Source organism: Drosophila novamexicana, unplaced genomic scaffold, assembly GCF_003285875.2.
Source record: "Drosophila novamexicana strain 15010-1031.04,08,12 unplaced genomic scaffold, DnovRS2.1 tig00000387-arrow-pilon, whole genome shotgun sequence".
Classification (NCBI taxonomy): Eukaryota; Metazoa; Arthropoda; class Insecta; order Diptera; family Drosophilidae; genus Drosophila; species Drosophila novamexicana.
Window position 1 is genome coordinate 2,492,767 of NW_020824800.1, and position 119,479 is coordinate 2,612,245.

Below are 119,479 nucleotides of genomic sequence, written 5' to 3' on the forward strand. Positions count from 1 at the left end.
GCACTGTAACAACATTTACAGATACAACACTTACGCCCAGATACATAGATACAAAGATACACAGATACGGATAGTTGGAAGTGAAATCAATTTAAGCTGCAGCTGATTGCCATGGAGGTCATGATGCCTTTATGCGTGGACCATTAACAAACATTTCGTCGACTGTTTGTGTAATAAAAATGCAATTGTCATTAAGTGCCGGGAATGTGTCACAACTGCGACGCTTCCGCCATGTCCACGCAACAATAAAAACTACCAAGGATATGCCTGACAAACATTCAGCATTGTGCGCCGGTCAAGAGCTTGGATAATGTTGCAAATCGATCACAAATAAATAGTAGTTCCATTGACTTCTCACGAACAGGCATGCCAAAGGACTCGCCAGGCAACAGCCTCAATTGATTTCTATGGAAATGTAGAAATTGAAAACAGAATTTACTTCACTAAAAATATGCAACAATTTTTAGGTCTATATTCAATAAATTGTTTAGATTTTGGCTTGTTAAATATTTAAATACTTTTGTGATCAAACGATAAAGATAAGATTTTCAAATTTGTAATATGTACAAAAAAAAAAAAAATTATAAGTATTTATTTGGATGGACCTCGACAAATGTTAGAAAAGCTCGCCAAATTCAACATAAATTATAAAGCAAAAAAAATAAAATATGTTAAATATATAAAAAACCAAAAAACAAAAAAAATTTTAAATAAATAAAGTCACATATTGTGCACATTAAATATTTCTCTTAAAACTAAGTTTCAAGAAAAAAATATCTATAAATATTATAATAGCAATAGTAATTCTAATACTGATAAAAATAATATTTATAACAATATCGTACAAATATTAATAATTGTAAAAAAAATTCAAAATAATGCAAGAATAATAATTTTACACTTTCTTCGAGTAGTTTTCGGCGTTCATTGAAGTTTGTTAAACAAAGAACGAGTTGAATTAAACTCTCGGTATTTTGAACTTCATGCTACTCAGACGGATCTGATGGTTGTTATTACACTCGCACATACCTTGCACAAGAATTTGGGATTATTAACACTTATTTCCACAATAAAATGTAATTAAGATCCATTGTCTTATCTTCAGCTACCCTCGGATCGGTGTGCCAGCAGAATTGAATACCAAAAAAAAAAAGGGTGCAAAGTTGTTGAAAAGTCTTGAGTCATCTCTTCGAATGATCTTCATGTCTGGGCGCCATAATGATGGCGGCAATAAATTCGCATTAAGAACGCGCTGTATGGCCGTATAATGGTGCAGATGTTGCGCCCATTACACGATCTTTGACAATGACTTTAAAAACATGAGCCGGACCCTAAATCATGCATGTTGCGTGTTGAGGTTACGCATCGATCGCTGATCCTGCTCCGGCTAGGCGCAACCCCAACCTCAATCCCAACTTCAAGTACCTTCGCTAATTGCGCTTAATTCTTTCAAAGAGCCCGCATTACTTGAGGCTTTTTGTTTTATAGTTCGTAAAACATAGTTACGATCCAATAATTTAGATCTTGTAGATCTTCTACGAAGTCTGTGTGAGCTTCGCTGAATCCAGCAAGCAAAGGCAAACTGTGAACTTGGACGGAAGTTGCTGATTTCTCCAGAGTCAATTTGTGACTTGGGATCATTTAAGATTGATTGATCATATAACGTTTTATGATCACCTACGCCCGGTCAACGACTCTTTGGGCTTTGCTTTTGCCATTCGGCAAGCGTTTGTTGATTAAATCGCAGGATGTTATCGATCATTGCATAAATTAAACGTTCGATTTGCTTGGCTTGGCCCAACTTACAATCAATTTTTACTGCTGCTGCTGTAATTGTGGGTAATGAGTTGCGCCAAGTCTCTAATTCTCGATGACATATGCATAAATCTATCAAACCTCCCAAATGCTGCTGGTTCAAACATGTTCATGAGTTCACAGCGCAAGAGTTTCCCACTATGCAGACGGTTCGCTTCCATTTGGAAGCGATTCGATAAAACTGAAATTGTCATTTGCCAAGCATATGAATAAGAAGTACAAATGTTCGAGTTGCGAGTGATCGACTACGAAATACCCTGTGACTTGTTCGAGGCTCTGCCTTACTCTTTCCTACTCATGCATGGGCATATAAGAATTATTTGGAGTTTCGAGTGAGTCGCGAGTGATTGACTACGAAATACCCTGGGGTTTGCTCTGAGCTCTGGCACACTCTTTACAAATATATTGTGCTGACGTTGCTTAGGAAATTGTTATATATATTTATTTTTCAAGTATTCAATAAAATATATACTCAATTAAAATTGATTTGTATTGGATAAGTTCACATTTCAAAGGGAGAAGCCACTGAAACATGGACATCACTATATCCCCCATGCTCATTTCATGTTTACAGGGTATAGAAAAATAGCAAAAAATAGCAAACTGTGTCTTTGCTACACGTGTTGCCAGGTAGACAAATATTTTTTATTGATGAAATTGGTTTCGCTTCGACTCCATTTGCAAAGTAGACAAGTTGCTTCACCAAATTGCAGACTTGGGAATTTGTGCAAGTGTATATACTTATATGTGGCACAGCGTCTCTTTGCCCAGCATTCAGCATTATTATTTTTTATTGTCAAATTTGTTTTGAACGAGTACGACACGGCAGCAACATTTGCCCTCGTCTCGTACGTGATACTCAATACCGGTCGTTGGACACTTTGGGGAATACGAGAAGTATTCACACGGCTGCCTTCTGCTAAGGACTCTTTAATCATATGCTCGCATGTTGGAAGTTTGCATATTCAACGAGTATTCGACATTGGACATTCTTATTTGTGCTCACAAACAATTTCGATTCGCAACAGACTGTCACATCCTTGGACAAAGGAATTGGCAGCTGCCAGGCAGGTGTCATGAATGCGAAAAGAAGGACTCGCACTTATAAATATGTAACCCCTTTCACTGCCAGTTTGACTTGCAATTCTTATCAACTGAATATTGATAAATGGATAAAAAGGAGTCTTTTTCCTTAACTACAGTTTGTATAATCGAAGAAAATCCTAACATATGAAACCCTAACATAAAACTTCCTTAAAGCTAAAACTTATGAGTTTCTATTGCAGTTCAAATAACATTTATATTCATCTCTATCTACCTAAGGAGATTCTTTGAAAATGTTAAATATTCTCTTATATATCGCAAAAATAGTATTAACATTTAAACTAAAATGTCTCTAAAACCAATTTTCAATATTGAACCCAGGATCTCGCCCAGCTTATCAAATATTTGTATAAAAAAATATATTGAAAGTTTTATAGTAATAGTTAAATTAATTTAATAAAATAAATATTTAAACCTATTAAATTATGTAAAAAAAGTGCCCTTTTTCATATCTATTGCATTTTTTTTAATTTTTAAATAAAGCATGGATAAAAGTCTATTACAAGCCCAGCTGAGGGGCAAGTCTTTTAGTCTCTTCTATATTCTTTATTCCAAATATCTAAAGTTAATCAAATTTCCATTAAAAAGTATTCAAAATGGATTTTCCTCTTTCGATTATCAGCTTCAGTTACTAATTCAGCATTTCTCCATTTCTATCCATTAGTTTTCAAAACGAAAATAAAATAAACAATTCGATATTATATAGTTTTAATTGCTTAATAAATTTAATTTATTGGAAAACATAAAAATACTTAAAGTGTATGTTAGATTTATATGATGTTTTTTATTTTGTATTTTTATTTTATATTTTTTGAACATTAAAATGAAAATATATTTATTTAGCATTTGTTTTTACATACATACACACATATGCATAAATAAGTTAAAAATTTATTAATTAGACTAAATTCATTGGAATGATATAATATCAAAATAGCGTTTAAAATTTCACAACTATCTAGAAGCGAAAATTTGGAACATTTACTCTTAATTGTTTTCTTATTTTCTTTATTTTTGGTATTTGGTTTTTTATTTAATTACATTTCACAATTAGTACACGCACGATTCATGGCCTTGTTTTTTTTCTTTTTTTGATTTGATTTACTTTTTGGTTTTATTTAAATATTTAATGTGTAGCAGCTAAGAAGAATTACATACATGTATATATATATGTATATATTTCTTGTTCAGTAAATTCCATGTAAATTAATCCAAATACAATCATACAAACACACACGCACACACATACAAACATATCGAATATGCATATATATATATTTAATTTACAAAAAACAATTTTTTTTGGAATTTTTATTTATTTACTTTTTTTTTTTTTGAATTTTGAGAAAGTGTGTTGTTATTTTTTTTTTTAATATTTTGTTTTGTTTTGCTGTGCGCTGAGAATTAGAGAGAGATAGAGAGAGAGCCTAAGATTTGGTTTTTATTTTGGTTTAACTGTTTGTCTTTGGTATAATGTTGTTTATGGTATGCATCTATTTACGTTTGGCAACACTGGAAATTTCTTTTGCACCTCGGCTTAAACTATTCAAATTTTGTTAACGGCAAATGGAAATGGATGCCGGCGGCCATTCGTGTCGGCAGCTATTGCACAATGATTCCGATTGTTTGGGACTGGGTTATGCGGTACTGGACCTGGTAATGCAACTGGCGCTGGCTGCTGCTCCCGCTGCTGCAGTTGTTGCTGTTATGCCAGCAGCGAGACCTTCTGGCAATTCATCGAGCTAACCGGCGTGGAGGCATTCACTGGCGCTGACGGCGCCGTCTGCGTTGATATGGGCAGGCCGATACCCGGTCCGGGTCCGGGTCCGGCGCCCAGTTCGGCAGCTGCCGCCGCGGCCGACATGAAGTCCACCTTGCCCAGGTGAACGCGCAGATCTGTGTGCTGTGTCTCCTTGTGGCGTCGCAGATCCACTTTGCGCTGGAAGGACTTGTGGCATAGCTTGCAGGAGAAGGGCTTGTAGCCTGTGTGCTTGCGGGAGTGCGTTATCAGGTTGGAGCTCTGGCTGAACGCCTTGCCGCACACCTGACACTTGTGCGGTTTCTCGCCTGCAATGACACAAAGAGAGAGAGAGTGAGAGAGAGATTGAGGGGGGAAGTGAGACAGAGTAAGATAGTTAACACTAAAATCGATAGGCGTTTGCATTTTGCATGCTGTCCTTGCAACCAGTGCGCGCCATTTTAGGCAGCGTCGAGACGAGCTTTGCTTTCATGGCCGTTGCCAGAACCAACCCACACCCACACCCACCGTCCCCCCCTCAAAAAAAGTGATACACCCACACGTACTCACAAGTACACGCAACCCCCGAAAAATTCTCTGAGCTGCGGTGAGTCAGACCAACCCCCCCACACAGCCCCGCAGACAGCTTCAGGCTCTAGTCCTCGTCATCATCTCCGTATGGCAGCAATGGCGTCGACCGCAGCAACGAGCCCCCCTGCCTCCCCCCTCCATACTGCTTATGGAGCGGTCGCCGGCTCCTGCTCCACATTGAGTTTTTAAATTTCAACTTTCTGGTTCATCTGTGTGGTGTTTGCGGTTTGGCACTTAAAGGCAGCCACAATAAAAATGTACAAAATGCTAAAAGAATTTCTATGGCCATTTTAAAGCATTTTTACTTCAACTTTTTTTGTTGCTTCTGCTCTTTTTTTTTCTATTACATTTACAGCGCTTTTTAAGACTGTTTAATTTTTCATTAGAGATTTGTTCTCTTAATTTTGCGCTTGTTCCCAACCTAATTGAGGTGTTTTATTTTACTCGGCGGCGCCAAGTGCTGTCAAAAATTTCATTTCAGATTTGATTCGCAGTTATCAAAGTGGGAAATATGTGAAGAACTTTCTTATGTAATATAATGCCTGCATATATATATATATCGAATTATTTTTGAATTATGAGCTATCCATATATTCAAGATATTGCTTGTAAAAAACGTATATATTCTACTTATTATATTTATTTATTTATTTTATTTTGCGACTCCTAGAACATTTCGTAGACCGATTCCACAAACATAACCTTAAAGTAGGGAGTTATATAAATAATTGTTTACCCAAGAGAAAAACATAATCAGTTGGAAGTTGTGTCTATACTATATACTTAATTTATACCTTCTCACATCTGAGATATCAAAACAACACTGAGAGAAACCCCGAAATAAAAATCTTAGAGTTAGTTCCGTGAAACGAGCCCAAGAATAAATTGATACGCTTTTATAGAAATATTTATTTATCTAAGAGGAAAATCTATACATCCATACTATATGGTATAACTATACTTCTTTGATATCTGAAAACTACACTGAGAGAATTAGCAAACTATTAATGCAATTAAGTATTTATATAATGAAGAATTGATTCTAAACAAAGTCGAACAATTAAAGAAAATAAAAAATAATTTCTGCTTAAATATTGGGAAATACTTTGGAAAATATTAGAGTTTAACGCATGTTGGCTTATATAAAATAGTTTACTTTTCTCGCAGTGTATCTATGTGATTTTTTTTTACTGTAAATCAGGACATATGGCAAATAGCTGACTGTCCACAGTCTACTCATATAATTTGACCAGTTTGTCTATATATTTTTATTTTTATTTTTATGATGGTTGCACACCAAAATGTGCGCTTATCTATGGAACCTATACACTTTGGCCAGCAGAGATAATGCTCCAGACAGCGCTACGTATATGCCCAGATACACACACACACACAGACACACATACTATGACTACAAAATAACGACAAAATGCTAACTTGAGTTAAATTTGCGAGGGGCTGCGACTTGGGCATGGAAAACCAGAACAATGTATATAAAGTAAACACACGCGCGCACACATACATTAAATGCCAACACACACACATACACAGAAACACATTTCATATACCATGGTATATATGTGTAGATATATATGTATAGATGAGAAGTGGCAGTCGCTGTAAGTATATAATGGAATTGCAGCGACGTGATTCTGAAACATTCGACCGTTGGGATGTGCTCTGATTCAACTTTAGCTCCCGCGGCAGGAGTCGAAAATGTTGCCTGTGCTTAAGGAGCAGCAGCAGCAGGAGCAGCAGGAGCAGCTGTGGCAGCAGCAGCAGTAAAAAATTGAGTAGTCATGCTGTAGTAGCTCTCGGCTGAGACGACTGCTCATCGGCGTGCTCGTCCTCACGGAGCATGCTTTGTGAACAGCTCGAGCTGAAGGGTTTCTGGTTTCTGGTTCAGACGCTGGCGGAACAGTTGGGCGCTCGGGGCACGTTCGTGCACTATCGGCACAAATAACGTCACGTAGTCGCAGAGATTATAGAGCAGCTTTTATTATTTATCACGGCAAACGAGCAACGAACACTAACGAGACCCAAATCCAAATCCCGTCGGCCGTCGGCCGTCGGCTGTTGCCAATGTGGGAGCTGCTGTTTCTCAGAGCTGCCACATGCTAAGGGCATGGTTAGTTAGGGCGGAGGGGGAGGGGCAGGGGAGTAGCTCTGGTTGGAGCTGCCTGGCTGCTCTAACTAACACGCTCAGTGCCTTAGCTGAGGGCATACATAGCCCAGGCGTTCTGCTGCTGAGAGTTTGGGGGCGTATGGAATATTGGGCTGGGGCGCGGGGGCAGCGGAACAGCGGGGGTGGGGGTGGGTTAGGGGGCGCCAGTTTTTGTATGTACAGATTTCAAGGATTTTTATTGCATCACATTGTGGAAATTCTTTTAAATCTTTGCTTGCTTCTGCGCTGCTTTTTCTTTTACTCTTCTAATATTTTATGTCTGTGCAATTGTCTGTGTGTGCATGTGTGTGTGTGTGCGTTTGTGTGTGTGTGTGTGTTTCTGTCTTAGAAGGATGCTTGGCAAATCCTTTCAATTCAACACGTTTTATATTTCGCTTTGCTTTGCCTTTTAACATTTTCTGTTTCTTTTCGTGAACTCTAACCAAATAACGCATACCCAGCGTGAGTCACGCAGACAAAAATAAGATAAAATAAAATGATTCTCAGTCTTAAACGCAACGCATAGAATCAGATTTTTTATTTTTGGAATGCGTTGAGATTTGATTTGCGTTTTATGTTCCCGATACGTTTACATTTTTGAATTTGAAGCGAGCTTGAATCAAATGAAATTAAGTGAAATAAGGAATTGAAATCGTTTTGAAGAAAGTGTGGATGTGTTTTTTATGAAAAAAGGGCTTGATACAATACAAGTTAATATTTGTAATAAGACAAATGTATATTATGTATATTATATTTACATAAGCGACAGCAAAATTGCCCAAAATGAAGAAGCTCTAGTTCCTTTTTCAAGAAACAAAATATAAACAAATATATAAAATTTAAAACATGAGAGTAAAACTATTTTATAAAAGTCCAAATTAATGTGAATTATCAAATTTAATTAATTAATTAATGCAGCTTTAAGATTCTCTGATGTTGCGATATTTTTCATTGGGGAACATTTTGTGGCCAGTTTCTTTAAAATATCCCAGCTTTAAGTTATCGATTTGTTTACCAGCCTTGACGGAGTCGAAGGTGTTTGAATGTGGAATGAAATTTAGAGTTTCAGATCGAAATGAATAAGTAAATAAGTTAACAAATACACACACACACACATACACACACACACACGCGCGCATTTAGAAAATTTATTTGCTCCGCTTTTATTGCGCATAAATTTACAAACGAAAATCTGAGGCAGGAAAATAAAAAATGAAAATGCGAGCTAAACACACAAAGGATATAAAAACGTAGCCAAACGTGAATACGGAAATGGAAAACAACAGACGGAAATGTTGAGGCAAATCACATCAATGTGAAAAAATCTGCTGGCCCCCGCTTATTGCTAGCAATAGAAACACGTCGCCCGAACATGAAACAGTCGGAAAAAATAAACAAACTGAGTAATAGGAAAAAAAAAATGGAGAAAAATTAAGGATGGTCGTAAAGCGCAGCAGAAGCACGCACACAAATCCGACAGGGAAACAAGAAAGAAAACTAAGCCAGCAAAAAGCCAAAGACTGAAGCAAATCCCGGGACATACAGGATCCGTTATCATATACCTTGCCCATGTGTGTGAAAGCAACACGAATCAGCCGGCAGAACGGGCGGGGGAAGGGCAACCAAAAGAGGGTGTATTGTGGGGCACACGTCTTAAATCGAAGACGCCGAACGATAAAAATGTCTGAAATATTTGCGTCTATATGTGTGCGGAGTGCGGAGTCGCCTTCCACTGATTTGGCCAGACGACGCTCGCTGAAAACGGGGGCTGCAAATGGGGCGACGGGGTTGATGGGTGTGGCCAGATGGGTTCTGAGCGCGGCGCTGCTTATTAGAAGGTTATTATCCTTGCAATTTGCAAACTGATTTGAGGGCAACGAAATATTGTTATCATGAAATTCACGATTGGTGCAAGGAAAAGATGATAAGTTGGCCTTGGAAGATCAGGGAAATGCTTGTCCTTAAGTAATTCTCGTGCTGATGATTAAAATATCTCTATAAAAAGTGAATAAATTATGTTGGGAAGAAGCTTTCTTTCCTTATAAAAGTAGATATGCATTAAGAGAGCTATTTCTTCTTCTAAAATATTTTATTATTAATACAACAAGTTCTCAAAGAAATCTATTTATTAGATTTATTATTATATGGAATATCATATTTCCAAAGTACCAAAGTTCGTTTCTTTGTATGCACTGAATAATTGTTGCTTTAAATAGAGATGGCGGTCATATATAATCAGCAGAGGTCTGCTAACTGGAGAGATTAGACTTCCATGAGTAAGAGCAGAAACTATAGAGGCTCTGGGCGTAATGGCGGCGCAAGAGTGCGCGTCGCGGCGGCAGCGCAGTTGCTACGTTTTCGGGCAGAGCTTTGTTGTTATAGTTATATAGGGGTGTATGCGCAGCGCGCACACACAGACGCAAATATATGCACGCACACAGTCGCACAGGCGCTGTGTCGGCAAGTGCATGCGTCAATGTGTGCGTCGTATTTGTGTATTCGTGTGTGTGCGCGCGTATAAAACAGAAAATCAAAATCTCTTGACTAAATTTTTCATTGGTCGGCTGTGATTTCTCTGCCCGCGTCGCTTGTCGCTTGTCGCTGGCACACTCGCTCGCTCTCTTTCGCGCTTCAAGGCGTAGTCTAGCTCTGGCTGTGTGTGTGTGTGTGTGTGTTGTGTATTGTATGTGTCGTTGTCTTTCCAATGCTTCTCCCAAGCTTTGTACATAGCCCGACGTCAATGCTGGTCCTCACTGCTGCCTCTTATCAGTTACATTTTACCATTGTATATATTTCTCTGTGTCTGGGCGTGAGTGTGTCTGTGTGTGTGTGTGTTAGCTGCTCTCTTGCTGTTTTCGGAGAGTAAGCGCTTTTATAGTTGGCGCTCTTTTCAGCTGTTTCTGCGCTTTCCTATCGCCGTCGTCAGCTTCATTTTTGCAGTACCCAGTTCCCTTGCACCTCCCCTTCGCTCGTCACCCTATAAACTCAACGTTCTGTCAACTGCCAACTGTAACTGTAACTGTAACTGTAATTGGAACTGCGACTGTGGCTTTAGCTGGCGGTTGGTTGGTTCGACGCTTTAATGGCGCCCGTTTCCGGTTCCCATTTTTGCCATTTGGGTTTATCGCTGACATTCTCCAAAAATTGCAAATATCTTGTCTTTATATGTATGTATGTGTGTAAGTACACAAGTGCATATGTGTATGTATATAGATGTGTGCACATATTTATGTATAATTCTATGCAGTAGCAGTAACGATAAGATATGCGAGTTTCTTGATTACCATAACATTATGGTAACATACTCAATATTATTCAATTATAAATATCAACTAAAAATTTGTAAGATTTATTGAAGACTATATATTATTTGAACCCCCTATTTTTATACCCTGAACCCCTTAAAAAATGGGTATAAGGGTATAATGTATTTGTGCAAAATGCAAATGTATGTAGCAGGCAGAAGGAAGCATTTCCGACCCCATAAATTATATATATTCTTGATCAGCACCAATAGCCGAGTCGATCTAGCTATGTCCGTCTGTCTGACCGTCCGTCTGTCCGTATGTATGAACGCAAGGATCTCAGAACCTATAAGATGTAGATGCTCCTAGTTCTCGCGCAGATCGAGTTTGTTTCCGATAATCGATAACTTACTCCGTTTCCAAGCAATCGATAAAAATCGATATCGATATCCTGTTTTTTGGGCAATTTTGGTAAATAATAAGAGCTAGAGTCACCAATCTTGACATATAGCTTCGAAAATAGAATATATATATGCATTTTATTTATGGGGCTAATGTCCAAACCTTTAGAAAAGGAAGCACAATAAGATACACAAAGTATACTTATTGATTTGATCGTTCTCGGTTTTTTGCTACAAATACGCATTGCACATTTACATATATAGAGGGTTATATATGCATCTATACGCTAGTATTCATAAACTTCTAGTGTTTCATTTCTATATGCTTTAAATCAACTTATTATTATCAATATCCTCATCATATAGCACTTCCTATTATCTCTATCATGTGGCAAACTCGACCATATTCTACAGTAAGATCCATACAGTGTCATAATAACTGAACTCCACAATTTGTCGTAGCCCATAAACTCTTTTCACAATTTTTTATTCTTGAGGTTGCAGGCAGTTATGCTTTCCCAGTTATGCAGATATTTTAGTTAGGATTAAAAGTAACTTACCCGTGTGGATGTAGGTGTGCTTCTTCATATCACTCTTTTGATGGAATCGCTTGCCGCAGTAGCTGCAGGGATAAGGCCTCGTGTCGCTGTGGATGAGCAGATGGGTGGAGAGGGTGCTGGAGCGCTTGAAGCGTTTGCCGCACTGTTTGCACTCGAAGACCTTTTCCACGTTGTGCACCGCCCTGTGTGGAAATAGAGGAACCGTTAAACGACATGCAGCATAACATGCTGGCGGCTATTTGGTGTAATTAAAGCCAAGCTCGAATTCCCTGGAGCGGCTGCTGAATGCTAAATACAACCGCAAAGCAAACATTTGGCCAGGCTAAATCCAACATTTCAGCTAAATTAAGTAACGCAAAACTGTCCCCGGCCGGTCCCGGCCGCTCATTAAGCATGCAAAGTGCCCCCCTCCCCAATGAGGGGCGTGGTCAGCAGAGTGTGAGGAGGAACTTCGGACTGAACCTGGCCAAATGCTTGTGGCCGAGTGCTTTACATACCTGTGCTGGCTAAGGCTGACCTCATGGCCAAAGGTCTTGTTGCACAGCTCGCAGGCGTAGGGCTTCTTGCCGTGGTGGGTGCGGCGCGAGTGCACCTCGAGTCCGTGCGGCGTGGAGAACATTTTCTCGCACTTCATGCACGAGTACAGGTCGCTAAATTGATGCAGGCCCGGCCACTTGGCGGCCATGTGATGGAAGTGCAGATGCGGCTGATGCGGCAGACCCAAATGCCCGCCGCCCGGTGGCACGCCTACGCCAACGCCCACACCAACGGCTGCCGCTGCCGCTGCCGCCGCGGCAGCCGCAGTGGAGCCATTCTGGCCAGCAGACTGGAGTGGCACCATCAGGCTGCGCAGTCGGAAGAGATTTTCCTGCGAGTCCGGATGGTAGCTGCGCAAGAGCAAGCGAGAGAGACAGAGAGAAACAGAGAGAATTAGCTTAAGTACGCGCTTAATTAAGGCAACTTAATACGGACAGAGTGTGAAGTCAAGTAAGTACACTGAGAGAAATGCATGTGACTTTAAAACAGAAAATCTTTCAGTTTGTTAAAAATATAATATTAATTGTCTGATAAGAAGAAATTAAAAGAAGCTCTATTTAACATTTCTGATAACATTTCAACCATTTTGTTTTTATTAATGAAAATTACTTTTAAATTTGTGAACTGCACTGAGAGAAGTTCATTTGACTTTAGGAAAGAAAAGACTTCAAAAAATTTTGAAATTCACTTTTGAATATTTTAAAGTGAAACTTACCTTGCGACCAGTCCGGATTGCTGTTGTTGTTGCTGCTGCTGCTGTCCCTGGTGAAAGGCAATCGCGGCAAAGAAGGGCAGCGCCGGGGAGAAGATGGGACGCTGGAACATGGCCGCATCGTAGTTGGGCGGGTAGCTCTGGCGCATGGCCTCCAGCGGATTGGGAAGCGCCAGCGCTGCTGTCGAGGCGCCAACCAGGCCAAGTGGTGGGCTACGTGCGCGTCGCGTCGCCGGCTCGTCGCGACGCAGCAGCGCGGAGACGGAGAACAAGTCGGATTTCTTGGCGCTGCTGTTGCTGTTGGCCGTGATTAGCAGCTCGGAGGCGGAAACGGAGGCGGCACTGGGCGAACTCATACTGGGACTGCCGGGCGGCGAGTCCACCTCCAGCTCCACGGACGAGCTGCTCGAATGTGATCTGGATCTAGAGCGGGAACGGGAACGGGAGCGCGAGTGCAGCGAACGGCGCGAATGCCGCGAGTAGCGCTCGTGACTGCTGTCCGCATCGTCCATGTCGATCTGCGAGGAGCAGTGCGAGGCGCTGCGTGATCGTGATCTCGATCGGGAGCGCGACTGCCGCAGCTGCTCGCTGGCGCTCAGATAAGGCAGCAGCTTTGGACGCTGCAGTTGCTGCTGTTGCTGCTGCTGTTGGTTCTTGCTCAGCATCGAGATGGAATTGTTGTTGTCCTCCGCCAAGGCGACGCTGTGCGCCGACAGCGGCGGTGGCTTCAGGCCCGCGGCTGCCACAATTGCCGTCAGGTGTTCAGTCTTGACCAATCTGCTTATGCTAAAGGGGTGCGATGCATCTATAAGAAGAGAGGGGGAGAAGGGAAGTGAGCTATTAGCGAAATCAGAGCACAGAGCAGCACATCATCAATCACACACATACACACGCACACACATATGCACCTGTATAACACACAAGCACACACACACACACACATCGGCTGACAGTTGGCAGCATATCGAATTTCAAATGTAATTATTTTCGTATTCAATCGCCTAATCCACCTTACATGACCATTAATTCACCCTAATCAAGCGCACAGCACAAGGAACGGCAGCAGGAGCAGCATTCGACGATATTACCAATGCCTCCCCGTTCCGCATTTGACATCAACGCGTCGTCATCATCAACAATCGTGTTGGTCGAGAGCGACTGTGTCACCCAGTGTATAACGTACAGGGTGCGTGCCACCCGACAAATCGAAACAAATCAAATTTCATTTTGGTGGAATCAGAGCAGAGTTAACACAAAATTTAAGAGGTTCTTTCTATAAAATTTGTACTATTTGTGAATCTTATTTTAATCGACAAGCAATATGAATATCTGAAATAAGGTTTGATAATTTTATTCAACACAGGTTGCTTAAAATAAAAGTTGCCTGATAGATTATAAAAAAAGACAAAAATGAGTATCTTTAAAATCCATAATCAAAAAACAAAAAAATGTTTAGTTTCCAACATAGAATAACATCATTTACTAAGCTGAAACTCACTTAAATAGACTGTAAATACTAATTATAATATGTAATTCGAAATTATTCCGAGTCTTGCTTCTGTTATACGAAAACGTTTGTCGACACTTTTGTGTGGTGCGCACAAGAAACGCACGGCAGCCTCAGATTCGCCTGTCGAAATGGAATAATAATAATGTGCGTTTAAATAGAACATCTGTTCGGTCCGCACTCGGCTAAATGGAGCATGACAAAACAGAAAACACACAAACAGGCAGACATATTGAGGATTGAGACGACGACTACGACTGGCGACACTCGTGGGTTGACGCAGGCGCAAAGGAAAGGGGTAAGGCCCATGGCAGGGGCAGGGGCAGGAGCAGGGGTAGCTTAGCCACGGGCCTGAGCGAATCCGAATCGAATGAATGAATACGCATCGCAACAAAAGAATAACAATTTGACAACATTCTAATTCGCCACGCAGATAAAAGTGACTGCGTAGGCACAGGGGTTTCTTGGAGATGGGTTGGGGGGGTTTACGGTAGAGGGGGGCGATTTTGATGATGCGGCTTTGATTGTGGCAGCCAGTGAGGCGGCAAACGCAAAGCCAAATAAATATAAACAAACCCACGCGCAAATTGCAAGCACGCATCCGTCAGATACAGATACATTTGCAGCTACTCAGATACTTTACCGCAGACCCGTTTTCATTATTTTTGGGGGGGTGGCCTTCTGGCGTCAGAGTGTCAAGTGTTTTTATTGCAGCGCCTTTGTTGTTGCGGTTATTGTTCAGTTCGCTCGGTTTTGCTATGTTTTTAAGTGCTTCTCAGGGCAACACTTAACAAAGCATCCCGTTCCGGAGGCTCTCGAAATTAAACAGAAACGCACAACACTTGCCAGAGCTGGCCGGAAACTCTAAAGAGTAGCTGGAGCTCTGAGAGGTGAAATATTTGATGCATGTATCTGTCTAATATATTATTAAGTCAACTCTCTAAATTGATTTTTTTAGCTTTCTTGAATGTACATACTCTAAAATTTGTATCTCCAAGCTTTTGCTAAGATATACGACAAAAGTTTTGCTTCAAAAAACGATTCTGTTAAGAGAAAGAGATTATTTTAATTAATCCTTGCTTATTTTCTAGTACGATAACAGAATAGTAACATTTCGTTTCTTCAACATATTTTAGTATAATAAATAAAAAAAAACAATTTCCTTATATTTTTATAAATAATTCTCCAGCACCAAAACTGTCAAATTCTTTCAGATAAGGCTTTATGGAGTATTTGAATATTTAAATTCAAGTCTGCATAGCTATTTTATGATCTTTTCATTTGCCAATTCTCAGCAGTTTTTTGTATCTAGCTCCTCAATATATTATTATTCTAGCGAAAAAAATAAAATAAATAAAAGAATCATATATATAAGGAAAGCCGACCCCAGCTGGGCATAAACTAGGCAAATTTTAATCATCGCCATTACAGTAAATGTCAATTGCAAACCCTTTATTCTAATTATGCACACAATTGTCCCGGGAGCATTAACATTTTCGCGCCCATTCTGACCATTCCCAGCAGCCCAAGCACCCACAAGACCTGAATACCCGACAGCCAAACGAATTGCATACAACCACCAGCAGGAGCCACACGGCCACCAGCCATGGACCTGGACAGGGAGAGCGAGTAGTGCTCAATTTTTCCGAGTTTTAAGTATTGAATGCGAGAATTGGGGAAACGTTTAACGCACAAAATTGCCGGCAAGTGCGTTGGCCAAAAATCAACCCCGGAGACAAGTGGCTCTGGCTCTGGCTCGGGCTCTGGCTCTGGCTCACGTAGGCCGACTTGTTTAAATGATAATAATGAGCTTAAGCATGTGTCCACAGGGTGGCTGTTGCTGTTGCTCCAGCCTGGCGGCTGACAATGTAAACAGACGACACGCAGCAGCAGCAACAACAACAACAACAACAAACCGCCCACGAGCCAACCCCGCCCTCAGTTCCATGTTGCGAACCCTTGGTACACTCGCTAGTAAAGTCATAAATTTGTGCACATTAGACATAGCCGTCGTTCGACCCCCGTCCCCCCAGCCCACATCGAGTGCAGGACCTCGCAGCCTGGGCACAGTCTCGACCCACCCTTCGCACTGCTCATCTGTTTTTATACGCCCGGGAGCAATATTCACGCAATATCCACGCACTTGTGCTCAACACAAAAAAAAAAAAAAAGGTAAAATAATTATTCGACACTGCATGGTAATTGAAATCATTGTTATCCTGTTTATGCACCCCCTACCCCTGCCCCAGCCACGCCCTCGCCATTGTGTATCGCGCCCCCCCTCCATATCAATTGATGCGCTTATGGCAGGATTATCATTGTTTCGGCCCGACTTTGTTTAGTGGGTGATAATTATTTCAAATGTGCTGTAATCTAATTTCTAATTTCGCCGTTTTTTTAACTTTTTGACAATTGTTCGACAGGTGGAATAAAAATGTATCAAATAGGGCTATGCTAATTTGTGTTATAATATTTTGCATAATTCTTTAAATATTTTATGCAATCAATTTGTTGTGTGTTGGAAATTATAGAAAATTGTATTTTCTTATTGAAATTATTGGACCATGTCAATATTAGAGCTGTAGAGCCTTTACTCTATTGGACTACCAGAATCATCTGTTAAGAACCCAAACTGTATAAACTTTCGAAGCCCATTGAAACCTTCCCAGTAGAGTACCTCACCCACAACTATAAGTCTACCTCGCTTCGCTAAGAAACAGACAATGACTAACTTATGTGATGGCATATTAATTTTAAATATATTCTTAATAGATTTCCTTTTGCCACTCGATCGATGCATAGTTTACAACGCTTGGCACCAAGGTACAATAACGATATCGATTGCCGAGCAAAGCCAATCGATCAAAAGTGCGAAAGAACAGTAGTTGGGGGCCGCAAAGTCAATATAAATACTGGACGTAGTACAATATTATAAAATAGCTGCCTTTCGGCAAATATGAAAGCGAATAATACAAAAAAAAAGATTCGACGAAACGCGCAGCGAATAAAATAGCGCACAATATAATAAATATAGAGCTTGGGTACCGATATGGCCAAAAGTGGGTGCCATAAAGTTCGGGTAGATAGATTAGGGCCATGATTTGGTCACCGGCAGCCGAACAAAAAACCTGATGCATGATTTACGAATTCGTTGAGATTTCGACTTCGATTTCGATTTCGTAGCAGATTAAGTATGCGGCATATGAGAGCCGCTCGAGTGGGTCTCAACGTCTCAGTTTCTCAATCCCCGGCCTAAGCTCCACTCGTGCTGCTCCACTCCAGGCAGCATTAGATGGGGATTGCGTACTCAAACAATAGCCATGCGTTGGCGAGCAACAGTTGCAGTTGCTGGCGTGCTATCAGCAACAGTTGCTGCTGTCGGTGAATGCGCTTTGAAGCGTCTCGATACGATTGCAAATAAGTCCAGCGCAATTACAAATTACATATTTACTTTTTTACACACTACAAATCAATCAGGCAACGCTGGGCAAATGCCAATGCCAATGCAATGACTGTTAGACCCCTGCTGGCCCCCGCCCCTGCCCCTGCCCCTGCCTCTGGCCCAGGCCCTAGCCCGTCGCAGCCCTTGCGCTCAGCTGGGCTTATCGCAGGGCTATAAATCAGAAGGCTATCTAAACTTTAGACTCTTTTTTCTTTTTTTGCTGATAAATGACATTTAATTGGTGGTCGCTGGCAGCCGCTGTCCCAGCACGTTTTCACTTTTCAAATCCCCCCCCAAAAAAAAGGAGAAAATTATATCTATACATATATTCATGTCCGACTCGAGCAGATTTCACGTTGCAAAATCAAGACGAAAATTCTTTTTTTATTTCAATATTATCTCTCGATATTGCAGAGTTCCTGTTTGGTTTGTTTTATGATACTCGGTAGAAGCTTCTTTATTTGCTTAAATATTTTTGTGATTTTTTCGCTAGAACTTATCGATAACCAGAGCTATAGAGAAATATAAAACGCAATTGCGCCTATATAATGATATAGAGAGCACAATTTCCCTTTATTGACCAACATAAAAAACCTTATCGAGTGCACTCAAAATATCATTTGATACATTCCACTCTCTAGTCTCCGCATACCTTAAGCATAGCTGCCCATGTCAGTTGGTTAGCATATCTGCCTCTTTTTCGGGGGTTGGGGCGGATACAAGGTGTGGCAATTGATGCCAGTTAATTTTGTATTATTACGTACTGCTCAGGGTCCAATTTTAGCTGGGGCTGTAAACTGTCTGTGAGCTCATATCACAGCCATAAGCTGATATCGACTGGTAGCGTTTATGAGACTCAAATGCGATATCAATATCCTACAAAAATCGCAGTACCTCACACTGAATGCTGAAATGAAACCACAGTTGCTGAGTCTAGTTGGCAACGGTCTAGCGAAATGACGCAGAACTCAAGAACTCTTGGGTATATTAAGATAGAAGATATAGAGGATAATCGCCTAAAACATGATATGTTATATTACCTAATGTGATCCTACATTAAGGAATATGATATATTTTGAAAAACATGCTATGTATATCTGATAATATATCCTATAATATTATATGATTCAAAATACTACCAAATCAGTGATTCTATATGATATGATAATATGGGACATAGCTTTTTAAAATATTGTCATCAGTTTATATCTAATAGAATCGATTGACAAGATATTAAGTTAATATATAACTCTCTGGTCTTATATGAAACAGTACAAACTGATCCTTAATACATTAAATATTGATTATAAAACGAAGTACGTATATAATACCTTATTATTTTATCCTAATTATTTTAAGCTTAGAGTATAAGGTAGAGCAGATTATTTGACGCAAAGGATTCTTGCACCTTCCTCGACGCATTGATAATCTTTGGTATACTTGTGATATTTACATACTTATTTGGCAATCTGATTTTTTGGCTTTGGTCTAAAATCTGTTCCAATTTCGACAGCTTGGAACGTGACGAAAAAGTGTTGGGAATGCTTAAAGGGTTTTTTTTTCACACCCGAAATTGATTTTTCTTTGTCAAACATGGTAAAGACGATAAACGATAAACTGAGCAAATATAATCGGATCATAAATAAAAGTGGACTCTCTTTTAATGTGGCATCAACTATGCGAGAGTTCTTTTTTTTTTCCTACCATATTTTGCGGTCGGCTCAACGAACTTCTTGTGGTTGTTGTGTACTTATCGGTCGGTCGTTGGTTTTACGATACTTTTACTCTTTCAACATTACAACTGGGCGAGGATATTGACATGTTTAGATGTCGTTACCTATTTACCTTGCTGATCGTAAATCATAACGCGTGTGCGGTGTGCGTAGTTATTAGCGACAGCGTACACAGCACGGACAGCAACAGCAACAGCTACAAATGTATCTTGTAGATACATGCTCTATATATATATATATATATATATGTATATGTATAAGAGAGAGTGTTGCTGTTGCATTGTTTGCCAGCTGAGTGGTGGACGGGCTGACTGTTTTGGTATCTTTATAGATTTACAATGCCCAATTTTCGTCTACTTGGGAGAAGTTGAAAGATATATGACAGGCGTTGAGCGCATATTCGATGAGTTGCCAATGATTACGACGTGTGCCATAAATATTTCATAAATATTGCTCTGATTTTCGTTGCGACAATTTGTTATTGATCAATAATGTACGAGTGCCAAAGGTAGCTAGCACTGTTAGCGACAATCAATACACTGAGCGAAAATTGGTCAGATATAGAGCAAAAGAACTTGAGTACCTAAATAAAGAAACAAATAGAAAGAATAGTTGTTTCTTAAATTAAATTAAAGTATATATTCATTATAAATAATATAAAATATATTTATGTAAAACAAAAAAATGTATATCCAAGTTCTTTAAATTAAAATAACTTAATTGGCCTGATCCAAACAAATTGAAGACTAGCACAATTTAGAGACTTCTCTCAGTGTACGCGTATTGGTAGTGCCTTATTTTATAGCTGTTCAGCTCGAGTCGCTATGTGAATGCCCTACAATGAATACACGTGTTGAGCCTTAGGGCTAATCATTTCTTTTTGCTTCGATTGTTGAACCACTTCAGATTATAAACAAGGCAGTCATCGTGATTGCTTTGGGAATTAGTTTTCAAACCTTTCCAAGTTCCGAACAGTTCTTTCTCTAAGATATCTGGTTGAGAAAGGCAGCTGGTCCTTGGAGTCGTCTATGGCCTGGCTTCGATATTGTGTTTATTTATATTAATTTACAACAATTTTCGATGCGTAAATTTTCCAGATAGTAGGGCCCGTTGGGGCCGTTTAGACAGCCAAACACCCAAACACTTGGCTCTGATTAGAGAGCTCTTGACTCTGTGCCGTCCGGATGGCAATGGATCGATTTATATGTATATATTCGATAGGATATTTCGATTGCTTTTAATTGATTCGAATCGCCGTTCAATTGTTTGGTGTGATTGAAAATGGCTTAAGAATTTATTGTAGAATTTATATCGCCCCCAACCATAACGCCACATACTCATCTAATCTGTACATATGCACATAAATTATATGTATATATCAATATCAATGCCCAAATACCGATCACATTTCTCACTGATATCATTTGGCAAGTATGCGCAGCTGTTGTTGTTGTTGTTGTTGTCCCTGATCATTAGCCCATATGAATCAGTGCGTGAGGTTCTCTGATTAGACCATTTGATCTCTGACTCGTGCTCGACTCATCGCCTAGCTGGGCCTGCCTCTTAAGTAGTTTGTCGGGGGCGACTGTCCGAGAGCCGTGGGCAATTTTAATTTAACTTAATTCGTGACTCACTTTGCGCTACGGTAAAACGTAACCCATTGACAAAGTTTTGCTATGTTTTTCTATTAATTGAATGAGGCCGGACCGGGCTGGGCTGGGCTGGGCTGGGTTAAAAAACTTCGGGTTGGTGTTGATTTGGCGCATGCGACAATTTAAATTGTTGTCTTTGCTCAATGGGAAATCGAGACGGAAATTACTTGTGCATATGACCTTTGCTCTTGCCAGGTTAGGCTGTGCTAATTAATGCGACAGGCTTAAGAATATATATTGTTGAAGTAAACGATCTAAAGATCGTGGCAGCTGTATTTAATCGTTCTTCATTTTTCAGAGTGAAAGTTAATACAAGTTTTAAATAAACTAATAATAAACTATAAATAAACTATAAGCTAGAATTTACTCTTCAAACTTACTTTTTCTTTTAAGTGTATAAATTGATCTCTTAATCCTGATTGAAGAGAACGAGTTAACCTTTTGAATAGGATTCTTGATACATTATAAATACGTATATCATTTTCTTTTGGATCTGTGAAAGATATCCAACAAGAACTTAAGAGTTTTTCCGAAATGATAAAAATGTATGTATGTATATATGTATATGTATGCATATATGTATGCATCTAACAGAAATTGGATGCTCCAGAATTAAATGCATGTATGGATTTTTACATTTCTGATAGATCTTCATAGATCTTCAAAGTTAAGCGGAAAACAGTATGGAACAAATTTTAGTTTAGTAAATAGTCAATCAATTTTTAAGAATTTTGAAACAAGAAACTCAGCTTAAACACTTAATTTTAACTGAATAACAAAAATTTAAATATAGAAAGTAAAACCTTATCCAAAATATATATATGTATTTTATTCAACACATAAAGGAAACTAGTCTAATCAAAAATTCGTTCAAGTGTTTAAACTTGTTTTTGCCTATGAAAACAATTGCTTGAGTGTATTTCCGGAATTCTCGAGCGCAAACTAAGTGCGCATGATACACAAACAAAATTAAAGCGAATTTAATCACATTTCCTGCGCAAACCGTTGAGATTTTTTGTGATACTTATTGGTGGGAGGGGTGGGGGAGGGGTCGCACACAAGATCCAAAATCCTGGCGATGATTGTGCAACGGCGACAACTCGACAGGAGTGGCCAATCAGTCAGCCCGGCGCATGGGGGACACTCAGGAAATTGCGGAAAGCTGCTTCGCCAATATTTTACCAAAAAATATTTCAACAAACAAAGCGAAATTCATTTTCACGAGAGGGCAACAAAAAAGAGCTCGGAGAAAACCCAACAGCACGAAAAGTAAACGCATAGAGAATGTGGAAAATGGCGAACGGAAAAACGGAAAGTGGAGAATGAAAAAAAAAAAAAAATGTGGCGCGCCAAACGGAATTGAAAATTCTGCACAGCACGGTGTGTGTGTGTGTGTGTGTGTGTGTGTGTGTGTGTGTGTGTGTGTGTTTGGGCATATCCATGTCTGTGCTGGGCTTAAGCTGCGGAGCTAAAAACATATCCGCTGGATACATGTAATGCCGGTAAATGAAATCCGCTTGTCGCTGGCTATGTGTGCGAGTGTGTGTGTGTGTGTGTGAGTGTGTGTGTTTCAGAGCATGGCCGTGCGCTTGCACACTCATTCATTCATTCATTCATTCAATGCTCATATTTGAAATTCAACTGCGATGGCGACGACAACGACCAGATACCCACACACACACACGCTCACACACACACACACGGATACACACACCATATGCCTGCTGTCTGTATCTGTATCTATGAGTTTGTCCGTTTGGCTTGTCCGTGCGCACTCGTTTCCGTATCTGTGGTTCGCTATGGATTTTTCAATCCCCGATATCCATTTGTCCGCCATGTCCACACGGAAGATTTGCACATTAAGCGCCCCACACACACGCACACACACACACACACACACACACAAACGGAATAATGAATATTTTCAGCACTGCCACACCCCCACAACGTCCCCCGCCCCCGCCCCAGCCCGTTTGGACAGCACACAGAACAATTTTTTTCAATTAATCTGACATTGTTCTGGGCCCGCTCGTTGGCGGCTTTTGGCCAACGTCGAGTGCCTGTTGGCGTTTGTCAGAATTGCAATATTTTAAAATCACACATTATTCAAATAATTTTTGAAAAAATTTCCCTGCCATGCGTTATCTGGCAATATTTTTAATTAACTTGGGAATATGAAATGCGGCATTTGGGAAAACCTACAGACGGGCCAGCATGGGATAAAGCTCTGCCTACATTGGCATTAAGCAGAATTTGGTTCAAGTTAACAAAAAATTTTATAAAAAATATAAATAAGAGGTTGCATTCTTTAGTACGCATATTTGTCTAAGAGCCAAGCCAAATAATGTATCTGGCCATAATTTTGGCAAACTAAAAAGGTCTCAAGTTTTTCAATTTTCATCAATTTATTGAACAAATCGACATGGATTTTAATTGGATAATGTTTTATATATTTTATATTTTGTAAAAGTGTTTCAACTGTTTCTACTTGTAAGATAAATACAAATTTTAAATTTTGTGAACAAAAATATTCATATGTAATCCGAAAATATGTCTTGCATTCTTTTCGATACAGGGTATATTTGTATGCATATGTAATATTTACGGGCTTTTAATATCTCAGTGAAAAAGTCAGTTATAGTTAATATATAGTATATCAAAGCCCAATTGGAATTATAAATTTTTCAAGTAAAATAAGATAAAGATTTGATTTGGGTTAAATTTTCAATAAATCTCAGCTACATCAAATCGATTGACAGGGTATGTCTTAGTCGAGCACTTGTTTGTTATTTTTGTATATCCTCGCCTTTATTTCTTTTTGTCATCTGCATAAATTGTTAGGTAAATATTGTGTCTGCCTGATCTTAGGTTCAAGGGTAACACTTGACTTGATTGGATTTTTCTTTATATTTTCAATGTTGCGACAGCTCAGACACTATCTATATGAATATTCATGGGCCTGTTCGGACTTTGTATATCGAGATAGTTACAATATCTAAAATTTAAATTTAAATTTCGAATTTTGTGAGAGAAGAAATTTGTCTCAACTAACTAGATATTATTCATATGTAAAAATGAAATTATAGTCAACAAAATTGCATTCAAATGTTTGAGATGCAAAGTTGCTCAAACTAAATCTAATCACTGTTTATGCTTAAATGCTAACTTTATAGGGAGTTAAGAGAGTTATTGAATTCAGTTAAAAAATATATGTGTATATATATGTATATCTATATATATATAGATACACATAAATATATAAAGATATAAAGAAAATGTATTACTTATATTGTAAAATATATATGGATATATATACTGTATATATTATCATTATATATGGATATATTATAAATTTAATAGAATTCAAACTCATAAATAATATATATTTATTATATATATTATATTATCAATCGCATTCAAGTATCAATCGTATTCTATTCATAATAAGAAGTATTTTAAATAGCAAGGTGTACGTGGATTTGTAATGGAAGTGCGAAGGGAAGCACGCATGTAGTCAATATTTAAGTATTAGTAAATCGGTTAGAATCAGATTAATGAAAATTTAATACTAGGTAATATGCCACAAGGTATAACGTCCATGCTTGTTAAGAGTTTTCGAGAATCTATCAGTTTTATCATAAACAGACTTTGCTAACGCCTCTGTGCCTTTGCCTCTTTAAAACTTTAACTTGTTGCGAATTACAAGTGTCAAGTTTCGAAAAAACTCAAAGAGAGGATACCGGAGTAGATTTTTTGTATGTACTACCACATTCGCACCATTCACATAGATAAAAAAAACATTTAGTCAATTATTTGTATAGACTTCTTTGCTTTCGGATAATAGTTCCTAGGGTTATACTTATATGTAAGAGCATGTATTATTCGGGTAGTTTGCATCTCTTTTGACACTTCACTGAGGTGCATACGTTTTTGAAGGATTCTCTCTTATCTGTATCTTTAGCTTACCGTCGGTGTTGCGCTTCTTGGGCAGCACCGCCTTGAAGGCGGACATGGGCGCGTAATCATGTGGCGATGTAGCCGCCGGCGGCAATTGTTGCTGCTGCTGCTGGAGCTGTTGATGATGTGCATCCACCGTGATTTGGGCCGGCTGCATGCGCTGGTGCAGCAGCTGCGTGGGCGAGGGTATCGCTGCCATTGTGGTCAAGGTGCTGAGATCGCGCACCTGCAGCGCGGCGCTTGACGTGGCGGTTGAGGGCGATGCGGAGGATGCGGAGGGGCTGGCGCCAAAGGGGCCGCCGGGAAAATCAGCTGCAATGGCGGGCTTAAAGTTGCCCAAACTATAGTCGATGGGCAGGTGGTGCTGTTGAGCCGGCGGCGGCGCCGGACCAGCGGATGCGGCCGGATGCAGCAGATGCTGATGCTGGCCAGGCGCTTGCATCTTGCCAACGTTCATGAGTTGAGTTTTTTGTTTGTGTTTTTGGCTTTTCTTTTCTTTTTTTTTTTTGTTTGTTTTTTTTTTTTTTTGATAAGTGCTCGTAAACGTTTAAAAGCTTTGGCTTGGCACACGCGACGGCATGGGCAGCGAAAACGGCAGCGGATACGGATGTGGGTGCTCGGTAAACGGAAACGGATTTACACGCGCGTTCAACAGAGGCAACTGTTACGGAACAGATTTCTTTTGGCTTTTATCAGCCATGCAAGCAGCTGCTGGCCTGTTGTATAACTGTTGTGTTCGGCGTCATCGAGCGGACTAAAACCGTAAAAGTTAATCACGGTCGGTCGCTGGGCGCGCAGAGTTGGAAGTCATGGAACGCGTCTGGCTGACGCCGGCGCCAGCTGAGGCTGACGCTGAAGCTGAGAGTGTGAATCTGGCGGCTGATTGAAACAACAGCAACAGCAGCAACAGCAGCGGCGGCTGCGACACCGGCAGCGGCAGTGGCAGCGGCAGCAGCGAGTGCCTGCACTTGACACGCCACGCCACGCTGTGGTGGGCTGGGTTGGGTTGGTAGCTGGAAGGGTGCTGAGGGGGCTGCTGGCTGTGCTAGCTTATCGCAGCACGCAAATTCAACGACTATTCCAATTGTTGCGATTCCGATTTCCCAGCCAAGATTGGAAGAAATCAAGTTGGGCGTCGACGCCAACGGCGACGGCGACGTCAACGACGGCAGTGGCAGCGGCAGCGGCAGCAACAGCGGCAGCAACAGCGTAGTTAGCGCCAGCGAGAGGCTGCGAGAGCAAACAGAACAACTAAAACAAATGCTCGCACTCGTTGGCCTTAGTTGCGGTTACAGTTATTCAGCATGTGTGAACTGAGCGAGCGACCGCACCGAAACGAACCGTCTGTGCGCCACAAAGCACAGCGACTGACGAAAGAAAGCAGAAACAACGACAACGACAACGACAGCGACAGCGGGAACGACGCGCTCTGTCGTTCTCTGCTTTGATAAGCGTCTGACACCCACCACCACCAGTGACTTGTGCGAGCGAGACGGCTAGCTGGAGTATGCATTCCAGTTGGAATCACAGCTGGAAGTCTGTGTGGGCCACCACCATTGCTGCATAGGCGCGCTCACTCGCACTCACGCATCGAGTTCGTTGACAGCTGCTGCCCGTCCTGGTCGCACACGTTGGACAGCCTGTTGATTTTTTGGGCTACGCCCAGTTTCCAGAACGTCATGCTTAATCTGGATTTGGTATTGCCCTGGTGCTTGTTGTTGGTATTTTTAGTGCGCATACCGCTTTGATTCGTTCAAATCAATGCGCCACTCACGGGCCAAGGGTGTGGGAATAGCCGCGTGCAGCGTGCGGGAACGGGGCCGGGGCGGTTTTGCGATGGGGTTTGTTTGGGTCGCCTTTGGTTTTCCGTTGGGCTGGTCCTCCATGGCCATCATGATTGCCACACAATGTGCTGTAATCGCCGTTGTCTTTCGCTTCTGCGTTCCATTTTCTAATTTCAAGTGCTTTCCGGCACCTCACTCAAGTGCCCTCATTCACAATTCATTCACCCCCTCTACCGCTCACCAACCCAATAACTTTGCGACTTTGACTTGCCACTTGGCAATCCCTTACAGCTCAACAGTCCAATTCAAGCGTAGTTGCCAGCAAATCGATCGCCAGTGCTTTGAATTGTTAAAAGCCAAAGAGCCAATGGCAGCTGCCTGTCAGAGCAAATAGAGTGAGGCAAGGAAAAGCCAACTGAAGAAGAAAATCATTTGGATTTGGCAAACATCGAAGCAAGCTGTTTTCTTTTTATAATTGCCGAAGCATTTTCATGTAATATTCCTATGTATTTATGCTTGAAAATCAATTATTATCATAATTAAATTTAAAGAGCGCTCAATTATAATAGAATCAATGAGTGGCTGTAATAGGGGCTGGGAAATCGAATTAAACTCAATTCCTTTTACTTTTATTGTAATTATTTAGCATCATATGCTGTACAATCGTTTTTCCAGTTAAAATGATCGTATTAGTAGTATATTTTCTTAAGAAGTCAGAAAAGGAAAGCAAGATATTTATAGAGAGAAAGATAAGGCGAGAAAGATGCTGACTCGAGTCTTATGCACTAAGGCTGCAAGCCGGTTTTGAACCAAACCGGTTCGAACCTAGACTAAAAATAAAATCTAGCTCTTAATTTCCGTATGCAAATATTTACATAATGCAATATTTTCAGTAGAACGGACAGTTATAAATTAAAAAATATATAAGTATTTCATACGAATTATCAAAGTATATGAAAACCAACTTTACGAACCGAATCCCAAGGCAGCGAGTGGGTTTGAACCGTGAACCAAAATGAATGTTTTAAGGTCGCAAAAGTGTATTTAAGCACAGTCATTCAAGTTGTAAGCTTTCGTCTTGATCTTTTTTTGATAATCTGCGTCGAAGGTAAAGAAGCCTATATAGAGTTGATAGAGTTGCCAGACTATTAAAAATTGTCGTAGTCTGTTCACAAATTGAAAGCGGGTATATTCGTTTCGTGTACTGTTCAGCTAGATGTCCGAATGAATGCAACTATTCTCGACGCTATTGTGGCTAAAGTTATACAAAATGTAGAAATATATCCATTTCAAATTATTTTAACTCACTTTCAAAGCTGAAACTATTACATTTTCCAAAGGGACCCCCTCCAAAAATCCACTTGCTCTTGCTGAAAGTCATTAATTTATAGCTTTAGGAATACCATGCTAACAATAATGATTTTATTTATAAGCAAAACTGAGTAAAGCTGTTACAGAGTATTAATTTGCTTAATATTTTAAAGAATCCTTAAATTTTGATAAAATTTTGTTAAGAAATGTCGCCAAATTAATTTGAGCCAACGCATTTAAAGTGAATCGCGTCAGTCTGTTGCATGTCAGCCAGATTTGAGATTGTCTAATTGAGTCTTCAGCGACTGGGTAGTCGATGCAATGGGCTGCTGTGACTCGGATGACGGAGCACGGCTCGAAGAGCCACTTGCTGGGACACAGAGCAGTCGCAGGCTAAATTTAGTGTGTAATTCTTGAAATCGTTGCCATGTGTTGCAGATGGCGCCCGATCCCAGCTGACACAAATATGTAATACAGTATGTTGTTTGTGGCTTCAAGCGGAAGAGCCGGCTCTGGGATCAGCGAAAAATCTGTGACGCAAAGTTGGCGGGAACGGGTGCTCATAACACTTATTTATATGCATGTTGAAATGGGAGCATTAGCCCGCTGTGTTTGTAAATATTTGTCATAATTTGGGAGGGGACCCAGCCAAACACATGCTCACGATGCCCAGCTTTGCCCAACTCTGGCCCCCAAACTCACAGACGTCTCGAGGTCTTCTACATTTTTGGGGAGCGTTTTTTATTTTATTAAGTGTTGCTTCGTCGGGCTTTTAATGTCGCAATTAAATGCATGAGTTTTTAAAAATTAGATGCTTGTCAAAATTTATTATTTATGATGCTCGAAAAGCTTCTCGTCTGTGCATAAAGCTGTTCAGAGACTAGAGCAAGACGTGCATCTATTTTCCCTACCATTTCCCTACAAATCTCTGACTTTCTTGCGGTCTGCCCTTTGCATTTGTTCCCACATTAAATGCGGCATCACAAGTGAACTAATTTGTGGAATGTTAAGAAACTTAAGAATCTGAAACTTTTCGTCGATTTCGCTTCTCTTTTTTTAAAAACTGTCATATACTATTCCATATGCTATACTTTAAAGACAATGAAGTTGCCGGGCAATAAAAACCTACGCGAAATCCGAACTTAGGCATATTTTTCTTTAAATCCAAAATAAAAGTAAAGTAAGGGAGATGGTTCTATTATGCCTAAGCTAACAATAGGCAGAAATAAATAGTCTATTGTCTATCTCAGATATTAAATTGAGCATGCAGTTTGTAAGAGACGTACTGTCTATACGGATGTCACATACGGATCAAGTTAACATTAAATATCGGAATAGTATATAGTTAGAATAGTTCACCTATCGCAGTTGTAGTTCCGTCAATTAAGTCACGATGATATCCACCTTTGCCTCGCGCTTTTCCAAGATATTTGTTAATGAAAGACGGGCCAAGTATTCCGACTCTTTCTTTTTACAAAGGAAACTGGGATTGTTATATTTATATCCAACTATGGGACATTATTTAAAATTTCATGTATTATATCTATATATATAAAAATACTTTTATGACTTTATGTCTCCTTGAACTGTTCTATTGTAAACCAGTTCAAAAATGTTCAATTCTTTCAGATTGCATACAAGTTACAATTTTAATATTTCAATCTTTTGAGTCATTATTTATCATTGATATTATCATGCATAGCATTATTGAAAATATCTGAACGCAGGTTGGGACAGTATATTATTGTGGTCTAAGAAAATATATTGGATCTGATCGAGTTATCTAAGTTCACAGATAGTAGAAATTGTAAGATAATACCAAGAGTGCAGCTTGAACAGCTGATTATAGCCAACTTATGACAAGCTTATGCGATTGTCAATGATATAGGGGATCCATTGCTCAGCAATTATTCGCAACAAGATGACGCAACGCGGCAATAAAGTAGCTGTAGAGAATATATATTACGCATACGCCACGTTATCAGCACGAAATCTGTATCCTTCACGGTGTAGATATTTCACTTAAGGAATAATGTAATGTGAGGTCGCATATGAAGCCATCTCAAGAAATGCCTTCCATTGGCTGGGCTCAGTGCATTTATGTAGGTGAACAGAAACGGTTCGATTGTGAGTTGTAAAGACTCAAATGAAGTTTTACAACTGCAGTAAAATATATTTTTGACATGAATTTTCAATCAGAATTTTAATAGCCCTTAATAATAACATGGCTATCAGTTATCAGGGCACACAATCGGTTATCAAAGCAATTTTCGGTGCCAGAGAAACCTCAACCACAGCAAGTAAGTATGCATGCCCGACTAGGCAATACCCTATTTCCAGCGTCTTGTTTCTTTCTATATATATATATATATATATACACTCGCTTTCTACCGAGTTTCTCCATTGCTTAGCCTCACAGTATAAGTGTGCTCTTGGATAACTTCGGTGTGAATGGTCCGATCTTTATGAAATTTTCTGGGAACTAATATGGCATCCAAATATGTGTAAGTTTAAAAGTTCAAGACTATATCTCCCTAAAGATGGTGGTGGGATTCTGAATCTTTAAGTACTCTACAAGAAGTTTCGCCCTAAATCAGCTCCGAGATATGCTGATCAAACCCAATATAAAAATCAATACTTATCGATTTCATTGGAGCGGAATGAGATATCGATCATTTGAAACATAGTAGGTCCTAGAAAGACAAACAAACGGACGCGGCCAGATCGATTCTGCTATTAGTACTATATATACATATATAGACTTTATAGAGTTGGGGAAGCTCCCCCCGCTTGTTAAATACACTTGCACAAAATCATAATAGCCATTTTGTGTCTTTTGTTTCCAGGGTATAAAGAACCACGGGCCACTAAAGCAGAGCGACTCAGCGGATCGTCGGATCGTCGGATCGGCAATCAGCAAAACGTTGTACTGATTGCCCCGTGTCCGTATCCGTCTCTAGGCGTGCATTGGGTATCGGGTATCGGGCATGATGAGGTGTTGTTGCTGGTGCTGGTGCTGGTTGCGTGTATTACCTCTGTGTGGTGGCAATATTCCACCACCGAAGCTATAAATAAATTATTTATAGCTCTGACTCCAGTTGGACGCGGCATTGCTGTTGTTGTTGATTTAGTGCCTCTTTATAGATCGATAGATGTGTGTGTGACTGTTCGTGTGTGGATCTGGATTCATAAACGGGACGCTTACTTGATGATAGAGACCTATTACGCCTCCAACTTCCACCTTAACTGCAGTTAGCTGCGGTTCGGCTGAGTTCGGCGGGTCGAGCCTCCTGTTGTTGTCCATACTGGTGGTGCGTGGTGTTTGTGCCCTTATCTAATCGACGGCAATGGTGGGCCACAGATCGATTGCGGGCTGACTGGGCTGACTCTGTGCGGCTGATAGGCCCATATAGAACGCCCAGAGGCGGCAGATTGAAATAAAACTCCGGTTTTATAGCCACCACAAAAACCCCGGCCGTATGGGGGTGCCCTCTAGCTCCACACTCGCTGCCATAGCCATGCCACGTAATTATTTATGGCCCGATTTACACAAACAGCAATTTGTATTGTAATTATTGACTATTTTCGATTTCCCGGCTTCACACTGGAAGCTACGAGCGTGAAAGTCGCTGATCAACAGCTCTACGAAGAGTCGTGACTCCTTTCACGCGAAAATATTGTGAGACATAGTTTATATACTTAAATCTTAAACTTTGGTCTAAATCTCTGCGAAATCGTATTATTTAAGAAATGTGATCAAACCCGAAATCCGCAAAATATTGTGAAATATTCGTGAACTATCTCAATACAAACCGTGAATCCTTTCACATGAAATTCACAAATTATTGTGAAACATACGTGAATCATTTGGATCAACTCTAAACTTTGTTGAGACTATATCCCACAATGTTCAGGTATATGTATTTACATCTAATAAAATACATACGACAATCATTTATATCATAATATAGACGGCAATCAGAAAGGGCAACTGCCCTGAAGCTTTGTTGATTGATATTTGTATAATTTACGACATGTAACTGCGGCAAATGTCTGTAAACAAGTCTGGATGCCTATATATCTGACGTTGCGATGGCGACATAAAGTCTACGAATTTCGAGCCGGGTTACCTTCTCTCCACATTTATTGATAAGTTATAATTATTTTTATGGTCGGGCTTGTTTGCTGCCACCACCTTTACCAGGAGATAAAAGACCAGATATACGAGTACTCGTCCATTATTTAACCAGCGGATTAATCAGAGAACTTGACGAGAGCGACCCGACTACTTACTGCATGGTAAATATTTGTATAATATGGAAAATATAGACGAATATCTAGTTGCTTCGCTGAGGCTGCGAAATAGATATATCTATTTTATATAGATAGCCCAGTTTAGCATTATTCCCTTTCCGGAAACCCAAAATTTAAAAGAGAAGCCTTTATTTCAAATCAAATCTTTCATAGAGGATGCCGCTTAGCAGCGCACATCCTGGAAGAACCACTTATTCTTGCCCTCCTTGTACAGCGACTCGAACCTTACGCGGGACTGAAACCGACACATCTTGCGCAGAGCGGGATCCATCAGATCCCTGGCCACCAGCTGCTCGAAGCTGACATCCTTCGCCGTGTAGCGTGTGGGCATCAGATGTGTGTATTTCAGTCTCTTCAGAAAGGTCTTGACCTTGGATCTCTTCTTCAAACAGTTCTTGCCCATCATCCTGGTCAACTTGCGCGTGCATCCGTCGATGCCCGCGACGAGCGCATAACCCAAGGGTTTATTCTCCGGCTTGCTCCGGCTCCGGCCAGCGTAACGTCCAGTGAGAACTATGACGATCTTGCCCTGTTTGTAAATCTTCTTTATTTTCATCGCAAAGGTTTGCTGAGCAGAAAATATTTTGGAATACACTGTTTGAACCCCTTAATTTACATAAGGAAATGGCAGTAAGCACAAAAGTTACTCAACAATAAATGCTCCAAAGCTCCTTATTGGTAACAAATGTGGCCTACTATATCTAACAGTTTATTCGGTGCGTAGGCTGTCAGTGAAAATGCGGAATCTATATATATGTAAGTCAACTTGAGTGAGCTAACAAGCGTGAACTGTTGAGAATTAGCGGGAAATTAAACCTTTTTACAATTCAATTGTCTTCCACTTTTCGCAAAATCCACATATTCCCGGGTGAAAATGGTTTAGGTATAAGTGAAAGTTCAATTTTCGATCTTCAACTGATATTTGCAGAGAATTATGGGAAAATACGTGTATTTTCCAATTTTTTTTCTGTGTTTTCCATCCGATCGACTTTAAAAAAATATATAACTAAATTCGTGAGGATCAAAACTTGAAGAAAAATCTTAATCTTATATTAATATATATATATATAAATATATTTCTTTTAACTAAGCTGGTTTATGAATTGGTTTACCATTGAAATTAAATAAAAATGCAGGCCAAAAGTCTACAATATTGATTTACGCCAACGCGTATTTCTTTTTGGCAATTCGTAGCTTGTTTTTTAGCCATTTTGTCAAACAAGCATGATTTTGATTGAAATACAAGCGTGTTAGTTGCAGAATGTATTTATAAGGTGCACATTGTTTTTCTAACCGCACAATTTGCCGACGCAGTGAGAGATTTAACAAAAATAAAAACGCCAAGCGACTGGAACAACAAAAACACACAACTACAGAAGCAAAAACAAATGTTGTCCAAAAGCTAATTACCGAACAAACGAATTCGATTGAATCGATTGATTTTCCACTGGGCAACCAGATAAGAGCAACCATTGCGCCGATTAAGATTTGTTATCTGTGAAAACAGAGGCGCAATCGCAGACCCTACCATGCGCAGTGCCCGCAGTGCTGTGATTGGGTCGCCCCAGCGCCAAGTGGGAGGAGCTCTGCGCTTCGTCTCACCTCGCATTGGTGGGGCATCGAACCCGTCGACCCGCTGCCCCCGTGTGCCGAACACACCAGGCCCTGATTCACGTGTGTGTGTGTGCCTGAGCTAAAGCAGAGCAGCCATATCCGAAAAATTCCAGTGCCAGTGCCATGTTCGGGGCGGAGCCAGCGAATTGTTTAAATCAAGGTAAAACAAATACAAAACGAACAAAAATATTTGCACGCTACACACGCATACATATATCTATACACACACACATATATAAAGGCAATGTGTATGTGTGTGTTATTTAGTTAACGAACAAGGGCAACTTTCGTAATACATTTTGGCCGCTGTCTCGTTTTAAATAATTGAGTACCTGATTTAAATGTCAACATTGCGCTGCACTTTTTCAGTAAATAAATAAATGGAATACAATCAAAAGAAGTTTTATATATGCATACAAATACATGTGTATATGTATAATGAAGGAACATTGGAAACACATTTGTTATTGTACTTAAGTGATTATTTCAACTATTGTTTACCGACATAAGTCCCCAATACAATGATAATGTTTATGGGGAATCATTTCTAGATAAGCCAAGCAACTGGAATCTACAAAAAGAAATGAAATAGTTTTTTAATTGTGCATTTTTTAGCTAGCTTGAAAAGTCTCTTCGAAAGATTGTTAACTCGCATTGAATGTGTTTTATATTTCAATCTTAAAGCTGTATCATACATATCATAGCATATCATATCAATACATATCTCCCGAATTGTTCAACATTTTCTCCGTACTTATCCGTTTTCTTATGTTTCCTTCAAGCTTAACATGTACTTAAACAAAATATGATACCCGCACACTAATTCTAAAGGTTGTTAATATGAATAGAAGGAATCATCAACAAATTTAATTTATATATATGTATATCATCAATCATTTAATTTAGATATATATATATTCGAAATCTTGGAATTGTCTAGTAAACTCTGCTTGATTTGGAACATTCGTTAGACAACTTCCTGCTCAATATAAAAAAAACAGACATTATCTCGTCAGTCGGTTTTCGCATTCTTGATCAGAGCACAGTTCTCAGTTGAAGCTAATTAGTTAGAGGCAGCTCCCCATTTGTTAATTTGCAGCTATATTTAGAACCAGTTGGGCATAGCGCATAATTGTCCAATGCAGATACAACAACAACAACGACTGCGATGATGGTAATCTATGTAATTAAGCAGTTCCATTGTCAAAAGTGTCAGTCGGTTAGTTGAAAAGTCGCCAGTTGCAGTGGAAGCTCTAGATCCCACGCCCACAGCAGCCGCCCCCGTTGGGGCCAATCATTAGGGACACGGACAGAGAGAAATTCACACCCATACATGGGTGCAGAGATCTCAAGCTGTGAGCGGCGGCTCATCATGCAATTAAACGAGCCACAGGCAGAACCCAAAGACCCGCACAAATGCGGCTGATGATGTCATATGATAGGTCCGTAATACATATAAGTATATAAAAGTTCATTTGTACTCAAATGTATTTGCAAGCACTGTTAGATGATCGAATGATTCCGAGACAATGTCGCCCAAAGTAGAATCCATTCCATGTACTCTCATTAATTTATCCCAGCCAGCCAGCCAACCAGCCAACCAGCCAGCAGGCGAGCCGAAGCGAACGGCCATTTCCAGCTTCAGCTATCGGTAGACAGCATCGAGTCGAGTCAAGTCGAGCTGTGTTGCTGTAATGTATCTCATGGATACATTTGTATCTGTATCTGTGGCTGTATCTGTTGCAGCGCCTCGCTTGGAATCTAGACAGTGTGGCCAATTTAGCCTGCTTTGGCAAATCAATTAAATTCAATTAATCCCCCAACACTGTTAATGGAGCCTAATGAAAAGGGTGACATGGCCATATCGCGCCCACAGCGTATCCAACGGATACATTGCGTTCCGGACCGGACCGAGCCGTTGCTGTGCCTCTTTGGAGTCTTCGCAATTGATAGAGTGCAAAAAAAATCGCATGTCTGAAACGATTTGTGGTTTTTACACTGCCAAACCAAAAGCAGCCAAGTCGAGTTGTGAACTTGTTTGTATTTTTTCAGTCTTGATTTTGTATCTGCAACCGGACGGTGTTGTATCTTTAGCTCTATGCAAGAATATTGCGGACTTTTTAAAGAACGAAGAATGTTTGCGTTTCTTTGGATATCCCGCAATAATATGTATCTGATAGATACTTTGCTTCCTAAGATACTTCTGGTCAAGAATTGAAATTCTGTGCTTTTTCCAGGATTCATTTTGTATCTGCAACCAGCCAACATTGTACTTTAGCTTTATCCGAAAATGTTGTTAATATTTGTTGTTTCAATATTTTTAAGTTTTCTTTAGATATTCCTCAAGAATATCTAAAGGATACTCAGAACTCAAACATACTTCAATGCTAAATAATTGTAAATAGTTATTTTATCTTATAAATTTCTTGGAGTCTATTTTTTCAGTGTATTTTCCGCTTGCTGCTTCCCACAATTCCAACTTTAACCGCATTTTTAATTGTAAAAATATCTTCTCCTTCTCTGGTTTTGATTCACTGCAAAAATATTTCTCACGCTTCGAAGTTTGACATTTTCGAACTTTTGCATGATTTCAAATTTTTAATTGTTCTTAACTGTTTTATTTTTTCAAGCATTTTATCGTATTTCCGAGCAAACAGTAATATCTCGATGCCAATTGAGAGCACAATACACAACTTGCGGAGTCATTCGGAGCGGCAGAGGGTATCATAATTTGAGACAAATAATGTGACGCACTGACAGATGCATTTCAGACTGAATGAAGTATATCTATCTGATCAGAATAAAGTATATTTGTTTTTACAATTGTTATTTAAAACGATTCGAATTAAACCTAGTTATAGTGGGGCTTAGGTCTATTAGACCTTATTTAAAAGTATTCTTGCCTTGGAGAAATTTATATATATTTATAGTATATATAGCATACATTCGGTTTCCCGCAACAGGTATATCACATTTAAGCTTCGTTTACTTGGATGTGTTAAACTTCCACATCTTCCAGTGAATATTCACGGTGGATCGGGAAAATCACAATTTGTACACTTTAGGAAATGTGTAAGAATCCGATGTATACAATTTAAAGAAAAACACCATGCCCGGGTAAAACGGTTAATATTCTGCGAGCGTTATAAGCTCTTCTATGAAGAAAGGGTAATACGAGGTATAATATAATATACAATATATATTAAAGATATATTTTATAGTTTTTGAATATATATATATATTCAGATATTTCATATTTTTTTGTTTTGTTTTGAAAGTATGTACAACAATATTTCTGATCAACTGATGGCTATTAAGATCTTAAAAAGAATACGTTCTTTTATTGGATTTTTATTACATTGTCGTTAAGCATTTCGCTCTCCAATTTCCACAGCGAAAATTCACTTGCTCGGCATTGAAACCGTTTAATGTAAATATAAATCGGCTAATCTGAAAATTGGCCACAACATAAACGACATATGACGCTGTTCCGAAGAACGGAAAAGGGTTCTCGGCTTGAAAACAATTTTGAAAATCATGAATAAATTTTGCGGTTAAATTGTTGCATAAATATTGTGTGCGGGGGGCGGCGAGGCAGGCGCACGTGCGCCCAAAAGCCAAATGCCCACAACATACGGAAGCCCTATAATTATGGGATAATGTTCGATCAGCCAACACACAATTGGGTCGATGGCTGGGTAGGCGTATATTAGCGATGGGATCAAAGGGTAAGTCTCGATTTCAGCGGCGGCTCAACAAAAGGAACAATCAGCGCCGCAAGCAGCATTTCAGCTACATATGTATGCAAACAGAGCCGATTGATGCCGCATCCTGGAAAGCAAGCCATGCCGCGAGTCCTGGCTACTGCCCCGCCCGCTGCCTCTGCTGCTGCTGCTGCTGGGCACCCTTTTGTAATCGCTTCGCTTACGCCTCAGTTCACATGTGACAAAATAATAACAATGCCTGGGCCAGGGTAGGCAAGGGTAGAGGGTTGGCTGCGGGGGCAATGAGGCACGCAACCGCGCCACACTCTCATTCTGCGTGCCACAACTGTGACTGAAGACAATGCGGGCTAATGGACGACCAAATGCAACAAATTGAGCAGCACCCCGGGGGAGGCGGGAGGGGTGCCATGCGAAACTGGGTTAAACGGAAGGGGTAATTATTTAAATTACAGCGAATGCAAAAAAGAGCTGGCACCTAATACGCAACCCGCTGACATATTCAGCTGTCAGAGGCGGCGATTAGAAGGAAGCTCCGCACCTTTCAGAACGGTGCCAGTTACATGTTAAAGTAATTAACTAAATTACCAAGTCCGAGTTCCAAAAGATAAACGAGCTGCACAGGTAAATACACACACAGCACACACACACACACGCACACTTCTCTAAGTGTTATAGTCGTTCATTTTGTCAGCTGGCATGCAGAGAAATTCCCTGAAGAAATCAAGCTAAAAACTATATAGTGCAGCACCACATGTGTGTGCGTGTATGTGTGTGTGTGTTTTTACCTGTGTATGTGTTTTCATTATTTGCATATTATGTCATCAGTCGTCCATCAGTTGTGTTGCCTTTGGGGACTGGGTCGTCAGCTGGCCACGAGCTCAGTTTCTACTGTGTTGTTTCATTGTAAAGTTCACAGATTATTTAGTTCAACTGCCCCCACTTTCTCTCCCCTCCTTCCCCTCCCACTCTCCCTCCCACTTACAGGCTTACCCTAACTAGTTATTAACGTCATTTTGCAGACCATCATTTGAATTCACGCCCAATTGGCTTGTCCTTTGGCTGGTTGTATGCTTCCAAGTCGTAAACTTTATAATAAGCTGTTGTGGTTAAGTAACGAGGTTAGTAATGTTTACCCTACTTGGAAATACCTTTGGGATATACCATTTCCCTATTACCGTACGGCATATCATCTGGAATTTAATCAAGCTACGCATATGTGTCATAATAGGTCAATTAAATTCCTTGTTGAAGCTACGAAATGCAGAACTTTGTTCAGCAGCTATTTATTAATTTGACAGAAAAATGTTGGAGAAAAATATAGCTGAAAAGGGAAAACAAACAAATGTTAATTCTTGAAATAATTGACTAGATCTAAAAGAAAATGCATTCTCTACATTATCTTATTCACTTATAAAGTTGAAGGAAGCTTAGTTTAAAATAACTTGAAAGGAAATATTTTAGCCAGACTTGACTCTTTCTACACCTATTTTATCAACTACATTCCAGAATTTCCTGTGCTGAAAGATTCGCCAGAAGCAATCGTTAATTCTACACATTGATAGATCGAGTGATTTTCATATATTGTATCATTGAATCGGCTCGATGAGACGAAACACAATCGAAGGCGTTGCGTGGGTGTATCTCGTCACTTTTCAGTTTGATTTGTTTCAATTGAAATGAAACGTTTTGAAATGAGCCTCCCGGCATGCCCACAATAACCTCATGCAGCCAGCCCGAGTCGCGCCGAGCGTGTGGTTCGCTTTATGGCGGTTGCGTGACTGGTGGCCATCTGGCACTCGGAACGATCCTCGATCAGCCGGAATGACGCTGCAATCTCCAGAGTGTAAATTGTGAAAATGGAAAGCTAGGAGAGTCCGCCTAGTCCCCTGGCGATCGAGAGTCGATGATGTTGACCAATTAATTGTCATTAAGCGTATTTGAAGATTTTTAATTAAAACAAAATCTTCGGCTTAATTTAAATTGATCGCCAGCCAGTCAGCCAGCCAGCCAGCCAGCCAGCCCCCGAATGTGTTCTCAATAACAACTCGGAACAGTCCCCACGAAACGAGGCTGGTTGGGTGTGGGTGCCATTGAACGTCAATACGGATGATGAGGTCGGCATTGAAACCAAAGCCAATCCGCATCCGAAATTCCATAAAACGAGGCGTGCTTGAGAGTTGAAGACTTTCTTGATAAGGTATTGTCTTAGCTAAGCCCGTGCTATTTGGAGCAGACTAGGGTCACCTGTTTGGGAACAAACGAACCTTCTTCAAACTTTTCCTATACCTGAACATGCACATATATATGCCCTCGAATAAGCACGTAGGCCGATAACTGCTCCGTTTACGCAGAGCTAATGCGTCTTCCGCTTCGTCAAAAACATTGGAAAACGCAGTCTTAAATATATTGTTTCGGAGCTTACAATCGGATCCATTAAATATAAAAACAAATGTTTTCTGTTTTAATTATTTAATTGGCGGGGCGGGGCTTAGGCAAGCTAAAAGTTAAATATTCCTCGTCTGTGCATACTATAATTGAATATTAGATTCAAGCAATGCATGTACCGAAATATTGATAAGCGAGCTGTATCAAAATCGTTACATGGAGCTTCGATACTTGACTCTAGTTTGAGGTTAGAGTTAAGAGCAACGTTTTTTGAGCTTTTTCATTCTATTAGCTCAGTTTTTATCTTAGATTCAAGCGTTTCATGTGAACTCATTGCAGCATGTAAATAGTTAATATCGGGGCACCTTGCTAGTAAGATAAACTATAACTCTACCGGATCTAGGGTATAAGCCTACTATATTACTTCCAATACATATCTTAGAATCCAAGTAAGAAATATATATCCGCAAGGCATAATTGTTTATACAGCCCACTTCTACAAGGAGCTCAGCTGATCAATTTATTTGAGATATTTAGCGTATTTTGGTCATAATTCTTATTGAGTGGGATTTCAATTGTTTTGCTTCGTCTGCTCGAAATTGAAATCAGCAGCCGCAGTTTTGACACAAGAGGCGGGCCCAAAGACAGCAGTAGCAGTAGGAGCAGCAGTAGCAGTAGCAGCAGCAGTTAAAGTGACTTGTAAACGCAGTCAACCAGTTGAGCAGAGCCCATTTATTTATTCATTTGTTCAATTCATTTCTTTTTCGGCAATTTTGTGGGTAATTTTAATGTGCGCCTTTTTGATTGGCGGCACATTTCATGTTTCGTTTCATTCATTGGGCTGGTTTCATATTATAATTTTTATTTTTTGTTGTGTTTTTTTTTTTCTTGCAGCTAATTTAGTGCGCAATTAGGAAGGCCTTTTGTGGGCTCCGTGCCGCGCACTGAACTTTTGCCCCCCACAAAAAATAAAAAACAAAACAAAACGAAAGTAAACGCTTCACGTTCAGATATGATGATAAAACCCGAGCTAGCTTACGATAACTGTTAAGCTATGCAGATAACAGGCGACCATTCAGCTAACCTCAACGAATTGCCTCCAATCGAAACAGTTCAGAGTCCATGACTAAAATTGTCACCTGACGAGCTGATTCCAATTGATTTTTGGGGCCCGTTTTATCGGGCCTGTTTTGGTTCTTCGCTCTTTATCTGCGATTGTTGGTAGTTGTTAAGTGGCATGTGAGCATAAAACCATAAATGAAATCTTTTAACAAATCGTTTGGTAGGCAACCCATTCAACTACTCGCACAATGAACGATATCATAGGACAGGAAATGCTAATATACTATTCGAGATAAAAACTGAAACACAATTCTCTAGTTTATTGCACCCAAATGGAAACTTTTAAGCATATTATCTTTGGTTAGCTTTGAATTTCAATTGCCGTAAATAACAGATGCGTCTGTTTTGACTAGAAAATACATTTGATTTCTATTTAAGTAATTTACTTGCTTCTTTCCGATTGTCAGAGCACAACAACTGTCTAAAAATTGCCAATACTTTAATCATACTGTTCAATACTTAAAGCAAGGCAACATCGTATCTTCTTGTCAAAAATGTAGCCTCATGATAAAGCTGCTTAGTTTAAAAAGGCCTGAATTTGTTGCGTGACGCTTGCAAATTCCAACAACTTAAAGATTCGAAAATGTGTTTGAAATCTAAGGTTCGTGTTGACAAGGCCGGGAGAATATTTAAGTAGCTATACAAAAACTCTGCTTCCTTGTGTAATAATTATCATATTAATATTATAGCATGGTATATAGGTAATATACCAATAGTACTGTCTTCTGTGTCCTTCCGGGGATTCGATCACGCATATTCGTTGTTCTTGCTGGGCCACTTATACAGTTCAGATTGAATATACTTTTAGTAGCAGTATCTTAAGGATTGATTATTGCTTGACCAGGATCTATGAAAATATCGTTTAACAGAACTGCTTAAGGAACACTTACATAATATACTATTTTTATGCCTTGAACTATTTTATTGGATGTGGGCATGTGTTGACCGACGACATGTATTATGCATGTGCAACAGAGTTACGATTTTTCCAGTAATTATTCATGCCAATAACAACAACAAAAACAGTGCTAACTCAATTCGAAAACCAACACGAGAAGCAAACAAACAAACAAACCAACAGACAGACAGGCAAGCAAACAGGCAGACAGACAGGCGGAAGGACCTTAGGAAGGACTTTGCAAGCCGTAGGCAGGCCCAGTTCCATGTCCATGAATGTGAATCCCGTTCGCATGAAGAGTGACGCTCGAGTGGGCAGCACTTAAGGACAAGCGGCCGGCACAGCGAGCTGGTGTAGGAAGTGGACATGTGTCTGTGAGTGTGTACGGAGCCATTACTTAATTATCATAACAGCCTGGCCAGGTCGCTTTTTGGCCAAAATAGACAGCCGGAAAGGGTTAAGCGAGAGCGAGAGAGTGGCCGTAAAAATTGCGCCACACCCAGCGTAGATAATTCGGGGAATGGGTGAACACACGCCGCTAATAAAATAATAAATATCCTGACTGCCTGGCCTGGCCGGGCCGGGCCGGAGCAACAACCGGATACGGGAGACGCGCAATCGGGGACCACCCGTCGACACGCGTTGGGCCAACCACGAAAATTGAGTCGAAATGAAAACAATTTCATCAGCGTAATATTCATGATGGGTAGATTGAGGCGCGCACACATAAAGCTGGAAAGAGTTTTCGCCATAAATTGCCATATTTTATGTTTTCTGTTTCGCTTCAAACTTATGGCTCGCGACTTTTTTGTCAATTGAAACGCAATTTTCATAAAACACACGTGCGCGCGCTCTACACGTATCCGTCAGATACGCAAAAAGAAAAATTGGTTTTCGCCCCCTCCCAAACCGAACAGTTTGTTGCAGCTTTTGCGCTCTCGTATGGTTTGTCACAGCGTTGCGACCATATCCGAAACCTATTGGCTCCGACTCGGACTCCGGTTGGCTTTTGGCTGCGGCTGCTGTTTTAGCCATTGCCCCCAGCGGGGCACTTTCAAATGCGACCAAAGCACGTTTTGCCAAACTCTAATGACAGGCAAATAAATTTCATAGAAAATATATTTCGAAAAATTGATCTGACGTGTCACGCGAGTAGCAGCCGGCAGCAGCAACAGCAGGAGCTCTGTCGAGTCCATGTCCGTGTCTCTGGTCACCGCATTGGCCACCGCCGCCCACGTCCACACACACAGACAAGCATGTTATAGATACAGATACAAGATACTCTGTAAGTAGATATTTGTCTGTGTACTCGTTGCCATTTGCAATTGATATCAGGGGCATCGTATTTCTAAAAGGATTGCTATTCATTTAGCATTTCGTTTTAGGTGCTTGCCTAGCATACCAAAATTGAGTAAAAGAGTTTGAAAGAAGTTAGGGATTATTTGGGCAAAAGTTTTTAATTTTTGATTTTACAAGCTATTAGCCCAGCGATTTGTTTGACTGCCAATTGATTGAGTAGGAAATCGTACGATCAAAATCAGACAATATTTACCCGAGATATTTAAAAAAAATCATCAAAAAAGTTTAGATTTTCGAACCGACCCCAAATTTTTAAAAAAAACTTGATGTAACCCCTTGCTTTTTTGGTCTCTTTGGGTCAAAATTTAGATTTTCATTTTTTTGATGCCATTCGATAGCACTGACCCTTACGAGTCGAAAATGGTAAAAATTCAAATATCGGATATTAATTGGCCGATATATTCCGAAATCATCATCAAAAAGCTTGAAATCATATAAGAGTTGGTTTTTTGTCAAATAATTTGATGTAAGCCCCCGATATTAGATTCAATTGATTGCCATGTTAGTGGGGATCCGTCCGAATACAATGAGGTATAACATTCCAAAATCAGACCTTAGTCACCCGAGATATTACAAACAGGATTTCGATATCGATTTATACTTTGATCGATTACTTGGAAACGACTCAACTTATTGATTATCGGAAACAAACTCGTACTGCGCGGGCAGTAGCAGGACCTACATTCAAAATTTCAAGTATCTAGCTCTTATGGGCTCTGGGATCCTTGCCTGCATACATACGGACAGGCAGACGGACGGACAGACAGACTGACAGACGGCCATGGCTAGATCGACTTGGCTATTGATGGTGAACAAGAATATATATACTTTAAGGGGAGATATATGTTTCCTTCTGCCTGTTACATACATTTGCGCAAATATACCCCTTTTACCCATTTTTAATGGGTTGACGGTATAAAAATAATAATAATAACAATAATCATATTAAATTCCCAATTGAGATTGAAATTGATTTTTCAAAAAGTGAAACTTACAAGCGGGTTTCAATTGTTCCACCTACTGCAAAATGGAATATCCCTTAAATTCCACGAAATCGTCGCGTTTTTGTCAGCAGAGCCAACGATAAGCAATAAGCTTTTTATCGCCCATCAGAGGAATATTTTATTGTTCATCGATGGAGCAGCCGGCAGCCGAAAAGTTGAGTGTGGAATGTCAAATGCGCAGCAGCTAAAAAGATACAGATACATATACATAAACAAGTAAGGATACAGGATGCAGAGCAAAGGCTGTTAGCTGCGGTACTGCGGCTTCTGGCTTAACGGCCAGACAATTCGCTTTAGCCACGGAGCCGTTCCCCGGAGGCATTCGAGAGCGACATAATGAATTACCTTTATTGACAAGTTAATGTTTATAGGTGTGCGCTACCTGTGGCAGCTGCCGCAGCTAAGCGCCGTTAATGCCAAGTGGATAGGCTGTTGATGATGCTCCGCTTGCCGGTCCCCGAGCAATTTTCGCAGCGGGTCTCGAATTATTCAGTGAGCGGCTAACACGAATAAAATGAGATGCGCCACATTCGACTCCAATTCAAATCAACCGCTCAACGATCCTTCTGAATTATTAATGTCCTGTGGCAATCAATTGGCGTTGACATTGCTCGACTAAGGGGGCGACAGGGGCGTGCCCCTGCCCATCTTCTGCAACAATTTTGGAGGGCAGCACACGCGATGTCGTTAACTGTTGTAAGGCATGTTGTTGGCGCTTCTTTTGGCGTTTTGATTAATTGAAAATGAGCTTCTAATTAACAGCCAAGTGCCTGGAATTGACGTCAAGTCTCCAGCTGGTTGGGTTAGTCGCACAGATATCCTGCAAGCAGGACTAACAGTATCCGTTCTATCTATTCCAAAAAGGAGTCCACTTCCAAGTTAATTAAGCACAAGTCCAACAAGATATAGCATCTAAAAATCTTTAGCTGAGCGGGAATATATATTAGATTTGCCAATATCTTAAATTTTTGATTTCAGAATCGATTCCATTTTCACAAAGACATTGAGGTAACCCCAAGTATCAATTAGTAGTTACCTATACGAGTTTATGAATTCCAATTTTATCAAGTTTCTTTTAAATTTGTATTTAAATTTTATTTGTATATGCCAATTGATTCCAGTAATCCAGAGGTCAAATCGGAACAGTATATAAGAACCGAACTCTCCATCAAAAACTGAGAAAAACTCTACACAAATCTATCGTAAATCTGCTATATATCTAAAGAAATATATAACTGTGGTTTCTAGCTTTAACAACCTTAAGAAACCTTTAATTCGCTTAAATAAAGTCGGATCTTAAATAAGTTATATTTAACAACATTTATCTGGAATATAACTGTGCTTTCTAACTTTAACAGACAGACGAAACTTTAAATAATGTTCTCTCACTTTAATCAAGTCGAATATTAGCACGAATGTTAACTTTTGCCAGTTAGAGATGCATCTTCACAACTACCGATAGTCCTTTTCAACCATTTTCTGAGTACAGGGTATAGGAGAAACGTATTGGGCGACGACACAGACACACCCAGGGCGAAGTTTTCGAGTATTCCCTTATAAATAGATACAAGTGCGGCTACGCGTAGGACGGAGTTGCCGGTTATTCGAGTTAAAGGCAATTGAAGCGTTAAACTGAACGCTTTTCAACTTATTTTTTGTGGGGGCAAAAGTCGGAAAATTGTGGCTGGAAATTACAAAACGACAGCTCGAGGCATTTTCTTGAGACTTTACGAAGTTTACATCAAAGACGCTGGCAACCACAGGGTTTGGGGCACGGGGCGAATGCAATGTGGGTGTGGCCACAAGCTGGGCGGAGTCAGTCGCCGTCTGCAGCAGCAGATTGTGGCCGTATCTAGATACATATATATACATAGTTGTATATAGATTTACCTGTGTCTGGTTGTTGGCAGCATATTTACCTGTATATCTTTGTATATATCAACGCAGCACAAAGCGCATTTAATTAATTAACCCTTTGCGTGCTCAGCGGTTACGCTTCGTGTCCTCCATGTTCAGTTGAGCACAGCTGAAGCGCCTGTTTGTGCAGCGTGAACAAAACATTTTGCATACTTTTAGGCAAAGCAGCGCTGGCTAATCAAGTGCGTGTGTGTGTGTGTGTGTGTGTAGGGAAAGGATTCACCGTGCTGTTCTGTCCTGGGCGCGGCGCTGTCTTGACGCTTGCTGGGCGCGGTTCTTGCCATGGCAAATGCGCCAAATCACGTTCCATCCACAAATATTGAGGTATTCTGCTTTGGCGCGTGCCTGTCCCTTTGGCCCGGCTGTCCTCGCCGTTCCACGCACAAATTAGCATGTCCACTCATAATTGTCCTTTCGTGAAGAGATGACCCGCTGAGATAACTGTCCATAGTTGTAACTGATTTGCGCTTCTTTGGCTCAGCGCCCTTTTTTCGCTTTGAGTATTTGATTTGCCATTTCCGTTTTATTCGAGTATCGCGTGTCACTAATGAGCGCAACTCTTTCTGCTCATTTCTATTATCCAACCATGCATCTAGGCAACTATTGATTCTACGTAAAGTCAAAATGTCAGTGGTCTTTTAAATATTCTGATATTAAGCACGTTATTGTTGGTTGTGAAGATTTTTACTTCATTTTCATACGCCTCTTCGTTTAGTTAAATTTGTTTATGCAGCAGTTTTTATACCAGCTGGAGAAAAACCCTACAAAACTTGCCCTTGTCAGACAGATGTTTAAATCAGCAAAATGTAAATTATTATTGTACTTCATGATGAAAGAATTAGATATTGGATATATGAATTAGAATATAATAGATTATAAATTAGACTTCAGAAAATAAAAAAGGAAAAATGTAAAATATATATAAATAATATAATATAGAAAATAAAATATACCTGATTTAAGAATCAAGGGTTTAGAATCAAGGCGATTTCAATTCCAACTTTTTATCTATCATTTGAACAAATATTAAACAAGATAAATTTGGATAAAGAGGAGCAGAACCAAATCCCATTACCAAAACTTAAGTCTAAACTTAAACTGAATCACATTGAAGAAGGGATAAAGTGTCGTTCAAAAGATATCTTCAGTGCCGTAAAAATGAAATATTAACTAATTATTATAATTTGATTTGAACTCAAAACCATATGCATTAGTTAATGGAAAATTTTAGGAAAAGAGACGAATCAAAACGAACCGCAAACCAGGTTCATGAACCGAACTTAAAGGCAAGGTGTGGGTTTGAACCTACCCAAATCAATAGCTTGATTTGCAGCCTTGATGAGAAGAAGATTAGATGTCTTTCTATATATCTGATATCAGGAGACTCTTTTTTTGCTTTTATCCTGGAATTATGCATTCAAAAGCTTCTTACCTTAATACTTAACTGAGTTTTCCTTGGAAGCGTACGACTGTCACGTGCGTGGCCCTGGAATTGCGCACAGTAGCTGAGAAGACCTCAACAGTATGTTGATGCTTATCTTCATGGGTTTCATTTTCTTTTATTAGCCTGGCATGTATCATTTTCCTATAATTGCCTGGGCTGGCCGCAATAACGGCAAACGTGAATGTGCATTAAAAATGATGCAAATGACACATAAACGAGAATCCTTGGGCGGAATGGCATAATTAAGTGGGTATACAAGCGATAACAATCAAATGAAATAGGTGTAAATTTAATTTGTCTAATGTCTCAATTTGAATAAATACCCAAAAACAAATACGCTGCAAAGGTATGTTAATAATAATGGATAAATTGCAACCATATCCATGGCGGCGAACCACCCTCGCCCGGCTACGCATCAAAATTCAGAAATTGAAACACGTCTTGAACACCTTACGCATAGACCTGGCACCCGCCGGCGCATAGACGGATTTTAAAATTCAAAGCACTTCGGGTGTCATTTACAGGGCAACACACACACACACACACACACACATACACACAACCAATTGGCAACTGGAACTTGGGATAACCGAATTTGGGGCAATGTCAAAGCAAACGCCATTCGACGCATTCTTAAATGTTTCCAACAGCTGCCTCCTGACTAGCTCAGGCTCGAGTCTGATGCCCAGACCAGGCCATATCAGCCCGTCAATTGGATATTTAAATACAAGCGACACTTTTAATGGCAAAGTGTCAGCCCAGCCGAGGGGCTGCTCTGGGCTGGGGGCCGTGCCGTGCGGGCATGTCTATTCCGAACACGTATCTTGTCTCGTGCCTGCTGATAAATTCAATATTGTAAAGAAATAATTTAATTTTGACATTTGCCTTTGGTCACGTGAGAGTTTTCAAGGAATTCAATCAATTTCAACTTTTTGCTGTACAATTTCTTATAGCTATCATTCCGATTGTAACTTGACCAGGAACTTGTAAAATATCCAAATTTTCTAGCTAAATATTAGCACTAAAAAAGCTTGAAATATGAGCTCTGTGCGTATAGCTTTTAGATTTGGCTTTTGAATTTTATTTAGGCTTGAAAACATATTTCTTTATTCTCGATTTTATTTATGGAATTCTTTTATAATTTGCGTCCTTTTTAAGATTTGCATACCCAAAAATATATAATATAATATTATATAAATTCTGAAAAATATATGAAATCAATTAATAGAAAAATTATTTCTAAGTTATGAGAGGAAAATTCCAAATATAAATTTGAATCAAATTATTCAACTTTTATTTTCCTTACTTTATTTTGTCTATTTACTTTTCCCCATTTTCTTTCCATTGTAAGAGTATCTTTAATAAAACAGTTGTTTTTTAAAAAAGAATGCAATCCCCGATTTTCCTACTCAGAAAAATCAAGTAATTTCTGCCGAGTTAAATTTTCAAATTTCATAAGCAAATTTAATGGAGTTTTGCGAATTATATGATGTAACGGATTAGAAACTCGTGAGTCACAGTTTATGATGTGGCATAAAAACGTCTCATTTGGGAAACATTTAATCCGCCAAATTCTTTACACGCGCCACATTCCACCTGCCCCCGTCATGTGGCCACAGGCATCGTCACAAATCCGGGGCTAACCCAACCCGAACCAGCCCACACTTGTGCTTAAAACAATCGCAAATTTTTGAATTCATTCGAAAATCGTTTAACGGTCGTTGGCTGTTTTTCAGTGACACCTGCGCATTCCCAATGCCAGCCAAAAGCTGGCATAACTACCCCCAAACCACGCCCCTCCTCCCCACCCGTCCCCTGTTTGCCGCCCATGACTTGCAGCCGCGTCGCTTGTCGTGGTTTTATTTAAAATCGAAAACGCGCAATGAAATGCAAAAAGGAAACGTTTCTTGATTGTAAATGGCTGTGCCATATGCAGCCTGTCTGGCTGGACCCGAATTGGGATGCGTCTGTGGACGTGGAAATGGCTGCACTTGCCGCCAGCCGCAAGGTGTATGCAGCTGCCTGTCTCTCTCTCCCTCTCTCTCCCCCTCTCCCTCTCTCTCTCTCTCTCTCTCTCTCTCTGTGTGTCGCGTACCAAACAAATAAACAAAGGGTTCAACAATAGCAGCCGAACAAAGTAATTCAAAACAAGCGCGTTATTGAAATGTTTGAGCGAAACGCCAAAGGATCTCGATTTACCAAAGTTCCATCTCCATACATCGCGCTCTTCCGCCATTTGCCGCCCTTGTTATCCTTTGCAGCACAAGATACCGCATTGTTTGTTTATTTACTTCTAAATGCCGAATAATCCGCGAATTAAAGTGCTTTTCAGCTACTTGAATACAAAAAGGGTGGGCTATGCATTTGTATATAATGCAGGGTTTATCTAGGCGAAAATACAGCTTTTATGCCAGGGCTGTGTGGAAATCGAACCAAATTATGCTCAAACTTTGAGTTTTTTAATAAATAGACGGTAAGCATGGTGTATTGGTATTTGGTCTTACCAATTCAACGACAGTCTTAAATTTGAGACTGGTTGAAACTCTTTATTTCATTTTAAATAAATAACATTTGTATATCCATTAAGTTAAATTTAGATACGAATATTGTGCCTGTGATAATATTAGAAATATTTCTATTCTGATCAAGCTTTTAGTTTTTAATTTTTCTATTCTAATGTTGACGCTCGTCTTGTCGACCTTTAAGTTTCCCAAGCAGAAAATAGATAGATTCTAGCTAAATACTGTTATACTTATATATAGCATTAATTCCTGACCACAATTAAATTTCCTCCGATTTGCTTCAAACTCAATTTTGAAGCTCTACGTGAAAAATAATGATTTAAAATCTTACACAAAAATACTTTGCCCGCTTAATACTTCATGGCTCTACCTCTTAAAAAATTACCTATCTAAATTCCCGGAAATATTCCGCTTTGGTTAGTATTTTTAATGCTAGTCTAACATTTATGAGTCCCATTGCAGTGCCCCAAATACACATTTCATGTGTTAATCGCGCTTATAAAAACAAATTAAACTTCAATTTCGTGGGGCGTATCGTTGGGAGTGCTTCGTGTGGTTTTCGAGTGGCTTGGAGCCACTTGGAGCTGACAGGATGGGCGGCAAGGCTGTGGCAGACAGCTCCTTGAGTTGGTCCTAGATCTTCAGTTTCGCTGGGGTTGGAGCTGAAAGGGGGTAGGGGTGTAGAGGGGGGCTAGGGGAGCGAATGTTAAGCAACTTCCGTTTCGGTTAAATGAAGTTAGCTTGTTGCGACTTATGCAAAAGTTTTCAATTGCCTTTTATTATTGTTGTTTTCTTTTATTTTTATTGCTGCTGCTGCTCGCGCTTGCTGGCAGCCAACTCACCAGCTCAAGTGAAATGCAAATTTATTCAAAATGTTGAACGGCAAAAGTTGCCCACCGCTGTCAGAAAGTTGTCTGGATTAAGGTCTACAGCGATAATTAAATACCATTTTTCGCATTTATATTTGCATCCCGTTGAATAATTGCCTTCATTGCGCTACTAATTCGTTTTATATTTAAGTCAAATTCATAGAAAAGTTTTAAGCTAAAATTAAAGGCAGCTTCTGTATATTTTAAATAGGACTTACCCGCCTTGTGTATATTTAGGGTTTTCTTGAATTGGGAGACTTTTCTCATATATCTCATCAACATCACCTGCACTGTATTCATGTCCGACCTTTCATGTTGATCTTCTATCGATCTCAGTGGTAGTAAAATCTTAAGAGAAAACGACTCATTTTTTATATTATTTATATTATATTTTGCTGATTTGATATGGGCGTGGCAGTTATATGGTGGTCTAGTTACTACGGATAATGAATAAATATGTTTTTCGATTTAATTACAGGGTATACTCAAACATTGTTTTTCGTTAGAAACTGAATATTTTTGCTTACACCTGTCAATTATTGTACACCCATATGTGTAAATAGTTTTGTATTTAAACGAAATTTTGTGTATACGCTAAATTAAAAGTGATTTAAAGTTGAGAAGCATGGATGATGTACGCCCATTGCAATACGATATCAAATGGGATGAATGGGAGGGCAAGCCCATAACAGACATTAACTTCAAGCAAGTAGTCTTCAGTGCTTATACACTATCCAAGACAGAGTCCTAACCCAATTGTATACAGGCATTACGGCATCGTTATTGAATTTATGTGGGAGAATTCATTTCTGCAGAGCATCGTATATGAGGGACTGGGTCTGCACGAGTTGGCGGAAATGAAGGGTATATATACGGATTATTGTAGGCATATCTTACGCAACGAGTGCTCCGTGATGATGATGAACGAGAGTGAAACCCGGATTGAAGCCGTGGCCCTACTTGAGTGGATGACGGAGGCTTGGCATTCCTGGTAAAAAAAAAAACAATTAGAAAGAAATAAATATTAGCCCAATTACTAGACAAACTAATCGAATCCCTTTGTAGGGTTTTTCTGCCCTCATTTGTTGCGAAAGGCCACTTCCAGAAGCTGATTGACTTGAAGGAACAGCTTATGGCCGACACCAAGAAGAGCCTAAATATGGATAACTTAGATTGCCTAATGGTGCACGAAATTGGCTTTCCAAATAATTTGTATGGAGACCAGGATTTTGCGATATGCATGTTCGACGTCTTCGGCATGGTCGCCCAGCACATGCACATGCCTCGCGTCTGCTTCATTGCACTGACCTCCAAGGACCAGTATGAAGCTGAATTGGCCGAGTATTCAGAATTAGGCAGATCGATCTACTCCATTTATAAGGCTGAGGGCAATAAGCGGCCATTCGATTGTCTGCGCGACCTGGATGAAATGTACGCCCTGCTCTATGTGCTGCCTCTGGATCCGATAGTGCATTATATGGAATGGCCCGGATTTGAGGCCTTCCACGCAGCTCTAAAGGCAAAAGAGCTAAAGGAGAAAGAGGAGGAGCAGATGCGACTAAATGAATTCTGAAACAAATAGATATACCATTTGTGAATAGATGAAATCATAAAACAATCTTCGTTTCTTGGAGTATTCAATTTGTTTAAAAGATAAGCTGTAAAACAAATGAAAGAATGCTATCCCGAATTGCCTCTCGCATGATCTTTTTAGAGCTTTACGAAATCCATAATATTGGAAATTCTTCAGATTCATATGCATTAAGCCTGACAGACATGATCTTCCATTCTATTATAAAGGAAACATAATTTGGAAGTTTTTCAAAAGCTTTCTTGTTTAGATCTCTTGAAGGAAACTTTCCCAAACTGAAATATAAATCTTCAAAATGAGATGTAAATATTTTTAGATAAGTTTAGCCTGATATTTTATTCTGGGCAATGTGCAGAACGTGTTTGCAATATAATTATTGTAATTATTAATTTTAAATTCAAATTTAAGGGCTGCATTTCTTTCGCGCTTAGTTCGTCTAGGAACCAGTTCGATTGGCATGAAAGCAGCGTCAAACGCAGCTGCGATAAGGCAAACATGATAAGCATTGTTTATTGTTTATATATGGAAAGATTTGTGTGTGTGTAATGCATGCTCAGGCAAATAGTATTAGCAACAGGCACTTGATTTCTGCTGATAATACACTAACCTATCTGCAGCTGGGATCGCTACAACTTGGAGTTCAGTTTGGCAGCCAGCAACAGGCTGAGGACATCTTCGGCACAGCCCTCGCACAAGGTGACGCCGCTGCCACCATGTCCGTAGTTGTGTATGAGCAGCTTCCGGCCACGCCTCTCCGATTCGAGGCGCACCTGGACTCGACCCGGACGCAGGCCAACCCAGTCGAACAGGTGCTGCGTGTGGACTAAGCCTGGCATCAGGCGGCGACAACCGTCGATAATGAATCGCTTATCCACATCGGAGACCTTGGTGTTGTAGTCCTTTTCCTGGTGAGTACCGCCAAGCACCACGGACTCAGTGCTGTTGGGTAAAGCATAGTAGAGTCGCATAGCTGGGGTACATTTGGACTACGGACTCACTTGGGTATGATGTAGTTGCCATCGTCGCTTTCGTCCAGGATGGCGGCGAACACCCAGTTGGCCTTGATGCGGCTCACTTGACCACGCACGGCGTACATATTGTCATCGTTCAGCAGCTGCCTGGAGCCGAGGCCTGTGCAGTTGACAATCACGTCGTATGGCGAATCTCTGACAAAACTCTCCAGATCTGTGACCTTCTGCTGCTCAACTCGTCCACCCTTGCGCACAAAGCGTTTCGTCAGGTAGGGCAGCAGCTTGAGCGGCTCCGAGGTGTACGTAACAAAGGAGAGGCCCGAACTGTAAGAGTATTTAGTGTTAAGTATGCGAAAGCAGAGGGTTTAAGCGTTTACTTACGTAAATTTGACGTCTCTGTTCTTATTATAAACAGCTAGTTGATCGGGCGACAGATCCACTGCGCCGTAGACAATGTCGCGCCAGAAATCCTCGACGCTGACGTTGGGATCCGTGCTCAGACGGACGCAGGGCAGCAGGCAAACACCCGCTTCGCCCGCATCCTCACTTAGCCATATCTTCTCCAGAAAGTTGTGCATGCTCTTGGACCATTGGCTGTTGGAACAACTAGATCTTTAATGGATTCAAAGGTGAACTTCTGTTGTAACACCTACTAGATCTTGGACTTCTCTGTGCCACTCAACAGGAAGGGCCCCCAAAGTCCTGCCGAGCCATCGCCCGTCGTATTGGGCGTAAATTCTTCCGATATTATGCTAACCTGCACATTCAGTTTATTTTCCTCCTGATAATACTCCAAGATTTTGAGTGCACTCGCCACACCGTTCACACCCGCCCCGATAACAGCTACTTTCATCATGATTCCGTCCGCGATGAACCGCCAAACTATACTGAGTAGGGGTGTGCATCGGATGGACTCTAATCAGCTTTATATTCGCACGCATATTAATCAATTGATAAGCAAAATGAACTTTAGAAACAAGTTCATACTTCTTCGACCCTGGCTTTCGAAAAATGATTACTTTAAATTAAATTATTAATTCGATATTTAATTTAATAATTACTTTTTTAGTTATTTGGGCATTAAAAATGTTTAAGTGTGCCAAGAATTCTAACTCATGTCGACGTTCAACTTTTTGGAACGCAGCTTTGAGGCTTCCGAGAAATAATCATTAGTTCTCTGTTTTTCGATCCTTTCGCTTCGACTAGCTTCTAAATTTGTTTTAAAATTATTTTTTCCTTAAACTCTATCTAAGCCAAACTTTTCAAAGATGTGCGGAGGCGGTTGTGGTCCATGCGGAGGCTGTGGTCCCTGCGGAGGTTGTGGTCCTTGTAATCATTGGCCTTGCTGTGGCACGCACAGTCCGCTTTGCGGAGCTCCCTCCCCCACGGGTCTGGAATTGTTGTAATACATCACCAATCTATCCATTAAAGCTCGCGCTCGTCCGTTCCCTTCTTCGTTTAGCAGCCCGAGACTGCGCGTGCCACAGCATGGGTCATATAAAATCTTGAAGCTAGACTCTAATTGTTGATTCCCTTGAAGGCTGCTACTGTTGTCCCACTCGCTACTTGAAAAGGACGGACAATGCACCCTGTGTTTGGTGCGGACCATGCAAGGCTCACTGCTACAATACGCCACCGAAATGTTGTTGCTAGCGAGTCTCGCATATTGCGCCGACAGGTACTCATGCTATAGGAAAAATAGCCCTCATGGTATACGCCAAATAACCAGCTGCCCAATCCTAATCCTAATGTCAAAACCAAGTACAAATTCTGTAAGTAGCTGTTGTACATATGATATATTCATGGTATGCTTATTTGTTGGCTTCTCCAGGTGGATTTTGATGGACCAGCTCGTGAAGAAAGCGGTGGACGTTAAAGAAAACGGGATGGGGTCGGGTATAGTCAGTGAATGGTTGTTACTGTGAGCACTTTGGATGGAACAAATTTGGAAGCTAAGTTGAATCAAGAAAGAGAAAATTATGGCACGAAGATCAACTGCTTGAACAGGAGTAAACTATTCACAGAAGTTTCTGAATTTCTACAGGCAATTGTGGCGCTTCGAATCATTGCAATGCCATTTCAAATGGCATATACTTAAGCCAGGCTTCTATGCTTCCAAGCGAAGCGCTTTAAATGGAGTTGGCACAAATTCTGCGAATGCGACCTGAACAGGAAACGAATCGGAACACTTCATTGAATTTTAACAATTATTAAATTCAAAATTTTTAGTTATAACCTTTTGGCCTTCGTTTAAAATATATTTTGGAATCAACGTATTGCATTTCATTTTAAAAGGGCAATTCTTAATAAGGTACTGTAAGAAGGGTCTTGTGCTCGCCTTGGAATTATCCTGGGCTGTGCTTTATGACGTTTGAAAACGACATAGCTCCTTGCTATTTTGGCCGATTTGGGTCAAAATTTAGGTTATTATTTTGATGCCAATCGATAGTACTGATCCTTACGAGTCCAAAATGGTATTCAATTCCAAAATCTGACATTATTTGGCCGAGATATTCCAAAAAATCATCAAGAAAGGTTGACTACAAATGAATCGGTTTTGGGTCCACAACTTTGATAGTAGGGATCCGTACGAATTCAAAACGGTATAATATTTCAAAATCGGACGTTATTTAGCCGAGTTATTCAAAAAAAAAAATCAAAAAAAAAATCACCAATTGATAGTAGGGATCGCGCGGAGATATGACGTTTGAAAACGACATAGCTCCGCGCGGAGATATGACGTTTGAAAACGACATAGCTCCGCGCGGAGATATGACGTTTGAAAACGACATAATTCCCGCGGAGATATGACGTGTGAAAACGACATAATTCCCGCGGAGATATGACGTGTGAAAACGACATAATTCCCGCGGAGATATGACGTTTGAAAACGACATAATTCCCGCGGAGATATGACGTTTGAAAACGACATAACTCCGCCGTCGATCATCATGTCGAGATTATGTGGTTTTGAAAAGACATATCTCCTCCGCTCTAAAAGCGAAAATCAGACTTTTTTACCCGAGAGTTGTTTTCTAACGACATAATCTCGCGCAGATCAACGGAGAATCTATGTCGACTCTTTCGAATTACTTACCTGAACTGCCCGAAAAATTCCTCACAAATAAAAAAAAAACATCAGAATTGATTTATTTTTCAATATATTTATTTTGTTTCATAACATCGTATTTTCATTGCTTAATTATTATTTATATAGTTATTTAAAAAATATATATATTTTACAGCATTTAAATATTTAGTTTTTATTTTATGTATCTACACTTAGCGGGTATTATCCGGCGTTGCTAAAGATAAAGCTTGTCTGGTCCTTTCCAGCTTTTTTCCTTCTGTCCTCCTTTTTGAGAAGTTGTGACGGTATTTACCTGAAATAAATAATATTGAATATATTAAAAAAGTCGTCGCTCAAAAACTAGACAAAACGTTAATTAATCGGACATTATTTGGCCGAGATACTTAAAAAAATCATCAAAAAGGTGTACTTTACAAACGAATCGACTTTGGGTCCACAACTTTGTTTAAACTATCGATTTTTAATTTCTTTGAATGCCAATTGATAGTAGGGATCCGTACGAATTCAAAACGGTATAATATTTCAAAATCAGACGTTATTTAGCCGAGCTAATCAAAAAAAATCAGCAAAAAAGTTTTGATTTTCGAACCGACCCAGATTTTGATAAAAAACGTGATGTAACCCCTTGCTATTTTGGCCGATTTGGGTCAAAATTTAGTTTATTATTATTTTGATGCCAATCGGTAGTACTGATCCTTACGAGTCCAAAATGGTATACAATTCCAAAATCTGACATTATTTGGCCGAGATATTCCAAAAAATCATCAAGAAAGGTTGACTTTACAAATGAATCGATTTTGGGTCCACAACTTTGTTTAACCTATCGATTTTTAATTTCTTTGAATGCCAATTGATAGTAGGGATCCGTACGAATTCAAAACGGTATAATATTTCAAAATCAGACGTTATTTAGCCGAGCTATTCAAAAAAAATCAGCAAAAAAGTTTTGATTTTCGAACCGACCCAGATTTTGATAAAAAACGTGATGTAACCCCTTGCTATTTTGGCCGATTTGGGTCAAAATTTAGTTTATTATTATTTTGATGCCAATCGATAGTACTGATCCTTACGAGTCCAAAATGGTATACAATTCCAAAATCTGACATTATTTGGCCGAGATATTCCAAAAAATCATCAAGAAAGGTTGACTTTACAAATGAATCGATTTTGGGTCCACAACTTTGTTTAACCTATCGATTTTTAATTTCTTTGAATGCCAATTGATAGTAGGGATCCGTACGAATTCAAAACGGTATAATATTTCAAAATCAGACGTTATTTAGCCGAGCTATTCAAAAAAAATCAGCAAAAAAGTTTTGATTTTCGAACCGACCCAGATTTTGATAAAAAACGTGATGTAACCCCTTGCTATTTTGGCCGATTTGGGTCAAAATTTAGTTTATTATTATTTTGATGCCAATCGATAGTACTGATCCTTACGAGTCCAAAATGGTATACAATTCCAAAATCTGACATTATTTGGCCGAGATATTCCAAAAAATCATCAAGAAAGGTTGACTTTACAAATGAATCGATTTTGGGTCCACAACTTTGTTTAACCTATCGATTTTTAATTTCTTTGAATGCCAATTGATAGTAGGGATCCGTACGAATTCAAAACGGTATAATATTTCAAGTTATTATTCAACAATTCCAAAATCTGACATTATTTGGCCGAGATATTCCAAAAAATCATCAAGAAAGGTTGACTTTACAAATGAATCGATTTTGGGTCCACAACTTTTTTTAACCTATCGATTTTTAATTTCTTTGAATGCCAATTGATAGTAGGGATCCGTACGAATTCAAAACGGTATAATATTTCAAAATCAGACGTTATTTAGCCGAGCTATTCAAAAAAAATCAGCAAAAAAGTTTTGATTTTCGAACCGACCCAGATTTTGATAAAAAACGTGAACCCCTTGCTATTTTGGCCGATTTGGGTCAAAATTTAGTTTATTATTATTTTGATGCCAATCGATAGTACTGATCCTTACGAGTCCAAAATGGTATACCATTCCAAAATCTGACATTATTTGGCCGAGATATTCAAAAAAATCATCAAGAAAGGTTGACTTTACAAATGAATCGATTTTGGGTCCACAACTTTGTTTTACCTATCGATTTTTAATTTCTTTGAATGCCAATTGATAGTAGGGATCCGTACGAATTCAAAACGGTATAATATTTCAAAATCAGACGTTATTTAGCCGAGCTATTCAAAAAAAATCAGCAAAAAAGTTTTGATTTTCGAACCGACCCAGATTTTGATAAAAAACGTGATGTAACCCCTTGCTATTTTGGCCGATTTGGGTCAAAATTTAGTTTATTATTATTTTGATGCCAATCGATACTACTGATCCTTACGAGTCCAAAATGGTATACAATTCCCAAATCTGACATTATTTGGCCGAGATATTCCAAAAAATCATCAGGAAAGGTTGACTTTACAAATGAATCGATTTTGGGTCCACAACTTTGTTTTACCTATCGATTTTTAATTTCTTTGAATGCCAATTGATAGTAGGGGTCCGTACGAATTCAAAGCGGTATAATATTTCAAAATCAGACGTTATTTAGCCGAGCTATTCAAAAAAAATCAGCAAAAAAGTTTTGATTTTCGAACCGACCCAGATTTTGATAAAAAACGTGATGTAACCCCTTGCTATTTTGGCCGATTTGGGTCAAAATTTAGTTTAAATCGGACGTTATTTAGCCGAGTTATTCAAAAAAAATCATCAAAAAAGTTTTGATTTTCGAACCGACCCAGATTTTGATAAAAAACGTGATGTAACCCCTTGCTATTTTGGCCGATTTGGGTCAAAATTTAGTTTATTATTAATTTTTTGATGCCAATCGATAGTACTGATCCTTACGAGTCCAAAATGGTATACAATTCCAAAATCTGACATTATTTGGCCGAGATATTCCAAAAAATCATCAAGAAAGGTTGACTTTACAAATGAATCGATTTTGGGTCCACAACTTTGTTTAACCTATCGATTTTTAATTTCTTTGAATGCCAATTGATAGTAGGGATCCGTACGAATTCAAAACGGTATAATATTTCAAAATCAGACGTTATTTAGCCGAGCTATTCAAAAAAAATCAGCAAAAAAGTTTTGATTTTCGAACCGACCCAGATTTTGATAAAAAACGTGATGCAACCCCTTGCTATTTTGGCCGATTTGGGTCAAAATTTAGTTTATTATTATTTTGATGCCAATCGATAGTACTGATCCTTACGAGTCCAAAATGGTATACTATTCCAAAATCTGACATTATTTGGCCGAGATATTCAAAAAAATCATCAAGAAAGGTTGACTTTACAAATGAATCGATTTTGGGTCCACAACTTTGTTTTACCTATCGATTTTTAATTTCTTTGAATGCCAATTGATAGTAGGGATCCGTACGAATTCAAAACGGTATAATATTTCAAAATCAGACGTTATTTAGCCGAGCTATTCAAAAAAAATCAGCAAAAAAGTTTTGATTTTCGAACCGACCCAGATTTTGATAAAAAACGTGATGTAACCCCTTGCTATTTTGGCCGATTTGGGTCAAAATTTAGTTTATTATTATTTTGATGCCAATCGATACTACTGATCCTTACGAGTCCAAAATGGTATACAATTCCCAAATCTGACATTATTTGGCCGAGATATTCCAAAAAATCATCAGGAAAGGTTGACTTTACAAATGAATCGATTTTGGGTCCACAACTTTGTTTTACCTATCGATTTTTAATTTCTTTGAATGCCAATTGATAGTAGGGGTCCGTACGAATTCAAAGCGGTATAATATTTCAAAATCAGACGTTATTTAGCCGAGCTATTCAAAAAAAATCAGCAAAAAAGTTTTGATTTTCGAACCGACCCAGATTTTGATAAAAAACGTGATGTAACCCCTTGCTATTTTGGCCGATTTGGGTCAAAATTTAGTTTATTATTATTTTGATGCCAATCGATAGTACTGATCCTTACGAGTCCAAAATGGTATACAATTCCAAAATCTGACATTATTTGGCCGAGATATTCCAAAAAATCATCAAGAAAGGTTGACTTTACAAATGAATCGATTTTGGGTCCACAACTTTGTTTAACCTATCGATTTTTAATTTCTTTGAATGCCAATTGATAGTAGGGATCCGTACGAATTCAAAACGGTATAATATTTCAAGTTATTATTCAACAATTCCAAAATCTGACATTATTTGGCCGAGATATTCCAAAAAATCATCAAGAAAGGTTGACTTTACAAATGAATCGATTTTGGGTCCACAACTTTTTTTAACCTATCGATTTTTAATTTCTTTGAATGCCAATTGATAGTAGGGATCCGTACGAATTCAAAACGGTATAATATTTCAAAATCAGACGTTATTTAGCCGAGCTATTCAAAAAAAATCAGCAAGAAAGTTTTGATTTTCGAACCGACCCAGATTTTGATAAAAAACGTGATGTAACCCCTTGCTATTTTGGCCGATTTGGGTCAAAATTTAGTTTATTATTATTTTGATGCCAATCGATAGTACTGATCCTTACGAGTCCAAAATGGTATACAATTCCAAAATCTGACATTATTTGGCCGAGATATTCCAAAAAATCATCAAGAAAGGTTGACTTTACAAATGAATCGATTTTGGGTCCACAACTTTGTTTAACCTATCGTTTTTTAATTTCTTTGAATGCCAATTGATAGTAGGGATCCGAACGAATTCAAAACGGTATAATATTTCAAAATCAGACGTTATTTAGCCGAGCTATTCAAAAAAAATCAGCAAAAAAGTTTTGATTTTCGAACCGACCCAGATTTTGATAAAAAACGTGATGTAACCCCTTGCTATTTTGGCCGATTTGGGTCAAAATTTAGTTTATTATTATTTTGATGCCAATCGATACTACTGATCCTTACGAGTCCAAAATGGTATACAATTCCCAAATCTGACATTATTTGGCCGAGATATTCCAAAAAATCATCAGGAAAGGTTGACTTTACAAATGAATCGATTTTGGGTCCACAACTTTGTTTTACCTATCGATTTTTAATTTCTTTGAATGCCAATTGATAGTAGGGATCCGTACGAATTCAAAACGGTATAATATTTCAAAATCAGACGTTATTTAGCCGAGCTATTCAAAAAAAATCAGCAACAAAGTTTTGATTTTCGAACCGACCCAGATTTTGATAAAAAACGTGATGTAACCCCTTGCTATTTTGGCCGATTTGGGTCAAAATTTAGTTTATTATTATTTTGATGCCAATCGATAGTACTGATCCTTACGAGTCCAAAATGGTATACAATTCCAAAATCTGACATTATTTGGCCGAGATATTCCAAAAAATCATCAAGAAAGGTTGACTTTACAAATGAATCGATTTTGGGTCCACAACTTTTTTTAACCTATCGATTTTTAATTTCTTTGAATGCCAATTGATAGTAGGGATCCGTACGAATTCAAAACGGTATAATATTTCAAAATCAGACGTTATTTAGCCGAGCTATTCAAAAAAAATCAGCAAAAAAGTTTTGATTTTCGAACCGACCCAGATTTTGATAAAAAACGTGATGTAACCCCTTGCTATTTTGGCCGATTTGGGTCAAAATTTAGTTTATTATTATTTTGATGCCAATCGATAGTACTGATCCTTACGAGTCCAAAATGGTATACCATTCCAAAATCTGACATTATTTGGCCGAGATATTCAAAAAAATCATCAAGAAAGGTTGACTTTACAAATGAATCGATTTTGGGTCCACAACTTTGTTTTACCTATCGATTTTTAATTTCTTTGAATGCCAATTGATAGTAGGGATCCGTACGAATTCAAAACGGTATAATATTTCAAAATCAGACGTTATTTAGCCGAGCTATTCAAAAAAAATCAGCAAAAAAGTTTTGATTTTCGAACCGACCCAGATTTTGATAAAAAACGTGATGTAACCCCTTGCTATTTTGGCCGATTTGGGTCAAAATTTAGTTTATTATTATTTTGATGCCAATCGATACTACTGATCCTTACGAGTCCAAAATGGTATACAATTCCCAAATCTGACATTATTTGGCCGAGATATTCCACAAAATCATCAGGAAAGGTTGACTTTACAAATGAATCGATTTTGGGTCCACAACTTTGTTTTACCTATCGATTTTTAATTTCTTTGAATGCCAATTGATAGTAGGGGTCCGTACGAATTCAAAACGGTATAATATTTCAAAATCAGACGTTATTTAGCCGAGTTATTCAAAAAAAATCATCAAAAAAGTTTTGATTTTCGAACCGACCCAGATTTTGATAAAAAACGTGATGTAACCCCTTGCTATTTTGGCCGATTTGGATCAAAATTTAGGTTATTATTATTTTGATGCCAATCGATAGTACTGATCCTTACGAGTCCAAAATGGTATACAATTCCAAAATCTGACATTATTTGGCCGAGATATTCAAAAAAATCATCAAGAAAGGTTGACTTTACAAATGAATCGATTTTGGGTCCACAACTTTGTTTTACCTATCGATTTTTAATTTCTTTGAATGCCAATTGATAGTAGGGATCCGTACGAATTCAAAACGGTATAATATTTCAAAATCAGACGTTATTTAGCCGAGCTATTCAAAAAAAATCAGCAAAAAAGTTTTGATTTTCGAACCGACCCAGATTTTGATAAAAAACGTGATGTAACCCCTTGCTATTTTGGCCGATTTGGGTCAAAATTTAGTTTATTATTATTTTGATGCCAATCGATAGTACTGATCCTTACGAGTCCAAAATGGTATACAATTCCAAAATCTGACATTATTTGGCCGAGATATTCCAAAAAATCATCAAGAAAGGTTGACTTTACAAATGAATCGATTTTGGGTCCACAACTTTGTTTAACCTATCGTTTTTTAATTTCTTTGAATGCCAATTGATAGTAGGGATCCGAACGAATTCAAAACGGTATAATATTTCAAAATCAGACGTTATTTAGCCGAGCTATTCAAAAAAAATCAGCAAAAAAGTTTTGATTTTCGAACCGACCCAGATTTTGATAAAAAACGTGATGTAACCCCTTGCTATTTTGGCCGATTTGGGTCAAAATTTAGTTTATTATTATTTTGATGCCAATCGATACTACTGATCCTTACGAGTCCAAAATGGTATACAATTCCAAAATCTGACATTATTTGGCCGAGATATTCCAAAAAATCATCAAGAAAGGTTGACTTTACAAATGAATCGATTTTGGGTCCACAACTTTGTTTAACCTATCGTTTTTTAATTTCTTTGAATGCCAATTGATAGTAGGGATCCGAACGAATTCAAAACGGTATAATATTTCAAAATCAGACGTTATTTAGCCGAGCTATTCAAAAAAAATCAGCAAAAAAGTTTTGATTTTCGAACCGACCCAGATTTTGATAAAAAACGTGATGTAACCCCTTGCTATTTTGGCCGATTTGGGTCAAAATTTAGTTTATTATTATTTTGATGCCAATCGATACTACTGATCCTTACGAGTCCAAAATGGTATACAATTCCCAAATCTGACATTATTTGGCCGAGATATTCCAAAAAATCATCAGGAAAGGTTGACTTTACAAATGAATCGATTTTGGGTCCACAACTTTGTTTTACCTATCGATTTTTAATTTCTTTGAATGCCAATTGATAGTAGGGATCCGTACGAATTCAAAACGGTATAATATTTCAAAATCAGACGTTATTTAGCCGAGCTATTCAAAAAAAATCAGCAACAAAGTTTTGATTTTCGAACCGACCCAGATTTTGATAAAAAACGTGATGTAACCCCTTGCTATTTTGGCCGATTTGGGTCAAAATTTAGTTTATTATTATTTTGATGCCAATCGATAGTACTGATCCTTACGAGTCCAAAATGGTATACAATTCCAAAATCTGACATTATTTGGCCGAGATATTCCAAAAAATCATCAAGAAAGGTTGACTTTACAAATGAATCGATTTTGGGTCCACAACTTTTTTTAACCTATCGATTTTTAATTTCTTTGAATGCCAATTGATAGTAGGGATCCGTACGAATTCAAAACGGTATAATATTTCAAAATCAGACGTTATTTAGCCGAGCTATTCAAAAAAAATCAGCAAAAAAGTTTTGATTTTCGAACCGACCCAGATTTTGATAAAAAACGTGATGTAACCCCTTGCTATTTTGGCCGATTTGGGTCAAAATTTAGTTTATTATTATTTTGATGCCAATCGATAGTACTGATCCTTACGAGTCCAAAATGGTATACCATTCCAAAATCTGACATTATTTGGCCGAGATATTCAAAAAAATCATCAAGAAAGGTTGACTTTACAAATGAATCGATTTTGGGTCCACAACTTTGTTTTACCTATCGATTTTTAATTTCTTTGAATGCCAATTGATAGTAGGGATCCGTACGAATTCAAAACGGTATAATATTTCAAAATCAGACGTTATTTAGCCGAGCTATTCAAAAAAAATCAGCAAAAAAGTTTTGATTTTCGAACCGACCCAGATTTTGATAAAAAACGTGATGTAACCCCTTGCTATTTTGGCCGATTTGGGTCAAAATTTAGTTTATTATTATTTTGATGCCAATCGATACTACTGATCCTTACGAGTCCAAAATGGTATACAATTCCCAAATCTGACATTATTTGGCCGAGATATTCCACAAAATCATCAGGAAAGGTTGACTTTACAAATGAATCGATTTTGGGTCCACAACTTTGTTTTACCTATCGATTTTTAATTTCTTTGAATGCCAATTGATAGTAGGGGTCCGTACGAATTCAAAACGGTATAATATTTCAAAATCAGACGTTATTTAGCCGAGTTATTCAAAAAAAATCATCAAAAAAGTTTTGATTTTCGAACCGACCCAGATTTTGATAAAAAACGTGATGTAACCCCTTGCTATTTTGGCCGATTTGGATCAAAATTTAGGTTATTATTATTTTGATGCCAATCGATAGTACTGATCCTTACGAGTCCAAAATGGTATACAATTCCAAAATCTGACATTATTTGGCCGAGATATTCAAAAAAATCATCAAGAAAGGTTGACTTTACAAATGAATCGATTTTGGGTCCACAACTTTGTTTTACCTATCGATTTTTAATTTCTTTGAATGCCAATTGATAGTAGGGATCCGTACGAATTCAAAACGGTATAATATTTCAAAATCAGACGTTATTTAGCCGAGCTATTCAAAAAAAATCATCAAAAAAGTTTTGATTTTCGAACCGACCCAGATTTTGATAAAAAACGTGATGTAACCCCTTGCTATTTTGGCCGATTTGGATCAAAATTTAGTTTATTATTATTTTGATGCCAATCGATAGTACTGATCCTTACGAGTCCAAAATGGTATACAATTCCAAAATCTGACATTATTTGGCCGAGATATTCCAAAAAATCATCAAGAAAGGTTGACTTTACAAATGAATCGATTTTGGGTCCACAACTTTGTTTAACCTATCGATTTTTAATTTCTTTGAATGCCAATTGATAGAAGGGATCCGTACGAATTCAAAACGGTATAATATTTCAAAATCAGACGTTATTTAGCCGAGCTATTCAAAAAAAATCAGCAAAAAAGTTTTGATTTTCGAACCGACCCAGATTTTGATAAAAAACGTGATGTAACCCCTTGCTATTTTGGCCGATTTGGGTCAAAATTTAGTTTATTATTATTTTGATGCCAATCGATAGTACTGATCCTTACGAGTCCAAAATGGTATACAATTCCAAAATCTGACATTATTTGGCCGAGATATTCCAAAAAGTCATCAAGAAAGGTTGACTTTACAAATGAATCGATTTTGGGTCCACAACTTTGTTTAACCTATCGATTTTTAATTTCTTTGAATGCCAATTGATAGTAGGGATCCGTACGAATTCAAAACGGTATAATATTTCAAGTTATTATTCAACAATTCCAAAATCTGACATTATTTGGCCGAGATATTCCAAAAAATCATCAAGAAAGGTTGACTTTACAAATGAATCGATTTTGGGTCCACAACTTTTTTTAACCTATCGATTTTTAATTTCTTTGAATGCCAATTGATAGTAGGGATCCGTACGAATTCAAAACGGTATAATATTTCAAAATCAGACGTTATTTAGCCGAGCTATTCAAAAAAAAATCAGCAACAAAGTTTTGATTTTCGAACCGACCCAGATTTTGATAAAAAACGTGATGTAACCCCTTGCTATTTTGGCCGATTTGGGTCAAAATTTAGTTTATTATTATTTTGATGCCAATCGATAGTACTGATCCTTACGAGTCCAAAATGGTATACAATTCCAAAATCTGACATTATTTGGCCGAGATATTCCAAAAAATCATCAAGAAAGGTTGACTTTACAAATGAATCGATTTTGGGTCCACAACTTTGTTTAACCTATCGTTTTTTAATTTCTTTGAATGCCAATTGATAGTAGGGATCCGAACGAATTCAAAACGGTATAATATTTCAAAATCAGACGTTATTTAGCCGAGCTATTCAAAAAAAATCAGCAAAAAAGTTTTGATTTTCGAACCGACCCAGATTTTGATAAAAAACGTGATGTAACCCCTTGCTATTTTGGCCGATTTGGGTCAAAATTTAGTTTATTATTATTTTGATGCCAATCGATAGTACTGATCCTTACGAGTCCAAAATGGTATACAATTCCAAAATCTGACATTATTTGGCCGAGATATTCCAAAAAATCATCAGGAAAGGTTGACTTTACAAATTAATCGATTTTGGGTCCACAACTTTGTTTTACCTATCGATTTTTAATTTCTTTGAATGCCAATTGATAGTAGGGATCCGTACGAATTCAAAACGGTATAATATTTCAAAATCGGACGTTATTTAGCCGAGTTATTCAAAAAAAATCATCAAAAAAGTTTTGATTTTCGAACCGACCCAGATTTTTATAAAAAACGTGATGTAACCCCTTGCTATTTTGGCCGACTTGGGTCAAAATTTAGTTTATTATTATTTTGATGCCAATCGATAGTACTGATCCTTACGAGTCCAAAATGGTATACAATTCCAAAATCTGACATTATTTGGCCGAGATATTCCAAAAAATCATCAAGAAAGGTTGACTTTACAAATGAATCGATTTTGGGTCCACAACTTTTTTTAACCTATCGATTTTTAATTTCTTTGAATGCCAATTGATAGTAGGGATCCGTACGAATTCAAAACGGTATAATATTTCAAAATCAGACGTTATTTAGCCGAGCTATTCAAAAAAAATCAGCAAAAAAGTTTTGATTTTCGAACCGACCCAGATTTTGATAAAAAACGTGATGTAACCCCTTGCTATTTTGGCCGATTTGGGTCAAAATTTAGTTTATTATTATTTTGATGCCAATCGATAGTACTGATCCTTACGAGTCCAAAATGGTATACAATTCCAAAATCTGACATTATTTGGCCGAGATATTCCAAAAAATCATCAGGAAAGGTTGACTTTACAAATGAATCGATTTTGGGTCCACAACTTTGTTTTACCTATCGATTTTTAATTTCTTTGAATGCCAATTGATAGTAGGGATCCGTACGAATTCAAAACGGTATAATATTTCAAAATCGGACGTTATTTAGCCGAGTTATTAAAAAAAAATCATCAAAAAAGTTTTGATTTTCGAACCGACCCAGATTTTTATAAAAAACGTGATGTAACCCCTTGCTATTTTGGCCGACTTGGGTCAAAATTTAGTTTATTATTATTTTGATGCCAATCGATAGTACTGATCCTTACGAGTCCAAAATGGTATACAATTCCAAAATCTGACATTATTTGGCCGAGATATTCCAAAAAATCATCAAGAAAGGTTGACTTTACAAATGAATCGATTTTGGGTCCACAACTTTTTTTAACCTATCGATTTTTAATTTCTTTGAATGCCAATTGATAGTAGGGATCCGTACGAATTCAAAACGGTATAATATTTCAAAATCAGACGTTATTTAGCCGAGCTATTCAAAAAAAATCAGCAAAAAAGTTTTGATTTTCGAACCGACCCAGATTTTGATAAAAAACGTGATGTAACCCCTTGCTATTTTGGCCGATTTGGGTCAAAATTTAGTTTATTATTATTTTGATGCCAATCGATAGTACTGATCCTTACGAGTCCAAAATGGTATACAATTCCAAAATCTGACATTATTTGGCCGAGATATTCCAAAAAATCATCAGGAAAGGTTGACTTTACAAATGAATCGATTTTGGGTCCACAACTTTGTTTTACCTATCGAATTTTAATTTCTTTGAATGCCAATTGATAGTAGGGATCCGTACGAATTCAAAACGGTATAATATTTCAAAATCGGACGTTATTTAGCCGAGTTATTCAAAAAATCTCATCAAAAAAAATTTGATTTTCGAACCGACCCAGATTTTGATAAAAAACGTGATGTAACCCCTTGCTATTTTGGCCGATTTGGGTCAAAATTTAGTTTATTATTATTTTGATGCCAATCGATAGTACTGATCCTTACGAGTCCAAAATGGTATACAATTCCAAAATCTGACATTATTTGGCCGAGATATTCCAAAAAATCATCAAGAAAGGTTGATTTTACAAATGAATCGATTTTGGGTCCACAACTTTTTTTAACCTATCGATTTTTAATTTCTTTGAATGCCAATTGATAGTAGGGATCCGTACGAATTCAAAACGGTATAATATTTCAAAATCAGATGTTATTTAGCCGAGCTATTCAAAAAAAATCAGCAAAAAAGTTTTGATTTTCGAACCGACCCAGATTTTGATAAAAAACGTGATGTAACCCCTTGCTATTTTGGCCGATTTGGGTCAAAATTTAGTTTATTATTATTTTGATGCCAATCGATAGTACTGATCCTTACGAGTCCAAAATGGTATACAATTCCAAAATCTGACATTATTTGGCCGAGATATTCCAAAAAATCATCAAGAAAGGTTGACTTTACAATTGAATCGATTTTGGGTCCACAACTTTGTTTAACCTATCGATTTTTAATTTCTTTGAATGCCAATTGATAGTAGGGATCCGTACGAATTCAAAACGGTATAATATTTCAAGTTATTATTCAACAATTCCAAAATCTGACATTATTTGGCCGAGATATTCCAAAAAATCATCAAGAAAGGTTGACTTTACAAATGAATCGATTTTGGGTCCACAACTTTTTTTAACCTATCGATTTTTAATTTCTTTGAATGCCAATTGATAGTAGGGATCCGTACGAATTCAAAACGGTATAATATTTCAAAATCAGACGTTATTTAGCCGAGCTATTCAAAAAAAAATCAGCAACAAAGTTTTGATTTTCGAACCGACCCAGATTTTGATAAAAAACGTGATGTAACCCCTTGCTATTTTGGCCGATTTGGGTCAAAATTTAGTTTATTATTATTTTGATGCCAATCGATAGTACTGATCCTTACGAGTCCAAAATGGTATACAATTCCAAAATCTGACATTATTTGGCCGAGATATTCCAAAAAATCATCAAGAAAGGTTGACTTTACAAATGAATCGATTTTGGGTCCACAACTTTGTTTAACCTATCGTTTTTTAATTTCTTTGAATGCCAATTGATAGTAGGGATCCGAACGAATTCAAAACGGTATAATATTTCAAAATCAGACGTTATTTAGCCGAGCTATTCAAAAAAAATCAGCAAAAAAGTTTTGATTTTCGAACCGACCCAGATTTTGATAAAAAACGTGATGTAACCCCTTGCTATTTTGGCCGATTTGGGTCAAAATTTAGTTTATTATTATTTTGATGCCAATCGATAGTACTGATCCTTACGAGTCCAAAATGGTATACAATTCCAAAATCTGACATTATTTGGCCGAGATATTCCAAAAAATCATCAGGAAAGGTTGACTTTACAAATTAATCGATTTTGGGTCCACAACTTTGTTTTACCTATCGATTTTTAATTTCTTTGAATGCCAATTGATAGTAGGGATCCGTACGAATTCAAAACGGTATAATATTTCAAAATCGGACGTTATTTAGCCGAGTTATTCAAAAAAAATCATCAAAAAAGTTTTGATTTTCGAACCGACCCAGATTTTTATAAAAAACGTGATGTAACCCCTTGCTATTTTGGCCGACTTGGGTCAAAATTTAGTTTATTATTATTTTGATGCCAATCGATAGTACTGATCCTTACGAGTCCAAAATGGTATACAATTCCAAAATCTGACATTATTTGGCCGAGATATTCCAAAAAATCATCAAGAAAGGTTGACTTTACAAATGAATCGATTTTGGGTCCACAACTTTTTTTAACCTATCGATTTTTAATTTCTTTGAATGCCAATTGATAGTAGGGATCCGTACGAATTCAAAACGGTATAATATTTCAAAATCAGACGTTATTTAGCCGAGCTATTCAAAAAAAATCAGCAAAAAAGTTTTGATTTTCGAACCGACCCAGATTTTGATAAAAAACGTGATGTAACCCCTTGCTATTTTGGCCGATTTGGGTCAAAATTTAGTTTATTATTATTTTGATGCCAATCGATAGTACTGATCCTTACGAGTCCAAAATGGTATACAATTCCAAAATCTGACATTATTTGGCCGAGATATTCCAAAAAATCATCAGGAAAGGTTGACTTTACAAATGAATCGATTTTGGGTCCACAACTTTGTTTTACCTATCGATTTTTAATTTCTTTGAATGCCAATTGATAGTAGGGATCCGTACGAATTCAAAACGGTATAATATTTCAAAATCGGACGTTATTTAGCCGAGTTATTAAAAAAAAATCATCAAAAAAGTTTTGATTTTCGAACCGACCCAGATTTTTATAAAAAACGTGATGTAACCCCTTGCTATTTTGGCCGACTTGGGTCAAAATTTAGTTTATTATTATTTTGATGCCAATCGATAGTACTGATCCTTACGAGTCCAAAATGGTATACAATTCCAAAATCTGACATTATTTGGCCGAGATATTCCAAAAAATCATCAAGAAAGGTTGACTTTACAAATGAATCGATTTTGGGTCCACAACTTTTTTTAACCTATCGATTTTTAATTTCTTTGAATGCCAATTGATAGTAGGGATCCGTACGAATTCAAAACGGTATAATATTTCAAAATCAGACGTTATTTAGCCGAGCTATTCAAAAAAAATCAGCAAAAAAGTTTTGATTTTCGAACCGACCCAGATTTTGATAAAAAACGTGATGTAACCCCTTGCTATTTTGGCCGATTTGGGTCAAAATTTAGTTTATTATTATTTTGATGCCAATCGATAGTACTGATCCTTACGAGTCCAAAATGGTATACAATTCCAAAATCTGACATTATTTGGCCGAGATATTCCAAAAAATCATCAGGAAAGGTTGACTTTACAAATGAATCGATTTTGGGTCCACAACTTTGTTTTACCTATCGAATTTTAATTTCTTTGAATGCCAATTGATAGTAGGGATCCGTACGAATTCAAAACGGTATAATATTTCAAAATCGGACGTTATTTAGCCGAGTTATTCAAAAAATCTCATCAAAAAAAATTTGATTTTCGAACCGACCCAGATTTTGATAAAAAACGTGATGTAACCCCTTGCTATTTTGGCCGATTTGGGTCAAAATTTAGTTTATTATTATTTTGATGCCAATCGATAGTACTGATCCTTACGAGTCCAAAATGGTATACAATTCCAAAATCTGACATTATTTGGCCGAGATATTCCAAAAAATCATCAAGAAAGGTTGATTTTACAAATGAATCGATTTTGGGTCCACAACTTTTTTTAACCTATCGATTTTTAATTTCTTTGAATGCCAATTGATAGTAGGGATCCGTACGAATTCAAAACGGTATAATATTTCAAAATCAGATGTTATTTAGCCGAGCTATTCAAAAAAAATCAGCAAAAAAGTTTTGATTTTCGAACCGACCCAGATTTTGATAAAAAACGTGATGTAACCCCTTGCTATTTTGGCCGATTTGGGTCAAAATTTAGTTTATTATTATTTTGATGCCAATCGATAGTACTGATCCTTACGAGTCCAAAATGGTATACAATTCCAAAATCTGACATTATTTGGCCGAGATATTCCAAAAAATCATCAAGAAAGGTTGACTTTACAAATGAATCGATTTTGGGTCCACAACTTTGTTTAACCTATCGATTTTTAATTTCTTTGAATGCCAATTGATAGTAGGGATCCGTACGAATTCAAAACGGTATAATATTTCAAAATCAGACGTTATTTAGCCGAGTTATTCAAAAAAAATCATCAAAAAAGTTTTGATTTTCGAACCGACCCAGATTTTGATAAAAAACGTGATGTAACCCCTTGCTATTTTGGCCGATTTGGGTCAAAATTTAGTTTATTATTATTTTGATGCCAATCGATAGTACTGATCCTTACGAGTCCAAAATGGTATACAATTCCAAAATCTGACATTATTTGGCCGAGATATTCAAAAAAATCATCAAGAAAGGTTGACTTTACAAATGAATCGATTTTGGGTCCACAACTTTGTTTTACCTATCGATTTTTAATTTCTTTGAATGCCAATTGATAGTAGGGATCCGTACGAATTCAAAACGGTATAATATTTCAAAATCAGACGTTATTTAGCCGAGCTATTCAAAAAAAATCAGCAAAAAAGTTTTGATTTTCGAACCGACCCAGATTTTGATAAAAAACGTGATGTAACCCCTTGCTATTTTGGCCGATTTGGGTCAAAATTTAGTTTATTATTATTTTGATGCCAATCGATACTACTGATCCTTACGAGTCCAAAATGGTATACAATTCCCAAATCTGACATTATTTGGCCGAGATATTCCAAAAAATCATCAAGAAAGGTTGACTTTACAAATGAATCGATTTTGGGTCCACAACTTTTTTTAACCTATCGATTTTTAATTTCTTTGAATGCCAATTGATAGTAGGGATCCGTACGAATTCAAAACGGTATAATATTTCAAAATCAGACGTTATTTAGCCGAGCTATTCAAAAAAAATCAGCAAAAAAGTTTTGATTTTCGAACCGACCCAGATTTTGATAAAAAACGTGATGTAACCCCTTGCTATTTTGGCCGATTTGGGTCAAAATTTAGTTTATTATTATTTTGATGCCAATCGATACTACTGATCCTTACGAGTCCAAAATGGTATACAATTCCCAAATCTGACATTATTTGGCCGAGATATTCCAAAAAATCATCAAGAAAGGTTGACTTTACAAATGAATCGATTTTGGGTCCACAACTTTTTTTAACCTATCGATTTTTAATTTCTTTGAATGCCAATTGATAGTAGGGATCCGTACGAATTCAAAACGGTATAATATTTCAAAATCAGACGTTATTTAGCCGAGCTATTCAAAAAAAAATCAGCAAAAAAGTTTTGATTTTCGAACCGACCCAGATTTTGATAAAAAACGTGATGTAACCCCTTGCTATTTTGGCCGATTTGGGTCAAAATTTAGTTTATTATTATTTTGATGCCAATCGATAGTACTGATCCTTACGAGTCCAAAATGGTATACAATTCCAAAATCTGACATTATTTGGCCGAGATATTCAAAAAAATCATCAAGAAAGGTTGACTTTACAAATGAATCGATTTTGGGTCCACAACTTTGTTTAAAAAAAATCAGCAAAAAAGTTTTGATTTTCGAACCGACCCAGATTTTGATAAAAAACGTGATGTAACCCCCTTGCTATTTTGGCCGATTTGGGTCAAAATTTAGTTTATTATTATTTTGATGCCAATCGATAGTACTGATCCTTACGAGTCCAAAATGGTATACAATTCCAAAATCTGACATTATTTGGCCGAGATATTCCAAAAAATCATCAAGAAAGGTTGACTTTACAAATGAATCGATTTTGGGTCCACAACTTTGTTTAACCTATCGATTTTTAATTTCTTTGAATGCCAATTGATAGTAGGGATCCGTACGAATTCAAAACGGTATAATATTTCAAAATCAGACGTTATTTAGCCGAGCTATTCAAAAAAAATCAGCAAAAAAGTTTTGATTTTCGAACCGACCCAGATTTTGATAAAAAACGTGATGTAACCCCTTGCTATTTTGGCCGATTTGGGTCAAAATTTAGTTTATTATTATTTTGATGCCAATCGATATTACTGATCCTTACGAGTCCAAAATGGTATACAATTCCAAAATCTGACATTATTTGGCCGAGATATTCCAAAAAATCATCAAGAAAGGTTGACTTTACAAATGAATCGATTTTGGGTCCACAACTTTGTTTAACCTATCGATTTTTAATTTCTTTGAATGCCAATTGATAGTAGGGATCCGTACGAATTCAAAACGGTATAATATTTCAAAATCAGACGTTATTTAGCCGAGCTATTCAAAAAAAATCAGCAAAAAAGTTTTGATTTTCGAACCGACCCAGATTTTGATAAAAAACGTGATGTAACCCCTTGCTATTTTGGCCGATTTGGGTCAAAATTTAGTTTATTATTATTTTGATGCCAATCGATAGTACTGATCCTTACGAGTCCAAAATGGTATACAATTCCAAAATCTGACATTATTTGGCCGAGATATTCAAAAAAATCATCAAGAAAGGTTGACTTTACAAATGAATCGATTTTGGGTCCACAACTTTGTTTAACCTATCGATTTTTAATTTCTTTGAATGCCAATTGATAGTAGGGATCCGTACGAATTCAAAACGGTATAATATTTCAAAATCAGACGTTATTTAGCCGAGCTATTCAAAAAAAATCAGCAAAAAAGTTTTGATTTTCGAACCGACCCAGATTTTGATAAAAAACGTGATGTAACCCCTTGCTATTTTGTCCGATTTGGGTCAAAATTTAGTTTATTATTATTTTGATGCCAATCGATAGTACTGATCCTTACGAGTCCAAAATGGTATACAATTCCAAAATCTGACATTATTTGGCCGAGATATTCCAAAAAATCATCAAGAAAGGTTGACTTTACAAATGAATCGATTTTGGGTCCACAACTTTGTTTAACCTATCGATTTTTAATTTCTTTGAATGCCAATTGATAGTAGGGATCCGTACGAATTCAAAACGGTATAATATTTCAAAATCAGACGTTATTTAGCCGAGCTATTCAAAAAAAATCAGCAAAAAAGTTTTGATTTTCGAACCGACCCAGATTTTGATAAAAAACGTGATGTAACCCCTTGCTATTTTGGCCGATTTGGGTCAAAATTTAGTTTATTATTATTTTGATGCCAATCGATAGTACTGATCCTTACGAGTCCAAAATGGTATACAATTCCAAAATCTGACATTATTTGGCCGAGATATTCCAAAAAATCATCAAGAAAGGTTGACTTTACAAATGAATCGATTTAGGGTCCACAACTTTGTTTAACCTATCGATTTTTAATTTCTTTGAATGCCAATTGATAGTAGGGATCCGTACGAATTCAAAACGGTATAATATTTCAAAATCAGACGTTATTTAGCCGAGCTATTCAAAAAAAATCAGCAAAAAAGTTTTGATTTTCGAACCGACCCAGATTTTGATAAAAAACGTGATGTAACCCCTTGCTATTTTGGCCGATTTGGGTCAAAATTTAGTTTATTATTATTTTGATGCCAATCGATAGTACTGATCCTTACGAGTCCAAAATGGTATACAATTCCAAAATCTGACATTATTTGGCCGAGATATTCCAAAAAATCATCAAGAAAGGTTGACTTTACAAATGAATCGATTTTGGGTCCACAACTTTGTTTAACCTATCGATTTTTAATTTCTTTGAATGCCAATTGATAGTAGGGATCCGTACGAATTCAAAACGGTATAATATTTCAAAATCAGACGTTATTTAGCCGAGCTATTCAAAAAAAATCAGCAAAAAAGTTTTGATTTTCGAACCGACCCAGATTTTGATAAAAAACGTGATGTAACCCCTTGCTATTTTGGCCGATTTGGGTCAAAATTTAGTTTATTATTATTTTGATGCCAATCGATAGTACTGATCCTTACGAGTCCAAAATGGTATACAATTCCAAAATCTGACATTATTTGGCCGAGATATTCCAAAAAATCATCAAGAAAGGTTGACTTTACAAATGAATCGATTTAGGGTCCACAACTTTGTTTAACCTATCGATTTTTAATTTCTTTGAATGCCAATTGATAGTAGGGATCCGTACGAATTCAAAACGGTATAATATTTCAAAATCAGACGTTATTTAGCCGAGCTATTCAAAAAAAATCAGCAAAAAAGTTTTGATTTTCGAACCGACCCAGATTTTGATAAAAAACGTGATGTAACCCCTTGCTATTTTGGCCGATTTGGGTCAAAATTTAGTTTATTATTATTTTGATGCCAATCGATAGTACTGATCCTTACGAGTCCAAAATGGTATACAATTCCAAAATCTGACATTATTTGGCCGAGATATTCTAAAAAATCATCAAGAAAGGTTGACTTTACAAATGAATCGATTTTGGGTCCACAACTTTGTTTAACCTATCGATTTTTAATTTCTTTGAATGCCAATTGATAGTAGGGATCCGTACGAATTCAAAACGGTATAATATTTCAAAATCAGACGTTATTTAGCCGAGCTATTCAAAAAAAATCAGCAAAAAAGTTTTGATTTTCGAACCGACCCAGATTTTGATAAAAAACGTGATGTAACCCCTTGCTATTTTGGCCGATTTGGGTCAAAATTTAGTTTATTATTATTTTGATGCCAATCGATAGTACTGATCCTTACGAGTCCAAAATGGTATACAATTCCAAAATCTGACATTATTTGGCCGAGATATTCCAAAAAATCATCAAGAAAGGTTGACTTTACAAATGAATCGATTTTGGGTCCACAACTTTGTTTAACCTATCGATTTTTAATTTCTTTGAATGCCAATTGATAGTAGGGATCCGTACGAATTCAAAACGGTATAATATTTCAAAATCAGACGTTATTTAGCCGAGCTATTCAAAAAAAATCAGCAAAAAAGTTTTGATTTTCGAACCGACCCAGATTTTGATAAAAAACGTGATGTAACCCCTTGCTATTTTGGCCGATTTGGGTCAAAATTTAGTTTATTATTATTTTGATGCCAATCGATAGTACTGATCCTTACGAGTCCAAAATGGTATACAATTCCAAAATCTGACATTATTTGGCCGAGATATTCAAAAAAATCATCAAGAAAGGTTGACTTTACAAATGAATCGATTTAGGGTCCACAACTTTGTTTAACCTATCGATTTTTAATTTCTTTGAATGCCAATTGATAGTAGGGATCCGTACGAATTCAAAACGGTATAATATTTCAAAATCAGACGTTATTTAGCCGAGCTATTCAAAAAAAATCAGCAAAAAAGTTTTGATTTTCGAACCGACCCAGATTTTGATAAAAAACGTGATGTAACCCCTTGCTATTTTGGCCGATTTGGGTCAAAATTTAGTTTATTATTATTTTGATGCCAATCGATAGTACTGATCCTTACGAGTCCAAAATGGTATACAATTCCAAAATCTGACATTATTTGGCCGAGATATTCCAAAAAATCATCAAGAAAGGTTGACTTTACAAATGAATCGATTTTGGGTCCACAACTTTGTTTAACCTATCGATTTTTAATTTCTTTGAATGCCAATTGATAGTAGGGATCCGTACGAATTCAAAACGGTATAATATTTCAAAATCAGACGTTATTTAGCCGAGCTATTCAAAAAAAATCAGCAAAAAAGTTTTGATTTTCGAACCGACCCAGATTTTGATAAAAAACGTGATGTAACCCCTTGCTATTTTGGCCGATTTGGGTCAAAATTTAGTTTATTATTATTTTGATGCCAATCGATAGTACTGATCCTTACGAGTCCAAAATGGTATACAATTCCAAAATCTGACATTATTTGGCCGAGATATTCAAAAAATCATCAAGAAAGGTTGACTTTACAAATGAATCGATTTTGGGTCCACAACTTTGTTTAACCTATCGATTTTTAATTTCTTTGAATGCCAATTGATAGTAGGGATCCGTACGAATTCAAAACGGTATAATATTTCAAAATCAGACGTTATTTAGCCGAGCTATTCAAAAAAAATCAGCAAAAAAGTTTTGATTTTCGAACCGACCCAGATTTTGATAAAAAACGTGATGTAACCCCTTGCTATTTTGGCCGATTTGGGTCAAAATTTAGTTTATTATTATTTTTATGCCAATCGATAGTACTGATCCTTACGAGTCCAAAATGGTATACAATTCCAAAATCTGACATTATTTGGCCGAGATATTCAAAAAAATCATCAAGAAAGGTTGACTTTACAAATGAATCGATTTTGGGTCCACAACTTTGTTTAACCTATCGATTTTTAATTTCTTTGAATGCCAATTGATAGTAGGGATCCGTACGAATTCAAAACGGTATAATATTTCAAAATCAGACGTTATTTAGCCGAGCTATTCAAAAAAAATCAGCAAAAATGTTTTGATTTTCGAACCGACCCAGATTTTGATAAAAAACGTGATGTAACCCCTTGCTATTTTGGCCGATTTGGGTCAAAATTTAGTTTATTATTATTTTGATGCCAATCGATAGTACTGATCCTTACGAGTCCAAAATGGTATACAATTCCAAAATCTGACATTATTTGGCCGAGATATTCCAAAAAATCATCAAGAAAGGTTGACTTTACAAATGAATCGATTTTGGGTCCACAACTTTGTTTAACCTATCGATTTTTAATTTTTGAATGCCAATTGATAGTAGGGATCCGTACGAATTCAAAACGGTATAATATTTCAAAATCAGACGTTATTTAGCCGAGCTATTCAAAAAAAATCAGCAAAAAAGTTTTGATTTTCGAACCGACCCAGATTTTGATAAAAAACGTGATGTAACCCCTTGCTATTTTGGCCGATTTGGGTCAAAATTTAGTTTATTATTATTTTGATGCCAATCGATAGTACTGATCCTTACGAGTCCAAAATGGTATACAATTCCAAAATCTGACATTATTTGGCCGAGATATTCCAAAAAATCATCAAGAAAGGTTGACTTTACAAATGAATCGATTTTGGGCCCACAACTTTGTTTAACCTATCGATTTTTAATTTCTTTGAATGCCAATTGATAGTAGGGATCCGTACGAATTCAAAACGGTATAATATTTCAAAATCAGACGTTATTTAGCCGAGCTATTCAAAAAAAATCAGCAAAAAAGTTTTGATTTTCGAACCGACCCAGATTTTGATAAAAAACGTGATGTAACCCCTTGCTATTTTGGCCGATTTGGGTCAAAATTTAGTTTATTATTATTTTGATGCCAATCGATAGTACTGATCCTTACGAGTCCAAAATGGTATACAATTCCAAAATCTGACATTATTTGGCCGAGATATTCCAAAAAATCATCAAGAAAGGTTGATTTTACAAATGAATCGATTTTGGGTCCACAACTTTGTTTAACCTATCGATTTTTAATTTCTTTAAATGCCAATTGATAGTAGGGATCCGTACGAATTCAAAACGGTATAATATTTCAAAATCAGACGTTATTTAGCCGAGCTATTCAAAAAAAATCAGCAAAAAAGTTTTGATTTTCGAACCGACCCAGATTTTGATAAAAAACGTGATGTAACCCCTTGCTATTTTGGCCGATTTGGGTCAAAATTTAGTTTATTATTATTTTGATGCCAATCGATAGTACTGATCCTTACGAGTCCAAAATGGTATACAATTCCAAAATCTGACATTATTTGGCCGAGATATTCCAAAAAATCATCAAGAAAGGTTGACTTTACAAATGAATCGATTTTGGGTCCACAACTTTGTTTAACCTATCGATTTTTAATTTCTTTGAATGCCAATTGATAGTAGGGATCCGTACGAATTCAGAACGGTATAATATTTCAAAATCAGACGTTATTTAGCCGAGCTATTCAAAAAAAATCAGCAAAAATGTTTTGATTTTCGAACCGACCCAGATTTTGATAAAAACGTGATGTAACCCCTTGCTATTTTGGCCGATTTGGGTCAAAATTTAGTTTATTATTATTTTGATGCCAATCGATAGTACTGATCCTTACGAGTCCAAAATGGTATACAATTCCAAAATCTGACATTATTTGGCCGAGATATTCAAAAAAATCATCAAGAAAGGTTGACTTTACAAATGAATCGATTTTGGGTCCACAACTTTGTTTAACCTATCGATTTTTAATTTCTTTGAATGCCAATTGATAGTAGGGATCCGTACGAATTCAAAACGGTATAATATTTCAAAATCAGACGTTATTTAGCCGAGCTATTCAAAAAAAATCAGCAAAAATGTTTTGATTTTCGAACCGACCCAGATTTTGATAAAAAACGTGATGTAACCCCTTGCTATTTTGGCCGATTTGGGTCAAAATTTAGTTTATTATTATTTTGATGCCAATCGATAGTACTGATCCTTACGAGTCCAAAATGGTATACAATTCCAAAATCTGACATTATTTGGCCGAGATATTCCAAAAAATCATCAAGAAAGGTTGACTTTACAAATGAATCTATTTTGGGTCCACAACTTTGTTTAACCTATCGATTTTTAATTTCTTTGAATGCCAATTGATAGTAGGGATCCGTACGAATTCAAAACGGTATAATATTTCAAAATCAGACGTTATTTAGCCGAGCTATTCAAAAAAAATCAGCAAAAAAGTTTTGATTTTCGAACCGACCCAGATTTTGATAAAAAACGTGATGTAACCCCTTGCTATTTTGGCCGATTTGGGTCAAAATTTAGTTTATTATTATTTTGATGCCAATCGATAGTACTGATCCTTACGAGTCCAAAATGGTATACAATTCCAAAATCTGACATTATTTGGCCGAGATATTCAAAAAAATCATCAAGAAAGGTTGACTTTACAAATGAATCGATTTTGGGTCCACAACTTTGTTTAACCTATCGATTTTTAATTTCTTTGAATGCCAATTGATAGTAGGGATCCGTACGAATTCAAAACGGTATAATATTTCAAAATCAGACGTTATTTAGCCGAGCTATTCAAAAAAAATCAGCAAAAATGTTTTGATTTTCGAACCGACCCAGATTTTGATAAAAAACGTGATGTAACCCCTTGCTATTTTGGCCGATTTGGGTCAAAATTTAGTTTATTATTATTTTGATGCCAATCGATAGTACTGATCCTTACGAGTCCAAAATGGTATACAATTCCAAAATCTGACATTATTTGGCCGAGATATTCCAAAAAATCATCAAGAAAGGTTGACTTTACAAATGAATCTATTTTGGGTCCACAACTTTGTTTAACCTATCGATTTTTAATTTCTTTGAATGCCAATTGATAGTAGGGATCCGTACGAATTCAAAACGGTATAATATTTCAAAATCAGACGTTATTTAGCCGAGCTATTCAAAAAAAATCAGCAAAAAAGTTTTGATTTTCGAACCGACCCAGATTTTGATAAAAAACGTGATGTAACCCCTTGCTATTTTGGCCGATTTGGGTCAAAATTTAGTTTATTATTATTTTGATGCCAATCGATAGTACTGATCCTTACGAGTCCAAAATGGTATACAATTCCAAAATCTGACATTATTTGGCCGAGATATTCAAAAAAATCATCAAGAAAGGTTGACTTTACAAATGAATCGATTTTGGGTCCACAACTTTGTTTAACCTATCGATTTTTAATTTCTTTGAATGCCAATTGATAGTAGGGATCCGTACGAATTCAAAACGGTATAATATTTCAAAATCAGACGTTATTTAGCCGAGCTATTCAAAAAAAATCAGCAAAAATGTTTTGATTTTCGAACCGACCCAGATTTTGATAAAAAACGTGATGTAACCCCTTGCTATTTTGGCCGATTTGGGTCAAAATTTAGTTTATTATTATTTTGATGCCAATCGATAGTACTGATCCTTACGAGTCCAAAATGGTATACAATTCCAAAATCTGACATTATTTGGCCGAGATATTCCAAAAAATCATCAAGAAAGGTTGACTTTACAAATGAATCTATTTTGGGTCCACAACTTTGTTTAACCTATCGATTTTTAATTTCTTTGAATGCCAATTGATAGTAGGGATCCGTACGAATTCAAAACGGTATAATATTTCAAAATCAGACGTTATTTAGCCGAGCTATTCAAAAAAAATCAGCAAAAAAGTTTTGATTTTCGAACCGACCCAGATTTTGATAAAAAACGTGATGTAACCCCTTGCTATTTTGGCCGATTTGGGTCAAAATTTAGTTTATTATTATTTTGATGCCAATCGATAGTACTGATCCTTACGAGTCCAAAATGGTATACAATTCCAAAATCTGACATTATTTGGCCGAGATATTCAAAAAAATCATCAAGAAAGGTTGACTTTACAAATGAATCGATTTTGGGTCCACAACTTTGTTTAACCTATCGATTTTTAATTTCTTTGAATGCCAATTGATAGTAGGGATCCGTACGAATTCAAAACGGTATAATATTTCAAAATCAGACGTTATTTAGCCGAGCTATTCAAAAAAAATCAGCAAAAAAGTTTTGATTTTCGAACCGACCCAGATTTTGATAAAAAACGTGATGTAACCCCTTGCTATTTTGGCCGATTTGGGTCAAAATTTAGTTTATTATTATTTTGATGCCAATCGATAGTACTGATCCTTACGAGTCCAAAATGGTATACAATTCCAAAATCTGACATTATTTGGCCGAGATATTCCAAAAAATCATCAAGAAAGGTTGACTTTACAAATGAATCGATTTTGGGTCCACAACTTTGTTTAACCTATCGATTTTTAATTTCTTTGAATGCCAATTGATAGTAGGGATCCGTACGAATTCAGAACGGTATAATATTTCAAAATCAGACGTTATTTAGCCGAGCTATTCAAAAAAAATCAGCAAAAATGTTTTGATTTTCGAACCGACCCAGATTTTGATAAAAAACGTGATGTAACCCCTTGCTATTTTGGCCGATTTGGGTCAAAATTTAGTTTATTATTATTTTGATGCCAATCGATAGTACTGATCCTTACGAGTCCAAAATGGTATACAATTCCAAAATCTGACATTATTTGGCCGAGATATTCCAAAAAATCATCAAGAAAGGTTGACTTTACAAATGAATCGATTTTGGGTCCACAACTTTGTTTAACCTATCGATTTTTAATTTCTTTGAATGCCAATTGATAGTAGGGATCCGTACGAATTCAAAACGGTATAATATTTCAAAATCAGACGTTATTTAGCCGAGCTATTCAAAAAAAATCAGCAAAAATGTTTTGATTTTCGAACCGACCCAGATTTTGATAAAAAACGTGATGTAACCCCTTGCTATTTTGGCCGATTTGGGTCAAAATTTAGTTTATTATTATTTTGATGCCAATCGATAGTACTGATCCTTACGAGTCCAAAATGGTATACAATTCCAAAATCTGACATTATTTGGCCGAGATATTCCAAAAAATCATCAAGAAAGGTTGACTTTACAAATGAATCTATTTTGGGTCCACAACTTTGTTTAACCTATCGATTTTTAATTTCTTTGAATGCCAATTGATAGTAGGGATCCGTACGAATTCAAAACGGTATAATATTTCAAAATCAGACGTTATTTAGCCGAGCTATTCAAAAAAAATCAGCAAAAAAGTTTTGATTTTCGAACCGACCCAGATTTTGATAAAAAACGTGATGTAACCCCTTGCTATTTTGGCCGATTTGGGTCAAAATTTAGTTTATTATTATTTTGATGCCAATCGATAGTACTGATCCTTACGAGTCCAAAATGGTATACAATTCCAAAATCTGACATTATTTGGCCGAGATATTCAAAAAAATCATCAAGAAAGGTTGACTTTACAAATGAATCGATTTTGGGTCCACAACTTTGTTTAACCTATCGATTTTTAATTTCTTTGAATGCCAATTGATAGTAGGGATCCGTACGAATTCAAAACGGTATAATATTTCAAAATCAGACGTTATTTAGCCGAGCTATTCAAAAAAAATCAGCAAAAAAGTTTTGATTTTCGAACCGACCCAGATTTTGATAAAAAACGTGATGTAACCCCTTGCTATTTTGGCCGATTTGGGTCAAAATTTAGTTTATTATTATTTTGATGCCAATCGATAGTACTGATCCTTACGAGTCCAAAATGGTATACAATTCCAAAATCTGACATTATTTGGCCGAGATATTCCAAAAAATCATCAAGAAAGGTTGACTTTACAAATGAATCGATTTTGGGTCCACAACTTTGTTTAACCTATCGATTTTTAATTTCTTTGAATGCCAATTGATAGTAGGGATCCGTACGAATTCAAAACGGTATAATATTTCAAAATCAGACGTTATTTAGCCGAGCTAATCAAAAAAAATCAGCAAAAAAGTTTTGATTTTCGAACCGACCCAGATTTTGATAAAAAACGTGATGTAACCCCTTGCTATTTTGGCCGATTTGGGTCAAAATTTAGTTTATTATTATTTTGATGCCAATCGATAGCACTGATCCTTACGAGTCCAAAGTGGTATACAATTCCAAAATCTGACATTATTTGGCCGAGATATTCAAAAAAATCATCAAGAAAGGTTGACTTTACAAATGAATCGATTTTGGGTCCACAACTTTGTTTAACCTATCGATTTTTAATTTCTTTGAATGCCAATTGATAGTAGGGATCCGTACGAATTCAAAACGGTATAATTTTTCAAAATCAGACGTTATTTAGCCGAGCTATTCAAAAAAAATCAGCAAAAAAGTTTTGATTTTCGAACCGACCCAGATTTTGATAAAAAAAACGTGATGTAACCCCTTGCTATTTTGGCCGATTTGGGTCAAAATTTAGTTTATTATTATTTTGATGCCAATCGATAGTACTGATCCTTACGAGTCCAAAATGGTATACAATTCCAAAATCTGACATTATTTGGCCGAGATATTCCAAAAAATCATCAAGAAAGGTTGACTTTACAAATGAATCGATTTTGGGTCCACAACTTTGTTTAACCTATCGATTTTTAATTTCTTTGAATGCCAATTGATAGTAGGGATCCGAACGAATTCAAAACGGTATAATATTTCAAAATCAGACGTTATTTAGCCGAGCTATTCAAAAAAAATCAGCAAAAAAGTTTTGATTTTCGAACCGACCCAGATTTTGATAAAAAACGTGATGTAACCCCTTGCTATTTTGGCCGATTTGGGTCAAAATTTAGTTTATTATTATTTTGATGCCAATCGATAGTACTGATCCTTACGAGTCCAAAATGGTATACAATTCCAAAATCTGACATTATTTGGCCGAGATATTCAAAAAAATCATCAAGAAAGGTTGACTTTACAAATGAATCGATTTTGGGTCCACAACTTTGTTTAACCTATCGATTTTTAATTTCTTTGAATGCCAATTGATAGTAGGGATCCGTACGAATTCAAAACGGTATAATATTTCAAAATCAGACGTTATTTAGCCGAGCTACTCAAAAAAAATCAGCAAAAAAGATTTGATTTTCGAACCGACCCAGATTTTGATAAAAAACGTGATGTAACCCCTTGCTATTTTGGCCGATTTGGGTCAAAATTTAGTTTATTATTATTTTGATGCCAATCGATAGTACTGATCCTTACGAGTCCAAAATGGTATACAATTCCAAAATCTGACATTATTTGGCCGAGATATTCCAAAAAATCATCAAGAAAGGTTGACTTTACAAATGAATCGATTTTGGGTCCACAACTTTGTTTAACCTATCGATTTTTAATTTCTTTGAATGCCAATTGATAGTAGGGATTCGTACGAATTCAAAACGGTATAATATTTCAAAATCAGATGTTATTTAGCCGAGCTATTCAAAAAAAATCAGCAAAAAAGTTTTGATTTTCGAACCGACCCAGATTTTGATAAAAAACGTGATGTAACCCCTTGCTATTTTGGCCGATTTGGGTCAAAATTTAGTTTATTATTATTTTGATGCCAATCGATAGCACTGATCCTTACGAGTCCAAAGTGGTATACAATTCCAAAATCTGACATTATTTGGCCGAGATATTCAAAAAAATCATCAAGAAAGGTTGACTTTACAAATGAATCGATTTTGGGTCCACAACTTTGTTTAACCTATCGATTTTTAATTTCTTTGAATGCCAATTGATAGTAGGGATCCGTACGAATTCAAAACGGTATAATTTTTCAAAATCAGACGTTATTTAGCCGAGCTATTCAAAAAAAATCAGCAAAAAAGTTTTGATTTTCGAACCGACCCAGATTTTGATAAAAAAAACGTGATGTAACCCCTTGCTATTTTGGCCGATTTGGGTCAAAATTTAGTTTATTATTATTTTGATGCCAATCGATAGTACTGATCCTTACGAGTCCAAAATGGTATACAATTCCAAAATCTGACATTATTTGGCCGAGATATTCCAAAAAATCATCAAGAAAGGTTGACTTTACAAATGAATCGATTTTGGGTCCACAACTTTGTTTAACCTATCGATTTTTAATTTCTTTGAATGCCAATTGATAGTAGGGATCCGAACGAATTCAAAACGGTATAATATTTCAAAATCAGACGTTATTTAGCCGAGCTATTCAAAAAAAATCAGCAAAAAAGTTTTGATTTTCGAACCGACCCAGATTTTGATAAAAAACGTGATGTAACCCCTTGCTATTTTGGCCGATTTGGGTCAAAATTTAGTTTATTATTATTTTGATGCCAATCGATAGTACTGATCCTTACGAGTCCAAAATGGTATACAATTCCAAAATCTGACATTATTTGGCCGAGATATTCAAAAAAATCATCAAGAAAGGTTGACTTTACAAATGAATCGATTTTGGGTCCACAACTTTGTTTAACCTATCGATTTTTAATTTCTTTGAATGCCAATTGATAGTAGGGATCCGTACGAATTCAAAACGGTATAATATTTCAAAATCAGACGTTATTTAGCCGAGCTACTCAAAAAAAATCAGCAAAAAAGATTTGATTTTCGAACCGACCCAGATTTTGATAAAAAACGTGATGTAACCCCTTGCTATTTTGGCCGATTTGGGTCAAAATTTAGTTTATTATTATTTTGATGCCAATCGATAGTACTGATCCTTACGAGTCCAAAATGGTATACAATTCCAAAATCTGACATTATTTGGCCGAGATATTCCAAAAAATCATCAAGAAAGGTTGACTTTACAAATGAATCGATTTTGGGTCCACAACTTTGTTTAACCTATCGATTTTTAATTTCTTTGAATGCCAATTGATAGTAGGGATTCGTACGAATTCAAAACGGTATAATATTTCAAAATCAGATGTTATTTAGCCGAGCTATTCAAAAAAAATCAGCAAAAAAGTTTTGATTTTCGAACCGACCCAGATTTTGATAAAAAACGTGATGTAACCCCTTGCTATTTTGGCCGATTTGGGTCAAAATTTAGTTTATTATTATTTTGATGCCAATCGATAGTACTGATCCTTACGAGTCCAAAATGGTATACAATTCCAAAATCTGACATTATTTGGCCGAGATATTCCAAAAAATCATCAAGAAAGGTTGACTTTACAAATGAATCGATTTAGGGTCCACAACTTTGTTTAACCTATCGATTTTTAATTTCTTTGAATGCCAATTGATAGTAGGGATCCGAACGAATTTAAAACGGTATAATATTTCAAAATCAGACGTTATTTAGCCGAGCTATTCAAAAAAAATCAGCAAAAAAGTTTTGATTTTCGAACCGACCCAGATTTTGATAAAAAACGTGATGTAACCCCTTGCTATTTTGGCCGATTTGGGTCAAAATTTAGTTTATTATTATTTTGATGCCAATCGATAGTACTGATCCTTACGAGTCCAAAATGGTATACAATTCCAAAATCTGACATTATTTGGCCGAGATATTCAAAAAAATCATCAAGAAAGGTTGACTTTACAAATGAATCGATTTTGGGTCCACAACTTTGTTTAACCTATCGATTTTTAATTTCTTTGAATGCCAATTGATAGTAGGGATCCGTACGAATTCAAAACGGTATAATATTTCAAAATCAGACGTTATTTAGCCGAGCTACTCAAAAAAAATCAGCAAAAAAGATTTGATTTTCGAACCGACCCAGATTTTGATAAAAAACGTGATGTAACCCCTTGCTATTTTGGCCGATTTGGGTCAAAATTTAGTTTATTATTATTTTGATGCCAATCGATAGTACTGATCCTTACGAGTCCAAAATGGTATACAATTCCAAAATCTGACATTATTTGGCCGAGATATTCCAAAAAATCATCAAGAAAGGTTGACTTTACAAATGAATCGATTTTGGGTCCACAACTTTGTTTAACCCATCGATTTTTAATTTCTTTGAATGCCAATTGATAGTAGGGATCCGTACGAATTCAAAACGGTATAATATTTCAAAATCAGACGTTATTTAGCCGAGCTATTCAAAAAAAATCAGCAAAAAAGTTTTGATTTTCGAACCGACCCAGATTTTGATAAAAAACGTGATGTAACCCCTTGCTATTTTGGCCGATTTGGGTCAAAATTTAGTTTATTATTATTTTGATGCCAATCGATAGTACTGATCCTTACGAGTCCAAAATGGTATACAATTCCAAAATCTGACATTATTTGGCCGAGATATTCCAAAAAATCATCAAGAAAGGTTGACTTTACAAATGAATCGATTTTGGGTCCACAACTTTGTTTAACCTATCGATTTTTAATTTCTTTGAATGCCAATTGATAGTAGGGATCCGAACGAATTTAAAACGGTATAATATTTCAAAATCAGACGTTATTTAGCCGAGCTATTCAAAAAAAATCAGCAAAAAAGTTTTGATTTTCGAACCGACCCAGATTTTGATAAAAAACGTGATGTAACCCCTTGCTATTTTGGCCGATTTGGGTCAAAATTTAGTTTATTATTATTTTGATGCCAATCGATAGTACTGATCCTTACGAGTCCAAAATGGTATACAATTCCAAAATCTGACATTATTTGGCCGAGATATTCAAAAAAATCATCAAGAAAGGTTGACTTTACAAATGAATCGATTTTGGGTCCACAACTTTGTTTAACCTATCGATTTTTAATTTCTTTGAATGCCAATTGATAGTAGGGATCCGTACGAATTCAAAACGGTATAATATTTCAAAATCAGACGTTATTTAGCCGAGCTACTCAAAAAAAATCAGCAAAAAAGATTTGATTTTCGAACCGACCCAGATTTTGATAAAAAACGTGATGTAACCCCTTGCTATTTTGGCCGATTTGGGTCAAAATTTAGTTTATTATTATTTTGATGCCAATCGATAGTACTGATCCTTACGAGTCCAAAATGGTATACAATTCCAAAATCTGACATTATTTGGCCGAGATATTCCAAAAAATCATCAAGAAAGGTTGACTTTACAAATGAATCGATTTTGGGTCCACAACTTTGTTTAACCCATCGATTTTTAATTTCTTTGAATGCCAATTGATAGTAGGGATCCGTACGAATTCAAAACGTTATAATATTTCAAAATCAGACGTTATTTAGCCGAGCTATTCAAAAAAAATCAGCAAAAAAGTTTTGATTTTCGAACCGACCCAGATTTTGATAAAAAACGTGATGTAACCCCTTGCTATTTTGGCCGATTTGGGTCAAAATTTAGTTTATTATTATTTTGATGCCAATCGATAGTACTGATCCTTACGAGTCCAAAATGGTATACAATTCCAAAATCTGACATTATTTGGCCGAGATATTCCAAAAAATCATCAAGAAAGGTTGACTTTACAAATGAATCGATTTTGGGTCCACAACTTTGTTTAACCCATCGATTTTTAATTTCTTTGAATGCCAATTGATAGTAGGGATCCGTACGAATTCAAAACGGTATAATATTTCAAAATCAGACGTTATTTAGCCGAGCTATTCAAAAAAAATCAGCAAAAAAGTTTTGATTTTCGAACCGACCCAGATTTTGATAAAAAACGTGATGTAACCCCTTGCTATTTTGGCCGATTTGGGTCAAAATTTAGTTTATTATTATTTTGATGCCAATCGATAGTACTGATCCTTACGAGTCCAAAATGGTATACAATTCCAAAATCTGACATTATTTGGCCGAGATATTCAAAAAAATCATCAAGAAAGGTTGACTTTACAAATGAATCGATTTTGGGTCCACAACTTTGTTTAACCTATCGATTTTTAATTTCTTTGAATGCCAATTGATAGTAGGGATCCGTACGAATTCAAACCGGTATAATATTTCAAAATCGGACGTTATTTAGCCGAGTTATTCAAAACAAATCATCAAAAAAGTTTTGATTATTGAACCGACCCAGATTTTGATAAAAAAACGTGATGTAACCCCTTGCTATTTTGGCCGATTTGGGTCAAAATTTAGTTTATTATTATTTTGATGCCAATCGATAGTACTGATCCTTACGAGTCCAAAATGGTATACAATTCCAAAATCTGACATTATTTGGCCGAGATATTCCAAAAAATCATCAAGAAAGGTTGACTTTACAAATGAATCGATTTTGGGTCCACAACTTTGTTTAACCCATCGATTTTTAATTTCTTTGAATGCCAATTGATAGTAGGGATCCGTACGAATTCAAAACGGTATAATATTTCAAAATCAGACGTTATTTAGCCGAGCTATTCAAAAAAAATCAGCAAAAAAGTTTTGATTTTCGAACCGACCCAGATTTTGATAAAAAACGTGATGTAACCCCTTGCTATTTTGGCCGATTTGGGTCAAAATTTAGTTTATTATTATTTTGATGCCAATCGATAGTACTGATCCTTACGAGTCCAAAATGGTATACAATTCCAAAATCTGACATTATTTGGCCGAGATATTCCAAAAAATCATCAAGAAAGGTTGACTTTACAAATGAATCGATTTTGGGTCCACAACTTTGTTTAACCCATCGATTTTTAATTTCTTTGAATGCCAATTGATAGTAGGGATCCGTACGAATTCAAAACGGTATAATATTTCAAAATCGGACGTTATTTAGCCGAGTTATTCAAAAAAAATCATCAAAAAAGTTTTGATTATTGAACCGACCCAGATTTTGATAAAAAACGTGATGTAACCCCTTGCTATTTTGGCCGATTTGGGTCAAAATTTAGTTTATTATTATTTTGATGCCAATCGATAGTACTGATCCTTACGAGTCCAAAATGGTATACAATTCCAAAATCTGACATTATTTGGCCGAGATATTCAAAAAAATCATCAAGAAAGGTTGACTTTACAAATGAATCGATTTTGGGTCCACAACTTTGTTTAACCTATCGATTTTTAATTTCTTTGAATGCCAATTGATAGTAGGGATCCGTACGAATTCAAACCGGTATAATATTTCAAAATCGGACGTTATTTAGCCGAGTTATTCAAAACAAATCATCAAAAAAGTTTTGATTTTCGAACCGACCCAGATTTTGATAAAAAACGTGATGTAACCCCTTGCTATTTTGGCCGATTTGGGTCAAAATTTAGTTTATTATTATTTTGATGCCAATCGATAGTACTGATCCTTACGAGTCCAAAATGGTATAATATTTCAAAATCGGACGTTATTTAGCCGAGTTATTCAAAAAAAATCATCAAGAAAGGTTGACTTTACAAATGAATCGATTTTGGGTCCACAACTTTGTTTTACCTATCGATTTTTAATTTCTTTGAATGCCAATTGATAGTAGGGATCCGTACGAATTCAAAACGGTATAATATTTCAAAATCAGACGTTATTTAGCCAAGCTATTCAAAAAAAATCAGCAAAAAAGTTTTGATTTTCGAACCGACCCAGATTTTGATAAAAAACGTGATGTAACCCCTTGCTATTTTGGCCGATTTGGGTCAAAATTTAGTTTATTATTATTTTGATGCCAATCGATAGTACTGATCCTTACGAGTCCAAAATGGTATACAATTCCAAAATCTGACATTATTTGGCCGAGATATTCAAAAAAATCATCAAGAAAGGTTGACTTTACAAATGAATCGATTTTGGGTCCACAACTTTGTTTTACCTATCGATTTTTAATTTCTTTGAATGCCAATTGATAGTAGGGATCCGTACGAATTCAAAACGGTATAATATTTCAAAATCAGACGTTATTTAGCCAAGCTATTCAAAAAAAATCAGCAAAAAAGTTTTGATTTTCGAACCGACCCAGATTTTGATAAAAAACGTGATGTAACCCCTTGCTATTTTGGCCGATTTGGGTCAAAATTTAGTTTATTATTATTTTGATGCCAATCGATAGTACTGATCCTTACGAGTCCAAAATGGTATAATATTTCAAAATCGGACGTTATTTAGCCGAGTTATTCAAAAAAAATCATCAAAAAAGTTTTGAATTTCGAACCGACCCAGATTTTTATAAAAAACGTGATGTAACCCCTTGCTATTTTGGCCGATTTGGGTCAAAATTTAGTTTATTATTATTTTGATGCCAATCGATAGTACTGATCCTTACGAGTCCAAAATGGTATACAATTCCAAAATCTGACATTATTTGGCCGAGATATTCCAAAAAATCATCAAGAAAGGTTGACTTTACAAATGAATCGATTTTGGGTCCACAACTTTGTTTTACCTATCGATTTTTAATTTCTTTGAATGCCAATTGATAGTAGGGATCCGTACGAATTCAAAACGGTATAATATTTCAAAATCAGACGTTATTTAGTCGAGCTATTCAAAAAAAATCAGCAAAAAAGTTTTGATTTTCGAACCGACCCAGATTTTGATAAAAAACGTGATGTAACCCCTTGCTATTTTGGCCGATTTGGGTCAAAATTTAGATTTTCAGCCTTTTAACCTAAGCAACTTAATTTTCGACAGATCGTTCCTATGGCAGCTATATGATATAGTGGTCCGATCCAGCTGGTTTTGACATATGTGCTGCTTGCAACAGAAAGAGATACTTCTGTAAAGTTTCATAAAGATAGCTTTAAAACTGATGGACTGGTTCATATAGAAATAGACAGACGGTCAGACGGAAATGGCTGTTGATGCTGATCAAGAATATATATACTTTATGTGGTCAGAGATGTCTCCTTCTATGCGTTACACATTTCACGACAAAATTATAATACCCTCTGCAAGGGTATAAAAAAACAGAATTGAAAAAGTTTAAAGGGCAATCGATGACAAGCTCACGAGGCAAGAGTTTGAGGTCAAGGTCAATTAATTTGGCAGACGTGGACTCTATTTGGAAATAAACGAAAAACTTATTAAGTAGGCTATGAATTCTGACTCAAATTGATTTTCAACTTTTTCGGAACAAGGCTGTGGAGTTACCAGAAAATAATCATTAGTTCTCTGTCTTTCAAACCTTTCGCTTCGACTGGCTTCTAAATTTTTACGACAAAATTTATATATTTTCTCAAGTTAATCTTCATCTAAACCAAGTTACATAAAAATGTGCGGAGGCGGTTGTGGTCCATGCGGAGGCTGTGGTCCCTGCGGAGGCTGTGGTCCATGTAATCATTGGCCATGTTGTGGCCCGCACAGTCCGCCATGCGGTGCGCCTTCACCCATCCCTTGCTCGCCTGCGCCGGGCGTCTGTTGTCCACCACTGCCCGAGGGTGGCATTCCCGACCCACGTGTCTGGAATTGTTGGAATACACCACCAACCTATCCATGTAAGTTGGCGCGCTCCTCTGGTCTTCATTTCAAATTAAGAAACGAGGCACCCTGTGTTTGCGCTGCACAATGCAGGGCTGCTTGCTACAACACCCCACCGACATACTTATTCTCTTAACCTACAGGTGGCTTTTAATGAGCCAACGTGAAGAGGCCGTGCAATAGATAGTTCGGTGTTGTGTATATAACAAGAAGGGGTCAAGTCCACAAGCCCATTGGATGGTTGTAGTTGTGAAACTTTTTGATTGGCACAAATTTGGAAGCAAGTTGAACGTAGAAAGATAAAATGACTCTATGAAGATTTAATTCGATCCAACAAGACTGAGCTATTCGCAGAAGATTTTGGATTTGTTCTGCAACTATGGCGCTCCGAATCGCTGCTATATCGTTTACTGATGCAAAATTCTATACTTCGAGACTCGAAGCGCTAGAGAGTTGGTAGAAATTCTACGAATGCGACCTGAAGCAAATCTGAACTATTCTTTGAATTTTAAAGTTTGTAAATTCAAAATTTTTCAGTTACTCAAATATGGACTCCTTTTGAACTTTTGGCAAATTATATTTTGGAATCTAAACGCGGGTTTAATCTAGGGGGTAAACGGGGGGAATAAAATAAAATGGAAAATCTAAAGACCGTGCCAAGCGCCTGTGAAAACTTTTCGGGATTTTAGATCGATCTGGTATTTACTACTTGATTTTTTTTTCATAACCATGCTCTGGTCACACTCATTTGGCGTGATGAAGATAAAAGTAATTTCGTAATCGATTGATAAATTGCCATTGAACTGCAATTTGGGTATGCAATTTAGGCAAAATATCAAGATGCGTATTGAGGCTGTGTCCTTGCATTTTACTCAACATTGTGTAAAACGCATTAGAATGTCTTTTTGCTTAAAACTGAAAGGTTCACTATTACTTAAAATTATATGTTTAATATTTACATGGGGGGAAACAGACGACTATTTGTTGGCCATATCCCTTGACATTTGCTCCGTCTCTAAATCCAGAACAACATTTGTCAATAGTTTCTTTGCCTTTATCTGGAGATCCCGATCCAAGCGTGTTATGCTCTGTACAATAAAGTTGCCATAATGGAACAACTCGCTGGGCTCCGACGTGCTCCTTTCCGCAGCTGGTGCTATGCTATTAACTGCGGTAATATTTAAGGCGCCATCATTGGAGGTACGCACTCTTTTTGCCGCTTGCGGCGATTCAGCATTTGCTGCAGAGGTCGTATCGGGGAAACTGGTCGAAGCTGGCTTTGCTGCGGCGGGAGCTTCCTCCTCTTCCTTCTCCCACTCGGTTACGACGGGCGGGCTCTCAATATCGTTTGCGTAGAATGAGTCTTCGGTATGAAAGCTACTCTCGTCCGATATCTCAAATTTCTGTTGAATAGAATATGAAGACATTAAGGCAACAGTTGTATTGGAAACGCACTCACACATACGCTAACGCTGCTCCTGGTAGAGGTATTTGGACCAGGCTTGACAGTGATCAACTGTAGCAGGAAATCCATCTTGGATTTATTCTTCCAATCATCAAGTGCACTTTTTTGATACATATACTTGTAATAGGATTTCAGGTTGTTCCATTTTCTGCACACATCCGCTGGAAATGAAGTGCATTATTGCCGCAACTCCCCATAGATGATATTGCCCCTATTTACTTACCTTGTGTTACTGGGGTACTTGGCTTATATTTGGTGTTAATGTCCTCGGTCAATTTCACCCAGAAATCGTTTTTCATGGGCCTCACCTTGTATAGCGGATTCGCTGGGTTCCACAGGTATTCCTCGGCATGGACTCTCTCGATAATAAACTCAGTTACCTCGTCGGTAAATGTGTACTGTAACATTTTTGCACGATTTATTCCGTTTCTTTATCGCCGATTTAATTATTGCACACCAAATATGCTAGTGCTAAGCGTCTTCGTTAGTTGGTTTGTTGAAAAAAGTGCGACAGAATGTGTGTGCGACAGGGTCAGCATTACATATTTGCGGATTTCTAGCTTTAGCTAGCATGGTCACACTCAATGTACAAATTTGAATGGAAATGTTTGTAAATTACAACATATAAACTTTTAATAATAAAAACAATTAGTTTATGTCCAAATGTTGTTCTTATTAGGTATTAATGGATTGGTGTATAGAGAGAACTTTTATATACATTTTTTATTTTTTTTATATATAATAAACAATGAATGACTCTGATTTTAGATATTTTTAATTGCCGTATTTAATTAACAAAACCAAACCTAGGCCTTTTAAAGATCATTTTTGTATATATGAAGGAATGAAATCGAATTTATGAAAAATGCATAAAGTTGGCCATGACTTGATATTCAACTTTTTGACCATGGGGCTGTGAGCCTTCCAGGTAAAGTCATTAGTTTTCTGGATTTCGGACCATTCGTTTCGGCTCGCTTCTAAATTTTTTATCAAAATTCAAAATTTCCCTTAAAATTTAACAAAGTAAGTTTGCGAAATTTTAAGTGAGAAATGTTACATTGAATAATTTGGGACTTATAACTAATGAGATTTGTTATTGTTATTCTTTATCATGTAGAAATAAAAATTAACGATGTGTGACCCATGTTGCGGACCTTTTGAGGTAAGTATTTCCGTGTGTGTGTGTTAGCCCCTTTTCTAGCGGGGGCGTGTATTCGTGCACTCGACAAGGATATGCATAGCAAAACTTAAACCGTATCGCCAACAAAACTGCCGCAGGCTGAACCACGCATTCCGCCGCCCTGTCCAAAGAGCATCACAGTGCAGCAGCCGCCGCGGCTGATATGCAAAAAGGATGTTGTTTTTTGCGAGAAAACGATTCCAGAGCCGATGGTCGTGAATCGCTGCAGGAACATTACCATACCCAAGGTTGTTGAAACGACGCGTGTGATACAGGTGCCCAAGCTCATATGGGTTTCGCAGATGGTTCGCGAGCCAAGGGTCATCTACTATCCATCGACAGTACCAGATCCTTATGTGATGTGTCATCCAAAGAAAGTGTGCGAGCCGCGAGAGGTTTGCCAAACGCTGCTCTGCCAGCCAAAGCCGCAGGTCATTGACGTACCAGCGCCCACTGAGTACTGCTGCTATGAGAACGGGCCGGTTGGCTACACGGCCAGTCCTTCGTGTCCGCCATTAAGCGGAAATGATTGCTGTTCGATGTCCACCTTTGGCGCCCAGCAGTATCCTATGTGTGAACTGCCTTGCGGACCCTGTGGGCCCTAGGTTAGCGTCTCTATGGTCCAGCACTGGGTGCTAAATTTCCAACGAACTGTCAAAGTGTGCAATATTGATTGCACACGCTTTGATACGTGAACGATCGGAGCGTTGCAATCAATTGTTGCTCGCCTTGATGGAGGAGGTGATTGTTGGCGCATATGTTTGATCCTTGTCAGTTATAACGAATACACGCATCAAGCAAATCTTAAATCCTAATGCATTCTCTCTCCTCTTCAATCTAATCTGCAGCCCAGGGGCTGTCGGAGTCGGGAACTGCGCTGTGGCATCCTATACACATCCTGTGACTGCGTCAAGCGTAATGGCCTGCAGGACAAGTGCCCGAGGGCGGCATGCCAAGGACGGCCAGCATGTATGTGCTTCCCGTTCCCCACCTGTGGACCTGCCTCGTTCCCGCTGCGCTTCGCCAACATGACCATGGGCGTCAACAACAAGCGTATGCGATGCGCCGCCACTGCGGCAACTTGTGCGGGTGGCGGTGGTCTTGCTCGTGCCTGTGGTGGCTGTTGCGGAGGTAATTAATCCTTTACTACATCCTTTACTGGCCTGGGTTAGTAAAAATTCTAATTTGAAATTCATTTAAAGGCTGCTGATCTTGGCCCTGGAGTTACATACCATACACCCTGTGTCTGGTGTGCATAAGCAAGGCTCACTGCTACAACACGCGATTGGGTCCGCACGTCTAGTTGCCGTCACAATCTCCATCTAATCACAAGATGTTAACTTTTAAGGAAATTGATGCGTAAATTTAATATCCAACCCTGTACCTCGTACATCCTGTCGAAGCCCAAGTGAGTACAGCTACAATCCTAAGAGATATGTTCATTTCATTTTCGGTTTACTCTCCAGGTTGTTTCTGCGAAGCAAAAGTCTTGTCCAGATATCGTTTGGTGTTCCTGTCTAACAAATGCAGATCCATGTCCAGAACTATACAGGACCCAGCTGGTGGATGTATCTGCGTACTGAGGGGTTGGTACACATTTAGAAGCAGTTGAATATGAAAAATTAATGGCACTACTGGGAAAATTTGGCAAAGAGAGAATGAACTAATCACAGAAAACTGAGATATTGCGGGCAACTACGTGATGCTTGTGGAATGTAGATCTTTGGGACGAGTTCGCGTTCAGCGAATGCGGCCTGAACATAAAAACAGATCTCGAGTTCTTCGAACAATAAGTAATTGTCAAATTATAAATTTAAAGTTATTACGATAAAAGCAATGACTTTTCGGACCCAAGCTCTGACTTTGGGCTAAATAAAGAAAGAAATATTGCTAAATGTTGTACATTTTCTCTGATATGAATGAGAGCACGGCTTTATACAAATATTTCTTACTTGCAGTGGTTCCAGTGCAGAGCATTTTAATTAGTTTAAAGAATTCAATGTTAAATGTGCGAAAGTTGCTTACTAATTTATAGTGTGACCGTTTGCAAGCAATGCAAAAATACAAAAAATAGCTTGCCAATCAGAATAAGCTGTGTTTTTAATACCAAAAAATTGTCTGCACTTTCAACGATGGTATTACGATGGTCACACTACGCTTCGTTCAGTGGGTGCTACCAATTGCATGTTTCGTTAAGATGGCGCGGGAAATTAGATTTGAGTTTAAATGCACAAGTTAAATTAAATTCCGTTAATATAAATGACATTAGCATGTCTGTAAATTGGCAATTATTAAACATTTTAGCAATTTAATTTAATGCAATATTGGCATTAACTTATATTTATTTGAATAATCAATTATATACAAAAATTTAATACTAATTCGTGTTTTATGCGTTCGTCTTTTATATGTTTATGTTAAATTTAATAGCTAATGGATGGAATGCTTTAAGTTTTCTGCATAAAACAACGTGGGGCGTTCGTCTCTCGTTCGTCGGCTAACATAATCTCGTCTTTAAAAGTAATGTATGCAAACTAAAAACTAACGTTGCGAAACTGAGTTGGAAATGGAGAATAAGGGAAGTGGCTGTGAGGCCGGTGCATTACATGGCCGTCTCCAAGGGCTGGCTATGGCTGCGTCCATTGGCGTGGAGCGGCACCAGGCCACCCTCGCCGGCCTCGCTATCAAAATCCGTCTCGAGCAGCGCCTCCGACTTGGAGCGGTGATAGGGATTGGCAGTGGCCAGCGCTGTTGGCGATCTGGGCGACCTGGGCGACGTGGGCGTTGTGGGCGACGCCTCCTGCGCAGCCGTTTGGTAAACAGTCTTTGGACGTGACGCGTGCACTGTGGGCGCCGCCGGTGGCTGAGCCAGCGGCCTGGGCGTGCGATAATGTGATGTGGGCGCCTTGCTGCTGCGCACTGCCGTATAGTAGGAGTCCGGACGCCGCATATCCGCGGGCGACGCTTGCTGCGGCACAGCGGGCGCCGGACGATATAGCGATGACTCTGTGGAGAAGTTAAACTGGTCCAGCTTCTGGTCGAAGGGCAGCGAATCGCCGCTGCTGCGCTGCGGCAGAAAGCTGCTGTGCGAGCTGCGCTGATATTCCGGCAAATTCTGCTTCAGCTCGCTGAGAAAAGCCAGACCAGGCTGGCCACGGCGTCCGCCCACGCTGCTGCTGCCCGTATCCGTGCGCAGCGGCAGCGTGCTGGCATTGCCATAATAATCCGAGCCCAGCTCCTCGGCCTCCGCGTCCGTCTGGTGTATGATGGGCGTGTCCTCCGCCACGCTGGTGCTGATGGAATTGGCGCGCGTGCCGCCGCCATAGGTCGAGTTGTCGCGGAAGCCCTCGTTGCGGTAGCTCAGCTCAAAGGCATCCGGCTCCAAGGCGGCGGCTGCTGCCCGGGCGCGATGTGCGCTGCCCTTGGATATGGTGGCCACCTTATGTGGCTGCTGATGATCCTGGGCGGCAGGCCGGAGTGCATTCTGGTTGACGTACTCATTGTAGTGGGGCTTCTGGTCGTAGCCCTCGAAGCTGCCCGCCTCCGAGCTGAGCACGCTCTTGTCCATGGAATCGATGGAGCCATTGGCCACCATCATCTGCTTGTAGTCCTGGCTCTTGGACAGGGTGCCATTGCTGGACATGTTCTGAGGCAACAAAAGAAGAAACAGAAAAGCAAAAGGAAAAACAAAAGGAAATGAAAAACTCAACCAAAGCGAACTCAAGATGCGTTAAAAGATGCGGAAATCATACATAATTGGGACGACGGCGCAGGGATCCTTGCGGATCGATGCTGTTGAGGCTGCGAAGGCTCTGGCGAATGCTGTTGCGTCGCTGCAGGCGCTGCACATGCCGATGCTTGGACTTGGCGAACCAGCAGAAGGCCACCAGGATGAGCAGAATGATGGCCAGAACAAAGGCCGAGATAATACTTATGGCAAAAATGTCCGCGCGCCACGACAGCGGATCGATGATGACCTGTAAGCAGGACAACAAAATAAATATATATACATTTAACTCTAAGCAATTCCAACTTACTCTCGGATCCATTTCACAGATAAAACCGCGCTCCTTGTTGCAGTCCCCCACCTCGACCTCGTTGAAGACGAAGCTCGTGCAGCGCTCGATGTGATTGTAGTCCTGTATCCAGACCTTCTCCGGGTACTTGAGATGCCGCATCTGGCTCTGCAGATACTTCCACAACGTGGTGCTGTCGGTGCGTATGAAGGGCATGGTCGAGTTCTCCGACCGACAGAAATCACGCGCCTCATGGAAGGTCATCGGCGCGCCGACATAGATGAAGCAGGTGTCGTGCACCAGGGCCCAGCCGGGCGGACACTTGCCGTCCAAAATGGTCTCGTTGTTCATTTGGAACGGCACGGCCAGCACCTCCAGCAGCATAGGGTCATCTGCAAACGAAAGGGAATTGTAGGAGCCGTAAATATGAACCTAGGTCCTAGATTCTACCGTGCTTATCCCTAATGCGCGACTGCACCGAGATGGTGTTGTTGTAGCTCCAGTAATTGTGACGTGCGTCTATCTTGGAGCTCCAGGTTTCGAAGGTCCTTAGATGAGAATTAATAAAGTCAAAGATTAGTATTTGTATTTTTTCTTATAGCTATTATGCGCACGTTGCTTACCTGTTTTCATAATCAAAGCTCATACTAGGTGTTCAGGAAGAGCGACAGAGAGCGAGGGGAAAAAGAAAAGGGTGTAGAGTAGAAAGTTAAATAAAAGTGGGTTGATTTTTACATTGAGAATGTGAAACGTAAATCCACTGCCAAGCGAAAAACCTTCTAACCAATGTTGATAGATCTTATTTCCAGTTAGCTTAAGGAATATTTATAGGAATATTTTTTATTTTATTTTCTAGATATTCGCAGTCTGTATTTTAAAGTCTACATATTCTCTTTACAGGAACAATTCAAGCTCAAAGTTTAATTTATGTTGAACCAAGAATTTCACAAATAAATATAGATAAAAGTACTCACGTACTTTGATAATAGATTATTTTTTGCAACTAGAAGAAGAGAGCTTTGCAGTTGGGCTTGGGTACAGACTAATCGACTAATAGACTTATCGACTAATAGGAAACCCTGACTTACATGGAATTGTTGACTGTCAGCAGCTCGTAGTCATTCTCATAGTTCTCGAATATGTTGTCCACGTACTGCTGACCCGCGGTGCCTGCCACAATGGTTGCTCGAGACATCCAGTTGGTGGCCACATTCCTGGATCAAAAAGCATATAGAAATCATTTGTCATTAAGTTTTATTGGCCATTTACCTGTAGAAACCATTGTGTGCCGTTGTCTGATAGATCTGCAGACGCACCTTCTCGAAGCCGGAAACCTCCATGATGCGACCGCCCACATTGCTGTGGACGTAGTTGTAGCTAAAGTTGGACACGACCTGGCAAAGTCGAATAACCTCCTCATAGCCGGCCATGTTCTGGGCGAAATAGTTGCGATACAGCTCGACCTCCTGGTAGGGCGACGACTGACGACCCTCCACAAACAGGGCGGGACGATTGCGATTCCGCATGAACAGATTGTGATGCACAAAGCCACGTAACGAGGTCGCGGTGCCGCGGGAATCAGCACGTATGCGCAGCCCACCCTGATTCTCCAGCAGCAGATTGTTCTATTAAAACAAGAGATATTTGATTTAGTGCCTGCAAATCTGAGCTGATAGGTTGGGGTTAACCGACCATAAAATATAGGGAGTTCATGTTCTGCACATCCAAGTTGAGCGCCGAGGCGCAGGTGGAGAAATTGCCATAGAGCTGCTTGCAGTTCCTCTCGATGCGATTGCCAATGAGCGTCAGGGTTGGCGTGACCTCGCCCGCCGAGGCATAGCTGACGGCACCCTTCATGGCACCAGAGATGTGCGTGTCCGTGATGTTGTGCAGGGCATCGCGATCTGTGGAGTAAAGCAGGGTTAGCCAAATGTTGCTGCCCAATTCTGCCAAGCTTACATTGTCCCAAAGTGGAGATGGGCACAGTGACGACCTCGGCTATAAAGCCGTGTGTCTCTGGGGCGCCACTGGCGACCAATTGCAGGCTTAGCGTCGGACCCTTCGTCTTGAAGAAGGAGCGCTGATTGTTCGTGTCCGATTCTATTTTACCCAGATACGTGGCCGTGACATTGTAGATGTCGCCGTCGTAGAGCTTGATGAAATCCGTGCGTCCGTAGAGCTTTGAGTGATTGAAAAGATTCGATTGCAGCAGACGGAAGCCGATGGGCTTGGCGCGAAAGGCGGACGTGAAGATCTTGACACAGTTGACCGGATTATTATCGTACTTGTAGTAGACCAGCATGCGCTCCTCGATGGTCAGCACCTTCTGGGGATCACAAATGTCCACCAGCGAGAAGAGCTTGTAGGGCAGGTCCAGCTTCTTGAGCGGCGTGAAGCTGGACTCGTCGCTGTCTCGACCCTCGCCGCTGAGCGAAACAATGCTGATGCCCGTGCCGAGAGTCCGGTTGATGTTTAGATGGTTAAGGTTCAGCTTGCCACTGGGCGCTATCAGGTTGATGCCATGGTTGGCCGAGTTCTCGATGCTGACCGAACTGATGATGGGGTTCTTGTGTATCGCTTGAATGGCGGCCGCCTTGTGGTTGTGCAGTATGCCGGCCTGCTCGATGCGCACGAACTCCAGCTGGCTCTCGCGCTGCTGCGTCTGGGAGCCGTGGGAGCGTGTATTATGCAGCCGATGCTCGTACTGGATCTCCTCAAACTTGGAGTTGGCAAAGCGTATGCCGCCCCAGTAGGCCTCGTCGTCGGCGACGCCATTGCAGCTCACGAACACGAACACATCGTCCCAGCGACACTCGTGCCGATGACCGTAGAGCTGCCCATTGAGCCGCTCGGCACAGTCCTCCATGCGCTCCTCATCGCCACGACACTCCAGCGGCTGCACCCAGGACCAGATGCGTGTCAGCGAGTTCGTGTGGAACTCAATGCGCCTGTCGTGGCCGTAGTACACATTGAGCGGATCGAATCCCAGCTCCCGGCACACGACCTGGGCATTGCGCTCCGTGAAGCGACCATCGCATATGGGCACCCACTGCAGTGTCGTGTGATTGAAGTACTCCAGGAAGCCCTCGTTCAGGCCGTACAGCCCGTCTGCCTCGCCCGTGCAATTGCTGGCGCTGGTGCACAGTCGTATGGAGTCGAAGTCTGTGAGGGCGGCGCTCATGTCCTCCAGCGCACGCTTGCGCGGCGGAGCCGCTACCATGGACTCCTTGGTGGCATTCCTAAACGGACGCATCACAATTGGCGACTCTTTGTAGCCGATGGCCATAAGCGTGCCCAGCACGAGAATGCCCACGTTCGGCTCAAACTCGAGCGTAACCCCGTGATGTATGGTCAGGGTGGTGTCCGGCATAACCGTTATATCCGAGGCTATGTAGTAGGGCGTCGACTGCTTGGGCAGCGTAAGATCCCGATAGACTCGTCCGCCACGATAAGTGGCCAGGTTGGACTCCTCGTTGGGCGGCGCCACCACCGAGACGCTGGCATCGTAGCTGTCCTCAATGAGGAAGGGCTGATAGATGACGTCCGCATGATCGTTCCAGTTGTCAAAGTCGAAGATCTTCGACTCAATGTAGGCCACATCCAGGCTGCCCCACCAGTTCTCCGCGGCATAGAAGTAGTTGTTCAGACGCGCCGATCTCACGCCCGCCACCAGATTGTAGTCCATCTCATTGTTGGCTATCAGATTCCGATAGAGTCTCACGTTCTGCACGCCATCCAGCCGGATCACTGAGCTGGGCAGCTGGTGCTGCTTGCGCATGCGTCGGGCAACTTTCATATAATGTCGATAGTCCGCCAACATGGTCACAATCTGGTTGCCCTTGAAGGTGTTGTACTCGATGCTGGCCGGCACCTGGCCAATGATCTCGCTGAGACTGTCCGCCTTGAAGAGCAGCACGAACTTGGCGTTGTTCGCCTCGAAGCGATTGTTATCGAAGCGCAGACGCTTCTCCATGCCGTCCAGCGATATGAGTGCACCGGGGCAGCTATTCTCCCGGAACACGTTCGAGGTTATGTTGAAGACGGCATAGTGCCCGTAGATGCCAACGTGGAAGTTGCGATTGCGCTGCCAGGTGCTATTCCCAAAGTAAATCGAATGGGTAAAGTTCTCATTGTACTGCCAGACATAGGGCAGGGCCACCTGAAAGCCGCCATGGGCATTCTGTTCCACCGTGCTATCCTGGAGCACATAGTGGAACAGATTGTTGGATGAGCGCAAATCCTTGGACAGCTGACGTATGCCATAGCCGTTCTGACTGATGAGCGAGCCGTTGATGTGCAGCGTGACCTCCGAAAGATTGCTGGAGATGACATCCCAGAAGGGCGACTTGATCAATATGGCCTCACGCTCATTGAAGCTGAGCTCTGAGTTGATCAGCTTGATGGACTCGTTGGCCTTGCGCAAATAGAGCTCCCCGTTATCGCCGACATACCGATTGTAATAGTAGCCCGTAATGCCGCGCAGATTCTTCTGTATCTTGGTGGAGCGTATGGTCAGGGTGGGCACCGGTCCGCTGACAATCCGATTGCGTATGTTCTGGACGGGCGCCGTCACGGTGGTCAGCATGAGGACAGCTCCGCCCAGGGCGTGCAGGCCGCTCTCGTAGTAGATGATGATGCCGTAGCTGCTGCTGGTTGCGGGGAATACGTTGAGATCGCGCTTCACCTGCCACAGATCGCTGCGTATATTCTCCGTGCGGGCATTCAGTATGCTGATGCTCTCCGTGGACTGATTGTGTATGGGATTGAGCAGCTGAATGCCAATCACATAGCCGGCGGGGCACTGGACCACAATCTTGCGACTGATCGACTGGCCGAGCAGCTCCTCAGTGCGTATGTACTTGTGCTCAAAGGTGCCCAGATCAATGTTGGCTATCTCATGGGGCAGCAGATAGGGATCATAGTCCGTGTCGTAGGCATTAAAGTCGCGGGCCATGTTGAACCAGCCGCCGATCTCCTTCTGGTCCAGCGAGGCAATGACCGCATCGTGGGAGATGCCGCTGCCCCGATTGTCCTTGATGATGGAGCCGGAGATGCGAAAGTCGAGCTGCTTCAGGCTGATGCCGCTGCCGCGATTGCCGGAAAATTCCGAGTTCTTTATGTTGTTCACCGACTTGCCCGCATAGATGTCCGCATAGATAATGCCCAGGCCATCCTGCAGATTGTTGACCACACGCACATTCTCCAGATTGTGACGCGCATGATCCATTTGCACCGCCGGCCGGAACGAGTTGGTCGTGTAGTCGAAGAGGCCCGCCTTCTCCACGGTCACATACTGCAGATCGGCCCGCTCCGCCAGCATGCTGAACCGCACGCCCGCCCAGGCGCCCTCGTAGCAGCGCAGTCCCACATCGTTCTCGTGGCTGCAGCTGTTCTCAAATTCGTATTCCGCCCGGCACTTGGTCACGTCGCGATCGTGCGGCGTGCAGCGCACATTGGCCACCAGCACATCCTCGGAGGTGCCGGCATTGGGCAGCTGCGAGCGCAGCAGCCGCCAGTCCTGCGGATTCAGGGAGTAGCCCAGCTGATGGCAGACCAGCGCCGCGTTCAGCACATTCCAGCCGTAGTCGCAGACAGTGCCCCAGCGACCCTTCAGATACACCTGCAGGCGACCCTCGTGTGCGCCCGTACCGCCCACTAAACGTACCGGCACACGGGGCACAGCGTCCGCGGGCAGCACCTCCGTCTCCATGTCAATGGCCTCCGTTTCGCTGTCTAGGTCAATGGTTTCCGTGTCGTTGTGCTCCCCGATGATGGTCTCCCGCTTGAGGGTGAAGAGTATGTCGTCGGGTCGTCGGCCACGCGCCTCAAGCTTGCCCGCGACCATCATGCCCACGCTGGGCTCAAAGCGCAGCGTTGTGCCCGGCTGCAGGATGAGCTTGCCGCCAGGCCGAATGTTAATGTCCTTGGTGACGGTGTAGGTACCGGCTGGCACCATGTCCTGACCGTCCACCTCGCCGCCAATCACATCACTGCCCTCGTGGAAGAACCTGGGCACAACCGTGGACACGGTGATCATGGCAGTGGAGCCCGGATTGGAGCTGTGCAGCAGGTATGGTATATAGTTGATCTTGGCCAGATTGTAGCGATCGTTGCGATGGAAGAGCCTCGCATAGATGCGATTCTCGTCCGTATGGCCCAGCCAATTGCAGGTGGCATTGATGATCTGGCTCTGGTCCGTCAGCTGGGAGCCAATCTCGTAGGCAGAGTCCAGATTGTGCAGTATATTGCGATAGATGTCCACATTGCTGGAGCCGACCACAACCGGTGCAGCGACGCGAGAGCGTGGATTCAGCCGGCCGGCGCCATCGTTGCCCTCGCTGCCTGCAATGAGCGGACCAAAGGCCTCCGTGATGTTGTTGCTCTTCACGAAGTTGCGGGTGAACAGGATGTACTGCACCTCGGCCCGACTATACGGCGAGAGCGCCAGGGAGACCACATGGAGACCACTGTTGCGCATGAAATAGTTGCTCTGGATGATCAGCTTGACGGGCAGATAGTTGAACTCCTGAAAGATGTAGTCGTTGTTCACATAGATGCAGCCATAGGCGCCAAATCGGAACATGTTGTACTCGATGCGGCCCTGCAGATTCAGGGCGGGACTCAAATAGATGGCATTCGCCTGGCTGTACTTGAACATGTTGTGACCCAGCTGCAGCTGCATGTTGGGCTGCCCGTTAGCCGTGGCCTGGTAGCAGGACTCGATGTAGATATCGTTCTGCTGGCTGCCATTGAAGCTGTTGCCCGTGATGTTCACCCAAATGGGACGACAGTAGTTGCCATGGAAGACGCCCATCTCCAGATTGCCGCCAATCTGTGAGTACTCCACCACGCTCGTCTGATTAATGGGTATGTACTCCACGGTATCCACATCTGTGGTCTGGTTCAGCCAGGTGGCCAGGCCATAGCCGCGATTCGAGCTGATCGCTGAGCGCGAGATATTCCGATTGCCGCCATAGTATGTTATGTTAACCCCAGCGCCATTGTTGAAGCTAATGTTGCTGCTAGTTATGTTGACATCGCCCGCGCCGCTCGTCACGTGAACGCCCGCCACGTGCCCATTGCCGGAGACGGAGCTAGCATGCACGTGCAGCTTAGAGCGTATGTTGTCGATGGCCACGCCGCGTCCACCATTGTCCTCGACGGTGGACTGTGAGACGCGCAGATCATAGGCCACCGAATCGCCCGAAGTGATCCGGAAGTAGCCGCTCAACTCCCGCCGTGCATCGGCGCGTATGCGCACAAACATCTTCTCCCGGGTGCTGGTTACGCTCTGCGGCCGGGTAAAGTTTCGCGCGTGCCACTCGAACAGCAGCCGATCGTTGGTGGAGGCGCCATCGAAGATCTCCACGCTGGCCGTCTCGTTCTGCTGCAGCACAAAGTGCTCAAAGTGCAGGGTGAGATAGTAGCCGGGTCGGGTGAAGAAGTACTTGCCGCACTCCTTGGCCGAGCCGGCGTAGTATTTCTGTGTAAAGGACAGGGAGATGGGGTACGTCTGTCCGGAGGTCGTGGGCAGCGTGCAGAAGTCGTAGATGCTGGCGCGATCTGTGCGCTCCGTGCCGCGTAGATCGTGACCCACATACTTGATGCCATCGGCGGCATTGTCCACCACCGAGCAGCCATCCAGCTGGACCAGACCCTGGCTGGAGTTGACAAAGATGCCAATGCCATTGCTCTTGCGCACCGTCACATTCTGCAGCTGGAATCCCGCCCAGGGCCGTGTGCTGTTGAAGCCCGTATACGCCGAGTGGCTGATCACCACGTGCTCCATCTGTGGCGGCAGGCCCTGCACCTCCAACGCCGACTTGGCACTAAAGCCAGCTCCGTTGCCCGCTCGGATGATGTCCACATACCTGAGCCGCGACTCCGACTGCGCTGCATAGACCGTGTTATCCCTGCCCAGCGTCTTGGTCGAAGGCGCATTGTCAAAGTACAGGCCGCGCCAGTGACCCAGGGGCTCCGAGTGCACCGGCAGGCATTGAATGCCCAAGTCGTTGTGATAGTCACACGACCCGGCGCCCATCTGCCGCGAGCTCCAGGCGCATTCCAGCAAACTATTCTCACCGCCTCGGCACTTGGGCTGCTCGTAGAGCAAACGTGGATAATAGCCGGGCGTGCGTTCCACCCAGTTCCAGAAGCGGCCTCCTCTGTAGCCCAGCTGCTTGCAGGCCACCGCATAGTCGGCCAGGGTCCAACTGAAAAAACGGAAATATTATTAATATGGGCATGAACTTTGTGCCATCGCAGTCTTTATAGAAAAGCAGAACTAATCTAGATTCTTATACAAAAATGACTTATCTGAGAAGATAGTGTTTTTAATAATTGAAATATCTTATAATGCGTGGACATAGGCTGTTCTCGATGTTATTTTTTATGCTGGTCAAATTGGTTCAAGATAAGACAATAATAACATATGTTTGAAGGAAAACCCAATTATCTCTCCAACTCATCACAAAGGAAGTTTAAGCTTTTTAGCTTTTGCTGGTAACATTATCGATTAAATTCCTTTCACCTTATTTCTAATGCTTTCGTTCTGCAAGCCCATAAACACAGCGCACAACCTATTAAAAAAAGTTAACTTACTTTCTTGAATTGGAGCAAACAGAGCGCCAGGCGCCCTTTTGGTATAGCTGCAGTCGTCCTTCCACAGGCGTTGGTCCGTCCACCAAGCGAATGCCCTTCGCCTGATCATCTGGCAGCTCCATTTTATAATTTGCAATATTACCCTGGGACTTCAGTGTAATGCGTGCTGTGGGTGTGCCCTGCAGAAATAAGTTAAGTATTATTTAATTTAATGGCAAAATATTAAATTGATTTATTTATTTATTAATTAATAGTCGACAAGAACGAGAATAAGAGTAAATATTTTAAATACATATACATAGCTATAAAATTAAAGATACTTGGTCTGAATCTACTATTCTAATCATTCAAATTTTGTGACTTTTGTGAAACAAAGAGATTTGCTCTTAAAAATGATTTCGATAACGATTTTTATTGAGGAGGACCTACGCTCAACATTTCAAGCCAGACAGACGGACAGACAAAGGGATAACCCGAGATATGCTCGGCCAAGAATATGTGTATATACACTTTATGGGGTCGGAGATGCTTTCTGCTTCTTACAACATACATTTGCTAAAAACCATTATCTATTTTTTTTACCGATTTTCAATGGGTTCTCTGCATAAAACTCATTTAAATCCTCATGGGGGGCGCATGTTTAATTATTACAAAAAAAAAACTTTAAGAACCCTATAAGAAAAATTTCCATAGAGGTGAATAAAAAGCAGAGGATCAATTAGCCGGGCTCCACATTGACACCGCATATTTAATTATCGTAAATGTAGATGTAGTCGAGAATCAGGTGTGGCATAGAGTATATAGAAGTTTTTCAATAAACTTTCGCAATTTCAAATTGAATAAACGCTGAAAATCAGAATGTGTCTGAATTTGAATGAGATGTGAAAGGCTCGTGATGCTAATGGAAATGCCAGGTGATGTGCGTGTGTGTGTGTGTTGGGTAAAACACTTTTCCACATTTCTTGCATATTTTGCTTTGTGTGCAATTTTCGTATAATTGTCAGGTGTGAACTTTTTTCTGATTATCTTTCAGTTTTCACCTCAGCTTTTGGCCTTTCACACGCGCAACGCGCCGTGTCCAATTTTTTGTCTAGCTTTTTTGTTTTTGCTTTTCTCTATTTTTCAATTATGATTATTTTCTCGCCCGTTGACCTTCGTGTTACACAGAAAATCATCTGTCAAGATCTTCGCTATATGGTATATATATATTGTTTTTTTTTTTCTACAGTTAATTAACACCTATGCGTTGCGCATGATATTGGCGATGGGCGATGCTTTGAGCAACGCCCACTTGGACAATTGAGAAAACAGCAAACAGTTTTATTTAATTAAAGCCAGACAAGACCAAACTCTGACAGGTCAAGAGTTGAACAAAGATGATTCACAGCTATTTTGCATACAAAATTAGTAAAAAAAAATAACCAATATAATTTTGTACTTGTATTTCTTGACTTTTTTTTTTGGCAGCTTAGCTTAGAGTTGGATCGATGCGAGCTAATTTGCCCATTTCCAGTGCAATACAAACATCAATTATGCGACGTCGTTCACTTAAATCTAATTAACCCGTAATGACCTCCTGACCGCTGATTAAGTGACCGCACGGAACGGAAGGGAGTGGAGCCGGAGCTGGGTTTGCCAGAGCGGACATGCAAAGTAAATGCAGCAGCAAAGAGTTGACTCTTTGAAGTCGTCGGTAATTGTTATTGTAATTGGAATCGTGCAACGATTCATTGAGGAAGTGAACTTGGTCTGACCCAATTATGGACCCAACTGGAGCGACGCATGCGCTGACGCCCTAACCTACCACCACAGTCAATACCGAGTACTCGGCACGAGGTTCTTAGTACTGCGAGCATAGCCCTTATCACACAACAATCGCAATCTTATCAGTTCAAAAGTCAACAAAAAAAAGTGAATGCTACGAGAGCTACGAAACTTTATGCGCTTATCTATCATTGCCGTTACTCACCTGTTGCCTGATAGCAACAGGTGCCCCGCCAGACGCTTAATCATTCGCAATAGTCAATGAGGCGAAGTGCAATTGTTTCGCTTGATCAACTGTCCAAATACCCTATATCCTATATAGATTATGCGCAGAGAGAAAATATGAAGCAAACCTCATCTAGGAATTAAGGCAAAATGGTTTTAACTGATTGAACTATGAAATTCGTTTAGAGTTATCGAGGTAGTATATGAATGGCAAGTTATTAAATCCAGTTTTAGCCTGTATATAGGACCATAAATACTTAATTGATCCTTTCATGTTCACCTTTAAGACTTATATGGTCCCTAACTTCCTGAATTCCTGAAGACCTGAGAAGCTATTGTTATTTTTATTTAAAATGTTCAATTGAAATCCTTGAAGCAATTGCCTAAAAAAACCCAACTGTCTGTTACAAGTCCCCGTTCAGAACTAATATACCCACCTCACCTAGTCGAAAAGAGCATTTAGGTGTTACAAAAGAGCTCGCATAAGTCATATTACCCTCTAACTGTAGGGTATCTCTTAACATTCAATCTTTTCTTTGTTACCACTTACCACTGCTTGAAGCACGCCGCGCACCTTGAGTCCTTTGGTGGGCGCAAATTCAACGGTCACGCCCGGCTCGATGGTGAGCCGTGCCCCACGCACCACCTCCAGGTCATCGCGTGCCAGGTACGGGCTCTCGCTGAGCCGCAAAGTGCGCTCGCTGAGTATCTCGCCGCCCTGCAGCTCCGTGTAGGAGCTCGTCGATGATGTCAGCAGCAGCGCCGGCGTCGACGGCGGCGCCGCTGTGGCGTCTCCGCCATGACGCGTTGCGGGCAGCAGCTGTGTGGCGCCATCGAGACTGGCGAATTCGATATCGTTGTCATTGTCATTGTTGTTGTTGTTGTCGTTGTCCTGCAGCAGTTCAACTGCTTCCAGCTCCGAGTGGGGTGGCAGCGCCTGCTGTTGTTGGCCCTGTCGAAGCTTTTGTTGTTGTGCGCGACCCAGTTGGCAGGACGACAACAGCAGCAGGCAGAGGAGTATTGTGCATATGTTGCCCCATTTGGCGGCAAGGGGCGGGCAGCTTTTGTGTTTGTTATGGTTGTTGTTGTTGTTGTTGTTAGAACATTGTTTATTTTGTTGCAGCAACTGCGTTTTATGTCGTTGCAGCGTCATTTGTGCATTGTTTTTTTCTATCGACCTTTGGTGCTTGGTATTAACACAATTTATTTTTTATTTTTGTGAATTTCGTTTTTACTTATAATTATTTTGCATATTTTTACATTGCCCTGGCAGTTAATTGTTGTTGAGTAGCTAAAGATTAGAGAAAATTGATTATTGGCGAGGGAATTCTCAAAACAGTCTTAAATGTATTTCATTCGAGATATTTTTTGTATTCAAGCGAACGATTTCATTGGAATTTCATTTGCAAAAGAATCTAAAGATAATTTTAAGCCAACACTTTATTATGCGGTTAAATTTTTATATATATTTTTATTTTTTTTGTTGATATTTTATTATAACATTATTCTTTATTTATTTATTTTGATTTTTGATATTTACTTTTCTAGATAAAACTTTGCAAATATTTGTAAAATTTGATAATTTTATGCATATTATATACATTTTTTTTTGGTAAATATATATCCTTTTTCACATTTGAAATCTTTTAAATTGTGTTTTATTTTTTTTTAATTTTAATTTATATATTTTATAATTTGATTTGATTCAAGGCATTTCATTTTGTCTTGTTTTTGAGCAGCCTTTAATTTTCACACGTTATCCAAGAAAATAACAGCTTCTTTTTTTTCACACAGCTTTTCACCATAATTTCCCTTTTGTTTAGATTTTTTGTTAACATTTCGTAATGAAATCACAAAATACACAGTTTCATATTGTTGCTGAGCCACAAACTTTGTTACCAATCTCTGATAAGCCGCCACAAACTGGCCCTAAAAGCCAACACACTCACACACACTGACACACGCACACACACACACACACACATACACGGGCAGCTTGACAACGTTTCAAAACAAATACCAATACATTAACACGCCACAACAAAACACACTCGATGGGTCGTGTTGAGTACCTCCCCCCCCCCCCCCCCCCCCACAATTAACAACAACAACAACAAAATGTAGATGTATTTAAAAACATACACGAAAACACGTCCATACGCAAAGAACCGTTAGCAGCGACTGAGCGGGTTGCTTGCATTTAGTATTATGACGAGTGTTGAGAAGCGACAACGGAAACAACAACAACAACAACAACAATAGTTGGGGAACAGCTTTTGTTGTTGTGGCTCCACGTCGCGGTGTGCTGTAAAGTAACTGTAAATGTGTAGGCATTTTCATTCATGCAATGAGCGCGAGAGAGCTAGCCTCAGAGCGAGCCCTTCACTGGTGGAGATAGAATGTGGGAGGGAGGGAGAGAGAGAGAGAGAGATAGAGAGCGTAAAAGAGCGTCGCACGCACCGCAAAAGGTATTTGTTCATGTTTTTTTTTTTTTTTTGGTTCATTTTCTGTGGGCTACGTGTGCGTAGTAAAATGGAAAGAAATAAAGAAAGCATTTCCAAGACTATCTTCAAGAGTTTTCTTCGCTTTTTGTGTGCCCCAACCCCTCCCCCTCAACGTATTATTTATGTTGCATATGCAAAGCAGCTTTGTGCTGCGCGGTACTGTTCTTGAGCTGCGGGCGCGGCTCATACACTGAGACAAAATAGTACGAGAAACTTTTTAAATTTTGGAAAATGTTTAAATAAAGGAAAACCAAATTAATAATATATATTTAGCTGATTCGAGGTTCGGCTAAGTAAATAGTTAAAAATGGAAATTAATAATAGTATTATATAAATAATAGCTAATAACCTTAACACACACAAAATCTCAAATATAACATTTGGTTTCTTCGCAACTCTCAATTTAAGATTCAGAAATAAACTTCTTCAAAAAGAAAAATTCCGAAATATTACAGAGTTTCTCTCTATAAAAGCATTATACATAAATTTAGAAATGTCTTTTTAAAGAACATATTAAGCAAAGATTCTTGAGTCGTTCGTCTATCAGTTACCTATTCCAAGTTAAATATTTTACAAAATGAAAATATTGGCTAGTTCGTAGATTTTTTCAGTAATACCAAATTCCTTTAAATTCTTGAGCTTAAGATAATAACACTTTCTTTTCTCTCAGTGTATGCCCAAGCGTCTTGGTGCCTTGTGCATTATTATCGATGTATCTGTGACTCAGCTGGCAGCAATGCCAAGATACTGTGGTTGTTGTTGTTGTTGTTGTTGTTAATGTTGTTGTTGTTGTTGTTGCTGTGACTTGGCCTGCACTTAAGTGCATTCAAAAGTTTATTGTCTGTCTTTTTATGGGTTTATTAACTTCATTTGGCATTTTGCGTATGTCAAGGAGTGCATTCTGCCTAGATAAGTGGCTAAAAGCGTTGACAAAACTTCTTTTAAATGCCTTTCCTCCTTTGATTGCAGTTAAGGTGTGATATTCCTAATAAGCCCCGTAACTATCTTAAGGCTTTGTGATATCAGCATTCCAATATTGCAATATCTCTTGATAGCCACTTATCGAATTTGTTAGATAGTGCTAAAAGTTGATTATATTTCCTTTAATTGATTAGATACAGTCAAGAGATAGTAGAAAAAACTAAAAAATAAACCTGAAGGGTGCTTTGAATTTTAAACATATTAAAAGAAAATTTGTACAAAATGTAATATCTGCTAAATATTTGAGAGACAACTCTTTATTGAAAAATGAGAAAAACATAAACCTGCATTCAATTATAATTTCATAGATTCAATAACCCTAATAAATAGACATTATTAAATAAAATGATTTGACTTTTCTTGTTAATTATATTTGCCCTCATTTTTTTTTTGTGCGAAATTTGTATTTGACATAGAAAAAAAGGAAATTTAAAACACGTTTGTAACTGGCACAATAAACCCGAAAGTAAGCTCATTTTGCAGGTAATTGAGCAGGTATATAACACACACGCGGGCAAAATGACATACACACACACATGTACATTTATTCTCTGTACACTTTAACGTGTTCTGCACTTGATGGTAAGAGGTTTAACTTATTAAGTCATAATAAAAATGCGACTTTTATATACTTTTGGGAAGCCATACTCAGGTAGTTCTCCAAAGATCAAAGCACTTACAATACTTCAGACATACTGGCTATTTGAGTATCTTATCAAACCCTATCAATAAATAATGTCTGTGAACTCTCATTTGAAGACAGACTTTGCTTCGCATATCTGACATTTACTCACAAATGTCTAACCTTTGACCTCTTGCAAAGCAATCCCCAAATCCCCTTCAGCTCTAAAAGTTCTTAGATTTGAGTTTTAACAATTAGTTATCTCATAAATAAGTACAAGAAAACACATACTTTACTTAATTACAGCTCTATTTTTTAGGCACTAGAGTAATATATGCCTCTTTATTCTGGCTCTGAGCATAATTACAGAATTTGATGAGCTCTGTGGGCACAGACAGCTACAGGCAGTACAAATAGATTATTCATTAGTCTTAAACGATCTTAGTCATCTGTAGTCATTTGTTGTGCCGGCATTTCAGGTTTTTTTTTTTTTTCTTTTTTGATTTAAATACTTTGGATGAGCACACGCGATATGCATTGTATTCGAATGACTAATACCAGCCCACATATTAGATTATAATCCAGCCCCCACTCTCTTTATCCCTCTCCCCCTCTCTCTCTCTCTCACCTAAACACGTTGTGGCTCACAGTTGATAAGCTCCTCTCTCTCTCTCTCTCTTTCTCTCTCCCACTCTCCATCAAAATTGGCCACAAGAAGGCAACACTTGCCAAACGCTTATCGCTTTTTATCTATGTAAGCCCACAAATGCCGCCTGTCTTGGCCTAAGAGGCCTATCATTAAGACTTCTATATATATTTATATATATACAGATAACTGATTGATAATGTCCACTTCCTTTTGCGTACGGCGCATTAATTAGCCAACAAGAAAGTTGGCTGGCAACGCGTCATCAGCTCGGGCCCAAAGGGAAGTGAGTAACATGTAATGCCTGACAAAACGGAAGTAGACGTGAATGTGGAACCAACCGGAGCAGCAGCAGAGGCAGCGCTGCAAGTGCAACTGCAGCTGGCAGCGCTGCCAGCGTTGCAGTCGCTGTTGCGGCTGGCTGAGCGCATGCAGTTGGCAAACTTTGTTGAGTTTATTGGCCACAAAAAATAGCGATAGTACGAGTTGTTGTTGTTGCTGCTGTTGTTGTTGTTGTTGTTGCTGGCAATTAGGCATTCATGAAAGCGTGCAACAGTCGCAACACCTGAATTCGGATTTGGATTCGGATTCAGCTTCGTAGTTGAATCTTTACGCGCCGTTGCATTATATTCGCACTAATGAGCTTTGTTTTACGGTTTCTCCACGCCATTCCATAATGTTCTAATTACAAGAAAATATCTGCAAGCTCTTCTAAAAGCCAGCTTCAAGACGTCTGTGTGTGTATGTGTGTGTGCAACACACACGTGTGTGTGTTGGCCTTTGTGTGGCTTTTGGTTAAAGTTCGCTGTGTTGGTGTATTTGGTAACAGTCGCTTGCTGGCCAAGTGAGCGACTCACCAACACAACCTCACTTTTTCTTTCTTCAGCAGCGAGCGATATTTTCAGTGCTTTTCAACTCTATATATTGCAATTGCAATTTCCAACACTTAACGCACTTGTTGCACTTGCCGTTGGTATTTATGTGTGTGTTTTATTTCGACTATTTATTGGCATTATTTTTGGGCTAATGAAACGACGCTTTTGGTTGGCTTTAAGGCGCGGTCATTGGCGATCACACTTACACACACGCACACGCGCGCACACACTTGTGTGTATGTGACAACAGAGAGTAGAAAAAAAAGCACCGTTGAGATCAAAATTTGTTGCGTTTAGCGCGCGCACGTCTGCTCGGCCGCGTCGTCGTTCACCTTCTGAGCGCACTGAGTCGCCCAGAGAAGCTCCACGGTCAAAACTGCGTCTGCCTCTCTCACTCTCTCTCTCTCTCTCTCTCTCTTTGTTTCACATCTGCAGTCAAAACAGTCAAAACACCCGCTGAGAAGCTTTGCGCGAGCGAAACGGAATATTCAAAGTTCGCTCGCAGTGGACAAAGCCAAACGTTGCATAGTAATTGTTGTTGTTGTTGTTGTCGGGCAGGTTTTTGCTGTTGCTGTTGTTGTTGTTGTTGTTGCTTATGCTTATGCTGAGCGCGCCAGTCGTAGTTACCTTGGCCGAAATGACGGCAGCCACAGCTTTTACAGCTTTTGCCTCAATACCTGTTGCTTTCTGCGCTGTTCGAATGTTGTTTGCATTAACGGTCGCTGTAACTGAGCTGTGTTTAGTGTTCTCTGTTAACTTAACAGTTTCCCGACTGTAGATTATTATTGTGCTTTGAACATTGGGCTGAAAGTTTTTTTAATTGATTTTTAATTATTTTATTTATTAAACTGCTTAAAAGGCCAGCTGTCTCCTTATGCGCCATTTGTGTGCTGTCTCATGAAGTCGCCAGGTTTCTGGGAGTACAGAAAATTGATTAGAGTTAAAAGTAATTTGATTTATTTCGCACTCTTAACAACACTTAAAATAGCCTCTTATATATAACTCAAGTGATAATATTGTCTCTTGGTTAAACAGGGCATTCCGCAGTTGAGTGCAACCCACGACAACCTAATTATCCCCATTCCCAACTGGGTTTTAGTAAAAATAAACAATTAAACAACTAAAAAAGTAATTAAATATAAATAAAGAAATTGTTAAACAATTATGTACACATAGTTTAAGCAAATATGAACATATTCTTAGGCTTTTATCCACAGTGCATATGTGTACAGCATACTCTTAGGCTGTATTAAAATATTGAATATAGTTCAAAGTATTTTAAGTACAAATAATTTGGTTACTCTGTTTACTGTTTTAAGGTATTGACTTCTTCAAATTGATGGAGTATTGGCCACAATGTGAAGACATGGGACATGTTTTAACAATTTAAAATGTATTTTAAATAAGCATATCTAAATGCATACATATATATATTTTAACTTGCATTAATATTTCGGATGAGTTTGAGATATATATGACTTTATATAAAACTATGAAATAGTAAATAATTTTAAATATCATATTTTCTTAGATTTTTCTTAAAAATTGTGGAATTTTATAATTGAGTTGCACACATTTAGGCTGGACGCTTTAATTACTTTAATGAGCTGTAGGTTCCTTTGGAAAATATGCGACTCGAAAGATCCTTCTTTGCGATTTCATATTGTTTTTCTCTACTTATTTCTTTGCGCCACAATAATCAATGCTATTTATTAATTCATTTCGTATGACTTTGGCGACTTCCTTTTAAAAACTTTGGCAATTTGGCGGACATTCTCACGCACTCGAGCTGCGATTTTCAGCAGGCAAATCACGTGCGGCGGCAACTGGTGATATCATCAATGTCTCATCTCGGTTAATATAATTGTTTTGGCTTTATTATTTTTTTA

General features: G+C 38.9%; 9 protein-coding genes, 1 long non-coding RNA gene and 1 pseudogene across 12 annotated transcripts; 5 read left to right on the plus strand and 6 right to left on the minus strand.

Annotated features, from left to right (window-relative positions):
• Positions 1–4,332: 4,332 nt before the first annotated feature.
• Positions 4,333–25,636, minus strand: LOC115759697 (zinc finger protein sens). The gene is made up of 5 exons (XM_030700697.1): positions 25,168–25,636; positions 12,871–13,672; positions 12,116–12,505; positions 11,619–11,800; positions 4,333–4,986 (listed from the first exon to the last, which is right to left on the minus strand). Exons 1-5 carry the CDS (start codon positions 25,613–25,615, stop codon positions 4,625–4,627), a joined length of 2,184 nt encoding a protein of 727 aa, XP_030556557.1. The 5' UTR covers positions 25,616–25,636; the 3' UTR covers positions 4,333–4,624.
• Positions 25,637–32,688: 7,052 nt separating this feature from the next.
• On the minus strand, positions 32,689–33,202 carry LOC115759703 (annotated as a pseudogene).
• Positions 33,203–45,999: 12,797 nt separating this feature from the next.
• LOC115759707 lies at positions 46,000–47,454 on the minus strand. The gene is made up of 3 exons (XR_004017541.1): positions 47,280–47,454; positions 46,594–47,200; positions 46,000–46,526 (listed from the first exon to the last, which is right to left on the minus strand). It is a non-coding gene; the product is annotated as an uncharacterized LOC115759707 (long non-coding RNA).
• Positions 47,455–51,934: 4,480 nt separating this feature from the next.
• Positions 51,935–53,079, plus strand: LOC115759700. Its single transcript, XM_030700699.1, has 3 exons — positions 51,935–52,131; positions 52,193–52,417; positions 52,492–53,079. The coding sequence occupies exons 1-3, from the start codon at positions 52,052–52,054 to the stop codon at positions 52,997–52,999; spliced, it is 813 nt and encodes a 270-aa protein (XP_030556559.1). The 5' UTR covers positions 51,935–52,051; the 3' UTR covers positions 53,000–53,079.
• Positions 53,080–53,334: 255 nt separating this feature from the next.
• LOC115759699 (D-amino-acid oxidase) lies at positions 53,335–54,870 on the minus strand. Its single transcript, XM_030700698.1, has 4 exons — positions 54,642–54,870; positions 54,370–54,582; positions 54,016–54,312; positions 53,335–53,956 (listed from the first exon to the last, which is right to left on the minus strand). Exons 1-4 carry the CDS (start codon positions 54,842–54,844, stop codon positions 53,644–53,646), a joined length of 1,026 nt encoding a protein of 341 aa, XP_030556558.1. The 5' UTR covers positions 54,845–54,870; the 3' UTR covers positions 53,335–53,643.
• Positions 54,871–55,169: 299 nt separating this feature from the next.
• Positions 55,170–55,954, plus strand: LOC115759706 (male-specific sperm protein Mst84Da-like). The gene is made up of 3 exons (XM_030700707.1): positions 55,170–55,305; positions 55,529–55,760; positions 55,820–55,954. The coding sequence occupies exons 1-2, from the start codon at positions 55,257–55,259 to the stop codon at positions 55,639–55,641; spliced, it is 162 nt and encodes a 53-aa protein (XP_030556567.1). The 5' UTR covers positions 55,170–55,256; the 3' UTR covers positions 55,642–55,760; positions 55,820–55,954.
• Positions 55,955–57,240: 1,286 nt separating this feature from the next.
• Positions 57,241–96,676, minus strand: LOC115759701. Of its 3 annotated transcripts, none has more exons than XM_030700703.1 (4): positions 96,400–96,676; positions 96,177–96,337; positions 95,671–96,114; positions 57,241–57,371 (listed from the first exon to the last, which is right to left on the minus strand). In XM_030700703.1, exons 1-3 carry the CDS (start codon positions 96,581–96,583, stop codon positions 95,689–95,691), a joined length of 771 nt encoding a protein of 256 aa, XP_030556563.1. In that variant the 5' UTR covers positions 96,584–96,676; the 3' UTR covers positions 57,241–57,371; positions 95,671–95,688. The 3 variants fall into 3 exon arrangements, with proteins under 3 accessions (XP_030556563.1, XP_030556560.1, XP_030556561.1); XM_030700700.1 differs by having other exon boundaries at positions 96,171–96,337; XM_030700701.1 differs by lacking the exon at positions 57,241–57,371 and having other exon boundaries at positions 94,952–96,114; positions 96,171–96,337.
• LOC115759705 (male-specific sperm protein Mst84Da-like) lies at positions 94,408–95,304 on the plus strand. Its single transcript, XM_030700706.1, has 2 exons — positions 94,408–94,728; positions 94,855–95,304. Exons 1-2 carry the CDS (start codon positions 94,506–94,508, stop codon positions 94,863–94,865), a joined length of 234 nt encoding a protein of 77 aa, XP_030556566.1. The 5' UTR covers positions 94,408–94,505; the 3' UTR covers positions 94,866–95,304.
• Positions 96,677–97,165: 489 nt separating the features above from the next.
• LOC115759702 lies at positions 97,166–98,287 on the plus strand. The gene is made up of 4 exons (XM_030700704.1): positions 97,166–97,199; positions 97,294–97,338; positions 97,455–97,961; positions 98,205–98,287. Exons 2-3 carry the CDS (start codon positions 97,309–97,311, stop codon positions 97,959–97,961), a joined length of 537 nt encoding a protein of 178 aa, XP_030556564.1. The 5' UTR covers positions 97,166–97,199; positions 97,294–97,308; the 3' UTR covers positions 98,205–98,287.
• On the plus strand, positions 97,166–99,251 carry LOC115759704. Its single transcript, XM_030700705.1, has 5 exons — positions 97,166–97,199; positions 97,294–97,338; positions 98,205–98,487; positions 98,559–98,764; positions 98,823–99,251. Exons 2-4 carry the CDS (start codon positions 97,309–97,311, stop codon positions 98,564–98,566), a joined length of 321 nt encoding a protein of 106 aa, XP_030556565.1. The 5' UTR covers positions 97,166–97,199; positions 97,294–97,308; the 3' UTR covers positions 98,567–98,764; positions 98,823–99,251.
• Positions 99,252–99,694: 443 nt separating this feature from the next.
• On the minus strand, positions 99,695–113,130 carry LOC115759695 (protein bark beetle). The gene is made up of 11 exons (XM_030700693.1): positions 112,513–113,130; positions 109,974–110,152; positions 103,332–109,585; positions 103,065–103,276; positions 102,642–102,997; positions 102,461–102,586; positions 101,996–102,019; positions 101,823–101,920; positions 101,394–101,764; positions 101,109–101,333; positions 99,695–101,002 (listed from the first exon to the last, which is right to left on the minus strand). The coding sequence occupies exons 1-11, from the start codon at positions 113,113–113,115 to the stop codon at positions 99,959–99,961; spliced, it is 9,492 nt and encodes a 3,163-aa protein (XP_030556553.1). The 5' UTR covers positions 113,116–113,130; the 3' UTR covers positions 99,695–99,958.
• Positions 113,131–119,479: the final 6,349 nt, after the last annotated feature.

What these genes read in the sequence shown, in the direction of transcription:
- LOC115759699 (XM_030700698.1), bottom strand. Translation starts at nt 54,844, where the DNA reads ATGATGAAAGTAGCTGTTATCGGGGCGGGTGTGAACGGTGTGGCGAGT. An exon ending in ACAGAGAAGTCCAAGATCTA is followed by an intron (nt 54,583 to 54,641) that starts GTAGGTGTTACA and finishes TTGTTCCAACAG; the next exon opens with CCAATGGTCCAAGAGCATGC. An exon ending in GGCAACTACATCATACCCAA is followed by an intron (nt 53,957 to 54,015) that starts GTGAGTCCGTAG and finishes TTTACCCAACAG; the next exon opens with CACTGAGTCCGTGGTGCTTG.
- LOC115759704 (XM_030700705.1), top strand. Translation starts at nt 97,309, where the DNA reads ATGTGTGACCCATGTTGCGGACCTTTTGAG. An exon ending in CATGTTGCGGACCTTTTGAG is followed by an intron (nt 97,339 to 98,204) that starts GTAAGTATTTCC and finishes TCTAATCTGCAG; the next exon opens with CCCAGGGGCTGTCGGAGTCG.
- LOC115759705 (XM_030700706.1), top strand. Translation starts at nt 94,506, where the DNA reads ATGTGCGGAGGCGGTTGTGGTCCATGCGGAGGCTGTGGTCCCTGCGGA.
- LOC115759695 (XM_030700693.1), bottom strand. Translation starts at nt 113,115, where the DNA reads ATGACGCTGCAACGACATAAAACGCAGTTGCTGCAACAAAATAAACAA. An exon ending in GCGGCGTGCTTCAAGCAGTG is followed by an intron (nt 110,153 to 112,512) that starts GTAAGTGGTAAC and finishes TTATTTCTGCAG; the next exon opens with GGCACACCCACAGCACGCAT. An exon ending in AGCTTTGATTATGAAAACAG is followed by an intron (nt 101,921 to 101,995) that starts GTAAGCAACGTG and finishes TTCTCATCTAAG; the next exon opens with GACCTTCGAAACCTGGAGCT.
- LOC115759697 (XM_030700697.1), bottom strand. Translation starts at nt 25,615, where the DNA reads ATGAACGTTGGCAAGATGCAAGCGCCTGGCCAGCATCAGCATCTGCTG. An exon ending in CAATCCGGACTGGTCGCAAG is followed by an intron (nt 12,506 to 12,870) that starts GTAAGTTTCACT and finishes GCTCTTGCGCAG; the next exon opens with CTACCATCCGGACTCGCAGG. An exon ending in GCACACCTACATCCACACGG is followed by an intron (nt 4,987 to 11,618) that starts GTAAGTTACTTT and finishes GTGTCATTGCAG; the next exon opens with GCGAGAAACCGCACAAGTGT.
- LOC115759706 (XM_030700707.1), top strand. Translation starts at nt 55,257, where the DNA reads ATGTGCGGAGGCGGTTGTGGTCCATGCGGAGGCTGTGGTCCCTGCGGA. An exon ending in AGGCTGTGGTCCCTGCGGAG is followed by an intron (nt 55,306 to 55,528) that starts GTTGTGGTCCTT and finishes ATTCCCTTGAAG; the next exon opens with GCTGCTACTGTTGTCCCACT.
- LOC115759700 (XM_030700699.1), top strand. Translation starts at nt 52,052, where the DNA reads ATGGATGATGTACGCCCATTGCAATACGATATCAAATGGGATGAATGG. An exon ending in ATAACAGACATTAACTTCAA is followed by an intron (nt 52,132 to 52,192) that starts GCAAGTAGTCTT and finishes AATTGTATACAG; the next exon opens with GCATTACGGCATCGTTATTG. An exon ending in ACGGAGGCTTGGCATTCCTG is followed by an intron (nt 52,418 to 52,491) that starts GTAAAAAAAAAA and finishes ATCCCTTTGTAG; the next exon opens with GGTTTTTCTGCCCTCATTTG.
- LOC115759702 (XM_030700704.1), top strand. Translation starts at nt 97,309, where the DNA reads ATGTGTGACCCATGTTGCGGACCTTTTGAG. An exon ending in CATGTTGCGGACCTTTTGAG is followed by an intron (nt 97,339 to 97,454) that starts GTAAGTATTTCC and finishes AAACTGCCGCAG; the next exon opens with GCTGAACCACGCATTCCGCC.
- LOC115759701 (XM_030700700.1), bottom strand. Translation starts at nt 96,583, where the DNA reads ATGTTACAGTACACATTTACCGACGAGGTAACTGAGTTTATTATCGAG. An exon ending in AAGTACCCCAGTAACACAAG is followed by an intron (nt 96,338 to 96,399) that starts GTAAGTAAATAG and finishes CTTCATTTCCAG; the next exon opens with CGGATGTGTGCAGAAAATGG. An exon ending in GGAGCAGCGTTAGCGTATGT is followed by an intron (nt 96,115 to 96,170) that starts GTGAGTGCGTTT and finishes TCTATTCAACAG; the next exon opens with AAATTTGAGATATCGGACGA.